Raw genomic sequence first — 144,179 nt, 5'->3', positions numbered from 1 at the left:
TGATCTATCCATACACAACCATATGAATAACGTATAACATATTTGTACATTTTTAAGAACCCAATATGGCGATTGAAATAATCGCCTACTATAACAATAAAATGAAAACCGTTGAGAAAAAAAGCCTATAATATCTATATAGGCGCCATAAGACCAATTCAGACAAGCTAAGGTCACATGGTCCAAAAACTGTATCTGGAATGGAAACTGTCGGTAAACTAGGGAAGAAATTAGCAAAAGATTTTCTAATGGTCCATATTGTGACCTCTCGAAATACCGTAACAATAACAATAATACTATTTGAGTATAACAGATAGTAAAAAGCTGCACAATATTGACACAATAATTGCATTCAATTAGCAGCAAGCATTCAGAAAAAAACATTTGGTATATAGAACCTGAATGTAAATTACGCATGGAAAAGACTTGGAAATATAATGAAACAACCGTTTCCCTTTCAACCGTAGCTCTGCGGTGATGCGGCAGATGAAAGAGAGGGCCTGATTCAGACCCGCTCGCGAGCGCCGGTTCCAACGTGCGCATGCGCGAGACCCGGCTAGCGACGGGCGCTCCGTCACTCCGAGTCTCGCACCAAAAGGGGACGGCTGTCGATTTTGATCGACAGCTCGCACCGTTTTGTAGGAGTGGCATGGGGGTGGCTTCAGAAACGGAGGCGTTCCCATGCGAACGCCTGCCGTTTGTGGGCGGCCCCACTGACATCACTGGTGGCCGCAAGCTCTCTGGGGCTTGCGGCCACGAGACCCTACCACAAGGGTCTCATCGCAAGCCCGATGGTCGCGATGGTCTTGACCATCGCGACCATCATCCTGGCCGCTCGCAATAGCTGTGGGTGGTCACCCACAGCTATGCGAGCAGGAGGCCGCTCCAAAAAAAAAATGCCTTGATTCAGAACGAGCGTCCGGCTCTGAATCAGGGCCAGAGTCCACAAAGTTCTTTGCAGCTTGTGGTGTATCAAAGAAGTAGGTTTTTCCTTCACAGGAGATTCTCTATTTGGCTGGATATAATAAAGCAAAAAGTTGTCCCCTTTCAAATAAACATTTGCAGATGGGAGCGAATTCCTTTATTTTTGTCGCAACCATATAAGAAAAGTCCTGGAATAAGAGTATTTTGGCTCCCTGATATCTTAGATCTGTTTGTTTTCTGGATGCCTCCATTAGTTGAGTTTTGTTGATCATGTTGCGTCAATTGTGTCAAGGCTGAGTCTAAAGAGTCTTCCAACTGAGCTAATTTTTGATCCAATAATGAAGCTAATATGTTGGTAATCTCATGTGTTGAAAAGGATCCCATCATTGGTCCCAACATCTGATTCTGGATCCCTAGGGCTATTTCCTGTGCTATCCGTCTGGGAAGTCGGGGAGGACGGGGAGACAGTCAAAGGGGCCTCCCTTCCTTTGCCCTTTCCCGTCTGATGTCCCCTGGGGCCTCTTGGTGTTTTGACCACATGTCGATCCATAATAATGATCACCTGCTAGCAGTAAAGGATATGACGTGATTGAGTACCGTCAGTTGGTGGAGATGTCTGATGCCCTTACTATTGGGTGCTGAGTCCGGTGTTCTGGGAATGTGTAAGAAGTACGTAGGCCCACCACCACTCACAAGGACTCTGACGGAAGGTTTAGTGGTAAACGTCCCCTGTCCCACCACACTCCTCGCACTAGTAAAACAACTGGACGTCAATGTAAATTCCGTGAGCCAGCAGTTATTCGAACAGCAGTATCTCTTTTTATATAATTAAGTTTTCGGCACATGATGACCGCGCTTACCCTTCTAATTTATAGCAGGCAACCATATAATGTGGCCGGGTTAGGGGTGACATTTGGTGGTGGATTGCGTCAGCACAGTCAGCGAGGCATATGAAGCTTGTAACTACAGCGTCCTCAGGGAGAAGCAGTAATGTTGTGGCACTACAAGTCCCAGAACCAACCCCAGAGGAAGATTTTAGCAGGAAACACAGCCTAAGAGAGCTACCTATGGGGTTTTATCAGAGACAGGTACTCACTATAGATGATGATCTTTCCCCCCAGGTTACAGAAGGGATCCTCAGGAGTATGGAAATCTTCAGCCCAAGGTGATGCTCTTTTTCCCCAGGTTACAGGAGAGAATATTCAGTCCAATACGACCAGCACACAAGGGAGGAGAGCTGGATGATGGAGAGGGCCTGCGGGTGAAGTCCTCAGGGTGACTACTGAGGTAGATAGTCTCTTTTTTAATCACCGCCACACCTGAGAAACAAACGGATTGTGTCTCTGTAGTATACAGAAGAGTCTAGAGGCAGAGGGCTGTGTGAAAAGATGGCGGACTTCCGCGATTCGCGAGGCTTTAAAAGCCACTGTCAGTGAGCAGAAAAGTCCACAGAAGGGTCCTGTGATGAGGTTCTCTGACGGGGGATGCAGCGACACCGTCTTGAAGGCAGCAGGGGCCAGCCGCGACGATTATACGGCAGACGTTTCGCGGGTGCCCCAAACTCGAGGCCGCGGCTCCGGGAGGTCAGGAGGGGCCCGGTTGGAACAGAGGGTCTCAATCAGACCCACTCGCGAGTGCTGAGCACTCGCAAGTGGGTCGATGTTGCCCAAATGCGCATGCGCACGACGGAGGCGCCTCCGTCGTGCGCATTTGCGAGACCCGAATAACGACGGGGTAGCCATCGTTATGGGTCTCGCACCAAAGGGGGCGTGCTGTCGCTCACCATTGGGCTGCCGGGGGCGTGGCTGCCCAGACGGAGGCGTTACCATGGGAACGCCTACCGTCTGGGTCCGGCCCCACTGACATCACTAGTGATGTCAGTGAGAGTGATTTGGCTCTGATAGAGCCAAAATCACTCCAGGGCTTGCGGCAGACGAGACCCTACCGCAAGGGTCTCGTTGCAAGCCCGATGGTCGCGATGGTCTTGACCATCGCGACCATCATCATGGACGCTCGCATAAGCTGTGGGTGGTAACCCACAGCTATGCGAGCGTCCACGAGGCCGCTTCGCAAAAAAAAAAAAAAGCCCTGATTCAGAGCGGGCGCTTTTTCAGAGCGTCCGGCTCTGAATCAGGCCCAGAGGCCCGGAGCCACTCCCAAGCTCAGAGGGTGGTAGCGGAGGGTCACAGGAGACCGTAGTCACCCGATGCGGCTGATAGCAGCGTGGTGAGTGGTGTATAGCGGTCGTAGAGGGCAGGTAAGTTTGGAGCTCTGTGTAGCCACGTCTGTTCTGATTGCCGGTCAGCAATAGCCACAATTTTATTGATGGGGCCCCCACAATATAGTTGCCCCGTGGCCCCCACCAGCCTTAATCCGGCCCTGGTGGCTTGCAGTGGTAATATGCCCATTAGTATGCGCCACAATAGAATTTGATAAGGAATATGTTGAAGTAGTGGTAATACTCAGTAATACTCTCAGCATTAGTAATAAACTCAATAATCTGCAGAAGCAGCAGTAACCACAAGCCTATTTATATGCCCATATGAGCAATCAGTCGTACAGGGACCAATCACATGGCAGCAGTACTGATATAATATAATCCGTAAACCGCGAGCGCTAATAAGTGTATCATATAAGTCAGTATTTTTTATTGTTTTTAAAATAACATACATTATACTAAAAGAACACAATACACCAAATATAATGTGGCAGACATAAGACAAAATATTTGGCATTCTATATATAATGACATAGCATATTGCCCATAAATTACTGACATTATATATACAAAAAAAAAAAAAAAAGGGCAGGACACAGGGCCTCATTCAGAGGCGGTCGTAGGATGCAAGCGGTCGCTCAGAAACAGGGCGGCAGCTTGCATCCTGAACGGCCGCCTCCATGTCGGTCGTTAGGCTGTGGGTTAACACCCACAGCTCTAACGACCGCTAAGGGAGATGGTCGCGATGGTCAAGACCATCGCGACCATCGGGGCTTACGACGAGACCCTAGGGTAGGGTCTCGTCAACCTTAAGCCCCAGGGAGCTTCCTGCTGTGTTTCAGCAGGAAGCTCCCCACTGACATCACTGATGATGTCAGTGCGGCCGCCCTCAAAATGGTAGGTGTTCGTAAAGGAACGCCTCCGTTTTGTAAACCACCCCCCCGGCCCGCCTGCCAAACGGGGGTAGCTGTCGATCAACATCGACAGCCGCCCCTTTGGTAACGAGCTCCGGAGCGACAGAGTTTATCTGTCGCTCCGGGGCTTGCGCACGCGCAGTGCGGCCGCTACGCGTGCGCAGACCAAACCATCAAGTCAGTTACGAGCGCATCGGCCCTCGCGACCGACTCTGAATTAATAAGAGCCCGAAGGCGCCATTTGGGCCCATATAACCGGATATAAGTACACAGAATAAAAAAATATTAAACAAAAATGATCTATTTTTTATCCCGTTGCTTCTGCACATATCAATTGCATGACTACACAATGTCGAGTTACCACATCTACCCAAATATCGCAACCACACAGAAAAAAATAAAAATAAAACCCGTAAAATAAACCTCCCCATAACCCTCCCCTAACCCAAAACAAACCACCTCACAACCCCCCACCCTGTATAACCTAACCCCAACCCAGGTATACTTGGATTTCTTAACCCCCAACCCACCGCTAACTACACTAATTTAACTAACCCCCCACCCTAAAATAAAGGATAAATGACAGGGGCAATATACTAATGACCCTAACATAAGCCAGACTAGCCCCAGCCCTCCCGCAACATTTGAAATTTTAGTACATTCCATCGGAGAAGGGGCAATACAGATCTTAAATAGAACCAGGAGAGAAGTTGAATTAAGCATACAACACCAGGATATATATAATTCCAGCAAATAAACATAATAACCTACTTCGAAGTAATAGTATTAGTCCGACCACATCTCTATCCCTTGAAAAGGTGAGTTTGAAGTGACAGACCCATCCCGGCACATATGAAGGGGAACAGAAGAGGCATATTGGGGTGGTAAACCCTGGTATCTAGGCACACGTAATGGAGATTAAGGACAAATCTTCAGGGGTACAACAGCGACGTCGGAACACCCAGAAATAGGATAGCAATTAGACTCAGATTTATTTAATCACATCCATTGGAAAAAATACATTTGGGATGAAGTCCGTCGTATAAGCTGTGATGGCTGCAACTTCAGAAATTGGCTGTGTAACTTGCTCCTCCAAATCGCAGCACCTCTCAGGAGTAACACATGAAGGAAGGGTGTCCGCCTGTATGTTGTCAAGCTGTGTAAGAAGCCTTTGAGTAGAGGCCCTGACAGCCTGAGGGATTGTTGCACAGAGAGAGCCATATTTAGGAAGAAATGTCACACAGCAGGAATTCCAGTATAGCAGGAAAAACAGGATGTGTGCTGCAGAAGTGAGCACTCAGCGACAAGATGGCGGAGGCTAGCACGCCACCAGAGCTTGACACCGAGAGACGTACTTAGACAGGAGAGCTCAAAATGGCTGACATCTCCAGCACTTCATAAACTTCACCGCCAGGTGCAACAGATGAAAGATGGCCACCAGCCCTTACAAATACCGAGGCCAGGAGGAGAATCCCACGATGGGCAACAGAAGGATGATATCCCAGCCAGCAACAAGAGTCCCGCTAGAAGGGTAACAGCCTTACCGGGAGCAGCGTTCCAGAGGAGACTACCGAGTCGCAACGGCAGATCAGGGAGAGGTCCAAAATGGCAGCGACCACTTCCAGCACAACTCAAACAGGCAGCGCGAGGCAGAGCTTGCAGAGAACCGACAGCAGAGGTTCCGGGGGACCAGAGTCGTGGCTGGAAACCAGGGAGAGACCAGCAGCAGCAGAGACCAGAGGCACTGGACCTCATACAGGATGGACAGGCCAACTTTAGCTCCGGGGAGATACAATGTAAATCGCCAGGCCAGCAATCTAGCAGGGTGCACCAAAGGAGGCAGGCGGTATTAACCGACTCTGGTAGTGTCCATAAAGCCAGGATAATTGGCTGGCAAGGATATATTCAGGATATATGCGGGAGAGCTGGTAAAATGCTGCGTACACCAAGCTACTCCAGGCCACGCCTCATAGGTGTATCATATGGTATGATACAAGCGCTAAATTATGAGATATAATAGGGAAAGATGTATAAGCCTTGGAGAGAGATACAGTGGACGGAGATAAAGTACCAACCAATCAGCTCCTAACTGTCACATTACAGGCTGTGTTTGAAAAAAATGACAGTTAGGAGTTGATTGGTTGGTACTTTATCTCTGAATACTTTATCTCTCTCCTTGGCTTAGTACATAGACCCCTTAGAAGTGTTATAAACTAGACTCTGTTATGTCACAAAGACCCATGAAATGATGGTCATAAAAACATGAGTAATGTCTTCATTGTTGTAGAAAGACAGTTACTTACATTATTGCTCTTTTATAACATTTATGTAAAAGTTATAAAAGAGCTACAGTCAGGTGCATAAATATTGGGACATTGACAGAATGTTCATATTTTGGCCTCTATTCACCACCACAATGGCTTTGAAATGAAACAAACAAGATGTGCTTTAACTGCAGACTTTCAGATTTAATTTGAGGGTAATTACATCCAAATCAGGTGAACGGTGTAGGAATTACAACGGTTTCAATATGTGCCTCCCACTTTTTAAGGGGCCAAAAGTAATGGGACTATCAACTCAAAAGCTATTTCATGGACAGGTGTGGGCTATTCCCTCGTTATTTCATTATCAATTAAGCAGGTAAAAGGTCAGGAGTTGATTCTAGGTGTGACATTTGCATTTGGGATCAGTTGCTGTCGACTCTCAATATGAGATCCAAAGAGCTGTCACTATCAGTGAAGCAAGCCATCAATAGGCTGAAAAATCAAAACAAACCCATCAGAGCGATGGCAAATACATTAGGTGTGGCCAAATCAACTGTTTTTAACATTCTTAAAAAGAAAGAACGCACCGGAGAGCTCAGCAACACAAAAGGACCCGGAAGACCACGGAAAACAACTGTGGTGGATGACAAGAATTATTTCCCTGGTGAAGAAAAACCCCTTCACAACAGTTGGCCAAATCAAGAACACTCTCCAGGAGGTAGGTGTATATGTGTCAAAGTCAACAATCAAGAGAAGACTTCACAAGAGTGAATATAGAGGGTTCACCACAAGATGTAAACCATTGGTGAGCCACAAAAACAGGAAGACCAGATTAGAGTTTGCCAAACAACATCTAAAAAAGCCATTACAGTTCTGGAACAACATCCTATGGACAGATGAGACAAAGATCAACTTGTACCAGAGTTATGGGAAGAGAAGAGTATGGAGAAGGAAAGTGCTCATGATCCAAAACATACCACCTCATCAGTGAAGCATGTTGGTGGTAGTGTCATGGCGTGGGCATGTATTAGGATTGTTTAGTTTGTCCCATTACTTTTGGCCCCTTAAAAAGTGGGAGGCACATATAGAAACCGTTGTAATTCCTGCACCGTTCACCTGATTTGGATGTAATTACCCTCAAATTAAATCTGAAAGTCTGCAGTTAAAGCACATCTTGTTTGTTTCATTTCAAAGCCATTGTGGTGGTGAATAGAGGCCAAAATATGAAAATTCTGTCAATGTCCCAATATTTATGCACCTGACTGTATAAACATTGGTTTTGTACGCTGGTATCATGCCATATATAGTAGTACTGATATACCCAGTCAGCGGTAAAATCATAAGAACATCTGGTAGGGGTGCGCTAGTGTTATTAATATGCTACAGCCCCCTGTGTTGCAGTTGTTGTCTGTCCACCGAGTCTTCTCCTGTCCCAGGTAACATCTTCTTCTGCGTCCCAGTTCTATAACTGGGAACTCATGCCCTCAGGTAATCCCCTAGTATCACATGCAGCATGACATACAAGAGCGGGGATGTCTGCTGATTGGCCACAATGCTACAGTTAAAGGCTGAACTTCTCTCCCACATTGTTGGAGCGACCATTGGACCTCCCCACGTCCCCACAGCCACTACTGATTGGGATGCTCATTACCTAAGTCAGCCATACTGGGGAGTGGAATCACCGTAGTTTTTAGTGGGGATGCGGTCATAAGCCCGACCGCTGGAATTCCGGCATTCAGAATGCTGATGCCAGAATCCTGACACTTATCACAATACCGGCACCAGCATCCTGACCGCCGGGATCCCGAAGATAAGTACTGGGGTTAGGGGGAGGGTTAGGGCTAGGCACTAGAGGGAGGGTTAGGTTTAGGCTTCAGGGGAGAGAGGTTAGGTTTAAGCTGCGGGGAGGGAGGGGTAGGGTTAAGGGTTAGGTTGGGATACTTACCTGGAGGTGTCGGGATTGTAACCTGGTTGGGATACTGGTGTCGGAATTCTGACCGCTGGCATCCCGTACCCAACCCTTTTTAGTGACCAAAAGGTCCGGTCTATGGGCCAGATTCAGACCCGGTCGCAAGCACTGAGCGCTCACAACCAGGTCGATGGTGGCCCCGGAGCGGAGCCAGCTCCGTCGTGCGCATGCGCGAGACCTGGCTAGCGATGGGCAATCCGTCGCTCCGGGTCTCGCACCAAAGGGGGCGAGCTGTCGATGTTGAGTGACAGCTCGCCCCCTTTGGTGGGCAGGCCGGGGGGGTGGCTGCCCAAATGGAGGCATTCCCATGAGAACGCCTGCCGTTTGGGGGCAGCCCCACTGACATCACAAGTGATGTCAGTGGAGCGCTCCCGGCTCTGTTAGAGCCGAAAGCTCTCTGGGGCTTGACCATCGCAACCATCATCATGGCCGCTCGCAATAGCTGTGGGTGGTCACCCAGAGCTATGCGAGCGGCCAGGAGGCCGTTCTAAAAATAAAATAGGCCGGCCCTGATTCAGAGCGAGCGCTCTGTCAGAGGATCCGGCTCTGAATCAGGGCCTCTGTGCCTGATTCAGAGCCGCTCGTAAGCGGACGCTCGTTCGCTCAGAGCGATGTTCGCACAACTGCGCATGCGTATGGGTCGTAATGCGCATGCGCCAACCAGTCAGTGCGGTTGGAAATCGAGCGCTCGCAAAATAGCGAGTGCCTGCTAATTTGAGTGACAGTATGAGGCGTTTGTGGGTGGTAACAGGGGAAGGTGCTTGAAAACGGGGAGTAGTGATCCGAACGCAGGTGTTCAGGGTGTACATAAGTAACAAAGCAGTGTCATCGGCCACGTCACTTGGTTGTCTCTTAGCCTGAAGTGTTCGCATGATTGCGGTAGGAAAATCCTACCACAAGCACTGTGAGCAGTTCAGACGCCTTTCGATGTACTCGATTAATCTAATAAATGGCGGAGATGACGTAGGATGCGAGCGGCCAGGGGGCGTCATTACAAAATAGCGAGCGCATGTTTCGTTCGCTCGCTCAGACATAGAGGCGCCAACAGACCGCAAAGAGCGAGTGCTCAATTTAAATATCCGGCCCCTTTTTCTGAACGAGCGAGCGCAAATAGCGTCCGGCTCTGAATCAGGCCCTCTGTCAGCAGACACCAGCTTTTTTTCCACTTGTCTCTGCCTTGTCCCACTATAAGTGACTTGTGTACTGCAAAGTTTTATAATTGTGCAAATCATACCCATTATAATGTCTTGGAGCATTTTAAAATAGTTTTTTTTTCTTACTTAAACTCATATAATCACTTAGTTATAGAGGAGAATAAATGGCATGCACTGCCGTGCGCTCTGCATGTATAAACCCTGGGTCATTTCCATATACAGTCTCTTTTATGTCAGAGCGAGGTTCATGTCACATACAGGGATCTTGACTATCTCAAGGACTCTGAGGCTGCGAGGGTTAAATAAGCACAAATCTGCTGAGTAACCATGATTGCGCCACTGGGAAGATTCTAGCACATGTTCTGGGGTTTGGTCGGTGGTTGTGGAAGATGTAACTGCAGCTGACAGTCTCCAGTGTAGAAGTTATATTAAAATAAATAACACTTTTGAAGTAATATTTAAAGTTTCTGCACTAAATGCCAGGATTCAGCAAACAGCTCTTCTGCTTTACAGAAGAATCCAGAGAAAGAGAGAAAGTTCTTCTGACCATTATTTACTAACACACCCTCCAAGTTCAATGCAGGTTCTGTCCTTTTGCTGCTAAACCCAGGAAGGTCGTCAGACGGCAGTTTAATAAAATGTATATTTCCAACTACTAGCAGAACGGGATCTGACATACCCCTGCAAGTCCTGCGGTTCAAATCCCGATGACAGGAGACCGCCACTAACCTAACCCCCCCCCTTCCTAACCCTAAGCCTCCCGGGGTGGTGCCTAACTCTAACCTCCCCTTCGGGGGTGCATAACCCTAACCCCCCCTTCCCCTAGCCTAACCCTCCCAGGGGGTGCCTAACCATAATTCCCCCCCAGGAGCCCCTAACCTAACCCTCCTCCCTTCCCGCCGTCTGTCCGCGCCCCGGCTTACCTTGGATCGGGTTGCCGGGCGTCTGGCTCCCGGCGTAGGTAAAATGACAGGCGTCGAGATTTCGACGCCTGTCATTAGACCCTTGCCGGGATTAGACAATCGGGATGCCGACGGCCAGCATTTAGGCCATCGGCATCCCTACTGCATACCAGCAGAACATGTTGGCACTGGATGAAAATGAAACAGGATTACAGAGCAGCAACAGACAGGTAGACGGGAGGCCGTTTAACAGAACATACATTTTTACCAAGCAGACAAGATGACAGTGAATAAAAATGAAACAGAGTGGAAGAGTAGCCAAGATGGCAGGTTAATACGTAAAAAAATTAAAATTCTAGTACAAGGAGATGGCATTGAACTCAAATGAAACAGAGTGGCCAAGCAGTATCTACCAGGGTACTAGCTAGCTGAATAACCAGATTGCAAAGCACATCATTTCTTAATAGACGGCTGATTCAGAAGTCTACGAAAACCCAATGGTTAGCGTACAACTTGGATGTTTGCCGATTGGTGTCCGTGACCACGGGCACAGTGCCCCCTAAGCTGCAGCAGGGTTGACATGCTGCGTCCGTTAGGGAGCAGGGAAGGGGGCGGCGACAGGGAGTGTTATGCAGGCGTGGCGAGGCCAGTGCCTGTGCCTTCTGACGCAGCTTCGCTGGACCCGGCTGCCTGATTTTCACGGCCATCCTGAGTAAGCTGAAGGTCACTGATCACCGGCGGATGTTCAGGCAAGTGATCCGATGGCTGTGTCCTCGGATGCAGCAGCGTATTACAGAAGCCAGCATATAATTGCACAAAGTCGCAGTGGCTGTCCAATGGCGTATAACTGAATCAGGCCCAGAGACGGCACTACCCGTGTAACCACCAGCCCACATACCCTTATTTTGTAGATTTCAGAAAGGGGAAATAACACTTTCGGTTTGCTTGCAGAATTAATTATGGCTCAGGTCCAGTGTTGGCATCTGCTTCAATTTGCCACCCTTCCTCGGCGCTGTCAGCTGCTTGGACATGGAGGGTTGAATTGCCCCTCATTTCTACCTCTTGCTTCAGTGTGAGGCAAATCTGGAGACGCCCTGTGTCTGTGGCACCTTAGACTTACTCAGAAGGCTGATGGCCAACAGATCCAAGGTCAGTGTTAACGATGTTTCCGGTTTTGTGCGTGAGCGGCAAATGTGAGATGCTTTCAGTGGGTGTCTCTAAGCATTGGATGGCGGGAGAGTCATTAGCATATTATCGCTATTGCGATCCGTGAGAAATCGCAGCTGTGATGACATTTGCGTGCAGATCTGACTTTAAGGGGTCTATTTACTAACAGGTGTTAAGGGGGAAATGAGCTCAGAGGCATTGAAAACGCTTCTCCGTATGTACTAATGGATTTTCTACTCTGCTGCTAGCGCTATTTCCGAGAGTTCTTATCGCGCTTCCATAGGCTCCTATGGCATCGATAAGTGCCTCAGATGTTATCAAAATATTTTTTACACTTACCGTGTCCTGCATCTCCAGTGCCGCATCGCGCCCCCCGGTAACTGCCGGTAACTCCTTTCTTCTGTCTTCACTGGTGCACTGCCTACAGGAAGTCCCTGCAGTCTGTTAGGAATCAGTATGTAATACCGCCGGCCGCATGGTTCTAATCCCGACAGCGGAAGCCCGGCAGGAATGAAGACCATGATCGCTAATAAAGGTAAGTACCCCTAACCCTATCCCCTACCCTAACCTTCCTTTTGGGGTGCCTAACCATAACCTCCCCCCCAGTGCCTAAACCTAACCCCCCTTCCCCGCAGCCTAAACCTGTCTCCATGGGGGGTGCCTAACCCTTACCTCCCCCCGGGGGTGCCTAACCCTAACCCCCCCTTCCCATAGCCTAAACCTAACCCTCCCAGGGGGGGTGCCTAACCCTAACTCCCGGGGGGAGCCCTAAAACCTAACCCTCATCCCCCGATGGCTGTCCGCGTCCGGCACCTGGCTTACCTTCGTTCAGTATGCCGGGCGTCGGGCTTCTGGTGTAGGTATAATGCCAGGCATCGGGATTTCGACGCCTGTCATTAGTACCTTGCCTAATTTGACAGTCGGGAAGTCTGCTTCCTAACTTCTGGGAAGTCTGTTATTACCTACTGTCAATAAAGTTTGGTTTGAATTTAAAAAAAAAAAATAGTGTTTTGTGCTTACCTCTCAGACCCTTATGGTGCATACACACGGTCAGATTTGTCAGATGAACGATTTGAACGATTGAACGATTTTTGACTGCAATAAAATGAATGGAATCATCCAAGTCTGACTGCAAACACATCAGATGTCAGATATCGTTATCTGACCATCGGGAACGCGCATCGTTCATCGTCCATCGTCCAGGCATGTCAGATATGTCAGATTTTCCTTCAGATATGAACGATTGAACGATTTTTTAAATCGTTATCATTCAGATCTGAAGAAAGATCTGACCGTGTGTATGCACCATTACTGTCAGCAGGTCTCTTAGTGAACATTGCGGCAGCCGGCTCCTGCTTTTCAGCACTAGAAGGCGAAGCAGGAGCGGCATTAACTCCACAGTATGTGGAGTTTCAGTAAATAGGCCCCTATCATACTTACCTACCTTTAATAATCTCTTCCCGGGAGAAGCCCGGGTAAGAGAAGCAGCAGGGGGCTGATGGGGGCGGGGCCTAATGATTTGCGTCATTAAGCCCCACCTCCTCGTGGCAAAACTGCCACTATTGGGTAAAATTTACATAGGGGGCGGGGCCAAATGCTGTGATTCATGCAGAATCACATCTTAAGCCCTGCCCCCTTCACGGAGACCTGCGATCGCCGTGGGTATTTACCTCATTCAGCCCACTTCACTAGGAAGTGGGCAGAATGCGGGAGAAATCCCTACCCTTCCGGGGGTGCGGGGGGTTATCCGAAAAATCGGGAGCCTCCCGCGAAAACTGGGAGGGTAGGCATGTATGGCCCCTATGTTACTTTCATTGTTATTGAAGAGTTTGTAACGGTTTAAAAACTTGTGAATCACTTGTAAATAAGCATGTGTGTCAGTGCTGTCACTCCAAACCAGCACACCCAACCTGCCTGCTGAAGACTGGATTCTACATTCCTATAAATGCCACAGAGCTTGGCAGCTGACATGCTCCGAGCTAGCTGGCGTGTGTCCCATGCACACTTATAAGTGCCCAGATCAGTGGTAGGCAGACGCAACAGCTGCATTGGACACAGTAAAGCTGGGGAGTCACAAGTTCAGCAGTGGGTAAAATCATTTCATTCTGCTTTAGAGTATCAGCAGTAAAATCAGCACCTGACGACCAATAATTGTCCCACTTTTCCGTGGTTTTATAGATCGATTAAAGAGTTTTCACATCGATAGCTAGAAATTCAGCTTTGGGTGGAGTTAGGTGAGATCAATAAAATAACAATCAAATTGCCGACAGGAGCGATGGGCCCGATTCGGATTTGTGCGCAAACTCCGATGGTTTACAGTACGTACAAATCCAATGGTTTTGGGTCTCAGCATGTGCAGGACGGGTCCTGTGTGATCACTCGCAGTTACCCCATAGCTGTAGCATGATTGACGCGCTGCAGCATTTAAGGGGCGGAGAGGGGGCGGCAACCAGGATAATAGTTTGTGCTGCAGGGGTACCTTGCTCCTTACATTACCAAATTCTCAGGGGGTGATTTACATTTTTGCTTAAGCCATGTAAACCCACAAGTCACGATGGAACCTGGCAGCCTGTATAATTATGTAGCTTATTTCCCTAAAGCAGTTCCATTAGTGTAGACACGGTCAGTGACAGGGAGTTCTTTGCTTTTTTCCTACTCACAACCTTATGAAGTGCAACAAGAAACAAGCGAAGGTGGCAACACTCTAATTGCCAGTGAGAGGGAAGCCTACTGTATATCTGTTTTGGAGTCTTGCGCTTAATTTAAACAGACACTGCCCCCGTCACATACAGCCCTGTCCTCACTAACACATCACACATCTCCTGATATACTCTGTGCTGCTGGGTGACCCTGCTCCTTCCACTATATAAAATTCTCAGTCTGTGGCTTCCTGCTGCCTCCATTCCCCTCCTCACATCATGTCACTGCCCCTGTCACATGTAGCCCAGCCTTCACTAACACATCACTCATCTTCTGATATACTCTGTGCTGCTGGGGACACTGCTCCTCCCACTATATAACTCTCAGGGTCTGATTCAGAGCCGGACGCTATTTGCGCTCGCTCGTTCAGGAAAATGGGGTGGCTATTCAAAGGAACCGTTCGCTCTTTGCAGTCTGTTGATGCCTTCATGTCTGAACGAGCGAGCAAAACATGCGGTCGTTTTTTTTTAAATATGCCCCCTGGCCGCTCGCATCATACGTCATGTCCGCTATTTATTAGATTAATCGAGTACATCGAACGGCGTCTGAACTGCTCGCTATTCTTGTGGCTGGATTTTCCTACCGCAATGTTGCAAGCAGTTCTGACTATAAAATAACCAAGTGACGTGGGCAGTGACGCTGCTTTGTTAATTATGCACACCCTTAAAACGCCCGTTTTGACCTTTAGGCACGCCTGTGTTCTGATCTCCAGTCCCCGTTTTCAAGCACCTTCCCCTGTTACCACCCACAAATGCCTCATCCTGTCACTCAAAATAGCAGGCATTCGCCATATTGCGAGCACACAATTTCTGGCCGCACTGACTGGTTCGCGCATGCGTACTAATAGCCGTACGCATGCGCAGTTGTGCGAACATCGCTCGGAACGAACGAGCGGCCGCTTACAAGCGGCTCTGAATGAGACCCACAGTCTGTGGCTTCCTGCTGCCTCCATTCCCCTCCTCACATCATATCACTGCCCCTGTCACATGCAGCCCTGTCCTCACTGACACATCACTCATCTCCTCCTGATATGCTCTGTGCTGCTGAGGACAATGCTCCTCCCACTATATAACTCTCAGTCTGAGGCTTCCTGCTGCCTCCATTCCCCTCCTCACATCATGTCACTGACCCCTGTCACATGCAGCCCTGTCCTCACTAACATATCACTCATCTCCTGATATACTCTGTGCTGCTGGGGACCCTGCTCCTCCCACTATATAACTCTCAGTCTGAGGCTTCCTGCTGCCTCCATTCCCCTCCTCACATCATGTCACTGCCCCTGTCACATGCAGCCCTGTCCTCACTAACATATCACAACAGAAAAAGTCAGTAACACAATGGGGCTGAGCTGTTGACTGCATTGCAAACTAGTTCACAGCATTAGAGTATACTTTGTCCCTTCTTGTATCAAGGGGATAATTCAGCAGTGGACGGAATTGCAAAGCCACATACAAGCAGCATTGCAATTCCATCCTTGCTAAATGCAAATGTAGCAGGACGTGTCTTATGGATGTGAGAAAGCGGTATTGGGAGTCTCTATGCTGGCTGAGCGGTTGCAAACATTAGCATATTTTCACAGCAGAACTGCGTGCGTAATCGCAATAATGAATCAGGCCCTTAGTCCACAACTGAAAACAGCGCTTTAAGACTTTTTTTAAAAAATACTTTGTTCCAAGAAGAAAGTATTTTTTTTAAGCTTCTGTTCTTGTCATGCAATCTAAGGTGATATCAATAGGGTTCTCGTTTGCACTAAGCAGCTTTTCGCAGTTGGATAAATCAGCCCAGGTCCTATACCTAAAATTACTTTTCAAGTATGGGTCTCTGCTCATGGGCCACTGTTCTGTGCTTGTGAAACAAATCCCCCCCCCCAGGCTAAGAAATTGCCAAGCAGCCACCGATGTAGCTCATCAAATAACCCCACGCCCACCTGTCCAAAATGGTGTCCCCAGTCTAGGTGCACTTTGGTCACTGGGATATCCTGCATCTGTCTGCTGGCAATGCAGCATTGAGACAAGTGTCCGGATAGGGTCCCAAGCTCCTTGGGCTATGTACCCTGGCTGATCACATCAGTAGCATCTGAGGGCAGGGCCGTCTCTTCCATTGGGCTTTTTGGGCAGCTGCCCAAGGGCCCGAAGCTTCAAGGGGCCCGCCAGCCCCTATGCAGCCGCGGCCAGTTGTTAAATGTTTTTTTATTAAATCATTGCAGTTCGATCTGCCAGACCCACAAAGCTCCCTCCCCCCCGACCTTCCGGGAGCACTTACTTGGCCGTGACAGCTGCACCCTTCCAACCCGCGCTCCACCTCCCCTGCCCGCTTCCTCAAATCAAATGGCTATCTGCAGATGACGCGCAGCCTGCGCGGCGCAGGTGACATGATGATGTCACGCTGCGTATGACTGAGTGCCCAAGAAGAAGAGTGGAGGAGCCGGAGCTGCGCGCAATCAACAGGACGCCGAATCTCCTCCAGTGAGTGATTTATGCAGAAGGAACTTTGTTATGCGGGGAAATTATTTAGTTTGATCGACTGAGTTCTTGTTCCGGGGGTCGGGGGGGGTGTGTGTGTGTTATGTGTATACTGTGTGTGTGTATGTTATGTGTATACTGTGTGTGTATATGTTATGTGTATACTGTGTGTGTATAAGTTATGTGTATACTGCGTGTATGTTATATGTATGCTGTGTGTGTATGTTATGTGTATGCTGTGTGTGTATATGTTATGTGTATACTGTGTGTGTATAAGTTATGTGTATACTGCATGTATGTTATATGTATGCTGTGTGTGTATGTTATGTGTATGCTGTGTGTGTTATGTGTATACTTTGTGTATATGTTATGTGTATATGTTATCTGTATACTGTGTGTGTATGTAATGTGTATGTTATGTGACCATTTACATTTTGTTCCCGTGAACGGGTGGGTAGGGGCCCCAGAGCATTGCTTTGCCCAGGGCCCTCATTGCTGTTAAGACAGCCCTGTCTGAGGGGCTATGGGGCGTATTTCAGTGAGTTCCTGGGTGCACTCAACTATCAACCAGTGGCGTAACTAGGGCAGGGCGAGCGGGGTATGTGCCCTGGGCGCCATGGCAAGCCCTGCAGAGGGGGGCGCCGCCGGCCAGGGCATCGTACCCGCACAACCTCCCCGCACCACCATTGTGTCCCGAGTTTGGTTTTTAACGAGCAGGCAAGTGTGCCTGCTAGCCTGCTGTTGGCTTGGCTGCCTGTAGGGGGAGCTGCAGTGGAGGCTCGCAGCCCCTCCTAGGCAGCCTTCCTACCAGCTCTATCCTCCCCTCCTCCTGATCTGCTGGAGTCCTGGACTAGAGCCGGGTGAGGAGTGATACTTCCCTCCCCGGCGCTCTCCATCTCCGCTTCCACTCTCCTCTCACTACATGTAAGGTCTTGGGAGAAGGGGGGAGGGTGGCTAATGAATAAACTGCCGCTGGGGGGGAGGGGGGAGGCTGTATTGGATGGCTAAACTGCCGCTGGAGGGGAGGGGGGTGTTCATTTTTTATGTGGGGGGCTGCTGGCTGCGTTTGTGTATGAAAGTGGCTCTGTATAAGCTTTGTGTGTGTGTGTGTAAGTGTCTCTGTATAAGCTTTGTGTGTGTGTGTGTAAGTGGCTCTGTATAAGCTTTGTGTGTGTGTGTGTGTATGTAAGTGGCTCTGTATAAGCTTTGTGTGTGTGTAAGTGTCTCTGTATAAGCTTTGTGTGTGTGTGTAAGTGGCTCTGTATAAGCTTTGTGTGTGTGTGTGTGTAAGTGGCTCTGTATAAGCTTTGTGTGTGTGTGTGTGTATGTAAGTGGCTCTGTATAAGCTTTGTGTGTGTGTGTAAGTGGCTCTGTATAAGCTTTGTGTGTGTGTAAGTGGCTCTGTATAAGCTTTGTGTGTGTAAGTGTCTCTGTATAAGCTTTGTGTGTGTAAGTGTCTCTGTATAAGCTTTGTGTGTGTAAGTGGCTCTGTATAAGCTTTGTGTGTGTGTAAGTGGCTCTGTATAAGCTTTGTGTGTGTGTAAGTGGCTCTGTATAAGCTTTGTGTGTGTGTAAGTGGCTCTGTATAAGCTTTGTGTGTGTAAGTGGCTCTGTATAAGCTTTGTGTGTGTGTATGTAAGTGGCTCTGTATAAGCTTTGTGTGTGTGTGTGTAAGTGGCTCTGTATAAGCTTTGTGTGTGTGTGTAAGTGGCTCTGTATAAGCTTTGTGTGTGTGTATGTAAGTGGCTCTGTATAAGCTTTGTGTGTGTGTCTGTAAGTGGCTCTGTATAAGCTTTGTGTGTGTAAGTGTCTCTGTATAAGCTTTGTGTGTGTGTAAGTGTCTCTGTATAAGCTTTGTGTGTGTGTAAGTGTCTCTGTATAAGCTTTGTGTGTGTAAGTGTCTCTGTATAAGCTTTGTGTGTGTGTGTGTAAGTGGCTCTGTATAAGCTTTATGTGTGTGTCTGTGTGTAAGTGTAACACCCCACCTAGGGATTCGTTGTCTCAGCGTTGGGGGTGATTCTGGGTTGTAGTTTCTCTCGTCGTTCACTTTGTCAGCTCACCAAAGTATCACACCAATTGGTATTCAGCAAGCATCAACATTTATTAACAGTTAAGCCTAGTCATCAATGTACTCGATGTTAATAGTCACAACAAATACTGTGTTACATCAATGCAATAAACAGCACGGTAGTGTACTACAGGTAAATGACACCGTAAAGTAAGTTTTATTTCTCTGGAACCAGGAACAGAGGTCTTGTCGGCTATCTGTTAAAGGAACCTGGTTAAATATTGCACAATAATAGCAATCACATATACAATAACTTTTGCAAATGTTCAACTGTAGAATTTCTATATAGATTGGGACCGCTAACCTAAGGCAACTAGATTAAAGGACCCAACCTTAGCTAAAATATAATATATAATAACGGCTGGCCAGCTACTAGTAAATCGTTGGTGCACAATTTATCTCCGTGAAAGTTATTTGTTATTTCCGTAGGGAAGATAGCTAGAGTCGATTACTGGCATGAATTCTACTATCGTCTCTGCAGCCCGTGCCTATCCTTTCTTCACAATTGGCCTGTGTAGCAAGATGCAGGCCCCTTTCACCACACTGTGTTAATTGAGGCACCGTGTACACTCCTGTGCTCGCTTGGCCACTCTTTTGCTAAATGTCTCTCCACAGATGATTTATCCTTTCTGTCCTGGTAGCAGGATGGGGTGCGAGGCTATACTGAAGTGTCTTAACTTCTGCGGCACCGTAATGCGTAGTGGGTTAGGGGAGCCTAATAGGGGTTTCTAGTAGTTACGGAGCGGGGAGTCCAGGGTAACAATCCCTATGCGAAAGCAGTCTGAGGTTTATATTTTGCCCCAACTCAATATGCTCCTGGGAGGGGATTTGAAGTGTCAGCTGTGCCTGCTAGCTTTACTTTAAATGCAGCGCTAAGCTGGTTATCCACTGAGTGGGGCTGTAAGTGCTGAGGTAAAGTGATACTTAGAGTCTGCACTTGTGGCTATTTGTAGCAAACTGTCCTCCTGCCCAGCCAAGGCTGCCTGTCACTGTATGTCTAGGGGAAATGGGGAACTGCAGTTACTCTCCTGCTGAGGCTGGGTATGTGGCTGTGGTCTGTCTGCTGGATGTGAGTGCATCAACACAGAGGGTGAGTAATTTGTACTTTTTATTACAGACCTCTCCAGCCGGTCCGCCAGCAGCTGAAAGCCTCCCCTCCAGACATCTCCTCCTATCCTCGGTTCCGGCAACCGCCCACTACCCGCCTCCTTGACTGGGCAAGCCCGCCTCCTTCCCCAGCGTCCCCGGCGCTAGTAGCCGACAGTAGCGGGATAGAGTACAGTCTGCCGCCAACACCTCCGCTTCGCTGCTGTCCCGATTTCGTCTGCCGCCCACCGATGTCTGCTCCAGGTAAGTGCGCAGGTTCTCCTCCCTCTACTGTCACCTCAGCCAGCTTCCCAACCGTTATCCTCGCAACCCCTTATATATCCTCCATCCCTTCCCGCTGGTCCCTTGCGGGTAAGCAGGGCTCGAGGGTTCATGAGGCTTCCCATCTGGCACGATGGGGCAGTCGGTGCCTCGTGCATGGCCATTAGTCACCTCTCCAAGCTGGGGAGCCATCCACATTCCCAGGGGGAATAAATTGTCCTTGGCCCCAGTACATTCAGGCCAGTCACGGTGACCATGCCCAGCAGTCCCAAGACATTCCCATTCATATACAATGGCACACATAAACTTATATACATGAATACTGTCATCCCACCAGGGCTCAACAGTGGTACTCCCGAAGCTAGGGGCACCACATTAGTGTCTCTGTATAAGCTTTGTGTGTGTGTGTCTCTGTATAGGCTTTGTGCGTGTGTAAGTGTCTCTGTATAGGCGTTGTGCGTGTGTAAGTGTCTCTGTATAGGCTTTGTGGCATGTGTAAGTGTATCTGTAGAGGCGTTGTGCGTGTGTAAGTGTCTCTGTATAGGCGTTGTGCGTATGTTTTTAAGTGTCTCTGTATAGGCTTTGTGTGTGTGTAACGTGTGTCTCTGTATAGGCTTTGTGTGTGTGTCTCTGTATATGCTTTGTGTGTGTGTGTAACTGTCTCTGTATAAGCTTTATGTGTGTGTGTGTGTGTGTGTGTGTGTGTAAGTGTCTCTGTATAGGCTTTGTGTGCGTAAGTGTCTCTGTATAGGCTTTGTGTGTGTAAGTGTCTCTGTATAGGCTTTGTGTGTGTGTGTAAGTGTCTCTGTATAGGCTTTGTGTGTGTAAGTGTCTCTGTATAGGCTTTGTGTGTGTGTAAGTGTCTCTGTATAGGCTTTGTGTGTGTGTAAGTGTCTCTGTATAGGCTTTGTGTGTGTAAGTGTCTCTGTATAGGCTTTGTGTGTGTCTGTATAGGCTTTGTGTGTGTGTGTATATGTGTCATGGTGTATGTGTATATTTGTCAGTGTGTCTGTATATATGTGTCAGTGTTTGTGTTTGCAGTGTTCGCAAAATACGCATTACAGACGATGAAGGACTCCGTTTTTTAAATGACTGGGTCCTGTAGGAACGCGCTGTGTGCCCGCCGCCGCTGCAGCCGGGCCAATTACATCCTAAGCAGCTACCCCACCAATCACCATGGGCGGCAGCGTCTTCTCCAATCGGCATCTGAGTCTCCGCCTCCCGGTCACGTGAAGCTGCCAGGCTTTCTCTACTCAAGATCTCTGCAGCACCGGATCCTGCCTCCTGTTCCCTGACACCCTGCGCGCATACGGCGGGCAGCACTGACATGCGACACTGGCTGGCATGTGACACTGTGCGGCTACTGGCTAGGTGACTCCGGATCCCCCCTTCTCCTCCTGGGCCGATCCTCAGACCCCAGCTGTGTCCAATATTGTCTGCCGAGTTCATGGGCCCCAAGAACAGGTTGCCGGGTGCTTATGAGCTTGAAGTCTTCCCCGAGCTGCAAGTGTGTGTGGTGGGAACTTTCTGTGTGGTGCCAGGGTGCTCCCCCTGTGAGCCTTCTTTGCGATGCCACTATGTTTTGGGACCATACTGTTTGGAAACAGGTTGCTGGCAGTGTAGTACCAGTGTGTGGTGGGACCCTTCTGTGCAGTGCCAGGGCTGTGCCATTGTGTTTTGGGACTCTTCTGTGTAGTACCAGTGTGTGGTGGGAGAGGACCCTTCTGTGCAGTGCCATAGTGGTGCCAATGTGTTTTGGGACCCTTCGATTTGGTGCCAGTGTGTGATAGGGCCCTTCTGTCTGGTGCCAGGGTGCTGCCAGTGTTTGCTGGGATCCTACTGTGTAGTGCTAGTGTTTGCTGAAACATGTTTGTGCAGTACCAGGGTGCTTTCAATGTGTGGTGGGACCCTTGTGTCTAATGGCAGTGAAATGCAGTAACCCCCTCCTTGTCCCCCAGTACTGCACCAGCTGCTATTTACCCTTGCCCCAACCCTACCCCCAGCCCTGCCTGCCCCTTGTCTCCTCCTTGCCCCCCAAGCACTGTCGCAACTGCTGTTTGCACCAACGCCCTCCCTACCCCTAGCATTACCTGCCCTTACTTCCCTCTACCCTCAGTGCTACCCCATCTTCTCCCTGCCTTTACCCCCCCAGCTCTATACCAACTGCTACTTGCCCTTAACCCCCTCTACCCCAACTGCTGCCTGCCCCCAGCTATGTCGCGACTGCTGCCTGCCCTCACCCAGCATAATATGTGATGGGACCCAGAAACAGTGGAGTAGGACCCCAATTTTCTAAAGTGAGGGGTCCCCGGGACCCACAAATGTTTACGCTCAGCGCGATCACTGGTATGTATATGTGTGTGTGTCAGAGTGTGTGTATATGTCAGTGTGTGTCAGTATGTATATGTGTGTATATATATAATATATATATATATATGTGTGTGTCAGTGTGTGTGTGTGTATATGTCAATATGTATGTACAAGGCCGTAGCTAGGGTAGTGCGGCTGGTGCCATCGCACAGGGTACCACAGGTCAGGGGGCGCTATTTGGGCCTGTCAAATTTCTGTTTATTATCATTCTTGCTTGTAGATTCATCTTATTTCATCCCCAGCATCTCCTGGCCTCTCCTATCTCTTCCCTGGCCCTTCCCCATGAAGCCATGGCCCTTTTTTGGGTGCATTATGTCCCTTTGAAAAATGAGGGGGGCGCCAATGCTCTTTCTGGCACAGGGCACCAAAAAGTCTAGTTACGGCTCTGTGTATGTATATTATCAGTGTGTGTATGTGTTAGTGTGTATCTATGGTAGTGTGTGTATGTCAGTGTGTATCTATGTCAGTGTGTATCTATGGCAGTGTGTGTATATGTGTCAGTGTGTGTGTATATGTCTGTGTGTATGTGTGTGAGTGTGTCTGTGTGTTGAGAGACAATGCGGGGGGATCTGATGGTGTGCTGAGAGTTGATGCAGGGGGGGAGATGATGGTGTGCTGAGAGATTACATCGGGGGGGGGAGGCGATGGTGTGGCTAAGAAAAGATGAAACGGAGGGAGATGATGGTTTGGCTGAGATGATGCAGTGAGATGATGGTGTGGCTGAGAGACGCAGAGGGAAGGAAGTTACACAGGGGGAAGGAGTCTGGTTGAACTGCTATCGTATGATGATGACCTTGTTAATATTCCTACACAAACCAGCATCTTCCGGACAATGTGACCTACATGAATATTGAATAACGACTGAAGACGCCGTCGTCCCAGGGAGGATGTATTTCTTCAGAGGTTCCACAGTGTGAGAAACTACAATATATAGGTAAGGTGCATATGGAATAGAAAGGAATTGTCCCAGACTGACAAGAAATCGGTGGTGTGTCATGTTGGTCTGCCCCATTTTCAATAGCCACGCCCCTTTCGTAATTTGACCACGCCCATTCTTGCCACGCGGCGAAGGCGCGCTAAACTTGGTGGGGGGCTCCAATCTTAAATTTGCCCTGGGCTCCGAAGACCCCAGTTATGCCACTGCTATCAACACTTGCAGTTGATAACCACTGGAACGTCCCCTGGTGCTTCAAGGAGACTGGTTTCGCTAGCACACCTGTCCTTTGATCCATATTTAAAGAGGTCACAAATTTTCTAGAGCTGGTAGAGTTCATGGCAAGTGTGAGTAACCCTATACGGGAATGGGATTGAAATGCCAGCGGCTGTTTAGCCACCAGTTCAAATCCCGACAGCGGCTGCCCGACAGGATGAAGATCCCGACAGAGGCAGGTATGAACGCTAACCTCCCCTGTACACCCCCCCCTTTAACCCTCCCTTAGTGGTGCCTAACCCTAACCTCCCCCCTAGTGGCTAACCCTAACCTCCCCCCAGGGGGTGCCTAATCCTAACCCCCCCCTTACCGCTCCCTAAACCTAACCCTCTTGGGGGGGTGCCTAACCCTAACCACTCCCTGGTGGCTAAGAGGATGCGCAGCCATACTTACCTCGTTTGGGCACGCGTCCTGGATTCCGGAGTCGGGATTATGATAGGCATCGGTATTTTGACGCCTATCACGAATCCTTTGCCGGCATTTGCAGTCGGAATTGTGACCGGCGGCTGCAAGGCCACATAAGTACATCCCCCTATACTATTACAGGTAGCAAGTTAGGCGCTAGCAGTGTCGAGGGAAAGAGTCTAACGCAGAGGTTTTCAACCGGTGTGCCGCGGCACACTAGTGTGCAGTGGCCGGTTGTGAAGTGTGCTGCAGGGCTGTCAGAGCCACCGGGCATATTTTACTGTACTTCAGCATCCTGGGCCGCTGAGCTCCTCTGGGAGACTCAGGCGCGACCGGGTAGTGACCTGCAAAGATGCGGCGGCGTGACATCACAGGTCACGTACGCCGCGTTGTCCACTGCCCTCCAGCCCGCTCTGCCAGCCAACGCCCTGCGCCAATCAGCCAGCCCGCGCTCTGTCCAGGCAGGCTCTGCAGCCTGCCTGGAAGCCCGCCCGCACGCGATCCTGCTGCAGTGTGAGCGACAAGGGGGGAAGAAATGTGGGTTTTGTGGGGACCAGACATTTTTTTCTTCTTCGTGGGTACCAGCCATAGTTTATTTTTTCGTGGGAACCAGTCATGTCATTTTTTTTAGTGAGAACCAGCCATATATTTGCCTATTTAGTGGGGAACAATGTGTTTTGTTTTTTGTTTCTGTTGGGCCAGCCATAGGTTTCTTTTTCTGTGGGGAGCAATTCTGTGGGGCGCAATGTGGTATGGTTGTTTTTTTTGTGGGGAGCAATGTGGTTTTTTTTTTCTGTTAGGCCAGCCAATGGGATTGTTTTATTCTTGTGGGAGCCAATGTAGTGTGTTTTATATTCTTGTGGGGGCCAATATAGTGTGTTTTTTATTCTTGTGGGGGCCAATGTAGTGTGTTTTGTTCCTGTGGGAACTAATGTAGTGTATTTTTTCATAGTCCGCGCACACCGCATCGCCGGATAGTGTGCCTTGGCAATTTTAAAATCTTGTGTAGTGTGCCGCGAGTTGAAAAAGGTTGAAAATCACTGGTCTAACGGATCCTCTGGTCTTCACCAGGAACGGCCACAAGGAGGTGCTGTATGGACTTTGCTGCCAGGAGCCAGCCGTTTGTGGATCTCTAGCTGCCCTCCAGAAAGTGATCAGCTGCAAGTACGGTGATCAGGTATATAACGTGGTGCAAAAATGAGATCCGGAGAGGGGTCAGATGCAGCAAGAGGTCAGGAGCACAGGCACAGTCTCTGAATGATAAACAGGCACGTGGTCAGGGTCACAGGCACAGATAAAGTAGTCAGGAACCAGCAATGGTCCCGCAGTGCGAGAACGCAAAACATATGCACCGCAAGTTGGCTTTCAATTCTGCATCAAGGGAGACATCGCACCACTATGATTGGTGGATATCCAGAGCCTTCCACCAATCAGCAGCCTAGCAGTGCGGCCCGGGGCGGAAGCTGCATGTACACGCCTGCTGCAGCTGGGAGACTGGCAAAGATGCTGATCTGCTGCTCTGTTTATGTCTGTAGCACTAGCATCCTCTGTCTCCTGGCTGCCAGGCATGTGCGTGCAGCGTGTGAGGATTACACGATGGTCAGACCGTAAATCCTCCTATTATTTCATATAATCTTGGGTTATTCCCCTGAAATATAAGTAGCACAGGAAATGCTCTTCACTTCTAACCATTCCATCCTGAGACCATTACTGGACTCTGCAAATATATCATCACAAGTAGCCGGCTTAAAATATGATTAAATAGTAACAACAAAACCAGAGTCTCTGTAAAAAGTAACTTTTATACTTCAGAGGTGTCATTAGGATGGGCCAATGTGATTGACCCTATTGCTCCTGCGGGAAAGTTCAAGAGGGCGTGGTATGATATGTCAACATTCTTATTGTTGTTGTGACAATGTCGACATGGTCATACTAATCAGGCATATAGTTATGACATTTTTATATGTGAATATCGACATGTATGCCTGAGGGCCCAGCGGGGACTTACCTGCTCCCGACGGCTGCAGTGGCTACAGCGGCATCTTCCAGGTCTTGGCGGTCATGTGACTGTCAGTTCGGCGGAGTCATCTGATGGAAGCAGCTATCCGGTGAGTACACTGTCCCTTACCCTAATCCCTACTCTCAGTAGTGTGGTTGGTGTATTGGGATAGCAAAATGGCTACTGACAGCCATTTCTATTCATGGTTCTTATGTATGTATCAGGCATGAAATGGTACAGGAATGTGGAAAGCAGACAGGCCATAAATCCACAAGGCGTTGTCTACTGCAATGTACGCTTGCGTTAAGTTTTAGAAAGTCCTTATCAGTACTTAACCAATAAAGTAGTTTGAAGTCGGTTTATGCCCATATTAGTAAGAGTTAGATGGGTATGCAAGTAGGATACTATATAAACGAAGAACAAAGGAGATTCCAGTGGCCTGTCCTAAGCCTGGACCAGAGACTGCAGCTGGTGGCCAGGATATTGTTCGTTCCAGCTCTCCATTCTGAGAGGAGGCTCCTGGATCGTGTAACCATCTTATATTCCGAAGCTAAGTAACTATTATTCTTCTTTTATATCTTGTCATTTGTTGTAATAAAGTCTATCTTTTTTCAAGATACTAGTTTGTGTGGCTTAATTAACCTTCTGTATCCAAGAACCTTATCTCGTTCCACCGGGAACAGTTGGGAATATAGATTGTAAGCTGTACTGGGGCAGGGACTGATGTTTTGTGGGATATCCCCCAAAAATACTCGTTCATGGGAGGTACCCACATATATTAAGTACTAGTTGGTTGTATGTAGGAGATATCTGCTTCGGTCCCTTGTTTTCGACCACACAAGCAGTACCCATAGGTTTGTGCGGTGGCTCCTTAATAACCGGATTTACCAAGCACCGGAATGCAAAGCATTCTCCAAAAGTAGAAGTGAAGTCATTGCATTAGTGATCACTTCTAAACACATCGCATGGGCAGGCTTCTATCCGAGCCACTGTCCCTGCATGTGTTTTTAATACATTCATGCACTACTTAATTTCCGTGATAAGCGGCAATAAGTCATTTTAATTATCGGGTCTAAAACTCGATAATTAGTAAATAGAGCACATGTGAGTATTTAATGGGGGAGCAGGGATGCTATTGGGTAGCTTTGCCTAGGGCACCTAGAAACCTTGCACTGGCCCTGCCTAGTGCCTAATCGTAAACCCTCCTCTCCCGCAGCCTAACCCGCCCCCGAGTGCCTAACCCTCAACTCTCCCAGCCTAACCATTACCTAGTACCTAAATCTAATCCTCCCGCCCTGCAACCTAACCATAACCTCTCCCTAGTGCCTAACCCTCCCTTCCCGTATCCTAATCCTCACCTCCCCCTAATGCCTAACCCTCCAGTCCTGCAGATTATCCATAACCTCTTCCCAGTGCCTAACCCTCCCTTCCCAGTGTAACCCTAACCTCCCCTAGTGCCTAACCTTAGCCCTTCCATCCTGCAGCCTAACCCTAACCTCCCTCTAGTGCCTAACACTAACCTTCCCCTAGTGCCTAACCGGATTGGAACTGGAGACCGGGCCAGGGAGCTGCCACGTAAAAGTCCTAGAGTCACGCTAGGCTTCTGCCAATAACAGCCCCCTGTTGTTCCCTTAGAGCTGGAATTGCTCACTGGTACTCAGATTGCCACCTGGTCTTAAAACTTGGGACAGTCTGGGCTTACATGGCAATCCTGGTGATCACTACAGGTGTGGCCTTAAGGACTGAGGTGCGGCCTTGTCGGAGGTATGTGGCCTAGAGGGTTGAGGTGTGGTCTTGAGGGCCGAGATGCAGCATTTGGTGGCGTAATGCGGCTTTGGGGCCTGAGATGACCAGGCTGCAGATGGAGGCCGCTGGATGGTAATGCCATAGTTGCAGCGAGGCTGCAGGCAAATTTCAGGCTTGAGATGAAGCGGCTTGTTGTGAACATCCCGAAAGCTGCTCTGGGTGATAACTGCAACGAGTGACCGTATAGATGATCTGCAGGAGTCAGAGCAATTACAGGAGAATCTCTCATGATAGAACAAATACTGACAGGCAGGAGTCCAACTGACAGGAACCGGGATACACATGCTAAGGGTACGCTATAACCGGCAAGATGGCGCCAGACTGGCAAGATTTTAAAATATACTGCACCAATAGCGACAAGACAGAAGAATAGCTGATGGCCAGCAGCTGAGACTGAGCCTGTCATGCAGTGGACCCCCAGCTGCCTGGTGTCTTGATCTCCTAGCAACTGCAGGCGCTGTCCCATTTTGGCTTTTATGTTGCTTGGCAATGGAGGAGGCTTTCTGAAGCTGCACCCAAAAAACACTGTGTCCCGGTAGGGGAGTGATAGCCGGGGCAAGAGAAGGTAACAAGCCGCGAAGATGGCTTGTAACATAAATGTTATGGTTTTGGCAAAACCACCTTCAAACTGTTTTGGTTCTTTTCTATTTTGGTTTTGGACTTCTTAAAATTTATAAAACAGCTAAAGTCATGTAATTTGGACTAGTTTTTGCTCCTACACTATTATTAACCTCAAGAACAATAATTTCCAGACATTTACAGTCAATTTTTAACACCTCACAGCTCACAATATTGTTTAACCATATTGGCCAAAGGCTGCGACGAGCTGACTGGCTAAACTAAACGACAGAGCAGCGGCACAAACACATGGCTGTTTAGAAAAAAAATACAACATCTAGGAAATATAGTGGTAATGCAGTGGCAGACAGGATGGCAGTTTAATATAAACTATACGATGCTATAGAATGTTTTCATTGACCAAGAACTAGGTCACAGGCCTGAGGCCCATGAGAACGCCTCCGTCTGGCAGGCACGCCCCCGGCATGCCCACCAAAGGGGGCGTGCTGTCAATCAACATCGACAGCACGCCCCCTTTGGTGCGAGACCCCGAGCGATGGAAAGCCCGTCGCTCGCCGGGTCTCTCGCATGCGCATGACGGAGCTCCCTCCGTCGTGCGTATGCGCAGTGGGGAACATCGACCCACTTGCGAGCGTACTGCCGCTCGCGAGTGGGTCTGAATGACCCCCTATATACCCATCAACAAAATTATCACCACAAAACAGGATATAAAAACTAAAATATACAAATAAAACCATATCCACCAGAAAATCAAATAGAATCGCAGTTAAAATACAAACCCCCTCCCCTAACCCAAAACAAACCACCCCATAACCCTCTACCCTGTATAACCTATCCCCAACCCAGGCATACTTGGATCCCATCCCCAACCTACCGCTAACTACGCTAACAACCGGACCCCCCCCAACCCCGAATAAAGGATATTAGTTATATAAATGACAAGGGCAATATACTGTACTAATGGCCCTAAACTAGGCCAGACTAGCCCCAGCCCTCCCGCAACATTTGAAATTTTAATACATTCCTTCAGAGAAGTAGCAATATATTACAGATCTAAATATAACCATATAGCAAAGGAAAAAAGTCGAATTAAGCATTCAACAACAGGATATATAACATTTCCAGCAACTAAACATAGTAACATGTTTCAAAATATTAGTATTAGCCTGGCCACATCTCTATCCCTTGAAAAGGTGAATTTGAAGTGATAGTCCCATCTCAGCACATATGAAGGGGAACAGAAGAGGCATACTGAAGAGATAAACCCTGGTATCTCGGCACACTTAATGCAAATAAAGCATGAATCATGAGGACAACAACATCGGAACACCCAGAAATAGGATAGCAACTAGACTCAGATTTAGGGCCTGATTCAGAGCCACTCGTAAGCGGCCGTTCGTTCGCTCCGAGCGATGTTTGCCCAACTGTGCATGCGTACGGATCGTTATACGCATGCGCGAACCAGTCAGTGCGGTCGAAATTCATGTGCTCGCAAAATAGCGAATGCCTGCTAATTTGAGTGACAGGAGGAGGCTATGTGGGTGGTAACGGGGGAAGGTGCTTGAAAACGGGGAGTGGAGATCAGAACGCAGGCGTGCTTAAAGGTCAAAACAGGCGTTTTATGGGTGTGCATATTTAACACAGCAGCGTCACTGACCACGTCACTGGGTTATTTTATAGCCAGAACTGCTCGCAAAATTGTGGTAGCAAACACCAGCCCCAAGAATAGCGAGCAGTTCATACCCTGGTCGATGTACTCGATTAATCTAATAAATAGCGGACATGACGTAGGATGCGAGCGGCCAGGGGGCGTAGTTTCCCAAAAAACGACCGCAAGTTTTGTTCGCTCGTTCAGACCTAGAGGCGTGAACAGACCAGAAACAGCGAACGGTTCATTTGAATAGCCACCCCTATTTTCTGGACGAGCGAGCGCAAATAGCGACTGGCTCTGAATCAGGCCCTTAATCACATCCATTGGAAAAAATACATTTGGAATGAAGTCAGTCATAGAAGCTGTGAGGGCTGCAACTTCAGAAATTGGCCGTGTAACTTGTTCATCCACATCACAGCACCTCTCAGGAGTAACACATGAAGGAAGGGTATCTGCCTGTATGTTGTCAAGCTTTGTAAGAAGCCTTTGAGTAGAGGCCCTGACAGCCTGAGGGATTGTTGCACAGACAGAGCCATATTTAGGAAGAAATGTCACACAGCGGAATTCCAGTATAGCAGGAAAAACAGGATGTGTGCTGCCGAAGTGAGCACTCAGTGACAAGATGGCGGAGGCTAGCACGCCACCAGAGCTCGACACCGAGAGACGTACTTAGGGCCTGATTCAGAGCCACTCGCTTGCGCTGTGCGTTCACTAGCGGCCCGATGTTCTGTGTACGCGCATGCGCACGCTTCGTTCTGCGCGTGCGCGAACTGCACACTGCGATCGCATCCCTCTCGCTCGCCCAGCAAAGGCAGCCCAGGGTAATGAGTGACAGGAGAGGCCGTTTGTGGGTAGTTACAGGGGCAGGACACTAATATCGGGGGGTTGGAGATGCGAACGCAGGCGTGCCTGAGTGTTTCAATGCCGTTTTAGAGGTGTGCATAATTAACAGCCAGCGTCATAGTACACGTCACTTGCCTTTTTTTGACACTGATTTCCTCGCAGAGCTTGCGGTAGGGTAAAGCTACCTCAAGCGCTGCGTCCACATCCGATGGTGCTCGATGTACCAATGATTTAATACACTTACTGGAGATGACGTGGTGCTGGTGGGCGGCTCTGCCTGTGCGATTGGACATACGCATACACAAAGTGGCCGCTCGCTAAGACATGGTGGGCATGCTTATGCCTTGGCGAGCGTTCGCTTCCCATGGCGTCACTTTGACAAATTTGCATACGCATCCAGCGAGCGTACGCAGATAGCGAACGGGTCTGAATCAGGCCCTTAGACAGGAGAGCTCAAAATGGCTGATATCTCCAGCACTTTGTAAACTTCACTGACACCTAGAGACCAAAGCTCGAGCACCATAAGAGCAGATTATAAGAGACATTGCTCTTGGACTGAAATTAACATATACCGCATAAACCGGGTGAGCTAAAAACTGAGATTGTGGGCTTTACATATAAAAGCAAAACTGGAGCAAAAAAGACCTAATCTGGCAATTAGTATTGTGGAGACAAAAGGCGAAAGTAATGGAGATGTTGCAATAATTATACCAGCTGCATAATAATTTATCTGAAAAGGTTTTTAATGTTCTTTCATTGTTTTTATGTTTTGTTCTAATACTAAGTGCACTATTATAGCATTAATTAAATTGAGTGTATATGTATCTATATAGAAATTAAAATACTGAATACAATTTATATCTGCGCTTCTTGTTGATACAATCAACTGTGGAGAATTTGTGGCTAATGTGCTTGGTTTGTTTGGGCCCCCACAAAACAAGCTACCAATGGGCTTAAGACAGCTAACAGTGTTGTTAATAATCTCTACGGTTGAAAGATGTCATTATCATTCTTATCCTCACACTCCTCAGTGTTAATATCATCACACAACATTAGCTCATCACCAGTGGAATCCATCATTACAAAAGTCTATTTACTTTGTTTTAATTGGTAGCAAAGGTATTCCTCAGGAGATATTGTCATGTCATGTACCACTTGAGCTGAAAATTTGCTCACAAGGAGCTCTTTGCATATCATTATTTCTTCACCTCCTTCAGTTTCTCTAGCTTCTTTTCCAGTAGTTTAATTAAGGGAATCACCTGACTCAGGCTGGCAGTGTCTGAACTCACTTCCTAGGTTACTATTTCAAACATTTTCAGTAGCTTGCATAAAACAGATAGCATTCTCACTGTGTTACTCTAAAGTACAATGTCCCCCCTCTCCCAGTCCCTATGTCATGACTTTTTGTGTATGCTTGGTTGGCTTGTTGCTGTTCCCCCAGTCACTGAAGCATAATAAAGGGTGGGATTCCACCTGGTTACTCTTGCTTCAGTTGGTGATATGGCAAATGAAACTGTTGTTGCAGCTGTTGCAATCTTCTAAATGTGGTTGCTGAATGTCAAAAATTACTAGAATTTTTTCTGACCACAGACAACATCTTATGCACGCACCTGTCATGTTTTAAAAAATGCGGAACCACCAAGATTATTGTGCGCGCAAAACATGGTACATGTTAAAATTCATGAAGTTGCTCATACAATGTTTCTTGATTATAGGAACTGACGAATCCTGAGCATAATCTTAGCAGGGTAAGCTATTTTGCTATCACATCCCTGAGTTTTTCCAGCAGGATGACACCGGCAGTAATTCTCTTAGTGAAGCCAGTGATACAGACAGTAGCCTACCTGTGAATGAGCTGGCGTTGTGTGTTAGATACTGCTGCAGCTAAAGCAATGCACCCACCTAGTGGACAGTCACAGTCATGTAATCTTTAGTTTGACCAGTACAGCTTGTCCACATATTTGAAGTGGATACTCGGAACAAGATCCTACGAATCTCTCCCGATGAATTTTGCAAATGTAGCCCATAGGCTACATCGACCTAACGCCCTCTAAAGATGGCATTAGCTACTGGGGCCGAATCCCACAGTCTAGTAGCCCCCATAGAAACCTTTAGGGGCTGCTTCTGTTGTTGGAAGTGGGTGGCATTATCTGCTGCAGCCCTTTCATGGTACATCCAGGAGAACCTTAATATTTGCAACATAAATCTCCACAAGTATAATTTGATAAATAGGTAGTTGGTATGTTAAATAGGAGGAGGGGAGGGGGCATGACCTAGCATTAGAGGAATAAAGATAATGCATTACGGACAACTTTATTTTGTCTATACGGATGATAAAGATGTGTACACACGGTACGACTAAAATGCACGATATGAACGTTAACGATATCGATCATATCATTATCATTCATATTGTGCATTTTTTCGGTGCCTCCAACCCAACAACGACCTGCGATGTACGGGCACGTATGGACGATAACAATATTGTCCATCGCCCGTGCATGCAGGCCAACCTGGTCGATATCGACCAGGTCACTTTAGGGACCCGCGATCATTGACCGCAGGTCATTGGCCATCATTGGTGGGTTGGTGGTGTGCTGAATGATCAACATTGATCATCCAGCACACCGGGAGATCATTCAACGATATCGTTTTCGTTAACAATCGTCCCATGTGTATGCACCATAAGACTAACAAACTGTCTAAATCAAACAGAAGAGCCAATCCAGAGGCATAGAATCTAAATAAATCCATTTAAGCATCTTGCAGACCTGTGTAACACAATGTATGTTTCTGACCACACAGACATGCAGGATGGATACAATTTGTGCCCGCAGTAAAACTCATATCAATCCCTTGTCTGGCACAGTCACATGAGATGTGACTGCAGGCTGCCTGGCTTTCAGTGATATGGTCGTGCCTATGGTCGTGGGTCAATGGTGGCCCAGAGCGCATGCGCACGACGGAGCCGGCTCCGTCGTGCGCATGCGTGAGACCCGGATAGCGATGGGCAATCCGTCGCTCCGGATCTCGTACCAAAGGGGGCGTGCTGTTGATGTTGAGTGACAGCACGCCCCCTTTGGTGGGCGGGCCGGGGGAGTGGCTGCCCAAACGGAGGCGTTCCCATGTGAACGCCTCCATGTGGGGCCGGCCCCACTGACATCACGAGTGATGTCATTGGGAGATATTTCGGCTCTGTTAGAGCCGAAATCTCTCTGGGGCTTGCGGCAACGAGGCCCTACCACAAGAGTCTCGTCGCAAGCCCGATGGTCGCAATGGTCTTGACCATCGCGACCATCTTCCTGGCCGCTCGCTATAGCTGTGGGTGGTCACCCACAGCTATGCGAGTGGCCAGGAGGTCGTTCTAAAAAAAAAAAATAGCCCGGCCCTGATTCAGGGCAAGCGCTCTGTCAGAGCGTCCGGCTCTGAATCAGGACCTCTGTGTGCAGATGTTTGGGTTTGCAAAGCCGCAGGTGGGCGTCTCAATACATTGCGCGGCGTCATTTGCAACATTTGTACATTTTTGCACAGCAGCTGTGTATGGGATGGCGGCTACGATGGGATTAGCATACATTTCTGAATCAGGCCCTATAACAGATAATGACTAATATAATAAAATAAAATACATTTAACTAGGCTGTTGGCACTAAAAAAGTTAAATAATAAATATAAACACTTAAAATTGTGAATCGATAAAAATAAAACATGAGATAATAAAAACAGAATGAGTCTCACTTATTTGGAATCTTGCAACATGTTTTACGAGTCATCCTCAGCCGCAACTGTGCTGTCAGTTTTACGAAGCTTCGCAATCTGGGGGAGGCACTAAGGGGGAGGTTAGGGTTAGGCACCGGGGGGGGGGGGGAGGTTAGGGTTAGGCACTAAGGGGGGAGGTTAAGGTTAGGCACCGGGGAGGAGGAGGTTAGGGTTATGCACTAAGGGGGAGGTTAGGGTTAGGCACCGGGGAGGGGGAGGTTAGGGTTATGCACTAAGGGGGAGGTTAAGCACTGGGGAGGGTTTAGGGTTAGTGTTACCTTACTTACCTAAGAGTGTCAGGATTCTGACTGTCGGGATGCTGCTGTCGGTATTCTGACCAGCGGCATCCCGACCCACTGGGATCCCATACCCTACCCGTCATCCTCACGACAGAGATAACGAGGAGCCACGCAAGATCGCCCGGTTAGCCCCACAGAAAGGAAAGGAAGAGCAGAACAGAAATACTGAAGTAGAAGAAAAGAGTTGGAGGAAGATAGAAGTGAAGGAGCATGTAAGCAGGAAAAGAGATAAGGAAGGGGGAGGGGAGGATGGGCGGGGTAAACACAATGCTGCTGCTATTGAGCATATCTAGTGATTGTATGGAGTAGAGTTTGTTATGGTGATTTGCATACTTATCAGTGCAGCGCTGGGTTAGGACACACACAGTGACAGAGTGACTTTTTGAAGGTCACAACGAGCTGACAGGTTCAGATGGTGGTCCCGCATCACATCTATCCATGGTGATGTGCCCCCGTTAGTCTCCTAGATTCTTCGTTGGCTCACACCCAATGGCATTATCTGGCACAATTCATGAAGAGAGCGGCATAGCATAATTAAGAAAAGACCACCAGTTTATTAAGAAAATACATATAGAGCGATTTGGTGCAGTCAGGAGATAAAAGTCCCAAATAATAAAATATATATATGGGGGGGGGTGCATTCAGTATTGTGGGCCATTTGACCCCTCCAGACGCCCCTTATATGCAATCAGACCCCTCCAGACGCCCCTTATATGCAATCAGACCCCTCCATATGCCCCTTATATGCAATCAGACCCCTCCAGGTGACAGTCTGAGCATTAGCACAACTCTTGGGGGAAAAATCCAGAACGATGCAATAATACTGTCTTGTTCCCGCGCGGTAAACCCTGGGTTAACGAGCGCTAACCTATTGTAAAATGCGCAATTAATGGGTTTCCCTGCGAGTCAAATCCCATCATGGTGCCTTTTATTGCTGACTTTTACTCACAGCTCTTGAAAGTCCACCTCTGAGTCTTAACGCGTGGGGTAAACCCTACTGATTGAATCGGCCAGTCCCGGTAAACCGCACGGCTGATTGTATCTCCCGCAAAGAGTATTTATACTTCTGTGCACCACCATATTGAAATTCACCTTATCTAATAAGAGTCTATGCTACTACTCAGATTCTAGGTTCACACATGCACAGCACCCATAGAAAAAGTGATAAAACCGTTGTATACTTGTAGTATCACAGAACATTGACATCCAGTTCAAGCTAATTCAGAGAGAATATGTTTTGATTATGATTCTTTTTAGGTTGCCTATGCCTTTAAGCTGTCCTTATGCAATTGCCTCAGGTCATACTTGCCTACTTTTGAAAAAGCATTTCAGGGAGATTGTGAAAGCAGCACCTATGAGCGCGTCTTACAGTGGGCGTGTACTGATAAATCTGAGAGGCGTGTCCTAAACCTGACTTACATCCAAATGTAACCAGCCCAAAAGCAGTTAGTAAGATCTGTTTGTTGATGAAAACACACTAATATTTTTCAGAAATTCATAGGGATCATTGTGCCTTATAATAACCAATGCAAGGAAATGACACTAATGATCCCATTTGAATGTATATATCTCTGTTTTTTAATATGACAGCTTCATAATGGGGGTAAGGATGAAATGAGGGAGATTGGTAGACTCTTCAGGGAGATTGCTACTATTTCAGGGAGTCTCCCTGACAATGAGGGAGATTTGACAAGTATGCCTCAGGTACTGGAATCTATAATAATTGTGTGAGCAGGGTAAGCATTAAACCTACTATGGGCTGTTGGGGGTGTCTCTCATGTAGATAACATATCAATAATACTAATATAGATATAACTTACTTTAAAATAAACACATGGGAACAAAGTATGAATTTAAATTAGGTCAGCTATTTATGTAAATAACAATAAACGTAAATATTAGAGCGCACTTAAAGAAAGTGGTCAAGAAAGTACGGGCAAGAACTCAACAAAAATCTACAATGCTCTACCCACCTAAATCATACTTGCCTACAGTCTTGGAAGTCGCGGGAGACTCGCGATTTTTTGGGTAGCCCCCCGCACCCCCGGAAGTGTAGGCATATCTCTCGAATCCTGCCCACTTCCTAGGGGATGGGGCTAAATGGCGCAATTTGCGTCATCACAGACTTTTTCGGGAAAGGGGCGGGTTCTAATTACGTCAACAGCCGGGCCCCCTGAACCGGCCTGCAGCAGCAGCAGCAGCTCTCCAGGCTGCTACCGGAAAGGATTTATACAAAGTCGGTAAATGCACCTGCATTGTAAACCAAGACTGACCAGGTGCACAAAATATGACCATAACATCAACATGGGTATCCAGCTCCCCCTTCTAAACGTGACTACCCGTAAGGAAGGTGAGTGCACCTGAAAACAAATATACATATGACTTTTAGCTTACAACTTAAAACTTGTAACTGTTCTGCTTTCCTGCCAACGCCAGGTTTGCTACAGAACCGTTGCATCTCCACCATACACCTTCCAACATAGACCATCCAGAACATGAAACAAAACCACATCATAAAAATACACATCACCCGACCCTTAGGTATAGTTATAGCAGAAACGTACCAAGGGATGCGCAAGAGCAAACCCATCATAGGCCAAAAGAAATGTGGAAATGGCCATCGTCACCTACTTACAGGCCAAAACCACAGTAACACAATCTCGTACATCCCGCTACACCAGGGCGGCCAAACAATCCTACAGCATACACAGCCAATCAAGCCAATGCCCTGTACCCGCACCAGCAAACAAACCAGAACGCCTCACTGCCTCAGACTGTGCTGCCCAAAATTAGAGGAATGGTAAATACAAAAACAGCAAGCCCAACAGGAGGAAAACCAAAACCAAACAGGATAAAAGCTTAAAAACACAGGAATACCAAACCCAAAAGCCTCCAGCAGGAAGCAAAAACAAGGAGAGGGCAAGGATATTTGTTTCCGTCCGATAATTGTTTCCGTCTAGTTAGGAAAAATTTAAAACTTCCCAACATACCCCCTGCCGAAATAAGCCAGACAGGGAGCTCTGAGTAGGGAAAGAAGACAAAGACACATAATGACAGGCAAGACTAGTTGGGGAGGGTGGGGGGTAACAACATGCTCATATGTCTGCAAAGAGCCAGATGAAAACGACCCATCTACACTCTGCAATCGGATTCGATGACCTCAGGAATCCGGCTAATCTTCAATGGACAAGCAAGGGCAAAGAAGTGGCCCCTGGATCCCCATCCAGGCAGGACGAATTGACCTCGGAATCTGAAAAAGACGACAGGTGAACATCCGTAACAGGAGCCGAAGAAGGCTGGGCGGCAGACATGCAACACGTCCAATGCTTCGCCATCTGAAATTGTACTTTAGCAATGAATAAGAATAGGATGGGACAGGGGCAGAAGTCCACAACTGGCATGGGCCAAACAATAGCTGAAATAACCATAATCCGGCAGTAAAGGACACATGGCAGATAGCCAGAGCCTCCATAATGCCATAGACCGCAGATGTAATATGTCTCTCCCATTAAAAACCAAGAGTATGAAGCCAGAAGAAAGTGACAAAGCTGAGTGTAGTACAATAGGAGCTGATCCAAATTCAAATAATAAATAGCATATATGTAATAAGTCACTAGTGGTGGGGTGTTGGTAGGTGAGTCGTACCTGTTTCCCTGCAGAAGTCGTCAATCCCGGCCTTTCAAATAGTCTTTGACCTGCTGCTGCTCTTGGATTCTGTAGTGGTTAGGCAGAGAGATGGGAACCCCCCAAAAACCCCTGACAAGTCACTACACGTGTGGACAGTGACAAAATGTTTTATTTTGCCTGAATGGTAGATCACTGTAATGTTAATTCAATATACACAGTTTAGCAATATGACTTTGTTAACAGTAAACTCAGTTTCACGCACAGTATAGTTTAACCTTTCATAATAAGTTATAGCAATATTACAAAGAACAATACAATGACGATAAACGCTCTAATATCTCACAAATAATCTAACAATCTGGCATTACCATTAGGAAATAACAGGAAGTTCTGCAACAGATAGTTTTCCCTTAATGTAGTCTCGCTCAAATAACACATATTGCACCAAAGTCTTAATGGCTACAGGCAGAAAGCAAAAGAGTTCTCTCCACACTTTTTCCTGGGAATGTCAATGTAATATTACTATTATCCACAAGGTGGTGGCACTGAGATAGTATCTTAAATGTATCCAGACTAATGGTCACGTTGCTTTCAATGACTTCCGGATGGTAGAATATATATATGTATAACTGTTCTGTCCTTCATAACTGTATGCAAAGGGAGTAACACCCTGTTCTCTTGATTGTCTGCTAACAGAATGTATATATCACAGTTCTGTTCTTGGATTGAGTTAACAGAGGTAAAGTATTTCAATTAGGTTAACTGTGTACTATGCAGGCTGTTATTGTGACCAGTTCATTATACAGCATGAATCCCAAGTCACATACAATGCACACCACTGGTTACTATAGACTGGTAGCTGGTTGCTTTGCTTTCTTAAGGTAAATATCCCTTGGTAGCAAAGGGAGGGAAAATAAATCTTGGATAAAGTTCAGTTTATAGTGCTGTAAGGGTTGTTACTCACTGTGCCTTACTGAGTCTTTCATAATAGATAATGGGAGCCACAGTACACTTTAGGATATCACTGTGCCTGCGATCACTGCACCTGCTCCTTCTTCATTTGTCTCACTGGGAGTCTCTTACTTCATATTGCCGGCTACTTGCTGCCCACTGCGTCCTCTGACCTGGCAGTGCAGCTTCTTCACTTTCCTGGCTTGGCTTCTGGTCACAGCCCTGCAAACAATCCCAGGTGCTGCACTCCTCACAGCCTACTTCTCAGTCCCCTCACACACCAGACATGTGCTCTCTCAGCCAGTCTCAGTCCCCTCACACACCAGACATGTGCTCTCTCAGCCAGTCTCAGTCCCCTCACACACCAGACATGTGCTCTCTCAGCCAGTCTCAGTCCCCTCACACACCAGACATGTGCTCTCTCAGCCAGTCTCAGTCCCCTCACACACCAGACATGTGCTCTCTCAGCCAGTCTCAGTCCCCTCACACACCAGACATGTGCTCTCCCAGCCAGTCTCAGTCCCCTCACACACCAGACATGTGCTCTCTCAGCCAGTCTCAGTCCCCTCACACACCAGACATGTGCTCTCTCAGCCAGTCTCAGTCCCCTCACACACCAGACATGTGCTCTCTCAGCCAGTCTCAGTCCCCTCACACACCAGACATGTGCTCTCTCAGCCAGTCTCAGTCCCCTCACACACCAGACATGTGCTCTCCCAGCCAGTCTCAGTCCCCTCACACACCAGACATGTGCTCTCCCAGCCAGTCTCAGTCCCCTCACACACCAGACATGTGCTCTCTCAGCCAGTCTCAGTCCCCTCACACACCAGACATGTGCTCTCTCAGCCAGTCTCAGTCCCCTCACACACCAGACATGTGCTCTCTCAGCCAGTCTCAGTCCCCTCACACACCAGACATGTGCTCTCTCAGCCAGTCTCAGTCCCCTCACACACCAGACATGTGCTCTCTCAGCCAGTCTCAGTCCCCTCACACACCAGACATGTGCTCTCTCAGCCAGTCTCAGTCCCCTCACACACCAGACATGTGCTCTCTCAGCCAGTCTCAGTCCCCTCACACACCAGACATGTGCTCTCCCAGCCAGTCTCAGTCCCCTCACACACCAGACATGTGCTCTCTCAGCCAGTCTCAGTCCCCTCACACACCAGACATGTGCTCTCCCAGCCAGTCTCAGTCCCCTCACACACCAGACATGTGCTCTCCCAGCCAGTCTCAGTCCCCTCACACACCAGACATGTGCTCTCCCAGCCAGTCTCAGTCCCCTCACACACCAGACATGTGCTCTCCCAGCCAGTCTCAGTCCCCTCACACACCAGACATGTGCTTTCTCAGCCAGTTTCAGGGTCCTTCTCTCTCCTCCCCTTTTTGTTACAGTTTTTAGTCTGAGCTCACTAGTGAAGCACACTCTTCCAGATTTCCTGGGTCCTAGTGCACCTCCTCACTTCAGTTCCAGAACATTCTCCAGCTCAGGGCAACATACAAATGTCCACATATATGGGGGTCTTTACAGGGTATCACATATATATGACACATTCATAAAAAAGAACTGCTATGTGACTCTCAGGAATCCCGACGAGGCCAAGGCACGCTGATGTTAACCCACCCCTTTATATATCTGATAGGCTAAGCAATCTGTGATTGACACTTGGGCCAGCTATCCCCAGCCTTGTGGTTTAAGCCACTTCCTGCATTTTCTGCCCTCAGTTCTTCTTCCTCTTAATTTTCCTTTGGAAGTCAATAGTAAAAATGTTGCTTTGTTTTTTGTTATTTTTGTTTTAAGAATCCAAACAAGCTTCAGAATTCTCTTCTCACCGGAGTCCTCTCCTCGCGGGCGGCTCTCGGTGCAGCAGGTCTCCACTCCCCACTCAGCTAGTCAGCAAGGGTTGCTGGGACTTGTAGTTAAAAGTTGCTGCACAGTCACAGCAGCGCGCATAACTTCCAGTTCCGGCATTAGATCACTTCCGGACTCCGGTGAGATATTTTGATTCCTTGACTGTCCAAAATAACGATGTACCGGATTACCTCTTTGTTAAAGAATGGCGTTCCTGTTAGGGATGTGCGCCGGACCATTTTTGCCGGATTTGGATTTGGTTCTAATTCGTCGTCCGGCTTTGGATTTGGATTTGGATATTTTTACAAAAATTGACAAAAAAAGCTAAAATCACATAAATTGGTCTTTTTTTTCTTCCTAGAGTATTATTAACCTCAATAACATTAATTTCCAGTCAATTTAGACCATATCACAGCTTATAATATTGTTTTCAACATTATTGGCCAAAGGTTGCAGTGAGCTGACTGGTTACTAAGCGACAAAGAAGCGGCACAACGACACAGACACCACAGTATAAAGCACATCTATGACACATTGCCACACAGCAGTGGCAGAAATGAAAAGTAGTGCACCCACCCAGTGGGGTACGGCCAGCAGAATCACAGTACTTGTTTACATAGTGGGCTACGGCCCAAGGAGTCACAGTGCACAATCTTATTCACATTACACCGCACATAGGGCCTGATTCACATTACACCATAAAGTAGTGTCTCTTATTTATGTTATGATACACAGTAGTGCCCCTTTTACACAATGCCCACAATAGTGACCCTTTTACACAATGCCCACAGTAGTGGTGTCCCTTACACAATGCCCCCAGCAGTGGTGCCCCCTATGCAGTCCCCTTAGTAGTAGGGTCCCCTATGCAGTGCCCCCAGTAGAATGCCCCCCAGTAGTATGCCCCCATTAGCAGGCCCCCCCAGTAGTATGCCCCCCATTAGCATGCCCCCCAGTAGTATGCCCCCATTAGCAGCCCCCCAGTAGTATGGCCCCCCCAGTAGTAGGCTGCCCCAGTAGTAGCCCCTCCTGTAGTATGCCCCCCCCAGTAGTATGGCCCCCCCAGTAGTAGGCTGCCCCAGTAGCAGGCCTCCCCAGTAGTAGGCCCCCCCCAGTAGTATGGCCCCCCAGTAGTATGGCCCCCCCAGTAGCAGGCCCCTCAGTAGTATGGCCCCCCCAGTAGCAGACCCCCACAGTAGCAGACCACCCCAGTAGTATAGCCCCCCCAGTAGCAGGCCCCTACCAGTAGTTTTGCCCCCCCCACACCCCCAGTAGCAGCCCCCCCCCCCAGTAGCGCCCCCGGCCCTTACACAAGTAAAAAAAAAAAAAAACTTACCTGTATCCCCTCTCCCGCGCCATCCGCTCTGCTGTCACACGCTGAGGAGGGAGCTGGAAGACAGAGCTCATGTGTGAGCTCCAGCCGGCTCCCTCCGTGCAGCAGCCAATGAGAGTCTGTGTGACTCTCATTGGCTGCTGTAACAAACACACAGCTGCCGCCGGCGGCTGTGTGTTTGTGTCTGTGTAGGGCAGAGCGCTATCACAGCGATCTGCCCTACACAATAGGAGCCCTGATGTCGGATTCTCTAGTGAGAATCCGACATCAGGCGGCCGCCGTTCGGCCCCGAACGGGGATCCGAGTCAGGCGGTGAACACCCGAACAGGGTTCGGGTGGACTCAGATCCCCAATGTTCGGAGCGGTTCGGATTCCACAGAATCCAATCCGCTCATCTCTAGTTCCTGTGCGTTCCCCCTGAAAAATATCACTTCCACCTATGCACCCAAAGCCCTGACTCATCCAAAACACTACCTAACAGACATCCATGCACAATCCCATATATCTATAGTCATATCTATAACAGCATAATAATATTTTCAGGTACTGTATAATACAATGTGCCAACAAAGGTCAGGATACACCTGAAATGTATTCATAGCATGTAACATTTCCACACGTACTGTGTGTGTGTTGAAAGAGGAGTGCACCACTGCGCAGACTCCAGTATTCCTGCCCCTCCAGGCAGGGCCAGATTAAGGTCTGTGGGGGCCCCTGGGCAACAAACATGTGGGGGCCCCTATTAAATGTGACAAACTGGGGGTATACGCAATGGGGACCTTATGCAGAGCCCCAGTAGTGTCAGTGCCCACAGTGGTAGTGCCCCGTATGCAGTGCACCCAGTAGTAGTGCCCCTTATGCAGTGCCCCCTATGCAATACTCCCATTAGTAGTGCCCCCTGTAGTAATGCCCCCAGTAGTAATACCCCTGTAGTTGTGCCCCAAATAGTAATGCCCCCCAGTAGTAATTGGGCATGTGCCCAATAGTAATGCCCTAGTAGTAATGCCCCCTGTATAAATCCCCTAGTAGAAATACCCATGCAGTTGTGCCCCCAATAGTAATGCCCCCAGTAGTCATTCCCCCTTTAGTAGAGCCCTCTGTAGAAATGCCCCCAGTAGTAATGCCCCTCTATTAGTGCCCCCAATACTAATGCTCCCTCTCTAGTAGAGCCCCCAATAGAAATGCCCCCTGATTAAAGCCCCCAGCAGTAATGCTTCCCCCCCCGAGTAATGTTCCCAGTAATAATGCCCCCAGTAGTAATGCCTCCCCCCTCCCCGAGTAATGCCCCAGTAGTAATGCTCCCCCCTGAATAATGCCCCCAGTAGTAATGCCTCCCCCCTCCTCGAGTAATGCCCCAGTAGTAATGCTCCCCCTGAATAATGCCCCCAGTAGTAATGCCTCCCCCCTCCCCGAGTAATGCCCCAGTAGTAATGCCCCCCGCCAGTAATGCCCCCAGTAGTAATGCCTCCCTCCTCCCCGAGTAATGCCCCAGGTGTAATGTGTAATGCCCCCCACCAGTAATGCCCCAGTAGTAATGCTCCCCCCTGAATAATGCCCCCCGCCAGTAATGCCCCCAGTAGTAATGCCTCCCCCCTCCCCGAGTAATGCCCCAGGTGTAATGTGTAATGCCCCCCGCCAGTAATGCCCCCAGTAGTAATGCCTCCCCCCTCTCCGAGTAATGCCCCAGGTGTAATGTGTAATGCTCCCCGCCAGTAATGCCCCCAGTAGGCCGCTTGCACTAAAAAAAATAAAATAAATAAAGCTCATACTTACCTTAACCTTAGCCCCGCGTCCGCTGCAGTCCGCTCGGCTGCTCCTCCACACTATGGCAGAGACGTCATGACGTCTCTGCCATAGTGCTGTGCGTGAGCCGGAAGCTGGAGCTCATGTGAGCTCAAGCCTCCGACTCCGTCTGACGCTGCGGGGAGGGAGCCGGGCGCCCGCTGTTTACAGCGGGCGCCTGGCAATAGGAGCCTCCCTGCGGCGCCGGGGTTAGGTTGGCCGGAGGAGGTGGAACTGGTTCCGCTTCCTCCGGTCCACTTTAACCCCGATGGGTGTGGGGGCCCTTAACGTGTGGGGGCCCAGGGACGATCGCCCCTGTGGCCCCCCCGTTAATCCGGCCCTGCCTCCAGGGAGGCATCATGCCTTATTCCAAGATGGCCTCCGAGATCACTACTGAGCACGTGCAGGGGCCATCTTGTTTTTACTGTGTGCTGTGTAGAGTGACATGGTGGGAGACAGAAGTCTACTACTTAGCTCCTATGAGAGATCTGGTTAATACCTGCATATATTAATAACGTTGTACCAGCATCTTGCACCATTGTCCACCAGCAACATACACTCACCAGCTGGTCAGCTGTATAGAACCCCGCTCCGCTCAAGCTCCGCTCCATCACCAGTGTGCATGTAACAGTAAGCACGGCTGCACCTGTTATCTACCAATAAACCAACACCACTGGTTAATTAACTGGGCTGTTCATAGTTTGAGTCATCCGCTGATGTGTGCCTAACTACTCTGCAACAACAATACCTGTACACACAACAAAACATGCCTGTAAATAAGTGACTGCTATGTAAACACTTTATACTTTGTTTTTTTTTATGTGATCGAGTATTCCCTGTAAACATGTAAACACTGCAAAAGCATACTGCTAATGTGAATGTCAGATAATCTTTGTACAGTGCTGCAAATTTGTGGTGTAATCCTCTCCACCCCTCTCTACATCCACTCCTCATCCTGGGCTTGGAATGTTGGCAGGCTAAACCTAAACGCAGGGGATGAGGGGGGAGAGAGTGTATTTTGCTGCTATCTCCATAAGCACAATCCCCCTTGTATCTTGCAGGCTGCACAGTACTGATCATCTCAGTCTTTGTCAACATTACTGAGGGGGTTCAACTCCACTTTGTGTACAGGTCAACAACATTAGGCAACCCCACTGCTGATCCTAACTCCGAGGCACAATCATGGCCGTGGAGCCCTACGCCGTTCTAAGCGATGGCCACAGAATTCCAGTGATCGGATTTGGGACGTTTGCTCCTGAAAAGGTGAGTGTGACACTCCCTCGTTCTTCATTATTCACTCAAGGACACCGACATATACACTACAGGTGGGGAGTCTGTCTGGGGAGGTAAATCTGCCCAACTTTAATGCAGGCGTCCTAAGCCCAGCTCAGGGGGACGGAAACCTCCTGTATAAGACCCTAAATCAGTGACAGGCAACATGCGATCATCCACCTGTGGTCCCAGGCTCTTTCCTGCTTTATGATCAGACATGTTTTGTTGTACCTAGTATCACTTGTTTAAAAATTTAAAATACATTTATTGTAGCTTTTCATTCTCAGCAAAATACAGCATCAATGTCCATTGCTCAGGTATATACTTCAGTCACGCTGACCTACTTAGAGAGCATGCCTTCAGCAATACTTTATTGCATATTGTTTTGTAGAGTAGTTGGGCATTGTCCATTCCTTTCCGCAGAGAAACTAAATTCAGAGAAGTACTAGGGAAAGTGATGTAATTAATGTCAATGGATAAGCCTAAAAATGGAAAGAAAAATTGAATGTTCATAGCACTTTCGCCCCTATTAACCAAAACAAATCCAGGAGGACTACTCCCCCCATGCCCTAAAGATCACAGCTATGTCACAGGGCCCCGGTATTCAAAAGGGGATGCGGCCAAAGTCTCACACTTGGCCACACCCCTCTCCAGTACCGGTGCCCAACCGATCTCTGGGCAGCCCTGTTTTCTAAACGCTGACAGCACAATACAGTGCTGTGGAAAGGAAGTAATGACACTATGGCAGCCTCTATTGTACAACATGATAAAGGGCGGGGCTACACCAGGCAAATCATTGTCGACTTTACAACTAAACATGGTAAAGCACCATGTTTGAAGATGTAAAGTGACATTGTTAAAATGCTTTGAATCTCACTATTGGCATGTTGGCATGCCGGGGTTCGACCTAAGAGTGACCCCATTTTGAATGTCAAAATCGGAGCTGCAGTCCCTTAGTCATTATATCCAGAAAGTGCAATAAATTGTAAAAAAAATGAAAGCACATAATAATAATGAGCAAACTGCTCCCTGTACAACCACATAAAAAATTATGTAAAAAAATGTCCATAAAAACAAAAACATCCTGTAAATTTTGTTGCATTCAGTAAGCCCTAAAAGATGCTGAAGCTAATTCTATGAATGAGTCGTCACAAGCATAATACTTAACATTACCCACTAGGATAATTATTAAAAGCTTATTAAAAACATATATAAACATAAATGTATAGTAATATAAAAATATAGTCATAGAAACATAGAGATAAAAAATTACATATTCTGTGATATATAATAGAGGCGTACTGTTAAAGTTTAAAAAATATTGGGGCACCAGGAATATGCAAATGCTCCAAAAGTGAAGTGAGTCTCTCCAAGGTAGTAAATGTTACCAGACCTGGTACAAAAGGAGTAGTCCTTCCTGAAGGCAGGATAGTAGCACAACAAATAAATCCGGATAAGTAGTAGCCTTTTCTCTGCAGCCTGTGCAGACCCGTCTGGGATAAGGCGTTGCGATGATTATCGTAAAGATTTAAATGCTGCATCTTAAATTGATAGATGAGACTTGATCCCAAATACCATTAGTGCCGTCAGGAGAGTGTGTAAAAAAAAGGGTCAGAGAACCTCTGAAGAAGCTGATATATTCAGTGAAACGCGTTAGTTACTAATTCATTGTGGTACACCTTGGAATACCCTGGAGATCTCATCCCTCCAACCTTTCCTGGAAAGTGCAATTGTTTCATCAAGGTTCTCTGACCTTTTTTACTACCTGTTGTGCATGGTTTAAGTTATGGGCATGATGGGGCCATCTAGTATTCAGCACACTCCTAAAGTTTTCAGAGTTTGCTGGCAGGAACCAATGCCATCTTCAGATGACGTTGATTCACAGAGCTCCGTTCCTTCCTATAGGAAGGACTTAAGGTCACGCATGCGACAAGGCCGGACGGGCGCCGGTAAGTATCACTGCTGCTTCGGTAGCAATGTTACTGATCGTGGGGACAGCTGCTTTCGAAGAAGCTGTCCCCGCATCAGAGCAATACCGAATTGTCTGGTAATTAAGTATCCACCGCCACTATTGGCGGCAATAAGAAATTATAGATCACCGGGAAGTATGAAGAAACGCCCGCAGGGACAAGAGCTCCAAAAGGAGACCATCCTTAAGTGAAGAGATCGCAAACTCAATCCCTTCACTTCTCCTCCGGGAGCCGGGTGCACTAATGGATCCTACTGATCCCTCTCTCTGTACTTTTTGCAGAATGTAGCCCATTGGCTACAATGGCTAACGCCATTGGGGCTGCTTTTGTGAGTGAAAATGTGGGACCACAGCAGGCATCTCCAGTACCTGCTGCCACCCCCTGTAAGTAAATGGCGGCGATACACTTTTCTTCCTTAGAAGATTTGATACATCTCCACTAAGGCACTTATTGAAGTGGTGATTGAGGTAGGACGGTTGTATAATCAGGGCCGCCAAGAGATCCTCCAGTACCCAGTATTAGAGGTAATGGCCAAGTGTGGGGGTATGGCCACATCCTGTCAGATTCCCTCTGCAAAAGCTGCGCACCTGCTGGGAGCCCTCCTCAAACTGGCGCCCCTGCGTATAAGTCTAGCATCCATAATATATTTAGCCTGGGTGGTGCATGATGAAAGCCTACAGAGGTGCTTTGGCTGCCTCTGTGATGGAGATGGGCCAAACGATGTCTTTGAGGTGAAGATGTCAGGAAGATGCAAGAACATGAATGTGAGGAGTGGATAAAGATGAACCCTAAGCAGCGAACCTGGAGAGGCAGAGAAATCAAAATTCTCCATAGGGAAGTCATTTCTCTTGTCACATAACCCTAATGCTATTCTTATATTTCCACAGTATCCAAAAAGCTTGGCAGAAGAGAGTACAAAGGTGGCCATCGAAGCTGGCTACCGCCACATTGACGGCGCCTACATGTACTGCAATGAGGCTGAGGTGGGTCGGGCCATCAAGGAGAAGATTGCAGATGGAACCATAAGGAGAGAGGACTTGTTCCATACCGGGAAGGTAATAATCATAGGGGTAAATTTACTAAAGTGAGAGTTTTTAGAAGTGAGTTTTAGAAGAGATGTTGCCCATAGCAACCAATCAGATTCTACTTAACACTTAACTAGCACTTTCTAGAAGATAATAGTCAGAATATGATTGGTTGCTATGGGCAACATCTCTCCTAAAACCAGAGCCGGCCCTAGGCATAGGCACAATAAGCCAATGCCTAGGGGCGACTGGAATGCCTAGGGGCATTCCAGGGCTCTACCGCGGTTCTCCCTCCCCTGCTGAAGATGCTGCTGCGGCCTGGTCCGATGAGCTGGTCCCATGTCCCCCTGTGCTGGGCTGGTCCCATGTCCCCCTGTGCCAGGCCGGCCGTATTGCGCCGCAGCTATTGCGATCGGAGATCAGCTCCGATCCGGCAGCTGCCTGAGGCCTGGCTTCCCCTTTCCAAAATGGCCGTGGGAGGGTTGCTGCGCATGCCCAGCTGCAGCTTCTCCTCCCATGGGCCTTTGCGGAGCTCGTGAGTCACAGCTCCGCCCCCAGCTAAGGCCGGACTCAAGCACCTCCCAGGCCATGGAATGCAGACACACACACAGACTCAGAGGCCAAGCCGGTAATGGCAGGAGGAGGGGCGGACGTTTCTGGCAATGGCACTTACAGTAAGTGTGACACTGTCACACACATCTTATGTATATTATGGGAATGACTGGGATGCATACTGTCTGTATGCAGGGGTCCTGTGAATATTGAAGGGGTTTTATGTGTATACATAAAATACCATGCATTTGTGTATTCTGCACTTCAACATGTAATAATTATTTAGGTGACATGTACATGTGCAAGTGCAACCTACATAAATGTCAATGTGCATATTTTATACAAGTAACAAACATATATGACACCTCATTATTATATAATTTAGGAGTCCTCATATACTGTATAATGATTTGGGTGATGGGATGATATATATTGCAGGTAATATATTGCAAAAAATGAGTATGAGTGGCATGAAGGAGCCAGCATTAGTAGGGCATGCTGGTTCTAGTAGTGCTAGTTGGATTTCCCAGGAGTGACTCCCAGGTAAGCTGGCTCTCAATGTGGATGCATTTATGTATGTGCCTTTATCAGGAGGCCTTACATTTGACAAAATTTATATGTGCCTTTATCATGAGGCCTTATAATTGGTATAATTTACATTTGGGGTGAGCGTTCGGGCGTAAGACCCCCGGGGCTGGTCTGGCTGGGCCCCCTCATGGCATCACCACTTAATACACATAGTTGCTTTTTACATCACATATTATGTTTGTATTTTTTTCATGTAATAATTCACATATATTTTAACCCCTTTTTCCAACACACATTAATTAGCCTTACACAGCTATACTTTACACTGCACTGTCACTCTTTTTCTATTTTTCGTGTGATGCCCTGGGGGGTCCAGGGCTGGACGTTTTTCGGGGTGCACTGCGCCCCGGATGTGAACCCCTTAGTGTTAGGGACTGCTAGAGACAGAGAAGCCGTGACGTGGCCTAGCAGCTTCCCATGTATTTGCAAATGCATGCAACTAATATCTCTGATTTCTATGACCATATAGTCTTCATATATTGTTGCAGGTACTATTCAGTGTGCTGAGGTACAATAGGGGGTTAAACCCCCTTTCTTTTTCTACTTAGTATGACCCCTCCCTTTCATGCACCTGATTAGTGCAGCTAGATTGATTGAGCAGCTGCCATTTTTTGTTTGTTGCGTTTTCTTCTTTACCAGGTTTGCCATTGGACGCGACGCGCTTCACCTACACATGCTGCTTCATAACTAGTTTTTTGCCCTTTGCAAGCTGTCAGCAGTTCCCACTGTGGATTCTGAACTGATTGTGGTGCAGTCATCATATATGCGGTTGTTACTGGTCATTCACATGTAGGATAAGTGTCCTTTGGGTGTGTCATGGGCTTGTTGATGGGATTGCAGCTATTCAGAGGGGAGCGTATGCAGAGACCCATCCTCTTTCAGATGCACCCCTTCCACCAAGGATAGGGCGGGTACAAATGTTTGCTGGGGATGACGACGGATGGATGGGGCTATACGACCTACTATGAATACAGACAGAAATACACATTCAGAGCCTCAATCAGATATGGACGGTATTGCACAGCTGCAAGGATGCTGTGTTATACCGTCCAACTCAAATGCAGCAGGGGGGTGTCTGTATGCAGCGTCCGTAGACTCCTTTGGCCAGGCTGCGTAAGCTGAGACTTACTCAGCGCGGCAGGTACCTGGCCGATGGGAGGCCAGGAAATCTGCATTCACTGACGCAGACCCTGGCCTCATCCCTCCCGGAAAACACAGTTTCCAGGAAACGCTGGCCAGGAAATCCCCCACTCCGCCCCCCAAATGCTGCAGCCTGTCAATCAGAGACACTGCTAGCGAACTCGCAGATGGAAGGCTGCGCCTGCGTAGTCCTCGCACCATCGAAGATGTACGCTAGCCAGCGGGCTATCATACATCACTGAATCAGGCTCTTGTCTCTGAACGCAACTCTATATCAGGCCCAGATTACTGTAAGACATTAATTAAGTTGTAAACAATAAAAGAAAATTGTATTTGATGATATATCTATCATATAACAAAATACTAATCACAATAATATGACCTTCAAGACCCAACTGTGTTTTTCTTGAAGGTTATATTACTGTGATTTGCATTTTATTAGATATATGATCAAATACAATTTTATTTTATTGCTTACAACTGAGATGTTGCCATGCGCTGTTTTAAACATTTGACTTTGACGCCTCCTGACTGTACGTTTTTTCGTGTTATTGTTACTGAGGTCTCGGCAAAACCTCTTATTGGAAGCAGCTGTTCAACTCGGCTTTAATAATTATCAATCAGGAGAGCTGGTGCCCAGCTGTGTGTTTTTTTTCTATCGTCATACCTTCTAACTTAAAATATGGCCGCTATGGCTGCGTCTCTGCGAAAGAGAACGCTGCCGCATGCTGAAACACGCCTGTGACACTCACATAACACACCCATGGCATTCCCATAACACGCCCGCGAAAGAGAACGTTGCCACATGCTGAAACACGCCTGTGACACTCCCATAACACGCCTGTGACACTCCGATAACACGCCTGTGACACTCCGATAACACACCTGTGACACTCCCATACCACGCCTGTGACACTCCCATACCACGCCTGTGACACTCCCATAACACGCCCATGGCACTCCCATAACACGCCCATGGCACTCCCATAACACGCCCATGGCATTCCCATAACACGCCCGTGGCATTCCCATAACACGCACGCGAAAGAGAACGTTGCCACATGCTGAAACACGCCTGTGACACTCCCATAACACGCCTGTGACACTCCAATAACACGCCTGTGACACTCCGATAACACGCCTGTGACACTCCCATACCACGCCTGTGACACTCCCATACCACGCCTGTGACACTCCCATAACACGCCCCTGGCACTCCCATAACACGCCCATGGCACTCCCATAACACGCCCGTGGCATTCCCATAACACGCCCGCGAAAGAGAATGTTGCCACATGCTGAAACACGCCTGTGACACTCCGATAACACGCCTGTGACACTCCGATAACACGCCTGTGACACTCCGATAACACACCTGTGACACTCCCATACCACGCCTGTGACACTCCCATAACACGCCTGTGACACTCCCATAACACGCCCGTGGCATTCCCATAACACGCCCGTGGCATTCCCATAACACGCCCGTGAAAGAGAACGTTGCCACATGCTGAAACACGCCTGTGACACTCCCATAACACGCCTGTGACACTCCGATAACACGCCTGTGACACTCCGATAACACGCCTGTGACACTCCCATAACACGCCTGTGACACTCCCATAACACGCCTGTGACACTTCCATAACACGCCTGTGACACTCCCATAACACGCCTGTGACACTCCCATAACACGCCTGTGACACTTCCATAACACGCCTGTGACACTCCCATAACACGCCTGTGACACTCCCATACCATGCCTGTGACACTCCCATAACACGCCCATGGCACTCCCATAACACGCCCATGGCACTCCCATAACACGCCCATGGCATTCCCATAACACACCCGCGAAAGAGAACGTTGCCACATGCTGAAACACGCCTGTGACACTCCCATAACACGCCTGTGACACTCCGATAACACTCCTGTGACACTCCGATAACACGCCTGTGACACTCCCATACCACGCCTGTGACACTCCCATAACACACCTGTGACACTCCCATAACACGCCTGTGACACTTTCATAACACGCCCATGGCATTCCCATAACACGCCCGTGGCATTCCCATAACACGCCAGCGAAAGAGAACATTGCCACATGCTGAAACACGCCTGTGACACTCCCATAACACGCCTGTGACAATCCCATAACACGCCTGTGACACTCCCATAACACGCCTGTGACACTCCCATAACACGCTTGTGGCACTCCCATAACATGCCTGTGACACTTCCATAACACCCCTTGACACTCCCATAACACGCCTGTGACACTCCCATACCACCCCTGTGACACTCCCATAACACACCGGTGACACTCCCGTAGCATGCCTGTGACACTCCCGTAACACGCCCGTGACACTCCCGTAACACGCCCGTGACACTCCCGTAACACGCCCGTGACACTCCCGTAACACGCCCGTGACACTCCCGTAACACGCCCGTGACACTCCCGTAACACGCCCGTGACACTCCCGTAACACGCCCGTGACACTCCCGTAGCACGCCAGTGACACTGCCGTAACACACCCGTGACACTCCCGTAACACGCCTGTGACACTCCCGTAACACGCCAGTGACACTCCCGTAACGACACTCCCATAACACGCCTGTGACACTCCCATAGCACGCCTGTGACACTCCCATAACACGCCTGTGACACTCCCATAACACGCCTGTGACACTCCCATAACACACCGGTGACACTCCCATAACACACCGGTGACACTCCCATAACACACCGGTGACACTCCCATAGCACGCCAGTGACACTCCCATAACACGCCTGTGACACTCCCATAACACGCCTGTGACACTCCCATAACACGCCTGTGACACTCCCATAACACGCCTGTGACACTCCCATACCATGCCTGTGACACTCCCATACCATGCCTGTGACACTCCCATAACACGCCCATGGCACTCCCATAACACGCCCATGGCACTCCCATAACACGCCCATGGCATTCCCATAACACACCCGCGAAAGAGAACGTTGCCACATGCTGAAACACGCCTGTGACACTCCCATAACACGCCTGTGACACTCCGATAACACTCCTGTGACACTCCGATAACACGCCTGTGACACTCCGATACCACGCCTGTGACACTCCCATAACACACCTGTGACACTCCCATAACACGCCTGTGACACTTTCATAACACGCCCATGGCATTCCCATAACACGCCCGTGGCATTCCCATAACACGCCAGCGAAAGAGAACGTTGCCACATGCTGAAACACGCCTGTGACACTCCCATAACACGCCTGTGACAATCCCATAACACGCCTGTGACACTCCGATAACACGCCTGTGACACTCCCATAACACGCTTGTGGCACTCCCATAACATGCCTGTGACACTTCCATAACACCCCTTGACACTCCCATAACACGCCTGTGACACTGCCATACCACCCCTGTGACACTCCCATAACACACCGGTGACACTCCCGTAGCATGCCTGTGACACTCCCGTAACACGCCCGTGACACTTCCGTAACACGCCCGTGACACTCCCGTAACACGCCCGTGACACTCCCGTAACACGCCCGTGACACTCCCGTAACACGCCCGTGACACTCCCGTAACACGCCCGTGACACTCCCGTAGCACGCCAGTGACACTGCCATAACACACCCGTGACACTCCCGTAACACGCCTGTGACACTCCCGTAACACGCCAGTGACACTCCCGTAACGACACTCCCATAACACGCCAGTGACACTCCCATAACACGCCTGTGACACTCCCATAACACACCGGTGACACTCCCATAACACACCGGTGACACTCCCATAGCATGCCTGTGACACTCCCATAACACGCCAGTGACACTCCCGTAACACGCCCGTGACACTCCCGTAACACGCCCGTGACACTCCCGTAACACGCCCGTGACACTCCCATAACACGCCCGTGACACCTCCTCTTTTTGCGATGACGTTAGGCCACCTCCCAGTCTCCACCCAGAACCGCTCATGGATCTCGGAGCCCTCTCAAGTAACCGAGATGTCGCAGTAATGGTTTTCAGGACCTTTTGTCCATACGCAGTAGCAAATAATCACTCAACTGCGTAAACATCGGTACCAGGTCCTCCATCTGAATCAGGCCCTTAGGGGTATATTTACTAAAGGTTGATTTTAATTGATTTAAAATCGATCAAAATCGATTAACATGGATTTTGTGTTTCTGGGGCTAAATCACACATTTACTAACAGACAAGCTTTGATTTAGTTTTTCAAGTATTAGTAAATGTGTGATTTAGCCCCAGAAACACAACATCGAGGCTAATCGATTTTGCTCGATTTTAAATCAATTAAAATTTATTAAAATCGACCGTTCGTAAATATAACCCTTAGTGTAGTATTATAAGTAACATCTCTTAAAGTCCACCATACAGGAACCTACACACAGTAATGAGCTTATGCCTCAACGTGGCTCCAAATATTGCACAGCGCCCATTATACGGTTTATGTCTTTCAGCTCTGGAGCACGTTCCATTCCCCGGAAATGGTGCGCCCAGCTCTGGAAAAGTCCCTGAAAGACCTACAGATGGATTATTTGGACCTTTTCCTCATTCATGTTCCTGTGGAATTTAAGGTAATCAGATGACTGAGAGGAGCTTCTTGTCTTTCTAAAACCAAATAATCCAGGGAAAAATAACACAGACTGTGAACTCAAAATTTCTCTTTACAAGAGTTTTAATAACTATGTACATGCAGATTAGTCATTGGCGACTGTCTTGCCCTTTTGTTGGCTGAAACAAATGAGAATGCTCTCAACTCGTGATATCACTGAGGCACGCTCTAAAAATCAAGAAGGACGGCCCTGATTCAGAGCGAGCGCTCTGTCAGAGCGTTCGGCTCTGAATCAGGGCCAGTGATCACTGTAAAAAAAAGAAAAAAAAAATAGTAAAAAAAAACAAAAAAACTTACCAGAGTCCAGAGACCGGTGATCGGGGCACGGGTGATGTCCTCCCTCCGGTCAGCTGGTCTCCCATCCTGCACTGGGGCCCGGTCGTCACATGACCGAGTCCCAGTGCAGGATGGGATGTCAGCAGACCGGAGGACATCACCGGAGCACCGATCACTGCAGGTAAGCGTAATTAAGGGAGGGGGGGTCGTGGGGGATGACGACCGCAATCGCATGGGTGGGGCTTAGCAACAGGGGCAGGGCTTAGTGACAGCCAGTCAACGCATGCGTGGGCACTTGTCACAGTATTTTTTGCGAAAATACCGTGATCAGGCTGCGTAGGGGATTCGCAGGGACAGAGCTTTATCGCAAGCTCTGTCCCTGCAAGAGATTTTTTTAAAATCCCCGTGATATTGCCTGAATTTGCAATGCAAATTCAGTCGGTAATATCACACTACAATCTGCATTACAAATGCGGAAAGTAGTAAATAGAGCCCTATATCACACAGCCTCCACATCACACTGTCTCTATATCATACAGCCTCCACATCACACTGTCTCTATATCACACAGCCTCCACATCACACTGTCTCTATATCACACAGCCTCCATATCACACTGTCTCTATATCATACAGCCTCCACATCACACTGTCTCTATATCACACAGCCTCCACATCACACTGTCTCTATATCACACTGTCTCTATATCACACAGCCTCCACATCACACTGTCTCTATATCACACAGCCTCCACTCCAGTTTTCATCTCACTTATTACCTCGCCCACAATATGAACACTCTGACTTCAACTTCAAACAACCCTGCCTTATTCAGTGCCCACATATTCCTCTACGTTATCCATCCCTATCCTCCCCCCCTTGTCTCCTTCACTTGCTGTTCCCCCTATATTCTCTCATCAGTCTGCTTTCCAACCCTCTGCTTCTTTCCCCCCGCCATTACTGTTCCTCCACTCTCCACCACCTCCCTCCCTCCATGGCCTTGCTACCCCACCACTATGCCCTATGCCCTCCTGGTTCTGCCTGTCACCTCCAGGGCTGCCAAGAGAAATTCTTGGCCCGGGTACAGCTCACCCTGTGGGACTACAGCATGCTGGGCATGGCTGCACCCATTTGTGGGTGGGTCTAGCATGTGAGATGCTCCCACTCACAGGAGCATGGCACAGCACCCAGCAGCTGGGACTAAAGTGGTCACTATCAGGATGGCGGGACAGTCCCATAATAGTTGCATTTTAGCAGGATGTATTTAGATGCTAAAATGTAACACACAATAATTAAAGTGCTACAACTTTATTTTGTATATCTCTCATGCAGTGACGTAACTAGGGTATTTGGAGCCCAGGGCAAATTTGAAAAGGGAGCCCCCCCACCCATGTGCGCGCGCCCAAGGCGCGTGCGTCAAAAAATGGGCGTGGTCACTTAAAAATGGGGCGTGTCAACATGACACACCCCTTTATTTTCAAACTGAACATTCCTATCCATATGCACCTTAACCCCAGTAGTACCCCTTATACAGTACCCCCAGTATGCAGTTGTGGTCCCTCTCATGCAGGCCCATAGTAGTGCCCCTTATACAGTATCCCCAGTAGTGGTCCCTCTTATACAGCCCCCAATTAGTTCCCCTTACTCAGTACCCCCAGTAGTGGCCCCACCAAATGCAGTGCCCCACGTAGTGTTCCCCCTTATGCAGTGCCCCCAGTAGCAGTCCCCACAATGCAGTGCGCCCAGTAGCGGTATCCCCTTATGCAGTGCCCTTTTATATAGTGCCCCCAGCAGTAGTCCCCCCCATGCAGTTTTCCCAGTAGTGGTCCCCTTATGCAGGCACCCTGTAGTGATCCCCCCTATCTAGTGCCCCCTGTAGTGGTCCCCACAGTGCCCCTAGCAGTAAGCCCCTTATATAGTGCCCCCAGCAGTAGTGTCCCCCCCTCCCATGCAGTGCCCCTAGTAGTGGTCCCCCTGATGCAGGCTCCCAGTAGTGACCCCCCCCCCTATCCAGTGGTCCCTGTAGTGGCCCTTCCTATTATTGCCCCCATTAGTGGTCCCCCGAGTGCAGTGCCTCTAGTAATACTAGGCCCCTTTTAGAATGCCCCCAGTGGTAGTCCCCCCCCAAGTAGTAGTCCCCAGTAGAGTAGCCCCCCCCAGTAGAGGTCCTCCCAATGGCACCCCCAGTAGATGTCCCCCCCAGTAGATGTCCCCCCCAGTAGTAGCCAACCCCTCCCCCGTTGTGCAGATAGGTAAGGTTTAAAAATAAATAAATATATATAAAAATATACTTACCTGATTCCACGCTGCTCCTGTCCTCGATGCCAATGCCGCTCCCGCCCTCCAGTCCGCCCGGGCTGGCGCGCTCAGCATTATGGGACTGACGTCATGACATCAGTCCCATTACCCACGGCTCCGTCCGGCTCTTGCAGTGGGTGCTGCAGCAGTAAGTGAGAGTCTATCTGACTCTCATTGGCTGCTGTTTAACACACGCATCGCCGCCAGCGCTGGCGGCGATGCGTGTGTTATGCACAGCCTGAGCCCACCTCCTGGCGCTATTGGGCAAGCGCTCAGGGGGAGGGAACGGGCTCAGGCGTGCAGCACAGGACCGGCGCTGGAAGCCTAGCGCCGGTCCTGTGCAAATGTGTAGCGCTGACCGCACTCATTGCGGTCGGCGCTACACTGGCTATCTAGGGCGGGCGGGCCGGTACCGTCCCCGCTCGCCCTGCCCTAGTTACGCCACTGCTCTCATGTAAATAACACATAAAATCTATTTTTTGTCATAGAGATAGAATAAAGAAGGACCTAATTTTGACATAACATCAGGTCATGTTATACACACACATTCCGCAGCACATATCCTATCCCACTGCTCCATGCTCCTTCCTCACTATCTACCCCATCTGTGTCGCCCCTGTCTGTCTGTCCCTCCCCTTTAGAATGTAAGCTCTTACGAGCAGGGCCCTCGTCCCTCACGTGCAGGGCCGGATTAAGGGGGGGGCGACAGGGGCGATCGTCTTTGGGAACCCACACACGGAGGGGCCCCCACACAGGGTCAGTGTGACCCTGCCGAGAACAGGTGTCTAGTGACACCTGTTCCCGGATTGAGGCTCACTGCCGCGATTCTCTATTAATGTATGCAGTGGCACAGTCAGTGCCGCTGCATACAGCGCAGATCGGCTCCCGAGTCTTCTCACCAGCGCCACGTGACACATTACGTCCATGACGCCGATGAGAGGACCATGGAGCAGCTCTGCCGGGAGGAGGTCGCGCCCGCACGCCGGCTCTCAGGTAAGTCAGTGGCAGAGGCTTTGGGGGTGGGAGGGCAGAAGCCTTAGGGGGAAGGGGGGAAGCTCCGTGTGGCTTGAATAGGCCCCCGCTATTTAGTTGCCCTGGGGCCCCCACAAGCTTTAATCCGTCCCTCATGTGCTTCTCCTCCCTCTACTTATAGTATCATTTACTCCTAACTCCCCACAACGGCACCTAACACTTGGTTGCTGACGCCCTGCTGCTTGTGTTATGCAGCGATGTGTATAAACCATGTCCTTGTCCTACATTGTTTTGTATTACTATTAACTGTTTTTCTTGTGTGCTCATTTATGTACTGTGTAAGGCGCTGCGGAACCTTTGTGGCGCCATATAAATAAAGGATAGTAATAAAGGATAATAATAATAATAAAATCCAGAACCTGGGGAATTGATGTGAAAGAAACACTGATGGAGGCTTTTGCAAAATCAAATTTGCCTTTACCAAAACCTACAGCAATAGCAACTGATGGGGCACCATCCATGACCGGGCCTGTGCAGGGCTGACGAACTATCCCCTGACTTCTGGATGTTTCACTGCCTCATCCATTCAGGAGCCAGGAACACACACACATCAAACGTATTTGTTATATATAACTGCACACTAATACATATACAATATACATACACTAACACTTACACAATAACACATATATACACACAAACACATACATACACACACTAACATACATACACATATTTACACTCAAACATATACATACACATATATACACACTAACACATATATACACATAAATACACACTATCACGTACATATGCACTAACATACACATATATACATATATACAAACTACCACATACATACATGTAAACATACATACTAACATAAACACATACCTACATATACACTAACCCATTCACACATATATACACACTAACATACATACATACACACATTATATATATATATATATATATACTGTACATTAACATATATATATTTCACACAAAAAAATCCTAAACTGCGATTGTAGCAGCTGGATTGACAAGCACAAGCACATGTATAGTTTTCATGTTTTTATGAACCAACTACTAGAGGGTCAACCATAAATCACGGATATAGGCATATGTATTCCAATTCTGAGGTTCTACAACATCTGATTCAGATAAACCATACAACAAATTTTTGGTATCACATTGAATACAAGTGTGTAATGGGAGATTTACCCCTGAGGAAGTCTCATAAAGAGACGAAACGCGTCGGGTTTTAAATGAAAGGTGGACACTACATCTAAACAATTTTTCCGATTGGAAGGTGATTAATTATCCTTCTTTAAAGATCGATGGGTGTCCAATATTATTAACATGTAAGAAATGTTCATTTATTGTATTGTTGGTTTTTTTAATAAAGAAAGAATATGATCATTTTAGAAATTTAATTATTTCTTAATTTGTTTATTAATACTGGCCTTGGGCCAATTGTCTGGGTGTTTTTGGTACGAGGGTATCGTTTTATAGAACCTCAAGGAGGATTTGAAGCAAGCTCATTTTCTGGACTAACTGACTTGAATCGAAAATCAAATAGGAACAGACAGTGAAATTGTCTCCTTAAAGAAAATAGAAGATACACATTTTAAAAGTTGTGTTCCAATAAGAAGCGCCCCATTAGTAATTTGTTTGTCTATATATATATATATATATATATATATTTATATATAAAAAATATATATATACACTAACACATATACAGTATGCACACGCTAACACATATATACACACAAACACATACAGTACATACGGATCTCGACGCCTGTCATTAGACACTTGCCGGGATTAGACAGTCGGGAAGCCGGTGGTCGGGATTGCGTCCGTCGGCTTCCCGACTGCTACCCGTACACATAAATGCATACATACACATTAACACATTCATACACATATATACACACACTAACATACATACACACAAATACACATACATACATATACATTAACACCCACACACACATGTATATATATATATATATCTGCAGGTAACGTACTACAAGTCTCAGACTTTTGCTGATAAGCAATGTTATTTAGTATATCACTGCATAGTATATTAGTTTGATGTTTTTAGTTTCTTTGTTAGTTAGCTCATTGAGCCTGTTATTAGCCTAGTGGTATGTGCTGTGTGTTTGTTTAACTCAATTTATTGCTAGCCATATTAGTGGGAGGGTGCTGGGCTTGTATGCAATCAGTAATTTAACATGCCAGGTCTCCTACATATTGGTCATTAGTAGGCTGGAATAGCCTGGCTGGAATTGCTCCATTCAGAAGTGCACTATTCAAAAGTGCATTTTAAAATTAATACTGGCGTTAGACCTGCGTTGAACCAAAGTGGAACAGAAGGGAAATAACCGATCTGCACTTCTAAAAACCTAATCTAGATTTGGAGAAAAACAATCAACAAAGGTGATTTTAAAATCTCACTGCTACAAACTCCTGCTGACTGCATAACCTGGACTTTCAAAACTGAACTCTGGTTGCTACACAAACTCTGGCCATCACTTGCCACTATTTGTGCTGCCTCCGTGCTTAACAGATAATCTTACTGAATACTGTTAATATCAGCTTAACTCTGTGATAATGTCTTTTTACATTAGCTCTTTGGTCTAGTCTTACATGATCTAGCTACTGCTACTCTCTACTCTTATATTCAATTTCTGCTCCCATCTTATCTCCACTTTTTCTAAACTCTATAATATATTTTTGTTGTGCTGACACTGTACCTTATCCTTACCATGACCATGTTGTCTCCTCCCTTCACTCAGTTTCTAACTAATCTTTTGTTCTGCCCTCTGACTCCACCTCTATCCTTTCCCCCTGGTCTCCTCCACCTCCTCCTATCTCCCCTTCTCTCTCTGCCTTCCTCCCCCTCTTCTCCCATTACTCAATTTTCTTTCTCTTATACCCCCCAAGGATCCTACTACCCCACTGGTAATCTTTCCTCCCTTACTTATCTCCCTGTCACTTCGCCCCACTTTCATTCACGTCTCCTTAACTTCCCTCCCTGCCCACTTCCTACAGGGTCCCCTCCTAGCACAGGAGCACGCACGATCCCTACACTCTATTCATCTCAGTCTCCCAAAGTATTCTCACCTCCACGCTATTGCAACCCTGATAATCTCATTCACATCTCTCCTATCAACTCTGTCACTCTATCCTGTGCCCTCTGGAATGCCAGATCAGTCTGTAACAAACTGGCCCCCACCCATGACCTTTTCATCTCCAACTCCCTGAATCTCCTGGCCATTACTGAAACCTGGATTTTTCCCTCTGACACCACTTCTCCTGCAGCTCTCTCTTATGGGGGCCTCACCTAATCCCACACCCCCAGGCCTGGGGGTCGCCATGGTGGTGGTGTTGGAGTCCTTCTATCCCCTGGTTACTCATACCAACATATACCATCAGAACCATCCCTTACATTCTCCACATTTGAAGTTCATGCTATACGCCTCTTCCAACCAGTACACCTCAGAGTAGCTGTCATCTACCGTCCCCCTGGCCCTCCCTCCAAGTTCCTTGACAACTTTGCTTCCTGGATCACTCACTTTCTCTCCTCAGACCTTGCCTCTATTATCCTCGGTGACTTCAATATTCCTATTGATATCCCCACAGAATCTGCTGCCTCCAAACTACTCACCCTCACTTCCTCATTTGGTCTCTCCCAATGGACCTCCTCACCCTCCCATGCGAGTGGGCATTTGCTTGATCTGGTATTCACTCACCGTTGTGATATTTCTGCTTACTCCAATTCCCCATTCCCCCTCTCTGACCATCACCTCCTCTCTTTTAACCTATCCCTCTCTCCTTCCCCTCCACTACCTCCAAAAGCCACCATCACTAAGCGTAACATTGAAGCCATCGACACTGCTTTCTTTTCTTCCCTACTTGACTCACTTCTCTCCCCTATCCTCTCTTTCTCCTGCGCTGAACAAGCTGCTTCCCTATACAATGCCTCCCTTACTTCTGCTCTTGACTCTGTTGCTCCGGTGATCACTACTCACCCTCGCAAATTCACACCTCAACCCTGGCATTCCAAATGCACCAGATACCTGCAAAAATGTTCACGAACTGCCGAGCGACAGTGGAGAAGATCACGCTCTCAGGCAGATTTTCTCCATTTCAAATTCATGCTGTAATCCTACAGTGCTGCTCTCTCCCTCTCTAAACAGTCATATTTCAATAATCTCATCTCCTCCCTGTCCTCAAATCCCCAGCGTCTCTTTTCCACCTTCAACTCCCTCCTCTGTCCACCCCCTCCTCGTCTCCCCTCCTTGCTCTCTGCCACTGACTTTGCTACCTATTTCACATCTAAAATTGATTCCATACGTCAGGACATCATATCCAACCAGTCCCCCAGCTCTCCACCTCCTCCTTTCCCGGATCACCCCTCCCCATCTATTTTACAGACTCTGACATCCTTCTCCCCTGTGACTGGAGAGGAAGTTAAGGCCCTTATCCAGTCCTCCCCCCCTTCCACCTCTCCTCTCGACCCTATCCCCTCCCACCTCCTCCGCTACCTCTCTCCTTCTGCCTGCTCCCATCTTGCCCACCTCCTTAATCTCTCCCTCTCATCTGGCACTGTTCCTTATGCATTCAAGCATGCCCGTGTTTCCCCCATTCTTAAAAAACCTAACCTTGATCCTAACATTCTCTCTAACTACCGTCCAATCTCTCTCCTCCCTTTTGCCTCCAAACTCCTTGAGCGTATTGTTTACAACCGCCTCACCACATTTCTTTCCTCCCACTCCCTCCTTGACCCTTTTCAGTCTGGCTTCCGTTCTCTCCACTCCACTGAAACTGCCCTCACAAAAGTCAGCAACGACCTCCTTGCTGCCAAATCCAAGGGCCACTACTCTGCTCATTCTCCTTGATCTCTCTGCTGCCTTTGACACTGTGGACCACCCTCTACTGCTGCATATACTTCACTCCCTTGATCTACGTGACACTGCTCTCTCCTGGCTGTCCTCCTACCTCTCTGACCGTTCCTTCTCTGTTTCCTCTCATGGCGACTCCTCCCCCCCACAACCTCTTACAGTAGGTGTTCCCCAAGGTTCTGTTCTTGGACCTCTCCTATTCTCTCTCTATACGTCTTCTCTAGGTAAACTCATCAGCTCTTTTGACCTCCATTATCATCTCTATGCTGATGATACTCAGATCTACCTTTCCTCACCTGATCTTTCCCCCTCTATACTGACGCGTATCTCCAACTGTCTCTCTGCTATCTCTTCCTGGATGTCCCAGCGATTTCTCAAAACTTAATATGTCTAAGACTGAGCTGATAGTCTTCCCACCCTCCCACATAACATCATGTCCCACTATTTCTTTATTAATAGATGGCATTACTATCTCATCTAGCCCCAAAGTGCGTTGTCTTGGAGTCATCCTGGACTCTTCCCTCTCCTTTAAACCACACATTCAGAACCTCTCACAGTCCTGTCATTTCCATCTCAAGAATATTTCCAAGATCAGACCCTTTCTCACCCAGGATGCTACCAAAACCCTTGTACATTCCAGGTCATGTCCAGACTGGACTACTGTAACCTTCTCCTAGCTGGCCTCCCCAAATCCCATCTCTCTCCTCTCCAGTCTGTGCTCAATGCTGCTGCTCGGCTCATCTTCCTCTCCAAATGCTCTACATCTGCCTCCCCTCTTTTGCAAGCCCTCCACTGGCTCCCATTCCCTTTCAGAACCCAATTCAAGGCTCTTACACTCACTTACAAAGCCCTCACCCATTCCTCTCCCATTTACATCTCTGATCTAATTTCCCTTCACTCTTCTGTCCGCCCTCTTCGTTCACTTAATACACGCCGCCTTTCATGCCAATTGATTACTTCCTCCCACTCCCGCCTCCAAGACTTTGCCCGTGCTGCTCCTCACCTTTGGAACTCCCTCCCTCTCCCTATCAGACTCTGCACCTCTCTACCATCTTTCAAACGAGCTCTTAAGACCCACTACTTCATTAAAGCCTTCCAGCTCTCATCCTGACTTGCTGCTACATCTTCCTTTCTCCCGGCCCACCCCATTCTGTGTCACTCCTGTTTGTCTTCCCCTCCCTTAAAGAATGTAAGCTCTTTCGAGCAGGGCCCTCTACCCTCTTGTGCTTCTCCCTACTGTAATTTAATTTATCTCTTACTAGCCACTAGGGCAACTAACACTTGGCTGCTTATGCGGGCGTTAATGTCACTAAAATAGCAATGTTTATCCATGTCCTGTCTTGTATTGTATTGTAAGTCAATGGTTACTTTTTTGTCTATGTACTTTGTAAGGCGCTGCGGAACACTTGTGGCGCCATATAAATAAATGATAATAATAATAATAATATATATATAGTATACACACACATATATACACATATATATATATATATATATATATACACACACACACACTAACACATATACAGTATACACATGCTAACACATACACAATATCACATATATACACACAAACAAATGCATACACATTAACACATTCATGCACATATATACACACACTAACATACATACGCATACGTACAGACTAACATATACATACACACTATCACATATATACCCACTAACATACACACTAACACATACATATACATAAACACATTCATACACATATATAAACACACTAACACATACATACATATACATATATACACACTAGAACATTACACATATATACTTATGGCGCATACACACGGTCAGATGAATGATGAACGATTTGAACGATGAATGATTTGAACGATTTTACAAACGATTTCATGAACGATGAACGATTTTTGACTGTATTAAAATGAATTAAATCGTCTGAATCTGACTGCAAACACATCACATGTCAGATATCATTATCTGACATGCGGGCACGCGCATCGTTCATCGTTGCAGACCCACATGTTAGATATTCTATCAGATATGAACGATTGAACGATATTTAAAATCGTTATCGTTCATACTGTATCTGAAGGAAAATCTGACAGTGTGTATGCACCATAACACTGCAGCAGCTGCAGGTTGCTTAAGGCGACGGGCACCTCGCATCATTAGGCCCCGTAATACCGTGATTAGCAGAGAAATTAGGGGCAGGGCTTGTCATTTTGGCTCCGCCCCCACTGCAGCCAGCATAGGAGGGAATTGGTCTGTCAGGGGGGATTTCTAGCTACTCAGAAACCCCCCCTGCATGCGCTTGTGTCAGGAGCAAATCGTGTTTAAAAAGTTAAATTTGGATCACATAAGGAATCCTATCCTGTCACACACATGTTCTTACTCACAGACAATCAAGAATCTGATTGCTAAACTCGACCAAGGTTTTCCAGGTAACCTGCTCCACTGTACTGTAAGGTGGCTTTTACAGTGTTATCACGCTTTTTGGAACTTCTGAACCCTGTGAAGCTTTTCATGGAAGTGAAGGGGAAGGAATACCCTGTCCCACATTGGGTATTAGATCTGGCGTTTCTGCTGGACAATGCCGCAGTATCTGGATGGACTCAACCTAAATGTCTAAAGCCAGGTACACACGGGACGATGAGCTGAATGAACGATATTGGTGAAAGATTTCCCTTGAACTTTCTGTAGTGCAGGACAAACGATATTGGGTGTACACACTGACAGATATCTTTCAGTGAAGTCATCCTTCCACATCTCTGAACAGGCAATTATTAACGATATCTTTCAGATTGGCGCGCATGTACGGACGACCAAAGATATTGTTATCATCCAGCGGGAGCACGCATCGTTGGTCGTTCACTGCATACACCCAAAACAATATGATCGATATATCGTTGAACGATATCGTTATCGGCCATATTGTTTTTTTATTTACCAGTTATTTATATAGCGCAAGCATATTCCGCAGCGCTTTACAGAGATTGTTCATAAATATCGTTCCGTGTGTATGCCCCTTAAGGGGAGTCATTCTGACAGCCCTGGTACAAAGTATATTTGTGTTTGTCAACAAACTGAAAGGGGTATATTAACTAAAGTGAGAGTTTTTAGAAGTGGAGATGTTGCCCGTAGCAACCAAACATATTCTAATTTAACTAGCACTTTCTAGAAGATAATAGCTAGAATCTGATTGATAATCCCAAATTGTTTAAGGTGCAACTTTAAAGGGGGAAACTACCACAATTTCCCTCACTGTTAAAGGCAAGTAACCAAGCACCTGAGAGTGTCAGGCTGGGGCATGAAGGGCTCACCAGGGGAATGCAGTGGTAGGGCCCAAACTTAAATGGAAGTGGTCAGTTACCACATGGGGTGTGGCCATCGTTAGATACTGTGTAATTGATCCTCTAATAGGGTACCTATGTATAATATTAGGGCACAGTCTGAAACCTAACATTAGAGGCAGTGGGGCCCAGCAGGGATTTCCCCTGTGCCCCTGTGGGTCAGTCCAATCCTGGTACCCGATATCTGTAGCACAACCCCATATGCAACATTGACTAAAGAACTTCAAGATGGCTTCCATGGTCTACAGCTTCCATGGTCTATCTTGTAAATACTGATGGTAACTGTTTGAGCCCTTTAGTCACAGATGAAGCAAGTTCTCAGATAGAGAAGATTGAACTTCCTGAGGATGACTTAGGTCTTTCCTGAAGGAAGAAACCATTTCTGGAGGACTGTACCCCAACGTCACATGTGTTGCGCTCAGACTATCAATGTTTGGGTCCTACTTATCTTTGTGGGCCTTTTTATTTTAACACTGAAACAAGTGAAATCAAAACATTGATCAGGTCTATCAGGCCCACACGTGCGATAATTACTGCGAGGGGCCTCGGCCGCATACAGGCCATAATGTAAAAAAAAAAATTAAAACAAGGAATGTCTAAGGTGCCACTGATAAAGTATTACAGCAAATAAAATAAACGGGTGAAAAATGTTTAATATTGGAAAGATTTTGTAAATAATGTACAGTAGTCCTATTTTCCATGCATGCAGGACTTGTAATTATATACTATGTATAACTGATCTTCTCTCCTGTCTATACTGACTACAGTGATAGGGTGCACGCCGGGTGACAGGCAGAAATTGCAGCCAATCACAGATGTCAGTGAGTCAGAGGCTCAAAAATCCCACAGAGATGTATATTTATATATTAATAATGGACAGACCACACTAACATGGGAACACATCCAGACACACTGGTCATGTGGTTACACAGGCAGATGGGGCTTAGCTGTTGCTCCACCCACTGCTTCATTCTACTGGCAGAATATTCCCCCAATCATATTCCCCTCCCTGTGATGTCACCAGTCTCTGGGCAGATTTCTTATGGTAATTTCTCCCAGCTCCTGACTACCCCAGATATAGTTATACAGCCTGTCCCTACCCATAATGCAGCATGAAGGGGCTCAGTGAGGGCGGCAGTGTAGGTGTGTAAGTGTCTGATGGGGTCACAGAGAGAATAAAAGGACAGCTGTCCTGCCTCATAATCCAGGTATATCCTCACTCTGTCACAGGGGATATTGTCAGGTAACCGGATCTTTGTATTGTCATGTATCACTGAGTACTGATTTTTATACCTCCACACACACCAGGACTTGTTATTATATCCAATGTATGACTGACCTCCTGTCCTGTCTATACTGGGATAACACATCCCCACCTTCCAGTGCTCTGATTTACTGACATCCACTTCCCAGTAATGTCGCCCTGAGGAGAATCCCCTGGTGCTTATTACCTGAGGACACTGAAATCTCTCTGGTGTTACTGGGTGATTCTGGTTTATATCTGACCTGGATGCAGTTTTCCTATCACCTGATATCTGTATATTATCACCAGCTGTGGTTACATCCAGTAATAGGTCTGTAGGTTCCTGCACATAGATCCCTGTATTTATACCTGTTATTATATCAGATAATGTGAGTAATGTCCCTGAGATGAGACCCACATCCAGATCTCCTGCACCATGGACCTGGTTATCATGTCTCTCTGTGTCCTCAGTATCACACAAGTCACCTGTGTCTGGTTCCTGTAAGACAGTCACTGGGTCACACATGTTACACAGCTCCTCAATGTGACGCATCTTCCTGGACAGCTCGTCCTTCTTTATTTCCAGCTGCTGGATCAGATCAGAGACTGAGAGTGAAATGCGCTGTTCCTGCCTGGAGATCTCACACAGGACTCTCTTCTCCAGGTCTTCCAGCTGTCTCCTGATGTCTCTAAACAGGGCAGTGACTGTCTCTGTTACACCAGCTGCTTTTCCTTTATCTTCCCTCCTGCGCTCCTGCAGGCTCTGGACTCTTTTCTCAGTCTCCTCTCTCTTTGTGGTCAGTTTCTGCAGAACATTTCTCAGCTTCTCCTTCTTCTTCTCAGAGGCCTCATTCAGTGACTCCATCTTGTGTTTTCTGTGTTCCCCAATCAGACAGCAGGACACACAGATACAGGCAGCATCCTCAGTGCAGTAATACTCCAGGATCTTCTTATGGACGGAGCATTTCCTGTTACCCAGAGAAGTGGTGGGATCAGATAAGACGTGTTCTGCTGACTTGCTGTGTACTCTCAGGTGTTTACCACACAGAGAAGCCTCACAATGAAGACAGGACATAGCAGCAGGTACAGGAGAGTGAATACAGTATGTGCAAAAGATCCCAGTCTCCTCCTGATCTGGCTGAGTAGACAGGAAACTCCCCACTATGTTACACAGAGTTATGTTCCTCTGCAGTGCAGGACGCTCCTGACACTCTGCTCTGCATTCAGGACAGGTATAAACTCCAGATCCCTCCTGTGTATCCAGCACACGATCAATACAGACCCGGCAGAAGTTGTGACCACATCTCAAGGTTACAGGATCTGTATAAATGCTCAGGCAGATGGAACAGTCCAGCTCCTGTCTCAGATCAGCAGACGCCATCGCTGGCAGCAGGAGAGAGAAATGAAAGTGAAAGTCTCTGACACTCAGATACCAGTGAGGTCACATACAGCACACAGGGCGAAGCTGGGCTGTCACTCAGATTATAGCTACAGGCTCAGTTATACTAAGAGCCATAGGATATACTTATGATAATACTGTTATTTTCAAAATTATAGTTATTGTATAACTACTGATATGTACAAGTTTTTCCCACACTAGAGATCTACATTTTCTGGACATTAGATATTATCTAAGGGTGGTCCCTATAACCTAGTGAAAAGCTCTAAAGGTTCCTTATTCTCCAAAAAAGGTGGTGGAACATGGAGCTACTAGAGTCAGTACAACAGGCTAAATTGTAGGAAGAAAAAAAAAAAAGACAGATTACTTTTGTCACTGCACTCTAACCTTCTAATCTAAATACAATACATTTTATTTACACCATTAAAATGTGTAAAGTAACTAAATACAACCTCCAAATCCAAAAAATTGGGTCGGTATACGGTGGTATGACATACCACCACTTCCCGTCGCCACTTCATTTTTGCAGCAGAAGAGAATGTACCAGCGTTGGGATCGAATATGGGATCGCAGCGCTGGGACAGCAGTGGCATTGTGTAGAGATCTTGATCCGCGATGACGGCGGCACATAGCCGGGACGAAGCTTTGGGTCCCGGCTGCACTAAAGCACTTGCCCCTGCCAATCGGCTGTAACTATGTACCCAAAGTGTACCAGCACGGCCACCCAATGCATGGCGCCTCTTCCTGGCAACTGAGAAGCCACCATACACTAGAGGAGAGCTCCACCATCAGCTGCCACCTCCGTCTATCTATAGCCTGTCCCTACTCATTGGTGTTGCTTCTCCTCAGCAGCTTCTTATGTCATCAGAGTCCTCTGCATGCCACTATTATGCCATCAGACTCCTCCGCATGCCACTATTATGCCATTAGACTCCTCCACATTTAGTTCCACAGATTTGAATAAACATGATGATTAATTTCACACACACACATCCTCAACTGTTATGCCAGGTACACACTAAGCGGTTGCTGTCCGATCCGGGGGATCGGAGCGACATATCGGGCACATCGGCCAGTGTGTACCCACTATGTCGCTGACAATGTGCACTCCCGTGCGTCATCAGCAACATCGCCTGTCAGACCTGCATGTCGACATCGCTATCGAGGGCCTTGCTGCTGATTTGTTGCCGTCAATTCATCGCTGCCGGCATTGGCAAATGTGTAGGCACTTGCTGATGCCAGAACCCCGTCTGGTCCCGTCGCTAACAAGGTCAGTACACAGTAGACAGCGACTAGTGTGTACCGGCCATTACAGTATGCTCTAGCAGGGAAGCTTCTTTTCTGTCCAGACTGCCCAAATCGGGGACATGTCTGTGTCTTTTGCCAGAGTTGTGTCTGGTGGCACTCTTCCCTAGTGTTCATCCATGCGTCTGGTATCCCCCATACATTTCTGCTACTGTGCATCTAAATTTGCACTGTGGTTCTGCAGGAGAAATCTCAGGACGCATGCGCAGTGCGGCTCAGACACATGCGCATACGAAAATCGTTTCTCCACTGCATCTGATATTGCCACTATATCCATCTCAGAATCTGGCCCCTTGTGCGGTATAGCACCGGGAGTTCAGGGTGGCCATCGCCAATGCCAAGGTGGGCAAATCCATGCCTTATCAATATGTAAAAATAGCTTGAAAGTGGCAGCATGAGGTGTTGGCAGCTGTCATGTCTGCCTGACAACCTAAGCAGGGTACCCCTCGACTGCCAGCAGAAATTGTGAGGACCAGTACAAATTAAACTGACTGGTCCCCCTGCTCTTCACTTTGCAACCCTCCAGCCCGTCACCCCGATGCCCATGCAACCAACCCCATCCAAGAAAGATATTTAATAAAATGCACTCACATTTGTGTGTGTGTGTATATATATATTATATAATATATATATATATATATAAACAACACAAGTACTGATAACAGCGCTATCCGAAACAGGTTATTCCAAATGAAGAGTCAGTCTCTGTTAAATCAAGTCCACTTAGACACACTATATTCCCAGTTTTTGAAGGTGGCTGCTCACAGTTTCCCAAGGTTGACCTTTGCTGTATGGTCCTCAGATCACATGAAAAATACAAAAAAGTGGAAACAAGCGCCCAATAGTGTGATATTGTTATAATAATTGTGACACGCACCACACCAATAAATACTGCATACCGTATGAACCTAATAAATAGGCATGTAGTATGGACTCTTTTGAGACAACGGCCCAATAGTGTGATACTGTTGTGATAATAATAACACACGCCACACGAAAATATTATGCGTACCGTTTTTCTTAGTATATGGGCATATAATATGGGATCTTTGTGGAGCCTCACTGCTCTTCTCTCATATGATTCGGTGAGACGATAATAAATGATTGTTACCAGGCCCAATCCATTACATATGGACACAAGATGACATTCTCATGGTGTAATACTACACAATTCTTTAATGCACACACACAAAACACATATAAAAAGAATAATTACATTAAAAAAGAATATCAGAAGCTTATCTGGTATCTGACTCAGTCAGAAGGCATAGGTCACACTGTCCTCAACGCGTTTCACCTCTGGGCTTCGTCAGGAGGATATTATGAGAGGGATTATCCCTACCTATATACCCTAAAACTAGTTACCTAATTAGAAAATGCCCAAATAAGGCCGGATCGGATGTCCGGTGGGCGCCGCCATTTTGGGACCCACGGCGCATGCTCGAGACTCCCAAATATCGCGGGAGTTCCCACGGGGATCCTTTCAATGAAGCATATCATACCCGACTGCACCAGGGGCTCTGCACACTCCATGTATTATTACAACATCGGCGGCCATTTTCTCAGAGCCCATTGCTCTTACCTGGGCGCCGCCATTTTGTGTAAATCCAATGCGCATAGTTTAAAGGGTATAGCTTAAGTGGCAAGGATATAATCGGCAGAATCCTCATTCTAATGTCCAAGATGGGCAGGTATACATATATATAACAATAAATTATTATGTACTTCTGCTAAAATACAATAAATATACTTAATATAAAATTATTATAAAAATAAGTGAGTGGCAATAATAAATATAATAGAACCTAGATATACATGTTTAAAAATACATAATTAAAAGTTCTATTTAAAATTCAAAAAATTTATCATAATATAATAAACTCATAAAAATGATGTAAACTCATAGCTTTCATTCAAACCGCAGGGAGCCATCGTATTCAAAGTAAAAATCCAAAACATCTCCCGCTGCGACAGTTTTCTCTCTCTATCACCTCCTCTGTCATTTAGCTGTACAAATTCAATAGCTTTATATTTTAACCCTTTCAGATCTCCATTGTGGTGTTTGAGGAAGTGCTTCGGTACAGAATGATTATCCACTTTGTTTTTAATAGCCCTAACATGTTCCTGCATCCTGAGTTTGACATTTCTTTTCGTTTTCCCCACATACTTAAGATTACATGGGCATTCTAACATATAAATCACCCAAGTCGTAAGACAATTCATTTTGCTATTAATCTTATGGCAACCACTAACATAGTTGCACATATTGCAACTATTACATTTAAAGAATCCTTTATTATTCAAAAAAATGTGTTGCAGCCTTACCCAGGGGCCTCAAGGTGCTGGGGGCCAAGTAGTTTTTCAAGTCCCTTGCTTTTCTAAAAGCTATAGCTGGTTTCATAGGTAAAGCTTTATTTAGAATAGGGTCAGTTTTTAAGATATCCCAGTGTTTGTTGAGGATCCTTCTTATTTCTTTCTCTTTGTTGTTATATTGTGTAACAAAAACAATATTCCTTTCCCTACTTTCCTTTTTCTTATACTGTAATAGTGTTTCCCTTTCCACTGTATGTACTTTTTCCCTCGCTTTCTGTATACATTCTTCTGGATACTGTTTTTCTCTAAACCTCTCTGCAAACACCTCTATTTGCTGTTGACAATCGGTATCTCTGGTGCAGTTTCTCCGAATTCGACAGAACTGCGAGAACGGAATGTTGGTCTTCAAATGTTTGGCATGGCCACTATTATAATGCACGTAACTATTCGAATCCACATGCTTAATATAGTTACGGCTGACAATGCCTCCATTATCACTACTGATGACTAGATCTAAATACTCACTCTCGCTGTCGCTAAATTTAGAAGTAAATGCTAAATTATATTCATTAACACTCAAATAATTAATAAAATCAGTAAAATCCCCCTCTGTACCATACCATATGACCAGAATATCATCTATATATCTGGCATACATCACTAGTTGGTCTTTAAATTTGTGGTTACCATAGATGTATTTCTCCTCCCAGCTACCCATGTGCAGATTGGCAAAACTGGGAGCAAACACTGTCCCCATTGCCGTACCTTTAATTTGAATGTAAAATGATTCCAAAAACTTAAAATAATTATGATTCAATATGAATTTCATCAAATTACAGATAAAGTCTCTATGTTCACTGTCAAGACTTTCATCCGTTTCCATGAATTCAAGGCAACTTGAGACCCCCTTATCATGTGGGATAGACGTATACAGGGATTGCACATCTATGGTAGCCCATTTGTACGAGTCCTGCCACTGTACTTCTTTCAGAATCTGTAGAATAACCGTCGTGTCCTTAATAAAGGATTTGAGCGTCTGTACATATTTGTTTAGGAATTTTTCTACATATTTTGAACACCCTGATGTTAGGGAATCAATTCCCGCCACTATTGGGTGCCCAGGGGGATCAGTGAGTCCCTTGTGGATCTTAGGTAATTGGTAAAAAGTTGGAATGACTGGATTATTTTTGATAAGAAATTGATACTCGCTCTTAGTAATGATGCCCCTATGTAATGCATCCACTAATATGTGACGGAGTTCATCCACAAACTCCGGGGTCGGGTCCTGCTCTAATTTCCTGTATGAAACCACATCTCCCAGCAGTCTATTGGTTTCCTTAATGTAGTCATCCCTATTTAAAATGACCAGGCCTCCTCCTTTATCTGCTGGCTTAAAAATAAGTTGTTCATTATTTTTCAATTTTTTTAGGGCCTCTTTCTCAAAATTGGTCAAGTTTGATCTTTTTAAATTCTTATCCTCTAGTGCCTGAAAATATATATATTGCAAATTGCCGGCACTCCTTGTGCTTTCATACAGAAGAAATTTGCTCCCGGTGCCCTCCTTTTTACCTCTCCTTGCAGGGAAAGGAATAATAATGCAGCAAATGTAGGTGACACTCCCGGCGACTTAATAACAAAAACTAGTCACTCGTTAAGGATGCTTATCAACGTTTCAGAACCTTTATCGGTTCTTTCATCAGGATACCAAAACTTTTTTGCATCCTGATGAAAGAACCGATATATATACATATATACACACACACACTCTGATATGAGGATAAGGAGGGGTGCCTATATACTTAGGGGTATATTTATCAAAGTTCGATTTTGCATTCAATTTAAAGTTTGATTTAGCTCACCTCAAATCAAATCAAATGGAATGTACAAATCCCTGTCAAAATCCCACATTTGCTAAAATTCAATGTTTGAAGCCTTTTGTAAAGCGAGACGGTCCTGGTTTTGGAAATACAGGGGACAAAATGAGTAGGGGTCCCCTGTATTTGCCATATTCAGCACTGGACTCTTTCTAGCGGGGGTGTAATGTCGCAGTCAGGGGAACCCTTTCACCGGGTCCCCCGGCCAGAGCATTAAACCTCACCGCTAGTCTCCACCTCTCTCAGCCAATGAACGGTTCCCACCATTGACTTCAGTGATGAGAACCACTAGGTTACTAAAGGCTACCTAGCGGTAATTGCTTTCATATATTGTCTTACTGTTCATTCTATGTAATAAGCTTGCTAAATGGGGCTTATTTGGAAGGCATGACACAGGCTGCATCTTATGCGCATGTTGACTGGCACCATTTCTCTTTATAGCTGTATAATTATGACGATCATTCAGTGATCTAGGCGCCCTCTAAACCATAGCACCTAGGTCCGCATAGTGGTGTAGGTGGTCCTACGCATAGTCTAATCGCTGTAATTGATTCATTGCATTTCCCACTGGCTCTTATTGACAAATGAAATATTCTGGTCTGATGTCGGTCAGGATCAAGACGATCGCTGCGTTTTGTACCGCTTGTACCCCTTTTACACTGATTTAAGAATCCCGGGTTGATGCACGTGAGCGAGCATCAACCCGGGATTGTTGTCGGTGTGAATGGATCAACCCGGGTCAAGTGACCTGGGGATCCGTCCCGGCTAACTTGCAGGGTTGAGCACTGGTCATTCCTGTGTCACCCTGCAGTGTAAACCGCGTGAGCCGGGTCACAATGACCCGGGTCACGCCACATGCCGCCCAATTGGCCGGCTTCAGTGGCGCTCGGAGATGACATAATCTCCAAGCGTCCTCTGCTGGGCCGACCAGAATGAAGCAGCGCACCCCACCTGCCCTCCCTGCCTCCGGACCGCTGCGGAGTGAGGTGAGAGGGTTGTTGAGGGGGAGGGAGGGGAAGAAGCGCTGCTCACCTGCGCCAGAAAGCCGCGGTGTCGACCCAGGCACCGCATGTGTAAAAGAATATCTGTCACGGGTCTGATCCGGGTTGGAAACGTGTTCCAAATCCTGGGTCAGACCCGGGACTTTGATATAACAGGCCCTCAGCTGTGACCTTTACATTTGCATTTTATTTTGAAGCCTGGAGAGGACATGGTACCAGTGGATGAGGATGGAAAATATCTCTATAACAACACAGACATCCGGGATACCTGGGAAGTGAGTAACTACATGTATTTCTGACGTTTGGATAATAACAGCAGTGCGTGCACTCAGGCCTGCTGAGAGCCGCGGTGGGCCCGGGTAATAGGGGGCATGGCTTAATCGTGGGAGGCGTGGCCACGCCCCCTTCCCGAAAAAAGAAAAAGTCTTGCAGCGGCGCTGCGCGCTGGGGAGGGGGGCGCTCTGGGCCCCCTCAGCCCTGCTCAAAGCCAGGGGGGGCGCGATCAGTGTGATCGCTCCCCCCCCCACAGGCATAGGAGACTGCTGTGGCTGCTGCTCTGAGGGAGGGGGAGCGGTGCCAGACCCGGGCCCCCACCGGGCCCCTCAGGAAGCCCGGGCCCCGGTAATCTGTACCCACTCCCCCCCCCCTCTCGGCGCCCCTGTATGCACTAGGCCCGAGGTAGAGGACTAATGGCTCTCTATATGTTATAGAACTAGTCCCACAACAGGCTGAGAGTCTTAGGGCTTAATGTAATAGCTTATTACGATCTTCAGCCACTGTGGGGATTTATGCGAGCTGCCCCGTATTTTTAAAGTGGCAGTCATTTTAAAGGTTAAACCAGCTTGGTTTAGCCTTTAAAACGATTGCATCTGTAAAAATACGTAAGCTATTGCATTTAGGGCCTGGTTCAGACCCGCTCGTGCGCGCTATGCACTCTCGAATGGGTCGATGTTAGGCCACTGCGCATGCGCATGCCGGAGCCGGCTCCGACGTGTGCATGCGCGAGACCCGGCTAGCGACGGGCGCTCCGTCGCTCCGGGTCTCGCACCAAAAGGGGGCGGCTGTCGATTTTGATCGACAGCTCACACTGTTTTGGAGGCGTGGCGTGGGGGTGACTTCACAAACGGAGGCGTTCCCATGCGAGCGCCTGCCGTTTGTGGGCGGCCCCACTGACATCACCAGTGATGTCAGTGGGAAAGCTTCCGGCTCTATTAGAGCTAGAAGCTCTCTGGGGCTTGCGGCCACGAGACCCTACCACATGGGTGTCGCGGCAAGCCCGATGGTAGCGATGGTCTTGACTATCGCGACCATCATCCTGGCCGCTCGCAATAGCTGTGGGTGGTCACCCACAGCTATGCAAGTGGCCAGGAGGCCGCTCCAAAAAAATATAAAAAACGCCCAGATTCAGAGCCACTCGTAAGTGGCCACTCGTTCGCTCCGAGCGATGTTCGCACATCTGCGCATGCATATGGGTCGTAATGCGCATGCACCAACCAGTCATTGCGGTCGGAAATTGTGCGCTCGCAAAACAGCGAGGGCCTGCTAATTTGAGTGACAGGATGAGGCGTTTGTGGGTGGTAACAGGGGAAGGTGCTTGAAAACAGGGAGTGGAGATCCAAACGCAGGCGTGCCAAACGGTCAAAACGGGCGTTTAATGGGAGTGCATAATTAGTAAGGGAGTGTCATCGACCACGTCCCTTGGTTGTCTTTTAGCCTGAACTGCTCGCAGTGATTGCGGGAAGTAAATCCTACCACAAGCACTGCGAGCAGTTCAGACGCCTTTCGATGTACTCGATTAATCTAATAAATAGCGGATATGATGTATGATGCGAACAGCAAAGGGGCGTCTTTACAAAATAGCGAGCGCATGTTTCGTTCGCTCGCTCAGACATAGAGGCGTCAACAGACCGCAAAGAGCGAGCGCTCAATTTAAATAGCCGGCCCCTTTTTCTGAACGACCGTTCGCAAATAGCGTCCGGCTCTGAATCAGGTCCTTAGCCCCTAACAGGCCTCCAGGCTGCTCAATTGCTGAAATCTGAGACGCTTTTTTTTGTGGTGGTACTCAGGGATATGCTGTTTTTTTTTTTTTTTTATATATATATATATATATATATATATAACTAGTTCCAGAAACGGGAATAAATCAGTGAAAACATTTCACAAATGATTAAAATAATAAGGGCTCTATTTATTAACATTATTTTGACAAAAATAAAGTGAAAAAGGCTGTTTTGTGTTTTCACACCCTTTTCACATTATTTTAGTATCACCTGTAGTTATTACAGGGCAATTGGAGTAGATTAGTAAAATTCTACTCCAACCCCTAAGTATCACTTATTTTTAGTAATCAGATCACATTTCCCATAATTGTAATGGGAAATGTGATCCGACCAAAGTTACTAAAAATAAAATGTGAAAAAATATCCGGGGAAGCCCTGTGATAATAACGCCACCTGGTGGTGGCGTTATCCAGGGTCTCCCCCGGTTACCGGGCTCCCACTCTGCTCTAACGGGCAGAGCAGAGGCGGGAGCCGGTACCAGTAATCAGCTGTGTGGTCTAAGCAGACCGCAAGCTGATTGCTGTAAAAAAAAGAAAAAAAATGGAAACATTTTTTTTTTCCTTACCTGAATCCAGGGACCGGTGATCGGGCCTCCGGTGATGGCTCCTCTCCGGTCAGCTGGTCTCCCATAGTACACTGGTGCCCAGTCATCAGGTGATCGGGCCCCAGTGTAGTATGGGAGATCACCTGATCGGGAAGCCCGGAGAAGATCACCGGAGGCCAGGAGGATGCAGGTAAGTGTAATGAAGGGAGGGGGGTCGCGGGGGAAGGTCCGTGATCACGGGGGCGGGGCTTAGTGCCAGGGGCGGGGCTTAGCATCGGTGGGGGGGTAGTAGCGGTGGTCGGTCGGCGCATGCGCGGCCTCTTAGTCGCGGTATTTTTTCCGAAAATACCGCGACTAGAGTGCGGATGGGATCCGCAGGGACAGAGCTTTATCGCAAGCTCTGTCCCTGCAAAGGATTTATAGTAAGTCCCTGTGATATTGCCGGAATTCGCAATGCAAATTCTCTCGGTAATATCACACTACAATCCGCATTCAATATGCGGATTGTAGTAAATAGAGCCCCAAGTATCTACACACATGTGGGTAGATGTACTAAACCTTGGAGAGAGATAAAGTACCAACTAATCAGCTCCTAACTGCCATCTAACAGGTTGTGTTTGAAAAATGACAGTTAAGAGCTGATTGGTTGGTACTTTATCACTCTCCAAGGCTTAGTACCCCTTATGCTGTAGTATTAAAAAAAAATTTAAAAAATAGTGCTATACTGAATATACAGTTATGCTGCAAACAGGGGCGCTGAGGGGGGGGAGCGGGGACTAATTACCAGGGCTCGGGCTTGCTGGAGGGGCCCGGCGGGGGCCTGAGTCCGATGCCGCCCCCCCTCCTTACTGTCAGCTAAGCGCTGCTGTGTGCTGGGCTGCAAATGGAGACTGCTTGCTGCAGCATAGCAGAAGCAGCAGTCTCCTCTGCCTGTGGGTGGGAGCGATCATCTTGTGTGAAAGGGTTATAAGGCTAGAACCGGCAAACCCACCCGGCGCTCAAATGCTGAGTAAAAGTCGGTATTTCTGTGTGAAAGCAGTATTAGTTACCTACTACTAACACATAATGGATTCAAACCAAGTTATCGGTATGAGGGACTGGTGATGCTTTGAAAACATGTATGTACAAGGTTATATGGGTCGTGTGCCCCAGACTGCAGCATGTGCAAGGAACTGACTCGGGTCCTATAGATGTTTACATTTAAATGATCTCTTTTTCAGGCTATGGAGAAGTGTAAAGATGCCGGTCTTGTAAAATCCATTGGCGTTTCCAACTTTAACCGCCGGCAGCTGGAGCTGATCCTGAATAAGCCGGACTTGAAGCACAAGCCGGTGTGCAATCAGGTAACGTGGCCGGTGTGCAATCAGGTAACGTGGCCGGTGTGCAGTCAGGTAACGTGGCCGGTGTGCAGTCAGGTAACGTGGCCGGTGTGCAATCAGGTAACGTGGCCGGTGTGCAATCAGGTAACGTGGCCGGTGTGCAATCAGGTAACGTGGCCGGTGTGCAGTCAGGTAACGTGGCCAGTTTGCAATCAGGTAACGTGGCCGGTGTGCAATCAGGTAATGTGGCCGGTGTGCAATCAGGTAATGTGGCCGGTGGCTCCCCACACTCTGGGCCTGATTGAGAAGGTGCGGGGGACTCCTGATTTTTCAGGGTGCCCCGGAAAAGTGGATGGATCTCTAACATCCTGCCCACATCCTAGTGGGGCTGGGTGGGGAGATAATACCGGGAATGGCGGGTCCATAGGCGATTTGCATAATTTTAGTCCCTCCCCTTCCCAAGGGACTTGCGATTCACAGTATTATCTCCCCATCGTGGCCATTTCACTTGGAAGACACTCAATATGAACGTCAACATGACGAATGTCTACAACATGTATCACACACACACCCGTTTCCTGCATATAATCTAATCTCATTTAGTCCTTCTCTGCATAGGTGGAATGTCATTTATACCTGAGCCAGAGCAAGATGCTGGCGTTCTGCAAGTCACATGACATTGCGCTGGTGGCGTACAGCGTCCTGGGATCCAGCCGAGACGAGACGTTGAGGTAGATATAGAAGCCCTACGGAGATTTGAGCGATGTCATACAAAGATAGCACACCTGGGTCTATGTACTAATCCTCGGAGAGAGATAAAGTGAACGGAGATAAAAGTACCAACCAATCAGATCCTAACTGTCACGGTACAGGCTGTGTTTGAAAAATGACAGTTAAGAACTGATTGGTTGGTACTTTAACTCTGCCCACTATATCTCTTTCCAAGGCTTAGTACATAGACTCTAAAAACTGCTTTGTAAGACTTGCAGCACAAAGGCGAGCCTGGGGTAAATGTGCCCTGGCATGCTGGCAGCGCATCACTGGCTCAGAGGCTAAATGTGAACAATGGGTAGAAAATGATGGAGTATTCTGCTGCGTTTCGTGTAATCCCGGGCAATTCAACATGTTGCTGCACCGTCTTTATTATCTACATCCAGGGTCGGTGAGAACACCCCTGTGCTCCTTGACGATCCGGTTTTGAATGCTGTAGCGGGGAAGCTCGGTCGGACGCCGGCTCAGGTGGCCATGCGGTACTTACTACAGCGAGGCATTGTCATACTGGCCAAGAGCTACACCCCATCCAGGATCAAACAGAACCTACAGGTAACAATAGATTTCGGAACTGACAAGTGCCAGCTGCCCATTGCAGCTGGAGATCCAGGAACCATGCCGGACCAGTATTTGGGGATTTTGTAGGGATTGTGCAACTATAATGTCAGAGTAAGATGGGAATCATGGTACAGAAGGTCCAGGACATTACTCCACAGCCCCCGCCATAGACTGTACAGATTAATTTAATTAGAATCATTAGTGGCCAGAGAACACAGGAATGATTTAGCCGAACCAATAGGAGGCAGAGGAAGGATCAAAGGATGATGGATCCCTGATTATAGGTGATCATTAAAGTATCTATTGTAGGAAACAAATGTATCAACCACCGATCACTAGAGATCAATAGAAAAGCAATTGTTCCAGGACAGGTATAATAATAGTAGCATCTAGAAGCAATCAGGGGTGGGCAGCCCTCCAGTTGGGTTGAACACATCCCAGTATACCTTGGACCAGTTTTAGCATGGTCGAATAGCAACACTGTTGCAGGGCATGCTGGGATGTGTAGTTCTACAACAGGCGGGGGTGGGCGCTCACTGCCCACTCCTAACTGGTGATCATAGCCGTGGAAGATACGTAACCAAGATACCAAGGTGCACCTGCAAATACACAGACCAGCAGTGCTGACCCAAGCAGCAGGCAGACCAGCCAGCAGCCTGGGGCACCTCACTGTATGGGGAGCCGAAATGACTGAGCAGCCGTTTCATTCTGTAACCAGGTCCCCATTATAGAACATTCCTATACTCGTACAGTAAACCTGTCACCAAGAATGAATTAGTCTACGGTACATCATGCTAGACAGTTGTTCTCAAAATTATTCCAGTTTTATGTTCCTCCCTGTGTGCACCCACTCCTATTGGCACTGGCAGTACATTCCATGCCAGTGAGGGGGAACAGGTGACCCTGGGGCGACGTCCGGCCCCCCGAGCCTTCACCAGCGGCCCCCAGCTCTTTCCTGCATTATTATCAGATTTGTGCGCTATAATGTGTAACAATTGTCTGAAATTCTCAGTGATGTGTTATTGTGTCTCTTTCATTGATACAAAATTTTGTTTTATCTTATCACTGAGAGTAAGGATATTATGTGGCCCCATTTGAAGGTTAGAGGTCCGTCCATGTGGCCCCTGAAATGTATCAGATTGCGTCTATCAGTTTGCCTTATTCATATGTAGACGCAAATGCCATCGCATCTGCAATCTCTCACGGATTCGCAACTGCGCAAAATATGCTAATGAGCCACTCCCAGTCCAGAGCTAAGAGACGCCCACTGAAAGCATCTCACATCCGCCGCTCACGCACAAAACCGGAGACATCGGATGCTGATCCGGCGGCCATCAGCCCTCAGGATTAAGGGGGTCATTCAGAGCCGGTCGCAAGCGTTGATAGCTTGCAACCGGGTCGATGTTCCCCAACTGGGCATGCGCACGTCGGAGCCGGCTCCGACGTGCGCATGCGCGAGACCCGGCTAGCGACAGGCGTTTGGGAGGCGGGCAGGGGGCGTGGCGGACCAAACTGAGGCGTTCCCGAAGGAACGCCTGCCGTTTGGGGGCGGCCCCACTGACACCAGCAGTGATGTCAGCGGGGTGCTTCCTGCTCAATCAGAGCAGGAAGCTTCCTGGGGCTTGCAAGTGCCGAGACCCAACCTTAGGGTCTGGTCGCAAGCCCCGATGGTCGCGATGGTCTTGACCATCGCGACCATCACCCTGGTCGGTCGCTAGAGCTGTGGGTGGTAACCCACAGCTTAGTGATTGACCAAGAGGCAGCACTACAAGATGCAAGCGGCCGCCCTCATTCAGAGCGACCGTTTGCATCTGATGACCGCCTCTGAATGAGGTCCTAAGTCTAAGCTGCCGCAAGTACAGCGGGTCTCCAGACGCGTAGATGGCTCTCCTGTTGCCAGCAAGAACGCAGCGGCTAATATTATGGATGCCCAGAAAACGGTGTTTAAACAGACCGACCCACCTGCGTTTTACTAACCACCCACCGTTATCTGGGCTTCATTCAGAGCCGCTCGTAAGCGGCTGCTCGTTCGTTCCGAGCGATGTTCGCACATCTGCGCATGCGTACGGATTGTAATACGTATGCGCGAACCAGTCAGTGCGGCCAAAAATTGTGTGCTCGCTAAATAGCGAATGCCTGCTATTTTGAGTGACAGGATGAGGCGTATGTGGGTGGTCACAGGGGAAGGTGCTTGAAAACGGTGAGTGGAGATCAGAACGCAGGCGTGCCAAACGGTCAAAATGGGCATTTTAAGGGTGTGCATAATTAACAAAGCAGCATCATCGACCACGTCACTTGGTTGTTTTATAGTCAGAACTGCTCGCATGATTGCGGTAGGAAAATCCAACCACAAGAATAGCGAGCAGTTCATACGCCGTTCGATGTACTCAATTAATCTAATAAATAGCGGACATGACGTATGATGCGAGCGGCCAGGGGGCGTTTTTTTCAAAATAACGACTGCATGTTTTGTTCGCTCGTTCAGACATAGAGGCGTGAACAGACCGCAAAGAGCGAACGGTTCATTTAAATAGCCACCCCCTTTTTCTGAACGAGCGAGCGCAAATAGCGTCCAGCTCTGAATCAGACCCACTATCCCAAATGCTGACCATCTGTCATACTGCAAATTAATCCTCTGTGTGAGCGTAATCGCAATTCAACTGCTCCGTGTGCGGTGCAGCTTATGCGCAATGGTAAACTGTTGCTCAATCTGTATAAATATCCGCATTGTGTCCATGGTATGCATTCGGTATCCCGGTGGTCTGGATGACGACGCTCCTATTACCGGTGCCGAAATCCCGACGCCGGTCAGAAGCCCTGCGTCCGCATCCCGACCGCCGGGATACCGAAGGGTAATATCGGGGTTGTTAGAGGGGGGTTAGGTTTAGGGTTAGGCACTAGGGGGGGTTATAGATAGGCACTGGAGAGGAGGAGGTTAGGGTTAGGCACTAGGCGTGAGGTTAGGGTTAGGCACCAAAGAGAGAGGGTTAGGGTAGAGAGAGGGGGAGGGTTAGCATACCAACCAACAATATATTCCCCCTCTATGCCCACTTGGATGGTAGGGAATGATGATGTTGGACACCGGCTGATGACGTCATGGTCAATCTACGGAAGGGGATCTAGCTGCTTCCGTGTCGGTATGCTAGCCCTTTCTGGATGCTGACATCGGGATTCTTCTAACAGCCGGGATCCTGATCATACCGATTCCGTGTCCATCTCTGTATGGCTCAGTGTACGATGCATAGCAGTGGCAGGAGACAGGCTCAGCAGCCTGGATAGAAGGACAGATGGTGACAGCTATGAGTCGGTCATTACTGATGTTTCCCAATCTTTAACACGGAATCAACCAGACAAACCCTCTTTCTTATGGGGTCTCATGTGTATGTGACGGGTGTGTGTGTCTTATATTCCAGGCTCTAGACTTCCAGCTCTCCGCCGAGGACATGAAGTCTCTGGAGGGACTGAACACAAACATCCGCTATCAGACCATGCCGATGTGAGTAGGATAACGCAGAATTCATTGACGTTTCTTACGGTAGTGACAGGTCAGGCCACATTCTCTAGGTCGCTCTATCAGACCATTTGGTTAATAACCTATTTAGTTGATTCTTTCATCAAAAATGATAGGGCCCCTTTAAGAGAGAATACCGACTAATAAAAACTTTGTGACCCCTGCACAGTCACTGGTCTATATATAATGGGTGCACGGGCCCCAAGGTTAAGGGGGAGGGGCTACACCACGCACTGTGCGCCATGTACTAATATTGCAACCTCCGGTGCCAGTTTCCTGCTGATTTCTTCAGAAATATGATGCCGGCTCCATATTTATAAAAGACTAACTGGAAAAGTAGCACCGGCGCTATGCGGAGGAAGCTCTGCCAGATTCATCACCACAACGTCTGCGCAAATCCTTCCAGGGGCCCCTGCGTCTTTCTAACCACTCCCCTATTGCCATCCCCAAACGCTGGCTACCTGTCACTCACTTTGCGAGTGGTTCCTACGTGTGAGAGTAATTGCAACGCAATCACTGCGCGTGGGCAATGTGTCTTTCGCACATGCGCATTTGCAAACAATTGCTCGATCTGTGAAAATATCTGCATTGCGTTCATCTCTGAATTAGGCCCTTACTATGGCGCCATTCACGTCTAAAATGAATCGTGATAATTAACATGATATTTTAGTGCCGCATCTACGATTACAAATAAAAAGATGGAATATCAATTTGAAAGTCAATTACAGCTTATTTATTTAGTTTGTAATTAAGATATCATTAATGGTATCGTCCCTGTTCGGGTAGTCTCAAGTTATTTTACAGTTTTCTTCTTTTGCCCATAAATCTTAACCGATTTTTTTTACCGTAATTATTTTGCGGGAAATCCCCCCGAAAGCAGCTGTTATTAGGGGGATCTCTTTGAGGTCTAAGCAGTTACACTTACCAGGCTTCAGATGGCATCAGCTCGTAGCAGCCTATTCTCAACCAATGCAAGCGGTAATTTGCGCAATGCGAGTTGGGGGCATAATTACCACGTCACAACCGCATTAAAAATGTGGCTGGTGGTAAGTAGGCCCCTTTAACATGTGTGTCCCGTGAACTGCTGGAATCATATATAGGACGCTTAACAGGTCCCAGAAAAGCTCGGCTGAACCATCAATTCCTAATACAGACAGGGACGGGTGTGATATGTGTTACCGCCGGGCGCATGGCCGGCGGTTCAATTCCCGACAGCGACTACCCGACAGCGCTGGAATTCCCGATCGTCCTAAAGGTAAGTATCAATTAACGTAAACTAACCCCTCTAACCCTAACCCTCCTTAGGGGTGCCTAACCCTAACCTCCCCACCTGTGCCTAACCCTAACCTCCCCTCTAAGTGCCTAAACCTAACCCCCCCTTCCCCGCTGCCTAAACCTAAGTCCTCCAGGGGGGGGAGCCTAACCCTAACCTCCCCCCGGGGGTGCCTAACCCTAACCCTCCCTCCCCCTAGCCTAACCCTAACCTCCCCCCGGGGGTGCCTAACCCTAACCCTCCCTCCCTCTAGCCTAACCCTAACCTTCTGGGGGGTGCCTAACCCTGTGCCCCCCGGGTGCCCTAAACCTATAAACTTACCCCCCCCCCCCCGTGGCTGTCCGCTGCGGCGCCTGGCATCCGCATGATCGGGATGCCGGGTGCCGGTCTCCCGACGTCGGGGAAATTACATTTAGACGCCTGTCATTCGTCCGTAGTTGGGATAAAGCAGTCTGGAAGCCGGCGGTCAGCATTTAGACTGTTGGGTTCCAGACTACATCCCACAGGGACAGTGGGCACCAACATGCTGAAAACATGAGGTCAGACTACATTGAGATAAATACATTTTCCTATTTATTTACAGAGTTTTAAAAGTAAAGTCATGTAGAGTCGGAGGTATAAGATGTTTCACATATATTTTGATTTAGAAAATATTAGAAAATATTTCCTTTTGTTTCCACAGGTGGACGGACCACCCAAAGTACCCCTTTCATGACGAGTACTAATATAACATGAGCACTTCCTATATACGGGTCCCCTATACACCATGAGGTAACCTGAGATTGGACCTCTTGATGTATTTGCCATATGTGAGGTCTGATCGCCTCTGTTATGGAGTGTTCCCAACACAATTCTTCATATAGGACCCTAAAACATAGGGATTACTGCGGTATCGCTTCACAGGATGTATCACGCCCCAAGCTTTTTCCGGAAGGTTCCGTATTAATTTCCAAAGCAAATTATAAACTCAGCAGGACACAGTGCTCCATCTCCTGCCGCTCAGGATGTATTAGGGGTCTATTTACTAAGCAGTGTTAGGAGACAGAGTGAAAAGTGATAAGAAAGTGATAAGGTGCCAGCCAATCAGCTCCCAACTGTCATTTTTCAAACACAGCCTGTGAGATGACAGTTGGGAGCTGATTGGCTGGCACCTTATCACTTTCTTACCACTTTTTACTCTGTCTCCTAACACTGCTTAGTAAATAGACCCCTGAGACTCTATGGGGCTGACGGAGAATGAGGGCTACGCCAGTTGGCACAAGATATCGCTCCGCGATTGCCTGGAACAGTGTGCGTATGTATACATATGCCCGTGACGATTTCCATAAGTCTGGTGCTTTGCCCCGCCTCCAGTGTCTACCGCCTGGATGTGCAGAGCGGATCGGGAATGGCGTGCTATTTGTGAAGGTCAGGGGTTGGTGCAAATACCAGAGGATGATGGCGGTCACTGGATCTAGCAAATCGCTTGTTACTGGCTGTTGGCGAATGCTCCCCTGACACAGACCGGTTCTGCATTGGTTATTCGGGAATATAATATGCATTTGGGAACCTGTGTGACCAAGCCGGGGACTTGTTTCTGCTGAATGATGCTCAACTACAAACGCATTTGTTGGGCGTAAAAGAAATGCTTTATAGCATGGACGCAGGTGGGTTGTAAGGGTCTGTGACGTGTACCTAGTGTAAAGCTGGCACATAATATGCTTGCTTTGCCAACTGATACATATGTTGGTCCCAGCTTGAATTGGGTTGAGTATGAAATCCTGGCTGTCGGGACGCCGCTGGTCAGAGTACCGACAGACAGAATCCCGACAGCCAGAATCCCGACGCCCATAGGGACGAACGGTAAGTGTTTACCTAACCCCTACCCTAACTCTTCCTCCCCAGTGCCTAACCCTAACCTCCCCTCCCCACTAGTGCCTGAGTCTAACCTCCCCCTCCCCGCACCCTAATCCTAACACTCCCTCCCCAGTGCCTAACCCTAACCCCCCCCACTAGTGCCAGAGTCTAACCTCCCCCTCCCCGCACCCTAATCCTAACACTCCCTCCCCAGTGACTAACCCTAACCTCCCCCCCCCACTAGTGCCAGAGTCTAACCTCCCCCTCCCCGCACCCTAATCCTAACACCCCCTCCCCAGTGCCTAACCCTAACCCCCCCCCCCACTAGTGCCTGAGTCTAACCTCCCCCTCCCCGCCCCCTAATCCTAACACTCCCTCCCCGGTGCCTAACCCTAACCCTCCTCCTAGTGCCTAACCCCGCATAAGTGTAGCTTATAATAATTTTGCTATGAGACCTGGGGCACAAGAAAATATAGGGTAGCTATAGGCTGACACTTCATCCTGTTACATGGGTATAATAGTTAAACAGAACGTGCATATTGAACACTGATTCATGATCATTATTATTATTAGTAGTAGCTTTTTGTTCGTTTATTGTGTCAAAATAAAATGTTACGTTTATTTGTTTCCCTCTGTTTTATTCATGTGCATTCTCTGTGTGTGCGGGACCCTGTAGGGGGCAGTCAGTCTCACTTTTGGATAATTCTTGCTCTAATCACTTATATAAATCAGGCTGAGATTATTTAGGCCAACCTACAGCCTGTTTTGGTCCAAGAGCCACATAACTTGCATAGACCTGTAAAATAAAATAAATCAACTAGCGCAAAAAACAAAAAAAATGACGTCTTTGCAGGCATAAAACAGAAATCATCACTCTAAAGCACTACAGACTAATCAACCCTAATAAAAAAGTAAATACCCCCCCAAAAATAATAGTAAAAAAAAAAAACTGGGAAGAGACCCTTCAGTTAACAAAAAGAGAAAGCCGACTGATAAAAATATATATACGCTATTTAATATTGGAGAAAGAAAAAAAAATAATCTATAAAATTCAATAATACAATAAAACAACACATTTCTAAAAAAAGCGCATGATCTAATCAGAATCAACCAAAATTCATAATATTATAAGACTGGATCATACAATCTCAGTGCTACAGAAACACGGAGCGCCTGGAACTTTATAGGTGATGTCTCTCTGTTCTAACATCTTAATAAATCTCCAATTGAAATGGCAGATAAAAGGCCTGTAAAATATAGCTGTAACCCAATTTCGTAGTGTGTTGTATAGGAACACATGGTTCAATGGTTCTGTTTTTTTACACTAATAAATACATAATACAAATCTGCCTCCAAATAAAATAATGGCCACTATTCATAGGGATAATATCCACATTAGTAGCTTGAATGCTGCAAAGTTAGATCTGTCCGTCTCTCTGTGATGGAAAATATCTGTAACCTGACGCATTTCGTTTGGAGCTTCCAAACTTTTTCAAAATCATTCCGTAACTACCAATCAGCTCCTAACTGCCATTTTTCAAACACAGCCTGTAACATGGCAGTTAGGAGCTGATTGGTTGGTACTTTATCTCTAGCCAAGGCTTGGCACATAGACCCCTATATTGTTTTCCACTTTATCTCTCTCCAAGGTTTGGTACATCTCCCCCTTTGTTAGGCTATGCTTCCCAGCATAACTGCCTACTTTCCCCACGAAAATCAGGTGGCGCTCCCGGCCGCCCAGGAAAGTGGGCAAGTATCCCGAAGCAGGCCATCGCCCGCTTACTTGTCAGGTGAAGTAGGCGGTTCAAGCGGCAGATGACGTAATTTGTGTTGAATTGCGTCACCATAGCCACGCCCCCGCTATAATTTATGCATTGTACAGTGGGGGCATGGTCACAGTAACGAGATCGCACCGCTATGCCCCCCACACTGCCTGCTATGCCATGGCACAACTCCGGTGCCACACCCTATTTGGCACCATTCCCCTCCGCACCGCCCCCTGCTGTGCCAACCTGGGGAAGCTAGAAAGTTCCAAACGATGGTTCACAGTGGTAAGGGGACATTCTGTAAGTGAATTAAAGTGCAGCTCTGCGGGGGTGGGAACTGAGAGACCCAACACCCTCATCCACAGCTAAGCCGGGTACAAGATGCACATTAATGACTTTCGCTGTATAGAGCAATTTCTGACAGTGTAATGCTGAGTACACACTGGCCGATATATCAGCTGTTTAATTGAATATCATGTGTGCATTGGTCATTGTGTACAGACGATATGTCTGCGAATTACATGGTTCACAGACATATCGCGGGGGATGTGCAGCACAGCCTATGGCAGATATACTACTACAGCTGCTCATCGTGCTGAGTGTATGGACAGTCAGCCGACCGCCCGTACATTTGCTGCAAAAACCTCAGGAGGGGGGCGTAATGCGAACCCCAGCCAGCAGGACCAGAGCTGGCGCTAGGCTTACCTGCGCCCAGCCCCTGCCCTCTCCCTGAGCGTTTACCCAATAATGCCAGTGGGAAGGGGGAGGGCGGGTTTTACACCACAGCTGCCCATATGATGGTGGTTAGGTTCAGGCAGGGCTGCGCTCTGGGCGGCGGCTCTGTGAGCCCGTGCCTAGAACCGCCACTGAGCGGGACCCGCAGCCAGATGACAGATGATGGGTGGTCAGTGTGTATGAACAGCCATCATCTGCTGATATACCTGTAGATCAGGTATATCTATTAGGTGGGGATGCGGTTAGGATCCCGACCAATGGGATGCCACATCGAAATCCCAAATGCCGAGACAACACCGGCGCCGAAATCCCAACAAGACTCGGGAAGCCGACTTCGGGATCCCGGCAAATGGCATCCCGGTCATAAGGACACCGCGGAAAGGTGAGTATCAGTCGCGGGGGACGACGACTTAGGTTTAGGCAACCTGGGGGGTGTTAACGTTAGGCTATGGGAGCGGGGAGGTTAGGGATAGACTCCGGGCGGGGGGGGTTAGGTTCAGTCACCACCTGGGGGGTTTAGGGTTAGGCACTAAGGGGGGAGGGTTAGGTTTAGGCACTTACCGGGGGGGTAGGGATAGGGTGCAGGGTAGGGAGGGTTAGTATTAGGGTACAGGAAGGAGGGTTAAGTGGTAAATAGGCAGGGGAACAGTACTCACCGTTCCCCTGTCAGGATTTGAACCTTCGGCATCCCGTCTATCGGTATTTCATACCGATTCCTACCAGGTGTGTTCATACCTTAAGCCAAGGGAAATGCTGTAGAATGTGCTGAAACACCTTCTCTTCTTCTTAAAGCACTGTAGGGGGTAAATTTACTAAGAATGGAGTTTGGTCAAGTTTTTATTTTTTTAAACTCTCTTTGCTTCACCGAAACTCGGGAGAGTTTACCCTTTAACAACTCGCAAATTTATTAAGAAGTGAGTTTAGCTGAAAGTGAGTTTTTCGATGGTTTTGGAGATCGAGATTTCTCCCCCTATTTGCGAGTTTAGATGAATTACTCACCCGAGATCGCAGTGTTTTCTCTCTGCTAAACTCACCCGAACAAACAGCCTGCACATATCAGTGACATATATGTAAGCTGCTTGTGTGTTGTACCTGTAAAAAACAGGTTAAAATATATTTAAAAAAAATTACGTAGGGTCTAACCAGCCCCGGACTTGTCAGCCAGTCCTAGTACCTAAAATTACGGGGAACAGAACGAGTAGGGTTCCACCGTAATTTAGGTACCAGCACCAGGCTGCAGGGCCAGTCCTGGTTTTAATTATAGGGGAAAAAAATGCGTAGGGGTCCCCCTATTATTAAAACCATCACTGGACCCAAAACGGCCGGGGTGTAATGCCACAGCCCAGAGACCCTATTACCGGGTCTCCAGGGCCAAAGCATTCCCACCCCAAGTTGCTCAGGCCAAGCTGGGGATCTCAGGGGAGGTCCCCCCTCTCCCGAAACCCCAGGCTTGGTCTGAAGCACGGGGCTCTTCCCCGCACCTCTTTTTATCAAAACACTTTATATTAGGTATACAGTCAGAAACATACACAAATCACACTGATCTGAGTATGTTTCTGCCGAACTCGCAGCTCAGGAGGTGAGCATTTAAAACTTCAATTTCACAGTGAGTTTGCTACAATCTCAGTTTTAAAAGCGAGAACTCACTACCAAACTCACTCGAGTTTGTCTTTAGTAAATTTGCGAGATGAAAAACATGCCTAAACTCACGTAAGATTGCAAACTCACCCAAGCTCGATTATTAGTAAATTTACCCCTAAGGGGTCTAGTTACTAAGCAGTGTTAGTAGACAGAGTGAAAAGTGATGTCTGTGATAAGGTGCCAGCCAATCAGCTCCCAACTGTTATTTTTCAAACACAGCCTGTGAGATGACAGTTGGGAGCTGATTGGCTGGCACCTTATCACAGACATCACTTTTCACTCTGTCTACTAACACTGCTTAGTAAATAGACCCCTAAGTCTTGATGGCCTGTGACTTTTCTCTATGTCCTAAAATGCCATTATTATTATTATTATTATTATTATTATTACTAACAGGAAGAAAAGCAAACACCAGTATAAAATGACTGAAATGCACGCTTGTCTATTAATCGCTGCTATATTTGTTTGCTCAATAATAAGTACAATTGGCTTGATTCAGCACTGCATGTAAATCATATGTCATACACCTGCTGCAATTGCATAATAGCAAGGATCGCAATTGCAAAGCTGCCTGCGTGCATACATCATATACTGTATCTATAGCCTGCGCAGCTTTGTAATTGTAATCCTTGCTGAATCAGGCCCAATATACTCTGTAGAATAAGCTAATGCTGATCCACTATTCCAGCACTGGCCACTAGAGGGCACTCAGATAGCTCAGAAAACGTTTGTCCTCAGTATTCAGCTTGTAAAATAATGGTACTTACACACTATCAGATTTGTCAGATGAACGATTTTTCATACGATTTTACAAACGATTTGAATGAATTCTGACTGCATTAAAATGAATGAAATCGACCAAATCTGACTGCAAACACATCAGATGTCAGATATCGTTATCTGACAACCGGGAACATGCATCGTTCATCGTTGAAGGCTCACATGTCAGATATTTACTTCAGATATGAACGATTGAACGATTTTTAAAATCGTTATCATTCAGATCCGACAGAAAATCTGACCGTGTGTATGCACCATAAGCATCGCCTAGGATAGCATAAGCACATTCCTAATATTGTAAAGGTTTATACATTTACTAAGGTGTCAATGACATTGTTAATATTTAAAATATAAATGATGTTATAAACCAGCAATCAGAGTGTGCTCAAAGGTCACAGGAAACTAATAGCTGCAGTATATATTATTACTAGCATCCAGATTACATACAATTATATAACCTTTAGACGTGTATACTGTGGCGATTTTATGTGGATACATTGTAGCAAGTTTACACAACTGTAGTGCAAAGAGTTTTACTGCTGGATATGCAGCAATTTTATATTAACGCTTCTCTATCTAAGGGGCCAGGTTAGTAACTCTCAAAAACATTCCCCTCTTTCAGTATTGGTCTCTATTTGCCTATTTATCTGCAAATATTCTTTCAGCTAAATCTCTTGAAAAAAAAAAATATTTATTATAACTGAAGAATACTAAGGGGAATATTCAATTAGGTGCGAAAATACATTTTCGGCAAAAAAGTTTCACCAATGACGTCATTTCACCAGGCAAAAACTTATCCCCGTTTTCAATGCCAAAGACTTTTCGACGGTGCGGAAAGTCAATGCATTGGAATAGGCGAAAAAGATTTGCCTATGAAAGATTGCGGAAAAAACTGCAAAATTGGGGTTTTGGGGTGCAAACTTACGGCAACCCCCCTGCTCCCTTGGGACAGCCCCTCAAAGGTAAACTGTGTCAAAAAAAGTTTTACAAAACTTAAGAACATCCCAAAAAATGAAAAAGGGGCAAAAAAGTACAAAGATGGGGGACAAACTTAAAAAATAGACTCCTGGGGGGTCACCCAAGTATGCCCCAGGTGTTTCTAAGTTTGCAGGTGTTTGCGGCAGGTGGAGTTTTTACGTTTTTGAAAACGTCACATAAGCAACTTTAAAATATACTTGCACCCATTTTCATGTACCCTAAATTTGCTGGGACTAGTTATTTTCACCAATAGAAATTGTTAAATGCTATTCTTCACCGCTTATGCAAAGACGCTGAATAGCAGCAATTGAGAGCATTTAAGTACCCCAAATATCTTCAGTAGGACTATTCGGGGGTATCTATAGTGATTCCCAATGTTAGTGCATCTTTTGGGGGGTGTCAGGCTGATTTCCCCAAATCTGACAGCACTTTTCGCCTGTTTGAGTTTCGCCGGGTCCCGTTTTCGCGTCCTTTGGAATTGAATACGGGGATAAGCGGTGACGCGGTCAAAACTTTTCCGCTGGTAAACCAGCGATGATGGCGAAAAGTCCGGCATGCGAAAAGCTGCCGACTTTTCGCACCTAATTGAATATGCCCTTAATGTTCCAGTCTGGGCACTCTGGAATCTATTTAATTCGAAAATGTTTATCTTCATCGGTTCACAGATAAAATAATGCTTAGGCCAAAGTAATGTAATAGCGACAGTCAAACTAAGTGAATATGTGGCAAAGTGATTAACAGTATTGTGCAAAGAAAATATATCTTTTAAGTTGGTTGTTGTGTTGACCTAAATTATGTAGGGTTTACGTCCTGATGGTGTCCCTATTCCAAATCCAACAGCAATATTATCACGTTTATACTATATTGGGTCAGAAGGATTTTGAGCCCTGTGTCAGCCGCCGAACATCATCATGACATCACACTGAGGGGGGGGGCTGCCAGCATCACATGGTACAGCACTGTCCGAGCGTCTTTAGTACAGGCTGTCATGTTTCTACCTGGAAAGCCCAAATGTTACAATGCAGAGAGGGGAGGAACATCAGTGTTTTATTAGCCTCTTCAGTACTTTATGACACATTTTTAATACATACCCCACCGTAACTTGCCAATGCTAGAAACCTTAACAAACCGTTGTTTTCTGTGGATTGTTCACAAAAAACAGATTATTAGATTGTCCCCATACAAAAGTTTGTGTCCCATAATTTTCATTCTCACGAATCCCAGTAACACAGGGTGGGATGTACTAACGGAAAAATGTGGTTAAAACTCTGAAAACGAGTTTTGACCGCATTTCCCATAAAAGCTCCAGAAAGCAAAACTTTTGTACCCGATAGACAACACCATCTATAGCCTGTGAGCTTCTTTTTTCCATAGTTCCCAGACAGGGATCCAATAGGATCTGTCCCAGGCTTCCCCACGGTGGCACATGCATAGGCCAGGGGCCGCGCAGAAGGGTCTTAAACCCAGAAGTCCTCTCTTCGCAAAGGACAGCTCTTTCCAGAATGTAATGTTAATTGTACATGCATACCGGCGTTATTAACGGCGATATGAATGCGGCTGGATGTGTCGCATACAAAATGCATTGATGGATGCATCCCGCCCACATTAAATTCATACGCGGTATGAGATTTGCTCCTATGTACTCTTATTAATGTAACTTTGTCACTTCTGTTAGTAAATAAATGCAGATGTTGTGTCATCCTGGCTGGTTGTTTCCTGTGACTCAGTTTCCCTCTTGTGACTGCAGGATACACCGTAATTACTATTACATATTATCTCATTGTAGTGTATCGCTTATAATCCTGGCATTAATCTATTGCACATAAAATGGAGACACGGATCTGTTTATGAACAAACATAAAGGTTTTTCTCCAGGTTCATTTCGGGAAAAATCCTTATTTAGCAAATGCTAAACAGCTGGGAAACCACTGCCTTCTCGGCTTCATCATTTGTCATTGCAAACTTGTGTCGCCCCATACAGCATAATGGGGCGTATTTATTATCGGGTTGTAGACCCAGAAACTCTAATTTCTTACCATCGATTATCGCGGCAATAAGCGATGAGAGATGACCCAATGATGGCTGAACACGTTGTTAAAAACAACACCGTCTGTGAATGGCGTAATGTCCTCTCACACATGTGCCCATTCTGTCTCAGCCTTCTGATGCCCCAGGAAGGCTTCCCGGGAGCTCATAGAGGAACCTTTCCCCATGGATTCTAAAATCTTAGTAAACCAACCTTTACCAGCGGAAACATTTTTGATACCATCTAGTTTTGGGATACGTTGCCCAGTATTGCATTCTTTGCCCTGTGCCTACGAACGCCTTACAGTGGTGCTGAAAGTGGGCACAGTCAGAGGCGCAGAGAGGTGGGGGAGCGGGTACTGATTACACAGGCCTGGGGGCCTGATTCAGAGCCGGACGCCCTGACCAGAGCGCTCGCTCTGAATCAGGGCCCTCCTACCTAAAAATGGAGCGGCCTCTTGGACAAGACAATCGCGACCATCGGGCTTGCGACAAGACCCTGCGGTAGGGTCTCGCTGCCGCAAGCCCTGGAGTGATTTTGGCTCTATCAGAGCCAAAATCACTCCCACTGACATCACTAGTGATGTCAGTGGGGCCAGACCCAGACGGAAGGTGTTCCCATGGGAACGCCTCCGTCTGGCAGCCACACCCCCGGCACGCCCACCAAAGGGGGCGTGCCGTCAGTCACCAAAGACAGCACGCCCCCTTTGGTGCGAGACCCATAGCGACATGCAGGTCTCGCGCATGCGCACGACGGAGCTCCCTCCGTCGTGCGCATGCGCATTAGGGCACCATCGACCCGCTTGCGAGCGTCCTACGCTCGCGAGTGGGTCTGAATTAGGCCCTGGGTTTGCTGGAGGGAGCAGGGTCCGATGCTCCCCCCTCTAGGCCAGCAGCGAGTGTGCAGGGCTGCAGTTAGTATTGGGAGGCTGCGGCTGTTGCCACTGAGTGCAGAAGCAGACTCCTCTGCCTGTACCTGATAGGAGGGTGAAGAGTGATCACACTGATCGCTCCCCCCCACCCTCATCCCACCTGGATGTGCCCCAGACTGAAGGACACAACGGCAAGTTGCAGGGCCCCATAGGCTATTCAGATATACTGGCCATGATTCAGAGATGGACGCTAATGGAAGCAGTTGGGATTGCGCACGGAACGCAGCTGCGAAAAAATGCAAAAAGTTCCAAAGCTTACAAGAGCATAAGGACCCCGACCACTGCCTTCTTACATGTGTACAATGTTGCTTACCTGCGTAAATATGGGCAGGGCCGAAAATTGGATTTTTGTCACCAGGGGCAAGACAGTAATTTGGCGCCCCCCCTGGTAATTCCCTCTGCAGCAGTGCCCCTATAGTAATGCCCCCTGAGGTAATGCCCCTGTAGTAGTGCCCATATAGTAATGCCCCTGTAGTAGTGCCCATATGATAATGACCCCATAGCAATGCCCCTGTAGTAGTGCCCATATTGTAATGCCCATATGTTAATACCCCCATAGTAATGCCCCTGTAGTGCCCATGCTCCCATATTAATGCCCTTGTGGTAATGCCCCTGTTGTGCCCATGCTTTCATAGTAATGCCCCTATAGTGTCCATGCTCTCATAGTAATGCCCCTGTAGTGTCCATGCTCTCATAGTAATGCCCCTGTAGTGTCCATGCTCTCATAGTAATGCCCTTGTAGTGCTCATGCCCCCACAGTAATGCCCCTGTGGTAATGCCTCTGTAGTGCCCATGCCCCAACAGTAATGCCCCTGTAGTGCTCATGCCCCATTAGTAATGCCCATTATTGCCCATGCCCCCATAGTAATGCCCCTGTGGTAATGCCCATACCCCCATAATAATGCCCCTGTAGTGCAGCTTATTAAAAAAAATACTTACCTTGAACCCTGCTCCTGCATCCAGCATCGCGTCCGGTCCGCCGGCTGCTCCTCGGAACTATGGGGGAAACGTCATAACATCTCTCCCATAGTGCCCGTGGGGAGAGCCGGAAGCTGGAGTTCTGGAGAGAACGCCAGCCTCCGGCTCTGGCTACCCCGCGTAGCTGCAGATAAGAAGCCGTGCGCCTGCTGGTAACAAATATTACCAGTGGGCGCCCGGCTTGGAGCCTCTCTGCAGCGCCGGGCTGGAGGTCACTGGCACCGTGTACAGCGGCGCACTCGGTGCACGTGCACCTCCAGCCCCCCCCCTAGTTGCGGCCCTGCATATGGGTAACATTGATGCACATCGAGTGGCCATCTTGCCCTTGCGGAGGTGAGACCTGCCGCAGACTCGGCAGCTCTCCTGACAAGCAGGGAGGTCTCATGCTGCGTAGGAGATGGCTATGGCTAATGTTTGTGCACCCATGTAACGGTGTTAAACGGTCAGACGCAGCTGCATTTATCTGACCACCCCCCTGTTACCTCCCCCAAATGCTGACTACCTGTCACTCACATCACAATGGATTCCTCTGTGCATCTGTAATCGCAATGTGATCGCTGCGCATGCACAGTGCGGCTTATACGCATGCGCGATGGCAAACAATCGCTCCACCTTCGTACATAATCGCCATTGCGTCCATCTCAAAATGAGGCGCATTGCTCACACTCAAGAGGAAAAAAAAATAATTACAGGTAACTGATTATTAACATGTAATTCATCTGGTTATGGCATGTGCTCCCAGTGACACAGCACAAACATGATCTTTTCATATGGACTGTGGGAGCCGTCGTTACACCAACACCGAGAGATTAGAGAGGAAAGTATTCAGCCCCTGCTGGTGTCTCGCTCTGTCGCTGCAGATGGAAGGGGAGAGTGTTATATACATTAGACAGTGATAAAGCTAAGGAGGAGGAGCTGGAAGGGGAGAGTGTCATATACATTAGACAATGACATAGCTAAGGAGGAGGGGCTGGAAGGTGAGAGTGTTATATACATTAGACAATGACAAAGCTAAGGAGGAGGGGCTGGAAGGGGAGAGTGTTATATACATTAGACAATGACAAAGCTAAGGAGGAGGAGCTGGAAGGTGAGAGTGTCATATACATTAGACAATGACATAGCTAAGGAGGAGGGGCTGGAAGGGGAGAGTGTTATATACATTAGACAATGATAAAGCTAAGGAGGAGGGGCTGGAAGGGGAGAGTGGCATATACATTAGACAATGACACAGCTAAGGAGGAGGGGCTGCAAGGTGAGAGTGTTATATACATTAGACAAAGACAAAGCTAAGGTGGAGGGGCTGGAAGGTGAGAATGTCATATACATTAAACAATGACATAATTAAGGAGGAGGAGCTGGAAGGGGAGAGTGTCATATACATTAGACAATGACAAAGCTAAGGAGGAGGGTCTGGAAGGGGAGAGTGTTATATACATTAGACAATGACAAAGCTAAGGAGGAGGGGCTGGAAGGGGAGAGTGTTATATACATTAGACAAAGCTATGAAGGAGGGACTGGGAGGGGAGAGTGTTATACACATTAGACAATGACACAGCTATGGAGGAGGGGCTGGGAGGGGAGAGTGTTATATACATTAGACAATGACAAAGCTATGGAGGAGGGGCTGGGAGGGGAGAGTGTTATATACATTAGACAATGACAAAGCTGAGGAGGAGGAGCTGGACGGGGAGAGTGTTATATACATTAGACAATGACAAAGCTAAGGAGGAGGAGCTGGAAGGGGAGAGTGTCATATACATTAGACAATGACAAAGCTAAGGAGGAGGGGCTGGAAGGGGAGAGTATCATATACATTAGACAATGACATAGTTAAGGAGGAGGAGCTGGACGGGGAGAGTGTCATATACATTAGACAATGACAAAGCTAAGGAGGAGGGGCTGGAAGGGGAGAGTGTCAAATACATTAGACAATGACAAAGCTATGGAGGAGGAGCTGGAAGGGGAGAGTGTTATATACATTAGACAATGACAAAGCTGGAAGGGGAGAGAGTTACATACATTAGACAAAGCTATGGAGGAGGGGCTGGGAGGGGAGAGTGATATACATTAGACAATGACACAGCTATGGAGGAGGGGCTGGGAGGGGAGAGTGTTATATACATTAGACAATGACAAAGCCATGGAGGAGGGGCTGGGAGGGGAGAGTGTCATATACATTAGACAATGACATAGCTAATGAGGAGGAGCTGGGAGGGGAGAGTGTTATATACATTAGACAATGACAAAGCTAATGAGGAGGGGCTGGAAGGGGAGAGTGTTACATACATTAGACAATAACAAAGCTATGGAGGAGGGGCTGGGAGGGGAGAGTGTTATATACATTAGACAATGACAAAGCTGAGGAGGAGGAGCTGGACGGGGAGAGTGTAATATACATTAGACAATGACAAAGCTAAGGAGGAGGAGCTGGAAGGGGAGAGTGTCATATACATTAGACAATGACAAAGCTAAGGAGGAGGGGCTGGACGGGGAGAGTGTTACATACATTGGACAATGACATAGTTAAGGAGGAGGAGCTGGAAGGTGAGAGTGTCATATACATTAGACAATGACACAGTTAAGGAGGAGGAGCTGAAAGGGGAGAGTGTCATATACATTAGACAATGACAAAGCTAAGGAGGAGGGGCTGGAAGGGGAGAGTGTCATATACATTAGACAATGACAAAGCTAAGGAGGAGGGGCTGGAAGGGGAGAGTGTTATATACATTAGACAAAGCTAAGGAGGAGGCGCTGGACGGGGAGAGTGTTATATACATTAGACAAAGACACAGCTATGGAGGAGGGGCTGGAAGGGGAGAGTGTTATATACATTAGACAATGACAAAGCTAATGAGGAGGGGCTGGAAGGGGAGAGTGTTACATACATTAGACAATGACAAAGCTATGGAGGAGGGGCTGGGAGGGGAGAGTGTTATATACATTAGACAATGACAAAGCTAAGGAGGAGGGGCTGGACGGGGAGAGTGTTACATACATTGGACAATGACATAGTTAAGGAGGAGGAGCTGGAAGGTGAGAGTGTCATATACATTAGACAATGACAAAGCTAAGGAGGAGGGGCTGGACGGGGAGAGTGTTACATACATTGGACAATGACATAGTTAAGGAGGAGGAGCAGGAAGGTGAGAGTGTCATATACATTAGACAATGACAAAGCTAAGGAGGAGGGGCTGGAAGGGGAGAGTGTCATATACTTTAGACAATGACACAGTTAAGGAGGAGGAGCTGAAAGGAGAGAGTGTCATATACATTAGACAATGACAAAGCTAAGGAGGAGGGGCTGGAAGGGGAGAGTGTCATATACATTAGACAATGACAAAGCTAAGGAGGAGGGGCTGGAAGGGGAGAGTGTTATATACATTAGACAAAGCTAAGGAGGAGGGGCTGGAAGGGGAGAGTGTTATATACATTAGATAATGACAAAGCTTAGGAGGAGGAGCTGGAAGGGGAGAGTGTTATATACATTACACAATGACAGCTAAGGAGGAGGCGCTGGACGGGGAGAGTGTTATATACATTAGACAATGACACAGCTATGGAGGAGGGGCAGGGAGGGGAGAGTGTTATATACATTAGACAATGACAAAGCTATGGAGGAGGGGCTGGGAGTGGAGAGTGTTATATACATTAGACAATGACAAAGCTAATGAGGAGGGGCTGGAAGGGGAGAGTGTTACATACATTAGACAATGACAAAGCTATGGAGGAGGGACTGGGAGGGGAGAGTGTTATATACATTAGACAATGACAGCGATGGAGGAGGGGCTGGGAGGGGAGAGTGTTATATACATTAGACAATGACAAAGCTATGGAGGAGGGGCTTGGAGGGGAGAATGTTATATACATTAGACAATGACAAAGCTAATGAGGAGGGGCTGGAAGGGGAGAGTGTTACATACATTAGACAGTGATAAAGCTATGGAGGAGGGGCTGGGAGGGGAGAGTGTTATATACATTAGACAATGACAAAGCTGAGGAGGAGGAACTGGACGGGGAGAGTGTTATATACATTAGACAAAGACAAAGCTAAGGAGGAGGAGCTGGAATGGGAGAGTGTCATATACATTAGACAATGACAAAGCTAAGGAGGAGGGGTTGGACGGGGAGAGAGTTACATACATTGGACAATGACATAGTTAAGGAGGAGGAGCTGGAAGGTGAGAGTGTCATATACATTAGACAATGACAAAGCTAAGGAGGAGGGGCTGGACGGGGAGAGTGTTACATACATTGGACAATGACATAGTTAAGGAGGAGGAGCTGGAAGGTGAGAGTGTCATATACATTAGACAATGACAAAGCTAAGGAGGAGGGGCTGGAAGGGGAGAGTGTCATATACATTGGACAATGCTAAGGAGGAGGGGCTGGGAGGGGAGAGTGTTATATACATTAGACAATGACAAAGCTGAGGAGGAGGAGCTGGACGGGGAGAGTGTTATATACATTAGACAATGACATAGTTAAGGAGGAGGAGCTGGAAGGGGAGAGTGTCATATACATTAGACAATGACAAAGCTAAGGAGGAGGAGCTGGAAGGCGAGAGTGTCATATACATTAGACAATGACAAAGCTAAGGAGGAGGAGCTGGAAGGCGAGAGTGTCATATACATTAGACAATGACATAGCTAAGGAGGAGGGGCTGGAAGGGGAGAGTGTCATATACATTAGACAATGACATAGTTAAGGAGGAGGAGCTGGAAGGGGAGAGTGTCATATACATTAGACAATGACAAAGCTAAGGAGGAGGAGCTGGAAGGCGAGAGTGTCATATACATTGGACAATGACATAGTTAAGGAGGAGGAGCTGGAAGGGGAGAGTGTCATATACATTAGACAATGACAAAGCTAAGGAGGAGGAGCTGGAAGGCGAGAGTGTCATATACATTAGACAATGACATAGCTATGGAGGAGGGGCTGGAAGGGGGGAGTGTCATTTACATTAGACAATGACATAGTTAAGGAGGAGGAGCTGGAAGGGGAGAGTGTCATATACATTAGACAATGACAAAGCTAAGGAGGAGGAGCTGGAAGGCGAGAGTGTCATATACATTGGACTATGACCTAGTTAAGGAGGAGGAGCTGGAAGGGGAGAGTGTCATATACATTGGACAATGACAAAGCTGAGGAGGAGGAGCTGGACGGGGAGAGTGTTATATACATTAGACAAAGACAAAGCTAAGGAGGAGGAGCTGGAATGGGAGAGTGTCATATACATTAGACAATGACAAAGCTAAGGAGGAGGGGTTGGACGGGGAGAGAGTTACATACATTGGACAATGACATAGTTAAGGAGGAGGAGCTGGAAGGTGAGAGTGTCATATACATTAGACAATGACAAAGCTAAGGAGGAGGGGCTGGACGGGGAGAGTGTTACATACATTGGACAATGACATAGTTAAGGAGGAGGAGCTGGAAGGTGAGAGTGTCATATACATTAGACAATGACAAAGCTAAGGAGGAGGGGCTGGAAGGGGAGAGTGTCATATACATTAGACAATGACACAGTTAAGGAGGAGGAGCTGGAAGGGGAGAGTGTCATATACATTAGACAATGTCAAAGCTAAGGAGGAGGGGCTGGAAGGGGAGAGTGTCATATACATTAGACAATGACAAAGCTAAGGAGGAGGGGCTGGAAGGGGAGAGTGTTATATACATTAGACAAAGCTAAGGAGGAGGGGCTGGGAGGGGAGAGTGTTATATACATTAGACAATGACAAAGCTGAGGAGGAGGAGCTGGACGGGGAGAGTGTTATATACATTAGACAATGACATAGTTAAGGAGGAGGAGCTGGAAGGGGAGAGTGTCATATACATTAGACAATGACAAAGCTAAGGACGAGGAGCTGGAAGGCGAGAGTGTCATATACATTAGACAATGACAAAGCTAAGGAGGAGGAGCTGGAAGGCGAGAGTGTCATATACATTAGACAATGACATAGCTAAGGAGGAGGGGCTGGAAGGGGAGAGTGTCATATACATTAGACAATGACATAGTTAAGGAGGAGGAGCTGGAAGGGGAGAGTGTCATATACATTAGACAATGACAAAGCTAAGGAGGAGGAGCTGGAAGGCGAGAGTGTCATATACATTGGACAATGACATAGTTAAGGAGGAGGAGCTGGAAGAGGAGAGTGTCATATACATTAGACAATGACAAAGCTAAGGAGGAGGAGCTGGAAGGCAAGAGTGTCATATACATTAGACAATGACATAGCTATGGAGGAGGGGCTGGAAGGGGAGAGTGTCATATACATTAGACAATGACATAGTTAAGGAGGAGGAGCTGGAAGGGGAGAGTGTCATATACATTAGACAATGACAAAGCTAAGGAGGAGGGGCTGGAAGGCGAGAGTGTCATATACATTGGACTATGACATAGTTAAGGAGGAGGAGCTGGAAGGGGAGAGTGTCATATACATTGGACAATGACATAGTTAAGGAGGAGGGGCTGGAAGGTGAGAGTGTCATATACATTAGACAATGGCATAGTTAAGGAGATGGAGCTGGAAGGTGAGAGTGTCATATACATTAGACAATGGCATAGTTAAGGAGAAGGAGCTGGAAGGTGAGAGTGTCATATACATTAGACAATGACATAGTTAAGGAGGAGGAGCTGGAAGGGGAGAGTGTTATATACATTAGACAATGACAAAGCTAAAGAGGAGGAGCTGGAAGGGGAGAGTATTATATACATTAGATAATGACAAAGCTGGAAGGGGAGAGAGTTACATAAATTAGACAATGACATAGCTAAGGAGGAGGAGCTGGAAGGGGAGAGTGTGATATACATTAGACAATGACAAAGCTAAGGAGGAGGAGCTGGAAGGCGAGAGTGTCATATACATTAGACAATGACATAGTTAAGGAGGAGGAGCTGGAAGGGGAGAGTGTCATATACATTAGACAATGACAAAGTTAAGGAGGAGGAGCTGGAAGGGGAGAGTGTCATATACATTAGACAATGACAAAGCTAAGGAGGAGGGGCTGGAAGGTGAGAGTGTCATATACATTAGACAATGACATAGTTAAGGAGGAGGAGCTGGAAGGCGAGAGTGTCATACACATTAGACAATGACAAAGCTAAGGAGGAGGGGCTGGAAGGGGAGAGTGTCTTATACATTAGACAATGAGAAAGTTAAGGAGGAGGAGCTGGAAGGGGAGAGTGTCATATACATTAGACAATGTCAAAGCTAAGGAGGAGGGGCTGGAAGGGGAGAGTGTCATATACATTAGACAATGACAAAGCTAAGGAGGAGGGGCTGGAAGGGGAGAGTGTTATATACATTAGACAAAGCTAAGGAGGAGGGGCTGGGAGGGGAGAGTGTTATATACATTAGACAATGACAAAGCTGAGGAGGAGGAGCTGGACGGGGAGAGTGTTATATACATTAGACAATGACATAGTTAAGGAGGAGGAGCTGGAAGGGGAGAGTGTCATATACATTAGACAATGACAAAGCTAAGGACGAGGAGCTGGAAGGCGAGAGTGTCATATACATTAGACAATGACAAAGCTAAGGAGGAGAAGCTGGAAGGCGAGAGTGTCATATACATTAGACAATGACATAGCTAAGGAGGAGGGGCTGGAAGGGGAGAGTGTCATATACATTAGACAATGACATAGTTAAGGAGGAGGAGCTGGAAGGGGAGAGTGTCATATACATTAGACAATGACAAAGCTAAGGAGGAGGAGCTGGAAGGCGAGAGTGTCATATACATTGGACAATGACATAGTTAAGGAGGAGGAGCTGGAAGAGGAGAGTGTCATATACATTAGACAATGACAAAGCTAAGGAGGAGGAGCTGGAAGGCAAGAGTGTCATATACATTAGACAATGACATAGCTATGGAGGAGGGGCTGGAAGGGGAGAGTGTCATATACATTAGACAATGACATAGTTAAGGAGGAGGAGCTGGAAGGGGAGAGTGTCATATACATTAGACAATGACAAAGCTAAGGAGGAGGGGCTGGAAGGCGAGAGTGTCATATACATTGGACTATGACATAGTTAAGGAGGAGGAGCTGGAAGGGGAGAGTGTCATATACATTGGACAATGACATAGTTAAGGAGGAGGGGCTGGAAGGTGAGAGTGTCATATACATTAGACAATGGCATAGTTAAGGAGGAGGGGCTGGGAGGGGAGAGTGTTATATACATTAGACAATGACAAAGCTGAGGAGGAGGAGCTGGACGGGGAGAGTGTTATATACATTAGACAATGACATAGTTAAGGAGGAGGAGCTGGAAGGGGAGAGTGTTATATACATTAGACAATGACAAAGCTAAAGAGGAGGAGCTGGAAGGGGAGAGTATTATATACATTAGATAATGACAAAGCTGGAAGGGGAGAGAGTTACATAAATTAGACAATGACATAGCTAAGGAGGAGGAGCTGGAAGGGGAGAGTGTGATATACATTAGACAATGACAAAGCTAAGGAGGAGGAGCTGGAAGGCGAGAGTGTCATATACATTAGACAATGACATAGTTAAGGAGGAGGAGCTGGAAGGGGAGAGTGTCATATACATTAGACAATGACAAAGTTAAGGAGGAGGAGCTGGAAGGGGAGAGTGTCATATACATTAGACAATGACAAAGCTAAGGAGGAGGGGCTGGAAGGTGAGAGTGTCATATACATTAGACAATGACATAGTTAAGGAGGAGGAGCTGGAAGGCGAGAGTGTCATACACATTAGACAATGACAAAGCTAAGGAGGAGGGGCTGGAAGGGGAGAGTGTCTTATACATTAGACAATGAGAAAGTTAAGGAGGAGGGGCTGGAAGGGGAGAGTGTGATATACATTAGACAATGACATAGCTAAGGAGGAGGGGCTGGAAGGGGAGAGTGTCATATACATTTGACAATGACAAAGCTAAGGAGGAGGAGCTGGAAGGCGAGAGTGTCATATACATTGGACAATGACATAGCTAAGGACGAGGAGCTGGAAGGCGAGAGTGTCATATACATTAGACAATGACAAAGCTAAGGAGGAGGAGCTGGAAGGCGAGAGTGTCATATACATTAGACAATGACATAGCTAAGGAGGAGGGGCTGGAAGGGGAGAGTGTCATATACATTAGACAATGACATAGTTAAGGAGGAGGAGCTGGAAGGGGAGAGTGTCATATACATTAGACAATGACAAAGCTAAGGAGGAGGAGCTGGAAGGCGAGAGTGTCATATACATTGGACAATGACATAGTTAAGGAGGAGGAGCTGGAAGAGGAGAGTGTCATATACATTAGACAATGACAAAGCTAAGGAGGAGGAGCTGGAAGGCAAGAGTGTCATATACATTAGACAATGACATAGCTATGGAGGAGGGGCTGGAAGGGGAGAGTGTCATATACATTAGACAATGACATAGTTAAGGAGGAGGAGCTGGAAGGGGAGAGTGTCATATACATTAGACAATGACAAAGCTAAGGAGGAGGGGCTGGAAGGCGAGAGTGTCATATACATTGGACTATGACATAGTTAAGGAGGAGGAGCTGGAAGGGGAGAGTGTCATATACATTGGACAATGACATAGTTAAGGAGGAGGGGCTGGAAGGTGAGAGTGTCATATACATTAGACAATGGCATAGTTAAGGAGATGGAGCTGGAAGGTGAGAGTGTCATATACATTAGACAATGGCATAGTTAAGGAGAAGGAGCTGGAAGGTGAGAGTGTCATATACATTAGACAATGACATAGTTAAGGAGGAGGAGCTGGAAGGGGAGAGTGTTATATACATTAGACAATGACAAAGCTAAAGAGGAGGAGCTGGAAGGGGAGAGTATTATATACATTAGATAATGACAAAGCTGGAAGGGGAGAGAGTTACATAAATTAGACAATGACATAGCTAAGGAGGAGGAGCTGGAAGGGGAGAGTGTGATATACATTAGACAATGACAAAGCTAAGGAGGAGGAGCTGGAAGGCGAGAGTGTCATATACATTAGACAATGACATAGTTAAGGAGGAGGAGCTGGAAGGGGAGAGTGTCATATACATTAGACAATGACAAAGCTAAGGAGGAGGGGCTGGAAGGTGAGAGTGTCATATACATTAGACAATGACATAGTTAAGGAGGAGGAGCTGGAAGGCGAGAGTGTCATACACATTAGACAATGACAAAGCTAAGGAGGAGGGGCTGGAAGGGGAGAGTGTCTTATACATTAGACAATGAGAAAGTTAAGGAGGAGGAGCTGGAAGGGGAGAGTGTCATATACATTAGACAATGTCAAAGCTAAGGAGGAGGGGCTGGAAGGGGAGAGTGTCATATACATTAGACAATGACAAAGCTAAGGAGGAGGGGCTGGAAGGGGAGAGTGTTATATACATTAGACAAAGCTAAGGAGGAGGGGCTGGGAGGGGAGAGTGTTATATACATTAGACAATGACAAAGCTGAGGAGGAGGAGCTGGACGGGGAGAGTGTTATATACATTAGACAATGACATAGTTAAGGAGGAGGAGCTGGAAGGGGAGAGTGTTATATACATTAGACAATGACAAAGCTAAAGAGGAGGAGCTGGAAGGGGAGAGTATTATATACATTAGATAATGACAAAGCTGGAAGGGGAGAGAGTTACATAAATTAGACAATGACATAGCTAAGGAGGAGGAGCTGGAAGGGGAGAGTGTGATATACATTAGACAATGACAAAGCTAAGGAGGAGGAGCTGGAAGGCGAGAGTGTCATATACATTAGACAATGACATAGTTAAGGAGGAGGAGCTGGAAGGGGAGAGTGTCATATACATTAGACAATGACAAAGTTAAGGAGGAGGAGCTGGAAGGGGAGAGTGTCATATACATTAGACAATGACAAAGCTAAGGAGGAGGGGCTGGAAGGTGAGAGTGTCATATACATTAGACAATGACATAGTTAAGGAGGAGGAGCTGGAAGGCGAGAGTGTCATACACATTAGACAATGACAAAGCTAAGGAGGAGGGGCTGGAAGGGGAGAGTGTCTTATACATTAGACAATGAGAAAGTTAAGGAGGAGGGGCTGGAAGGGGAGAGTGTGATATACATTAGACAATGACATAGCTAAGGAGGAGGGGCTGGAAGGGGAGAGTGTCATATACATTTGACAATGACAAAGCTAAGGAGGAGGAGCTGGAAGGCGAGAGTGTCATATACATTGGACAATGACATAGCTAAGGACGAGGAGCTGGAAGGCGAGAGTGTCATATACATTAGACAATGACAAAGCTAAGGAGGAGGAGCTGGAAGGCGAGAGTGTCATATACATTAGACAATGACATAGCTAAGGAGGAGGGGCTGGAAGGGGAGAGTGTCATATACATTAGACAATGACATAGTTAAGGAGGAGGAGCTGGAAGGGGAGAGTGTCATATACATTAGACAATGACAAAGCTAAGGAGGAGGAGCTGGAAGGGGAGAGTGTCATATACATTAGACAATGACAAAGCTAAGGAGGAGGGGCTGGAAGGTGAGAGTGTCATATACATTAGACAATGACATAGTTAAGGAGGAGGAGCTGGAAGGCGAGAGTGTCATACACATTAGACAATGACAAAGCTAAGGAGGAGGGGCTGGAAGGGGAGAGTGTCTTATACATTAGACAATGAGAAAGTTAAGGAGGAGGGGCTGGAAGGGGAGAGTGTGATATACATTAGACAATGACATAGCTAAGGAGGAGGGGCTGGAAGGGGAGAGTGTCATATACATTTGACAATGACAAAGCTAAGGAGGAGGAGCTGGAAGGCGAGAGTGTCATATACATTGGACAATGACATAGTTAAGGAGGAGGAGCTGGAAAGGGAGAGTGTCATATACATTGGACAATGACATAGCTAAGGAGGAGGAGCTGGAAGGCGAGAGTGTCATATACATTGGACAATGACATAGTTAAGGAGGAGGAGCTGGAAAGGGAGAGTGTCATATACATTGGACAATGACATAGTTAAGGAGGAGGAGCTGGAAGGTGAGAGTGTCATATACATTAGACAATGACATAGTTAAGGAGGAGGAGCTGGAAGGTGAGAGTGTCATATACATTAGACAATGACATAGTTAAGGAGGAGGAGCTGGAAGGGGAGAGTGTTATATACATTAGACAATGACAAAGCTATGGAGGAGGAGCTGGAAGGGGAGAGTGTTATATACATTAGACAATGACAAAGCTCAAGAGGAGGAGCTGGAAGGGGAGAGTGTTATATACATTAGACCAGTGGTCGAAGTGTGGCGGTATACGGCGGTATGACATACCGCCACTTCCCGGCCCCACTTCATTTTAGATGTAGAAAAGATTGCACCAGCGCTGGGATCCAGTATGGGATCCCAGCGCTGGAACAGCGGCGGCAATGTGTTAAGATGTGTCCCGCAGGGGACACATCTCAATCGGGGCAGTGTAGGCGCTGACATGTAGCCGGGACAAAGTATCTGGTCTCGGCTGCACTGTAAGCACCACATACTGGATGGCTGCCAGCCAATCACGAGGCTCGCAGCCGCCAGCCAATCGCGGGACTCGCAGCCGCCAGCCAATGAGAAGCTGCCAAATGGCAGCTTCTCATTGGCTCGCAGCAGCGCCAATGAGAAGCTGCTAAATGGCAGCTTCTCATTGGCTCGCAGCAGCGCCAATGAGAAGCTGCTAAATGGCAGCTTCTCATTGGCTTGCAGCGGAGCCAGATAAACTGGAGGGAAGACCCGAGGATCCCGGTGGCTCCACTCCAGCAGCGCAGGTAAGAGAGAATTAGAGAGAGGGGAGGGTGTGAGAGAGGGAATAGAGAGAGGGGCAGACAGAGGCAGGCTAGCTATTGTAGGGGGTGAAAGAGAGAGGGAATCAGTAAGGGCAGGGTGTGAGAGAGGGGAGCAGGCAGGGAGAAGTGTGTGGGGGGGGGGTTAGAAGTACAATGGAGTGATATGGAAGCAGGGGCCCATAGGGGGGGGGGAAGATTCAATCTCCATACCCCCACCTCTAAATTACCACTTCGAGCACTGCATTAGACAATGACAAAGCTAAGGAGGAGGAGCTGGAAGGGGAGAGTGTCATATACATTAGACAATTACATAGTTAAGGAGGAGGAGCTGGAAGGGGAGAGTGTCATATACATTAGACAATGACAAAGCTATGGAGGAGGAGCTGGAAGGGGAGAGTGTTATATACATTAGACAATGACATAGTTAAGGAGGAGGAGCTGGAAGGGGAGAGTGTCATATACATTAAACAATGAAATAGTTAAGGAGGAGGAGCTGGAAGGGGAGAGTGTTACATACATTAGACAATAACAAAGCAAAGGAGGAGGGGGCTAGAAGGTGAGAGTGTTACATACATTAGACAATGACAAAGCTAAGGAGGAGGAGCTGGAAGGTGAGAGTGTTATATACATTAGACAATAACAAAGCTAAGGAGGAGGGGGCTAGAAGGTGAGAGTGTTATATACATTAGACAATAACAAAGCTAAGGAGGAGGGGCTGGGAGGGGAGAGTGTTACATGCATTAGACAATGACAAAGCTATGGAGGAGGGGCTGGGAGGGGAGAGTGTGATATACATTAGACAATGACAAAGCTAAGGAGGAGGGGCTGGAAGGAGAGAGTGTTATAAACATTAGATAATGACAAAGCTATGGAGGAGGAGCTGGAAGGTGAGAGTGTTATATACATTAGATAATGACAAAGCTAAGGAGTAGGGGCTGGAAGGGGAGAGTGTTATATACAATAGACAATGACAAAGCTAAGGAGGAGGAGCTGGGAGGGGAGAGTGTCATATACATTAGACAATGACAAAGCTATGGAGGAGGGGCTGGGAGGGGAGAGTGTTATATACATTAGATAATGACAAAGCTAAGGAGGAGGGGCTGGAAGGTGAGAGTGTCATATACATTAGACAATGACATAGTTAAGGAGGAGGGGCTGGAAGGGGAGAGTGTCATATACATTAGACATTGACAAAGCTAAGGAGGAGGGGCAGGAAGGGGAGAGTGTCATATACATTAGACAATGACATAGTTAAGGAGGAGGAGCTGGAAGGGGAGAGTGTCAAATACATTAGACAAAGCTAAGGAGGAGGGGCTTGAAGGTGAGAGTGTCATATACATTAGACAATGACATAGTTAAGGAGGAGGAGCTGGAAGGGGAGAGTGTCATATACATTAGACAATGACATAGTTAAGAAGGAGGAGCTGGAAGGGGAGAGTGTCATATACATTAGACAATGACATAGTTAAGGAGGAGGAGCTGGAAGGGAAGAGTGTCATATACATTAGACAATGACATAGTTAAGGAGAAGGAGCTGGAAGGGGAGAGTGTCATATACATTAGACAATGACAAAGTTAAGGAGGAGGGGCTGGAAGGCGAGAGTGTCATATACATTAGACAATGACATAGTTAAGGAGGAGGGGCTGGAAGGGGAGAGTGTCATATACATTAGACAATGACAAAGCTATGGAGGAGGAGCTGGAAGGGGAGAGTGTTATTTACATTAGATAATGACAAAGCTGGAAGGGGAGGGAGTTACTTACATTAGACAATGACATAGCTAAGGAGGAGGGGCTAGAAGGGGAGAGTGTCATATACATTAGACAATGACAAAGTTAAGGAGGAGGAGCTGGAAGGGGAGAGTGTTACATACATTAGACAATGACAAAGCTAAGGAGGAGGGGCTAGAAGGGGAGAGTGTCATATACATTAGACAATGACAAAGCTAAGGAGGAGGGGCTGGAAGGGGATAGTGTCATATACATTAGACAATGACAAAGCTAAGGAGGAGGGGCTAGAAGGTGAGAGTGTTTTATACATTAGACAATGACAAAACTAAGGAGGAGAGGCTGGAAGGGGAGAGTGTTACATACATCAGACAATGACAAAGCTAAGGAGGATGGGCTGGAAGGGGAGAGTGTCATATACATTAGACAATGACAAAGCTAAGGAGGAGGAGCTGGAAGGTGAGAGTGTTATATACATTAGACAATGACAAAGCTAAGGAGGAGGAGCTGGAAGGGGAGAGTGTCATATACATTAGACAATGACATAGTTAAGGAGGAGGAGCTGGAAGGGAAGAGTGTCATATACATTAGACAATGACATAGTTAAGGAGGAGGAGCTGGAAGGGGAGAGTGTCATATACATTAGACAATGACAAAGTTAAGGAGGAGGGGCTGGAAGGCGAGAGTGTCATATACATTAGACAATGACATAGTTAAGGAGGAGGAGCTGGATGTGGAGAATGTCATATACATTAGACAATGACATAGCTAAGGAGGAGGGGCTGGAAGGGGAGAGTGTCATATACATTAAACAATGACAAAGCTATGGAGGAGGAGCTGGAAGGGGAGAGTGTTATATACATTAGATAATGACAAAGCTGGAAGGGGAGAGAGTTACTTACATTAGACAATGACATAGCTAAGGAGGAGGGGCTGGGAGTGGAGAGTGTTACATACATTAGACAATGACAAAGCTAAGGAGGAGGGGCTGGAAGGGGATAGTGTTACATACATTAGACAATGACAAAGCTAAAGAGGAGGGGCTGGAAGGGGAGAGTGTTACATACATTAGATAATGACAAAGCTAAGGAGGAGGGGCTGGAAGGGGAGAGTGTTACATACATTAGACAATGACAAAGCTAAGGAGGAGGGGCTGGAAGGGGAGAGTGTTATATACATTAGACAATGACAAAGCTAAGGAGGAGGGGCTGGAAGGGGAGAGTGTTATATACATTAGACAATGACAAAGCTAAGGAGGAGGGGCGGGAAGGTGAGAGGGTTACATACATTAGATAATGACAAAGCTAAGTAGGAGGGGCTGGAAGGGGAGAGTGTCATATACATTAGACAATGACAAAGCTAAGGAGGAGGGGCTAGAAGGTGAGAGTGTTTTATACATTAGACAATGACAAAACTAAGGAGGAGGAGCTGGAAGGAGAGAGTGTTACATACATCAGACAATGACAAAGCTAAGGAGGATGGGCTGGAAGGGGAGAGTGTCATATACATTAGACAATGACAAAGCTAAGGAGGAGGAGCTGGAAGGTGAGAGTGTTATATACATTAGACAATGACAAAGCTAAGGAGGAGGGGCTGGGAGTGGAGAGTGTTACATACATTAGACAATGACAAAGCTAAGGAGGAGGGGCTGGAAGGGGAGAGTGTTACATACATTAGACAATGACAAAGCTATGGAGGAGGAGCTGGAAGGGGAGAGTGTTATATACATTAGATAATGACAAAGCTGGAAGGGGAGAGAGTTGCTTACATTAGACAATGACATAGCTAAGGAGGAGGGGCTAGAAGGGGAGAGTGTCATATACATTAGACAATGACAAAGCTAAGGAGGAGGGGCTGGAAGGGGAGAGTGTCATATACATTAGACAATGACAAAGCTAAGGAGGAGGGGCTGGAAGGGGAGAGTGTTACATACATCAGACAATGACAAAGCTAAGGAGGATGGGCTGGAAGGGGAGAGTGTCATATACATTAGACAATGACAAAGCTAAGGAGGAGGAGCTGGAAGGTGAGAGTGTTATATACATTAGACAATGACAAAGCTAAGGAGGAGGGGCTGGGAGTGGAGAGTGTTACATACATTAGACAATGACAAAGCTAAGAAGGTGGAGCTGGAAGGGGAGAGTGTCATATACATTAGACAATGACATAGTTAAGGAGGAGGAGCTGGAAGGGAAGAGTGTCATATACATTAGACAATGACATAGTTAAGGAGGAGGAGCTGGAAGGGGAGAGTGTCATATACATTAGACAATGACAAAGTTAAGGAGGAGGGGCTGGAAGGCGAGAGTGTCATATACATTAGACAATGACATAGTTAAGGATGAGGAGCTGGATGTGGAGAATGTCATATACATTAGACAATGACATAGCTAAGGAGGAGGGGCTGGAAGGGGAGAGTGTCATATACATTAGACAATGACAAAGCTATGGAGGAGGAGCTGGAAGGGGAGAGTGTTATATACATTAGATAATGACAAAGCTGGAAGGGGAGAGAGTTACTTACATTAGACAATGACATAGCTAAGGAGGAGGGGCTAGAAGGGGAGAGTGTCATATACATTAGACAATGACAAAGCTAAGGAGGAGGGGCTAGAAGGGGAGAGTGTCATATACATTAGACAATGACAAAGCTAAGGAGGAGGGGCTGGAAGGTGAGAGTGTCATATACATTAGACAATGACAAAGCTAAGGAGGAGGGGCTAGAAGGTGAGAGTGTTTTATACATTAGACAATGACAAAACTAAGGAGGAGAGGCTGGAAGGGGAGAGTGTTACATACATCAGACAATGACAAAGCTAAGGAGGATGGGCTGGAAGGGGAGAGTGTCATATACATTAGACAATGACAAAGCTAAGGAGGAGGAGCTGGAAGGTGAGAGTGTTATATACATTAGACAATGACAAAGCTAAGGAGGAGGGGCTGGGAGTGGAGAGTGTTACATACATTAGACAATGACAAAGCTAAGGAGGAGGGGCTGGAAGGGGAGAGTGTTACATACATTAGACAATGACAAAGCTAAGGAGGAGGGGCTGGAAGGGGAGAGTGTTACATACATTAGATAATGACAAAGCTAAGGAGGACGGGCTGGAAGGGGAGAGTGTTACATACATTAGACAATGACAAAGCTAAGGAGGAGGGGCTGGAAGGGGAGAGTGTTATATACATTAGACAATGACAAAGCTAAGGAGGAGGGGCTGGAAGGGGAGAGTGTCATATACATTGGACAATGACAGCTAAGGAGGAGGGGCTGGAAGGGGAGAGTGTTATATACATTAGACAATGACAAAGCTAAGGAGGAGGGGCGGGAAGGTGAGAGGGTTACATACATTAGATAATGACAAAGCTAAGTAGGAGGGGCTGGAAGGGGAGAGTGTTATATACATTAGACAATGACAAAGCTAAGGAGGAGGGGCTGGAAGGGGAGAGTGTTATATACATTAGACAATGACAAAGCTAAGGAGGAGGGACTGGATGGGGAGAGTGTTATATACATTAGACAATGAGAAAGCTAAGGAGGAGGGGCTGGAAGGTGAGAGTGTTATATACATTAGACAATGACAAAGCTAAGGAGGACGGGCTGGAAGGGGAGAGTGCTATATACATTAGATAATGAAGACACAGCTATATACAGTAGGGGAGAGTAGTGTTGTAATGTAATGTAGTGTTACAGAGTAAGGGAGAGTAGTGTTGTAATGTAATGTAATGCTACAAAGTAGGGAATAGTAGTGTTGTAATGTAGTGTTACAGAGTAAGGGAGAGTAGTGTTGTAATGTAATGTTACAAAGTTGGGAATAGTAGTGTTGTAATGCAGTGTTACAGAGTATGGGAGAGTAGTGTTGTAATGTAGTGTTACAGAGTAGGGGAGAGTAGTGTTGTAATGTAATGTTACAAAGTAGGGAATAGTAGTGTTGTAATGTAGTGTTACTGAGTAGGGGAGAGTAGTGCTGTAATGTAATGTAGTGTTACAGAGTAAGGGAGAGTAGTGTTGTAATGTAATGTAACAAAGTAGGGAATAGTAGTGTTGTAATGTAGTGTTACAGAGTAGGGGAGAGTAGTGTTGTAATGTAGTGTTACAGAGTAGGGGAGAGTAATGTTGTAATGTAATGTAGTGTTACAGAGTAGGGGAGAGTAGTGTTGTAATGTAATGTAATGTTACAAAGTAGGTTATATTAATGTTGTAATGTAGTGTTACAGAGTAGGGGAAAGTAGCATTGTAATGTAATGTAATGTTACAGAGTAGGGGAGAGTAGTGTTGTAATGTAGTGTTACAGAGTAGGGGAGAGTAGTGTTGTAATGTAATGTTACAGAGTAGGGGAGAGTAGTGTTGTAATGTAGTGTTACAGAGTAGGGGAGAGTAGTGTTGTAATGTAGTTTTACAGAGTAATGGAGAGTAGTGTTGTAATGTGATGTAATGTTACAGAGAAGGGGAGAATAGTGTTCTAATGTATTATTACAGAGAAGGGGAGAGTAATGTTGCAATATACTGTTACAGAGAAGGGGAGAGTAGTGTTGTAATATACTGTTATAGAAAAGGGGACAGTAGTGTTGTTAGAGGCTAGGGGAGAGTACTGTTGCAATGTAGTATTAGGGTAGGGGAGAGTACTGTTGCAGTGTGGTATATAGAGTAGGGGAGAGTAGTGTTTTAATGTAGAGTTACAGTGTAGGGGAGAGTAGTGTTGTAATATACTGTTACAGAGTAGGGGAGAGTAGTTTTGTACTGTTTCAGAGAAGAGGAGAGTAGTGTTGTAATATACTGTTACAGAGTAGGGGATATTAGTGTTGTAATTTGTTGTTACAAACTAGGGGAGAGTAGTGTTGTAATGTAGTATTACAGAGTAATGGAGAGTAGTGTTGTAATGTAGTATTATAGAATAGGGAAGAGTAGTGTTGTAATGTAGTGTTACAGAATAGAGGAGAGTAGTGTTATAATATACTGTTACAGTATAGGGGAGAGTAGTGTTATAATATACTGTTACTGAGTAGTGTTGAAATGTGTTACAGAACAGGGGAGAGTAGGTTTGCAATGTAGTTTTAGAGTAAAGGAGAGTAGTGTTATAATTTAGAGTTACACAGTAGGGGAGAGTAGTGTTGTAATATAGTTTCACAGAGAAAGGAAGAGTAGTGTTGTAATATACTGTTACAGAAAAAGGACAGTAGTGTTGTTAGAGTCTAGGGGAGAGTACTGTTGCAATGTGCTGCAAGCGTAGAGGAGAGTAATTTTGTAATGTAGAGTTACAGAGTAGGGAAGAGTAGTGTTGTACTGTTTCAGGGAAAGGGAGAGTAGTGTTGCAGTGTACTGTTACAGAGTAGGGGAGAGAAGTGTTGTTATTTCTTGTTACAAAATAGGGGAGATTAGCATCACAATGTAGTGTTAGAGTAGGGCAGAATACTGTTATAATGTAGAGTTACAGAGTAGGGGAGAGTAGTGTTGTAATGTAGTGCTACAAAGTAGGGAAGAGTAGAGTTGTAATGTAGTGTTACAGAGTAAGGGAGAGTAGTGTTGTAATATACTATTACAGTGTAGGGGAGAGTAGTGTTGTAATGTAGTGTTACAAAGTAGAGAAGAGTAGTATTGTAATGTAGTGTTAGAGAGAAGGGAATAGTAGTGTTGTAATGTAGTGTTACAGAGTATGGGAGAGTAGTGTTGTAATTTAGTGTTACTGTGTATGGGACAGTAGTATATTAGTGCTCTGATGTAGAGGAGAGTGGTGTTGTTGTGTTACAGTGTAGGGGAGAGTAGTATATTAGTGTTAAGGTGTAGAAGAGAGAGGTGTTGTTGTGTTACAGTGTGGGTAATATTTTAGTGTTACAGCATAGAGGAGAGTGGTTTTGTTGTGTTTCAGTGTAGAGGAGAGTGGTGTTGTGATGTTACAGAGTAAGGGAGAGTAGTATATTAGTGTTATGGTGTAGAGCAGAGTAATGTTGTGTTGCAGTGTAGTAGAGGGTACTAGTGTTGTAATGTTACATTATAGGGAGCGTCATATTGCAGTATTGCAGTAGGAATGGGAGTAATGCTGTAGTATTACAGTGAAAAGGAGGCCAGTGTGTGTAGTAGTTATGATGTAAGGTGCTGGAGTGATGTTATTGGGCCTCTGTATCTCCAAAAATCTCAGGAAAGGGGTTATATGATTATAATAATTCAGAATAATGTTCCCCTACAACCATTCTTTTCCAGTAGCCTGTGCCCCACGGAAAGTCTGCAACTTCTACCTGGTTTGTACCCCAATAATTCTGTCTTACCTGATGCATATATGTGCTGGCATCATTTCCAGCAAGTGCGCCCTACTCATCCCCTCCACCAGTGTCCTCTCCAAGTCTCAGGCATCACTAGGTGCCATCTCACCTATTCTATATAAATGCTATAATAGCAGGGGTGTAGGGATTATGAGGACTGCACATAAATATCTAGTAGCACACGTGATCCTATAACCAAACTCGTCCACCAGTGAAATGCTATGGTGCTCCATTCCTGGTGGATGTGACAAACATATATAGGTCGTTATGCTACTGTAACTCTTTCATCAAACTTTAGTGTAACCTCTTTATTTCAATTCTGTCTGTAAAACATGAGTGACAGAAGCTGACGCATTTCGGCAGCTATTTATGGTGAGTATAGCTATGGTCAAGGTTGGTGCTGCCTGAAACGCGTTGGTTGAATACAACTTTTTTCAGCTAAGTTCTACTTTATTGTTCTTGTCTTGAGTTGGTTAAGGAGTAGCATGGCTGAGTGGCCGCAAGGATGCCCCAGCTGTAATCTTGGCTTCATTACCCGGTGAGTTATTGTTATGGGTTGGACAGTTAATCAGGTAAGAGAATATGAGATGACACCTGTGGGCAGTAGGAGCAGCCTTGAGGGCTGGTTGTGGCCTTTATAGTTGTGGCCAAGGGACTGGTGATTGAGAAGCAGCCTTGAGGGCTGGTTGTGGCCTTTATAGTCGTGGCCAAGGGACTGGTGATGTGAAGCAGCCTTGGGGCTGTTGGAGCAGGCTTGATGGCCGCTACCAGTGTCGCCGGGATGACACTGGCAACGGTGTGCTTAATAGCGCACCTGGAACGCAGAGCTGCTACCTGTGCCGCCGGGATGACGCTGGCGACGGTGAGCTTAATAGTGCACCTGGAACGCAGAGCTGCTACCAGTGCCGCCGGGATGACACTGGCGATGGTGTGCTGGATTGCGCACCTGGAATGCAGAGCTGCTACCAGTGCCGCCGGGATGACACTGGCGACGATGTACTAGGTTGCTCCCCTGGAACGCAGAGCTGCTACCAGTGCCGCCGGGATGACACTGGCGACGGTGTGCTGGATTGCGCACCTGGAACGCCGAGTAGCTACCAGTGCTGCCGGGATGACACTGGCGACGGTGTGCTGGATTGCGCACCTGGAAGGCTAAACTGCGACTGGTGCTGCTGAGCTGACACAATTCACCGGATGATGACAGATGCTTCTGGGGTAGGAAGCGCTCCATGCTGCCTAGATGGTACAAGCAGCACGTATTGATGAGATGCAGGTGGAGCCGCCTGAATGGAATAAACGGCTCACACAAAACACAGCAAGACTGACACAGGTACTCGACTGACATGCAGGAGACAGGAACTGGAAGTACGAACAAACTTCTATCACCGGCATGGATTGCTGGGCTGGGTGGAATTTAACAGAGACAGAATCCAATCCAAGCAACTTTCCCTTAATGACAGATTACTGTGCACCTGGGCAATCCAGAGAGGAGAATCAATTAGTGCACCTAACACTGCACAGGGGCAGCAATAGTGCAGTGCCTCAGTAGTAACAAAGGCTGGAAGTCCAAGCAATAGGATCTGCTAACTGCAGATCCTAACAGTACCCCCCCCCCCCTTGACGAGGGGTTAAGGAACCCCTAGACCCAGGTTTGTCTGGACAGTCCACAAATAATGTCTTCCTCAGGATAGGAGTCTTCCGGAATCCAGGAGCGCTCCTCGGGACCATACCCATTCCAGTGTACCAGAAATTGAAGACAGCCTCTGGAAATTCTTGAGTCCAAGATTTTTTCTACCACAAACTCTCGTTGTCCCTGAACAAGAACTGGTGGTGGTCTGATTGAGAGTCTGAGAGTGTATCTGGTGGAGAAGTACACTGGCTTGAGGAGAGAACAGTGGAAGGTACTATTGAACTTGAGAGGCCTACGATGTTTATCTGCCCAGACCTTGGAGCGACCAGCTGCCTGCCGAAGGAACTGATGCACTTTCTTCCAGACGGATCAAAATCTGGAAACAGATGAAGATGAAGGACTTGAATTTGATGAAGACTCAAAAGAATTGCTTCTGGGATGAATTCCAAAATTACAAAAGAACGGGGACACAGAAGATGTGGAATGGCAAGAATTGTTCTAGGCGAATTCCGCAAATGGCAAGAGGGACACCCAATTGTTCTGGCATTTAGCAATAAAACACCAGAGATACTGCTCCAAAGACTGATTGGCCCGCTCTGTCTGCCCATTGGACTGTGGATGATATCCTGATGAGAGACTGACCTTGATACCCAGATCAGCACAGAAGCACCTCCAGAACCTAGCAACAAACTGGGTACCACGGTCAGAAACGATATCCAAAGGCAGTCCATGTGTTCTGAAGACATGTTGCACAAAAAGACTTGACAATTCTTTGGCTGAGGGTAATTTGCCAAGAGGGACGAAATGCACCATTTTAGAAAATCTGTTGAAAATAGTCCAGATAACTGTACAGGGGAAGCAATCGGGAAGCCGACTGCCTATATACCGCCAGCCGGCTTTCCGACTGTCTTATCCCGGCAAGGGTGAAATGCCGGGCACCTAGAAGTAGACGCCCGCAGTTCCCCGACGCCGGGAGACCGTCGTCCAGCATCACGATCGTAGTGATGCCAGGCGCCGTGAGCGGACAGCCGCGCGGGGGGGAGGGTTAGGTTTAGGGCTCCCGGGGGGGGACTTAGGGTTGGGCACCCCCCGGGAGGGTTAGGGCTAGGCTAGGGGGAGGGAGGGTTAGGCACCCCCGGGGGGGACTTAGGGTTAGGTAGCGGGGAAGGGGGTGGTTAGGCACTTAGAGGGGGGATTAGGGTTAGGCACTTGGGGGGGAAGTTAGGGTTAGGCACCCCTAAGGAGGGTTAGGGTTAGGGGGGTTAGGTTAGTGGATACTTATCTATCCACGATCGGGATTTCCAGCGCTGTCGGGCTTCCGCTGCGTCGCACTCTGCTCCTGTCGGGCTGCTGCTGATGGGAATCGAACCGCCGGCCCTGCGGCCGGCGGTATTTCATACCCATTCCCTGTACAGTGAGCAGAAGATGGAAGATCCACCACAAAGTCCATTGCGATGTGTGTCCATGGTTTAAGGGGCATGTCCAATGGACACAACAGACCTGTAGGCGCAGTACGGAGAGTCTTATTCCTGGCACAGACATCGCAAGCAGCCACAAACTCACGGATATCTCGAGACATGGACTGCCACCAAACGGAGCGACATAAGATCTAGAGTCTTGGCAACACCAGGATGACCCCCAACTTTGGACGAATGGAAATCCTTAAGGACTGCCTTGCGGGACCTTACAGGAATGAACACTAACCCTCTAGGCATTTCTGGAGGGGCTTCAGCCTGATGCTGTCTAAGAGAGTCTGCCAAGGTCCTTGTTATGGCCAAATGGATCCGAGTAGAAGGGATGATGGTCTCCTCTTTATCTGAAGAACACAGGTCAGTGGGGAAGCTTCGGGACAGAGCATCCGCCTTAATGTTCTTAGACCCAGGCCAAAAAGAGATGTTGAAATTAAACCGCGTGAAAAACAAGGCCCATCGTGCCTGCCTGGCATTCAATCTCTTGGTGGACTCAATGTATGCCAGATTTTTATGATCCGTCAAGATGGACACTACATGGTTAGCCCCTTCTAACCAGTGTCGCCAGTCTTCAAATGCCCACTTAATAGCCTGGAGCTCACGATTGCCCACGTCATAATTTCTCTCAGCTGCTTGAAATTTCCTAGAGAAGAAGGCACAAGGATGTAGTTTGTTGTCTCTCTGAGAAAGAATGGCCCCCAACTCCGACTTCCGAGGCATCTACCTCCACCACAAAAGGGAGGTCGGGATCAGGATGACGAAGGACGGGTGCACCCACAAAGGCTGACTTGAGTTGTTTGAAAGCCGATACGGCTTTGGAAGGCCAATTACAGACATCTGCCCCCTTCTTGGTAAGTTCCACAATCGGAGATACAATAGTCGAGAATGATCTGATGAAGCGGCGGCAATAATTCGAAAATCCTAGGAACCGCTGAATGGCCTTGAGAGATGTGAGTTGTTCCCAGTCTAAAACTGTCTTCACCTTACTTGGGTCCATAGAGAACCCTGATGAGGAAATAATATAACCCAAGAAGGAGATCTGTTCCACCTCAAATTCACACTTCTCCAATTTGGCGCAAAGACTAATCTCCAGGAGTCTTTGTAACACCTGCCTGACATGTTGTCGGTGTTTCTCCAGGGACTTAGAAAAAATGTCATCTAAGTATACCACAGCAAGAACTCCCAGAAAATCTCTCAGGACCTCATTAATAAAATCTTGGAAGATAGCAGGGGCATTGGGCAGACCGAATGGCATCACCAAGTACTCGAAATGCTCTGAGTGGGTGTTGAAAGCTGTCTTCCACTCATCTCCTTTGCGGATGCGAATGAGGTTGTAAGCTCCACGTAAATCAATTTTGGCAGAAGATTGAGGCCCCCCGTAATTGATTGAAAAGGACTGAGATCAGAGGCAGAGGGTATGCATTCTTCACTGTTATTTTGTTCAGGCCACGAAAGTCAATGCAGGGCCGGAGGGATCTGTCCTTCTGAATGAAGAAGAACCCTGAACCCACTGGGGATTTAGATGGTCGAATGAACCCCTTTTCAAGAGCATCTTGAATGTACTCCTGCATTGCCTTATCCTCAGGGATTGATAGTGCATACAGCCTACCCTTAGGAAGTCTGACATCCAGTAGCAGATCGATTGCACAGTTGAAGGGCCGATGAGGTGGCAAGACGTCAGCTTTTTTTTTTAGAAAAAACTTCTGCGAGATCGCGGTATGGAGCAGGAATCTTAGGGGAGTCCATGGAGATGACAGTGGCAAGACGAACCGGATGGGACAGGCAATGGACAAAACAAGAAGGACCCCACTGAAGAATCTCCCCCATCTGCCACTGAATAACCGGGTTGTGCTTCTTCAGCCATGGTAAGCCTAACACAATGGGAGCCATGGGACACTGGAGGAGAAGAAATGAAAGCTCTTCTTGATGAAAGGCACCTACTGTCAACTGAATAGGTGGCGTCCGGGAAGTAACAGGGACTGAAGACAGACTCTTCCCATCCAGATCAACGACAGCAACTGGAGTATCTAGAGTTTCGGGAAGTAGACTCAATTTCTCAAAAAATGACTGGTCCATTAAGTTTTCTGCAGCTCCACTGTCAATAAATGCAGAGACAGGAATCTGGCCATGAGAGGTTATTAGCAACGCAGGAAAAAGGACTGAAGTTTTTGGAGAGATGGATGCAAGGCCCAGATGTATCTCTCCACAAACATCTAGACCTTGTCGTTTCCTGACTTTACAGGACAGTGTTGGGCCAAATGTCCCTTGCCTCCGCAATACATACACAGACCCAGCGAGCGCCTTCTCCGTTTTTCTTCTGCTGGAAGACGGTAGGCTCCCAGTTGCATTGGCTCATCCTGTTCGGTGGCCGAAATCCGAAGAGAGGAATGAGGAGCTTGCGATAGCCGGTTCCTTTCCAGCCTGCGCTCCCGAAGACAACGGTCTATCCGGATAGACAAACTCATGAGGTTATCCAGGGTGCTTGTGGTGGGATGTTGGACAAGGACGTCCTTGATCTGGTCAGACAGCCCCCACCGAAACTGAGGCCCTCATTCAGAGACCCTCGTAAGCGGCCGATCGTTCGTTATGAGCGATGTTCGCTCATCTGCGCATGCGTACAGATTGTAATACGCATGCGCGAATCAGTCAGTGCGGCCGAAAATCGTTTGTTCGCTAAATAGCGAATGCCTGCTATTTTGAGTGACAGGAGGAGTCGTATGTGGGTGGTAACGGGAAGGTGCTTGAAAACGGGGAGTGGAATTCAGAACGCAGGCGTGCTTAAAGGTCAAAACGGGTGTTTTAAGGGTGTGCATAATTAATACAGCAGCATCATTGACCACGTCACTTGGTTGTTTTATAGTCAGAACTGCTCGCAAGATAGCGGTAGGAAAAACCAACCACAAGAATAGCGAGCAGTTCATACGCTGTTCGATGTACTCGATTAATCTAATAAATAGCGGACATGACGAATGGTGCGAGCGGCCAGGGGGCGTATTTTTCAAAATTACGACCGCAAGTTTTGTACGCTCATTCAGAAATAGAGGCGTCAACAGACCGCAAAGAGCGACCGGTTCATTAGAATAGCCACCCCTTTTTTGTGAACGAACGACCGCAAATAGCGTCCGGCTCTGAATCAGGGCCTGACTACGCAGTACAGGATCATTCCATCCAGAGTCCACGGCCCACTTCCGGAACTCTGTACAGTAATCCTCCGCAGCCTGGCTTCCCTGTTTCAGAGAGCGGAGGCAGGCTTCTGCCATAGCTGTTTTGTCGGGATCGTCATAAAGCAGTCCCAAGGCAGTGAAGAAGGCATCCACCTTCTGGAGTGCAGAAGAAGTGGGAGGTAGCCCAAATGCCCAGGTCTGTGGGTCCCCCTGCAGAAGGGAAATAATAATCCCGACTCGCTGGACTTCGGAATCAGAGGAGTGAGGCCTGAGTCTAAAGTACAGCTTACAAGCATCCTTGAAATTGCGAAAGTCTTTACGGCTTCCAGAAAAGCGATCAGGCAAGTGAAGTTTGGGTTCACAAACTGTGGCAAGAAGTGGAGCGGACCGTGACTCCTCAACTTTAAGGGAGAGTTCCTGGACTTTTTGAGTTAACACCTGAATCTGGGCGGCGAGGATTTACGCCGGATTCTGACTGGGCTCCATGATTAACCTACTTTAGTTTGGCTGGTGATAATGTTATGGGTTGGACAGTTAATCAGGTAAGAGAATATGAGATGTCACCTGTGGGCAGTAGGAGCAGCCTTGAGGGCTGGTTGTGGCCTTTATAGTCGTGGTCAAGGGACTGGTGATGTGAAGCAGCCTTGAGGGCTGGTTGCGGCCTTTATAGTCGTGGCCAAGGGACTGGTGATGTGAAGCAGCCTTGGGGCTGTTGGAGCAGGCTTGATGGCTGCTACCAGTGTCGCCGGGATGACACTGGCGACGGTGTGCTGGATTGCGCACCTGGAACGCAGAGCTGCTACCAGCGCCGCCGGGATGACACTGGCGACGGTGTGCTAGGTTGCGCACCTGGAATGCAGAGTTGCTACCAGCGTCGCCGGGATGTCACTGGCGACGGTGTGCTGGATTGCGCACCTGGAACGCAGAGTAGCTACCAGTGCCACCGGGATGACACTGGCGACGGTGTGCTGGATTGCGCACCTGGAAGGCTAAACTGCGACTGGTGCTGCTGAGCTGACACAATTCACCGGATGATGACAGATGCTTCTGGAGTAGGAAGCGTTCCGTGCTGCCTAGATGGTACAAGCAGCACGTATGGACGAGATGCAGGTGGAGCCGCCTGGATGGAATAAACGGCTCACACGAAACACAGCAAGACTGACACAGGTACTCGACTGACATGCAGGAGACAGGAACTGGAAATACGAACAAACTTCTATCACCGGCATGGATTGCTGGGCTGGGTGGAATTTAACAGAGACAGAAACCAATCCAAGCAACTTTCCCTTAATAACAGATTACTGTGCACCTGGGCAGTCCAGAGAGGAGAATCAATTAGTGCACCTAACACTGCACAGGGGCAGCAATTAGTGCAGTGCCTCAGTCGTAACAAAGGCTGGAAGTCCAAGCAATAGGATCTGCTAACTGCAGATCCTAACAGTTATAATCTTTATGTGTCTATGCAATCTTAATTGCCACGCATTTTCCTTTACGAGTGTCGTCGTTCGAGGCACAAAAGGAGCCTATTTATCATTATTCTTGTTAATGCCCTTTAATTGGGGATTTCTTACCCCCACATACAGCAGTAACGTTGAATGTTATCTTGAGGCAATTTATCATGGATTAGTCGCTAGGATACAGGTTCTTCTATGAGACTATTCCGCTATCGCTTCACTTCTGGGTTCGGGCCTGGCTGCGCATGTGCAAAGTGGAATAGCTGCAATGAGCATTGCCATCAGCTCCAGTCTACTGCCCAGCGTTCAGAAGATCCCTCTCCGGCCGGGATGGTCCATAGAGGTAATTGGGCTAATGGCATCTTTGGAGCTTGTTAAATAGCCGCAGTAATGTCGCCCCCAGAAGAAACTATTGGGATGGCTGTCGCCAGCAGTTTCTCACAAAGCAGGAGATATCTCCTGCTTTTTAGCTTTGTTAAATAGGCGTGGTACTTTGGGGCCTGACCTAAATTGGTACGTATAGTAAGTATAATCGAACACTAACTCTTTATTTCTGTACAAACAGGATCAAACATGTGCTGTAATCTTAATTACGCTGCTGTCTTAACCTAGAGGAAAGGAAAGAATTATGGATGGCCGGCAACTATTGTTGGTTAACAGCCATCAATGGTTAACCACTGATGGCTAATAGTGTTGCCAACGATGATGGAGATCCAATGGTTCTGTGCCATCGATAGCACAGAGGCCCGCAATTCATATTTCCCTAGCTCTGCTCCTCAACGCGACCCACGAAGCCCCACCCCCACTTCTGATTGCCCCGCTGCCAGTGAGTAATAGAGCAGGGATGACCATCAGAGGGTGAAACCATCAAGGCCGTCCCTAGAAGGAACACCTTCTTCTATAGCAGAGTCTGGATAAACACACCTCTGGGCCACCTTCTTTTTAAACTAACTTTTATCAAAAGGTGAACACTGATGCCATCTGTATGTAGAATGAACACAGTTGAACACAATGGTTGCACATTTCTAACAAGTCCTTACACAGACCCAAAGTCACGAGATCAGAGCTCCTTTGAGATAACTCCCTCACTCTGTCTCCTTGTCATTCAATAAAATTAATAATCACTCGGCCACGACAGGCAGTCACTGTTAGTGTTAATATATTTATAATAACAGTATCTAACAAACCAACATGGGAACAAATCCATACGTTCTGGTCATGTGGTTACACAGGGAGAGGGGCTCAGCTGTAGCTCCACCCACTGCTTCATTCTATTGGCTGAATATTCCCCCAGTCAGATTCCCCTCCCTGTGATGTCACCAGCCTCTGGGCAGATTTCTTATGGTATATCTCCCAGCTCCTGATTCCCCCAGATATAGTTATAGAACCTTCCCCTAAACATAATGCAGCATGAAGGGGCTCAGTGATGGCAGTGACTGTGTGTAAGTGTCTGATGGGGTCACATAGAGAATAAAAGGACAGCTGTCCTGCCCCATAATCCAGGTATACCCTCACTCTGTCAGGTAACCGGATCTCTGTACTCTCATGTATCACTGAGTACTGATTATTACACCTCCACACACACCAGGACTTGTTGTTACCTCCAATGAGTGACTGACGTCCTCTCCTACCTATACTGGGATAACACATCCCCACCTTCCAGTGCTCTGATTTACTGACATCCACTTCCCAGTAATGTCGCCCTGAGAAGAATCCCCTGGTGCTTATTACCTGATTATACTGAAATCTCTTTGGTGTTACTGGATATCTCTGGTTTATATCTGACCATGATGCAGTTTTCCTGTCACCTGATATCTGTATACTATTACCAGCTGTGGTTACATCCAGTAATAGGTCTGTAGCTTCCTGCACATAGATCCCTGTATTTATACCTGTTATTATATCATATAATGTGTGTAATGTCCCTGAGATGAGACCCACATCCAGATCTCCTGCACCATGGACCTGGTTATCATGTCTCTCTGTGTCCTCAGTATCACACAAGTCACCTGTGTCTGGTTCCTGTAAGACAGTCATTGGGTCAGAAATGTTACACAGCTCCTCAATGTGACGCATCTTCCTGGACAGCTCGTCCTTCTTTATTTCCAGCTGCTGGATCAGATCAGAGACTGAGAGTGAAACGCGCTGTTCCTGTCTGGATATCTCACTCAGGACTCTCTTCTCCATGTCTTCCAGCTGTCTCCTGATGTCTCTAAACAGGGCAGTGACTGTCTCTGTTACACCAGCTGCTTTTCCCTGATCTTCTCTCCTGCACTCCTGCAGACTCTGGACTCTTTTCTCAGTCTCCTCTCTCTTTGTGATCAGTTTCTGCAGAACATTTCTCAGCTTCCTCTTCTTCTTCTCAGAGGCCTCGTCCAGCGACTCCACCTGATGTCCTCTGTGTTCCCCAATCAGACAGCAGGACACACAGATACAGGCAGCGTCCTCAGTGCAGTAATACTCCAGGAGCTTTTTATGGACAGAGCATTTCCTGTCCCCCAGGGAAGTGGTGGGATCAGATAAGACGTGTTCTGCTGACTTGCTGTGTACTCTCAGGTGATTATCACACAGAGAAGCCTCACACAGCAGACAGGATTTAGTAGCAGGTACAGGAGTCCACACAGTAAGTGCAGAAGATCCCAGTCTCCTCCTTATCTGGCCGAGTAGACAGGAAACTCCCCACTATGTTACACAGAGTTATGTTCCTCTGCAGTGCAGGACGCTCCTGACAATCTGCTCTGCAGTCAGGACAAGTATAAACTCCAGACCCCTCCTGTGTATCCAGCGCACGATCAATACAGACCCGGCAGAAGTTGTGGCCATATCTCAGGGTTACAGGATCTGTATAAATGCTCAGGCAGATGGAACAGTCCAGCTCCTGTCTCAGATCAGCAGACGCCATCGCTGGCAGCAGGAGAGAAAAATGAAAGTGACAGTCTCTGACACTCAGATACCAGTGAGGTCACATTCTGCACACAGGGCGAGGCTGGGCTGTCACTCAGATTATAGCTACAGGCTCAGTTATACTAAGTGCCATAGGAAACACTTATGATAATATTTTTATTTTCAAAACTATATTTATTGTATCACTACTGAAATGTACACGTTTTCTCCGCACTAGAGAAATATATTTTCTGGATATTAGATATTATTTAAAGATGGTTCCTATAACCTAGTGAAAATCTTTAAAGGTGTCTTTTTCTAAAAAACAAAACAAAACAGGTGGTGTAACATGATACTAGTCTAGTAGAGATATAGAGATATATATTAATAATATTATTATTATTATCCTTTATATGGCGCCAGAAGGGTTCCGCAGTGCCTTACAAAGTACATAGACAAGTGAGGACACGAAAAAAATGTTAATAACAGTACAAACAATACAGGACAAATACATGATTTATAAACATTGCTGCATAACACTTAAATAAGCAGCAGGGTGTCAGCAAAAAAGTGTTAGGTGCCATTGTAAATGAAAGTATAAGTAAGGCGAGGAGAAGCATGTGAGGGAAGAGGGCCCTGCTCGTGAGAGCTTACATTCTAAAGCATACTTGCCTACAGGATGGCAGAGAGGGGGCGTGGTGGTCCATAAAGTGGCCATGCCCCCGCTATACAGTGCAGAGAAATCTGGCATTGTATAGTGGGGGGCGGGGCTATGATGACTCGATTCACCGCGAAATGCGTAATTGGACCCCTGGACTGCCCACTTGTGCTGTGTATGCGGGTGGCCGCAGGGGATTGCGAGTGAGCGGATGGGTGGCTGCGGGGATGCTGGTAATGGAGGGAGGTGCTGGAGACTTGCCTACTTTTCCGGGTGGTCGGGAGCGCTGCCCGATTTTCGGGAGTTTCGATACCAGTCCGGGAGTGTAGGGAAGTATGTTCTTAAGGGTAGGGGCAGACAAACATGGGGTGACGCAGTTGGGCTGGATTGTGAGGAAGGAGCATGGAGTCCTGGGTTAGGATGAGCACTGGAAAGCTTTGAGGAAGAAATGGGTTTTGAGAGCCCAAGATTAATAGCCAAGAAGCAAAGTCATCGAGGAATTTTGAGCTAAGGCAAGGGGGATGAAAAAATATAATATAATAAAATATATATAATAAATCAGTGAACCGGAACTCCCAGTTAATCCAATAACATCGCCTGGGTGCCCTCCCCAAACACACTTAAGTACAATATAACAGCGTTGGGCGGCACTCCCGGGTCTTCCAATAGGGACAAATGAAATTGCTACCAGACGCAGTTAGTTAGATTAACTGTATCTGGTAGCAGTTTAATTTGTCCCTATTGCCGCCCTCCACTGCTATATTATAAATATATATATGCATTTTTCCAAAACTGTATAATTACACTGCGGCGAGCGCTGCCAGTTTAATAATTTAATTCCCGTGGCGGAGAGTGGCCGGAGTTTCAGCCAGCTGCAGGGACTGATTAGACGAGATCCCTCTTTCCCTGTAGTTTTCGACTGAAATAAGAATTTTTGGGCCTGATTCAGCAAGGATCGCAGATGCTTATATGCACGCAATTGGCCGATTATTGCACACTGCGCATGCATATGCATCGCACTCCGCATGCGTACGCATCGCAGTGCGCGAACCAGCCGCTGCGATCGGAAACGGCGACCACAATGAGCATGCAGAACCATCGCAGAGTGATTGACAGGAAGTGCCATTTGTGGGTGGTGACGGGGGGTGGTTGAGCGAACGCAGGCGTGCCAGTGCATTTCAATGCCGCTGCAGGGGCGTGCATATATTATCCACTATGATACCATACGCAGCCTGAGGTCTGGTAGTGTGCGCTGAAGAAAGCAGTTCCTGGGTGAGGTCTGACCTGCCTTACCTGTGCGTATGGGTCCGATGTTACTCGCTATGTTACCAAAGTATACGGATGTGCGTAAGGGGAAGTGGGCGTCCTTATGTCAGGCTGCGATCACAATGCGAACGCAAAATGTAAGGGGGCGCTTTCTTTTTCCCTCCTTGTGTATTTACCTGCTTGGTTCTATTAAACCTTCTATCGGATGAGGTGTTGTCATGTGTGCAAACCACTTATCATACTAACATAAAATAAAGACACTGAGACGTGGATTTGGCAGATAACTTGATGGCGATTTATTGGAGCAATAATAATTATTATTTATTTAAGGATGTATGGTGGCAAAGAAAGGACGGCCAGAAATCAGCCAGATCTGCTATGCCCACACACAAACAACAAAAGGCATAGCAGGCGTAGATCGCCCAGAGTGCATACACATAACCATGTAACTCATATCATCAACAAAAGGTAACGCTCACCCCCATCTTGACTTCCCACCCGTTTAGGTGGTGATACTGCCCCCCGTTAGGTTGGTACAGCCAACTACCAGTCAACGAAGGGAGCGCCCTTAAATCATAATTGCACCCGGACTGGCGACCTGCCGTTCTTTCCCGCCACAGCAAGGTTCAGCTTATAGAACCGCCGCACCGCCACCATACCAAGTACTACCCCAATAACGCCAACTCCTCAAAAAGATCCCCAATAAACAATGACACACCCTCCTCTGTTAAATGAACTCCATCAGGTCTATACATATAACTAAATCGAAATTGAATGTTATTATGGTAAATGAAACGGCCATAATTGGCCATCACAAATTTGGCAACTGCGAAATTAAGTTTCTTCCTAGCTTCGTCATTAGCAGGAAAACTCCTAACCCCACGCCAGACCTGTCGAGGTACAATGCAAGACCAAATTAATTTACACAAGGGCCAGGCCGATAGCACCCTTGCCAAATCGTTGACAATATCAACTCGTAATTCTACAGTGGACCTCTGCCCTAAGTCGTTGCCTCCTAAATAAGCCACCAAAATACGTGGCCTACCAAAAAGCCTTGCATACTCTAACAGTTTAGGACAAAAGGAATGCCATCTCATACCTCTGGAACCTATCCAACGGACCCTAGCTGAATATTCAAAAATTGGAGCTTGATCTGAACTCAAACCTAGCAGCCCAGAAAATATATGAGTGGCCTATAACCCAAATGTCCTGCGTGTCAAAGAGCAATCCTAAAGGTGGAGGAAAGCAGTAAATAAAAAATTAGTAATTGTCATAAAACAATAAAATTTTATGGTGTATTAGTGGGATCTGATAGAACATAAGTGAGTATCTGCCAAAAAGAAAAATTTTCTATTGGTCGCCGACTTTACTATTTGAAGTGGCTGAGACAAACAGAAGACACAAAGGGGAAGAATGGGTGGGGGGGAATTGGGAAAAAACAGGTGAACTCGGCAAGAGGTAAAATAAAAACCTGCTGAGGGATGGACTATGGCCTAATTAAATGATTGAGAATAGCCGAATTGAATCCGTCAGTTCAGGTAAAAATTGTAAAATCCCTCAAGACTCCCATTGCCAGCAATGGCGAGTAGCTAATCCCAAGTAGGACGGACAGGGGTAACAGACAAGACAGGACAGTACATGAGACAAGACAAAAACCAGGCAAGCATAAAATTTAAACGTAACCGGAACAGACTGTGAAATGACTTTAAACAAAGGGCCTTCATGCCTAGGTCGAATGTAACCTTTATAACTATCCAATTTCCAATGTCCTAGGGCCTTAATTTCTGATGCCGAGAAACCTGCAGCTGCCGCCGAAGTTGCGGCTCCGATCAGAAACTAGTGTGTACCAAAATCTTGAGGCGGGAGGCCTAAAACTGATACACACCTCTTCAAAAACCAACCAAACTGGTATTTGGTAAGCGGAGTCCTGTCCATATGCATGAGTCATGAACCAGGAACATCTGGCCGCAATAACTCATACCGCATAGCTAGTGCCACGGGGCAGATCTGTTCGTCCCTAGATGGACCCAACGAGATCCACCTACCCCTACCAGTCTGGTCGGTCTTCGACTGCCGAATCCTACAGAGAACAGACCTCTCACTGACCAGGATATCCGAGAGGAGCATGGCGGCATTAACCCATTTGGATGATGCCACCAGCTCCGATACCCTCAAGGTGCCGTGAAAAGCCTCCGAAAACACCACTTGAATCAGGACCGCCTCATACGCAGTAAGAGCCACTCCGAGAACCGCCCCTAATACTGCCGGAAGCAGATGAGCGTCCACAGGTCTCCTACGGTCAGCTACTGGCTGGGAGACCCGTGCCAAACCCTTTAAAGCCTTCACTATCAGAAAACTTTTAGTAAAGTCAGGTTGGCCCTTCAATTTACAATAAAATGCAATGCCCCCCAAAGAGCGCGCAACAGAAGCCCTGGATCTGCCAGCCAAACGGAGACTCCAAATAAAAGAAAGCATCGAACGATGCTGACTCTTACCTGCCTGTTTGCTGCTACGGGAATAATCTTCCCATTCATTCCATGCCTGCCGATATGCTCGCAACGTGGAGGGGGCTAAAGACTGTTCTGCTTAGCCCTCCATGCCGGCTCGATCACCTGCCAAACATAAGAGGGGCAAAGCACAACGTCAGCACCAGGGGCCACAGATCGGGACCTAGCCCACTGGAAACGTGATAACGCATCGTCTATATCATTCTCCACCCCAGGAATGTGTCTTGCCTTAAACATGATGTTACAGCGCAAACATGTGAGCACAGCTGCGCTAGCAAGCGCAAAACCAGCAGGGAAGCCGCATGTTGCTGATTGTATCGCATGGACCATGCCCAGGTTGTCACACCTGATAATGATGCTGCGATTGCGTAACCATTCCCCCCAGATTTCCAAGGAAACCATTATGGGAAAGAGTTTGAGAAGGAGTAAGTCCTTAGTCAAACCCTTTCCCACCCATTCTTCCAGCCAACGGCCAACGCACCAGGAGCCATCAAGGTAACATCCGAACCCCGTGGTGCCTGCTGCGTCGGTGAACAGCTGCAGCTGCAAATTGTCAGCGGCTGGAGACATCCACAACCGAACGCCATTAAAATCCCGAAGAAACGAGACCCAGACAGAGAGGTCCTGCTTAATCTCTGAGGATAAACGTAGCAAATGTCTCGGTTAGTGACACCAGCCGTGGCCCTTTCCAATTTACGTGAAAAAGCTCTGCCCATTGGAATTACTTTACAGGCCCAGGAGGGATTGCGCCTGCCGCAGGGTAATTCTACTGGAAGCCGTGCATTCCGCTATGGCATTACTTGACAGGCTTATCGAGAGGAATGCGACAAGAACCCACCGAGGTACAGATCTCGATACCCAGGAATGACAAGGGGAAGGGCCCTCCGTTTTGTCCACAGCAACGGGAACTCCAAATGAAAAAACAGCGCTCGTAAAGAAAACAAAAGATAACTGCATCTGCCTGAACCGGAAGGGCCGACACACAGAAAGTCATCGAGATAGTGGGCTATTCCATGACTACCGCAAAAATTAAATAAATAAATTCCGCGCACCAGTGTAGGAAGGTGCTAAAATGCTCGAAAAACGCACAGGACACAGAACACCCCATAGGCAAGCATTTGTCTATGCAATATCCGTTGTCCAAGCTAAAAACCCATAAACTGGAATGACTCTGGGTGCAAAGGAAGTAGACGAAAAGCTGACTCAACATCTATCTTAGCCATCAGTGCGCCCGGACCATAACACCTAATGACGTCCAAAGCATCGTCAAAAGACTGGTACACCACCGAGGAAACCTCAACTGGTATGGCATAATTTACTGACGAGCCTGGCGGATAAGACAGATGTTGCATGAGCCTGTATTTTCCTGGAATTTTCTTGGGAACCACTCCCACCGGGGAATTCACAAGATCCCTAATGGGGGTTCTGCAAAAGGCCCAGCAATGCGCCTGCGCTAACCTCGCCAGCCACTTTTTCCCTAAGAATGTGAGGCAATTCAAAGGCAGACTTCAAATTTCTTGGCGGATATGTGTCGACATCCCTGCAAATAGGTAAACGAAAACCAAAACTGAAGCCTTTTAACAAAAATTCTGCGTCCTGCAGAACCGGGTACCAACTCAACCATTTTGCTATCGCTGTGACACGGACAGGGGATGGAACTTTACTTAGCACTTGTGCCTTTTGCTGGCTGTGCAGGCTGCTGCTGGGCACCCCCCTTGAAACACTTGGCAACTGGGTGATTGCCACCACATCGCAAGCAGAGGTGACGAAAACGACATTTTAATGTGGAATTATTAAAGGCGAAGCATTTTCCCCAGACGCCTGCTGTTAGCCCTGACGAACTGAACTAGCTGCTTTGCTCACGTTGTACCCCTCATAGGCAGGACGCGAAGGCTGCGTGACCTCCAGCAATGTATATTTGTCGAAGTAGGAGCATAGCTGAGAATGGAGCTTCCCGGTGATAGCTGCTTGGGGCAGTGATTGCAATAATAAGCTGTGCACCCTGTAGAAATTCACTGTAGCACATGTATTCTGTCTATTTTGTAAGTTAAATGCTCAGAATACAGTATATAATACAATCTCCTCTATTGGCTGATAATAATGATTCAAAGGAGATAAAAGCTAGATCTTAGGTGCTATAGATAAATAAAGCAGAGTCAAAGCCATTACCCCTTACTGTCAGATAACGCATCACTAAAGCATTCTATTCCCCCAATGATACCTCAATGCCCAGCATAATACTGACACTGTTTGCTGCAACTGTTTTCTACCATTAAGAGGGCATAATCAGCACTTAGACCATCTATAAAATACATCATACGAATGTACTGAATGATATAATTCTGGCATATACAGGACCAGCAAACACAGTAAGTAATTATATGTAGAAGTAGAGCCATCCTGTCTGAGCTGAATCTTTTTATTTCATGTGCCGGCTCCTTTACAGATCATATGAGCAAGTTGGGGAATCTGGGAGAGGGCAGAAAAAGAAACCATGCACTGTCCTGGACATAGATGCACAGATTGGTCCCCTTATGTACTGGATGGTGTATTATCCAGTATTAATAATTGATCCAATAGGTGATCCATATCAGTGCACCCCGTACAGTGCATGTTTTCCAGATCTAGTTGGTGCACAACAATATTCATTACTGGCTTTTTAACTTTTTCTACTGGCTGACACATTTAAAAGATCAACAGGGACTGTAGTGCTAGTTATTTCATTTGTGACACTGAGGGGATCCTAAAAAACATGCAACTTTAGTATTATATGCTATTTCTATTGTAGTCATCATGGTGTGGGCTGAGGGGGGGTTCAGGTAAGGCACTCATAAACCCCTCCTGCATTTGCCTATGGTGCTGGCCATTGCAGCCACAAAGATAATATTGACCAGGGGCATTAAGGACTAAAGGGAAGCACCCCTCCCCCGCACTGGCACACCTTCCACAAAGCTGCTGCAGCCTGAGGGGGGATAGAACTATCAATAGGGGAACCACACCTGCAGCTCCTAATAACATGGGGACACTGTGGAGCCAGGGACCAGGGTCTGGGGAGGCTCATTACTAGGCAGGACATAGCTACACCCTCCCCCAGCAGAACAAGAAATCAGAAAAGACACTGATTGAGGACAGAAAGGAAAAGTAAAAGCAATGATATGAAGTAAATGAAAAGAGACTAAATACAATAAGGAAAAGGAGGAGAGAAGAAGAGAAGAAGGAGAAGCACTAAGAGAATTTTATTAAGGAAAATGACAACTGACAAAATGCACTTCCCTGTCCTGGAGGAATCTGGAACAAAGAGGCTTTGGCCCACACTTTTATCCCACTATATAATGTTCCTGTTACAAACCCGCCCCTGCTTGCCATAGGCTAACTCCCACAAGTAATTTGCATACATGCCTGCCCCCATCCTAGAGGTTTAAAACACCTCTTTCCTTATGCAATCTTTCGGTTTCTCTTGTACCTGCAGGCAATTGCCAGCTTAAACCCAAATATATCTGAAGCAAATATTCTATTATTCGTTAAATAACTAACATCAGGTTATAAGTAATATAAATATATGAACTCGCAAAGTGCTTAACCAGAATAATATACCCTTTGGATCATTTGGATAATAACATGGCACACAAGGGGATGCAATCGGGAAGCCGGCTGACGTAAGCCCGGCTTCCCGACTGCTTTATCCCGGCGAGGGTTAAATGATAGGTGTCTAAATGTAGACGCCTGTCATTTTTCCGATGCCAGGAGATCGGCGCCCGGCATCCCGATCGAAGGGATGCCGGGTGGCGTGACCGGACAGCCGCGGGGGGGAGGGTTAGGTTTAGGGCTCCCGGGGGGGACGTAGGGCTAGGCACCCCCCCGGGAGGGTTAGGGTTAGGCTAGGGGAGGGAGGGTTAGGGTTAGGCACCCCCGGGGGGAGGTTAGGGTTAGGCACCCCTGGAGGGAGGTTAGGGTTAGGCTAGGGGAAGGGGGGAGGTTAGGGTTAGGCACCCCCGGGGGGAGGTTAGGGTTAGGCACCCCCGGGGGACTTAGGTTTAGGCAGCGGGGAAGGGGAGGTTAGGTTTAGGCACAGGAGGGGGGGTTAGGGTTAGGCACCCCTAAGGGAGGGTTAGGGTGGGGAGGTTAGGTTAGTAAGTAGTACTCACCTATGGACTGATCAGGATTTCCAGCGCTGTCGGGCTGCCGCTGCCGGGATCTCTTCATTTGTCTGCCTGACGCTGCCGGGATTCGAACTCCCGGCCATGCGGCCGGCGGTATTTCATACCGCTTCCCACACAAGATGTGATACAGTAAAGTGTTTTTATATTCATGAAATCAATCCTCATAAAACAGTATTAATTTTTAACAATACTAGTCAAAATACAATATGAGAGAGAGAGAGACCAAGAGAAAGGGAGAGAGAAGAGTGTATGGGGATGTGGATGCGTGGGGGGTGGGATGGCACATGAGCTTTTGTCCAAACCTCATGGCACAAGGATAACCTCCATTTTGAAAACTCCCTTAAAGCCATGTTTTGTACATACTTACCTACTTTGCTGGGCAGCTTTCCGGGAGCAGCAGGAGGGGACCTGCTGCTTTCCTCTTCGGGGGGCGGGGCCAGACGATAGACGGCATTAGGCCCCGCCCCCTTTGCAGAAAACCCCCGTGATTCGCGGGTCCGTGAGGAGGGGGCGGGGCTAAATGACGCGATTTGCCTAATTTAGCCCCGCCCCTTCCCGACGGACCTGATAATCTCAGGTAAAATCTCCCCATCCTGCCCACTTCACTAGGAAGTGGGCGGGATGCGGGAGATATGCCTACTCTTCCGGGATCGCGGGGGGTTACCCGAAAAATCGGGAGCCTCCCGCGATTCCCGGGAGAGTAGGCATGTATGGTTTTGTAATACCAATATAAAGCATCCAGTAAATCACATATCTATCCACACATCTCCTCAGTACTATCTCATAAATATGCAAACACAAAAAAACAAAAAATGTGGGTTCTCTCTGCTCTTTAATTGTGATAATCACAATTCTAAGCAGCCTTTTGTTCTGGATGCCTGTGTAAGGGGGTTCTCTCTTTTTCCTTCCTTTTTGTGCTTCTTCTGCTTTGTTTAGTACACACAGACAACCAAGATCATGTGTACAACACAAATAAGCCTAAAAACTTCTGTATTGCAGCCGTGTGTGTGTTCAGTAATGTCATATATTACACAGATCTCTGTTTTCCGAGATTGTGTATAAACCTTATACGTAATATTTGCATATCACCGCTGAAATTAGCAACTGCGCTGCGTGCGTGTTAACAGAATATCGATCCTTTGCTGAATCAGGCCCTTTGTTCATATAACGTCATTTCTCGAATAGCAATGACTGGCTCTATATACAGTGCCATATTGTAGGAGCGGGGTATTAACAGAAAATATAATTGTGTTATCTTGTCCGTTAACCCTTTGCTACATAGTGGGAATACTTAAATTATCCGGAAACGCTCATTTCTCCATGATATAAGTAGAAATTTGCTTGTTGAATAGACCCAAAAGTTTGCTAATTATTCCTGCACACTTCTATGGGGTACAAGGGAAAATTAGGGGTTGCTACTCTCTAAATACCTTCGGCCGACTGTCTCGGAGGTTCTATGCAGCCATCGTACTGAATTAAATTCCCCCCCCCCCCATGCTATCTGCACTAATACTGTATTATTGTCTGGTTACTCCACAGCCTGTAGATGATCCCTTCCCATTGGATGAAAATGGAAAATGTATTTATTACAACACCGACAATCGCGATACTTGGAAGGTACAGTATCTATTATATATATATCGAGTCAGTGACTTGTTCTAGGATGCTGGGTGTTATAGATCACAGGTTCTCAAACTCGGTCCTCAGGACCCCAAACAGTGCATGTTTTACAGGTCTCCTCACAGAATCGCAATTGAAATAATTAGCTCCACCTGTAGATCTTTTCAGTGGCGTAAATTCATCCCAGACGCCCGGAGGCAAGTTATAATGTGGTGCCCCCCCCGTCACAGCCGCTGACACTGTAATGTAGCAATTCGCATGCAGACAGGCTATAGATAGACAAAGGCAGCAGCTGATGGTCTGACATGGAGCTCTCCACTAGTGTATGGTGGCTCCTCAGGTGCCGGGAAGAGGTGCCATGTATTGGGCGGCCGTGACGGTACACTCCGGGTACATAGTTACAGCCCTAAGTGGGGTGAATATATTGTGGTCAATGAAGGAGGTGCCCCATCAGAGCTGGAGCCCGGCGGCAGGCGCCTCCATTGTCTCCCATAGTTCTGCCCCTGGATCTTTTCAAATGTGTCAGTGAGTAATGAATACACCTGTGCACCTTCTGGGTGACCTGCAAAACGTGCACTGTGTGGGGTCCTGAGGATCGAGTTTGAGAACCACTGTTATAGATAATAGTGACCTGGGGAATTCGGCAATGACACTTGCCAAGCAGAGTTAGGGATGACATTACACAAGTCTGGCATTACATGGGGGGCATTGCCAATGTCAGTCATTAGGATGCCGTGTTCTGAGCCTCCATTAAGAAACTGTAATACTGTACATGGCTGTGTTCAGTGATGTTATATAGGGGGCTACGACCCTACCAAAAACCCATCTAGAAATGTCAGATTTCTGTAGAGTGATAGGAGAGATAGTGTGATACACTTCTGCTAGTTCATGCTATTGATTACTGATAGTCACATACATATATAATTATATATATATATATATATATATATACATATATATATTAAATAATGCTCTTTAGTGATCATCTTTGTGCCTTAATAGGGGTGCATTCATTTATCGCCACCATTTCTCCAGCACCTCGCAGCCACCAGTATCGCAGAGTTTTCCTTGCGCCCTCTAGAGGTGCGCAGTGCAATCTGCGATGTCTAGGTGCTGTAATCATTGGTCCTGTGCACAGCTGCACATTGCGACTAATGATAATTGATTACTCCCCTACCATATATAGTCAGTTATTAGTTATTACAAGCATTATTCCAATTAAACATATAAGCAGACTACAGTACATAAGGCTGTATGGAGCAGCCAATCTCACTGTGCTTTTTCCTCTTAACGTTTACTGAAATCCCTGCATGTTTTCCCACCTGTGCCTGCATTGGGCAGGATGAGCTAACTTGTGCTGCTGTCACCTCGATTAGTAGTACATAGACCCCTTAATTTTGATGAGAGTGTATAGAAAATGTGTCTGACCACCAATAATAGTATATATCCGTAGGCAATAATTAGCAAAAAACTACTGCTCTAGTAATCACTTTATTAGGTGACCCCCATATCGTTTAGAGATGATTCCACCCTTTTTATAATGATACTTAAAAGGATGGTGGTTCTCTCTGTGCGAATAAAGTCACTTTTTATAAATACACTTGTGCAAATTATAGGGTTACTTGTTTATAGCGCTTGTTTAAAATGTTTAGTACAGCACTATCAACTACTAGAGATGTTGAGGGCATGAATTAGAGTCTTAGATTGTCCTAAATGTCCAGCCGGACCCCCGCTCAGGTGGCAATGAAATACCTGCTGCAGAGGGGGATTGCGGTCCTGGCAAAGAGCTTTACCTCGGCCAGGATTAAGCAAAACCTCCAAGTGCGTAGTCTTAGTGACTTAAAATTATTAAGTAACTGTGCCCCATTCGGTGCAAACCCCCCCCCCCCCCCCTTAACTCAGGCCCACCCAAAGTCTCATTGGCCAGAATGACAGTCTATGCAGGAGACCTTTCTAATATACCCAGCATCACAATCTAGCATAACACCAAACATGTGCAGAGGTCTGGGGGGGGGGGGGGGGGATCACATGCGTGTTACAGTCATGTAAAAGACTGAGGGGGTCTAGTTACTAAGCAGTGTTAGGAGACATAGTGAAAAGTGATAAGAAAGTGGGAAGGTGCCAGCCAATTAGCTCCCAACTGCCATCTCACAGGCTGTGTTTGAAAAATGACAGTTGGGAGCTGATTGGCTGGCACCTTATCACTTTCTTATCACTTTTCACTCTGTCTCCTAACACTGCTTAGTAACTAGACCCCTAGCTCTTGCACATTTTAGGTCTTTGACTTCCAGTTAAGCAATGAAGAATTGGGAACTCTGGACAAGCTCAACAAAGATATGCGCTTTGTAAATACGCTCCAGTAAGTATCATTGTGTTCTCTGAACTGTATATGTTTTGGGGGGCAGGTGGAGCAGCCTTTTATTCAGCATTTGACTCCTCAGTTAGATCAGTATACTCTTTCCACCGAATTAAATGATCATAGCTGCGAGGCTCACGTAGACAATTTGGCCATTCATAACACTAGGAAGGTTCAGGGCCCTGGCTGTCTGGCCTGCTACATCCGTACATGTATAACCCATATATAATGGGACAGTCTAGTCATGCCTCAGTGACGTCTGGTTTCCCGTGGACTGCAGTCACATGACTATTGGTACAGCCCTTATCAGGGCGACCTCACTGTGTACAGACGACTGTCACACTTATTTCTGGCTTCTCTGACAATAATAGCTGTAATATAACAGCGTCTATCTGTGTGGATGCTGCACAAGGATTAATGTGTCCCCTCCGGATGCCGCTAATCCTCAATAATGGCCACAGTGTCAGGGATGGCAGAGCAGGTCCCGGTCTCTGTGCCTTTGGTTACTGATCACTGTGTCTTGAATATTCCATAGATGGCAGGACCACCCCAAGTTCCCGTTTCATGATGAATATTAAGGGAATGGAGCCAACATTTTCCTGTACAGGACTAAAGGGCTCTATTTACTACAATCCGCATATTGAATGCGGATTGTAGTGTGATATTACCGAGTGAATTCGCATTGCGAATTCAGGCAATATCACAGGGATTTACTATAAATCCCTTGCAGGGACAGAGCTTGCGATAAAGCTCTGTCCCTGCTGATCCCATCCACACTCTAGTCGCGGTATTTTCAGAAAAAATACCGCGACTAAGAGCCCGCGCATGCGCCGACCGACCACCGCTACTACACCCCCACCGATGCTAAGCCCTGCCCCCGGCGTTAAGCCCTGCCCCCCGCGATCGCGGACCCCCGCGACCCCCCCCCTCCCTTCATTACACTTACCTGCATCCTCCTGGCCTCCGGTGATCTTCTCCGGGCTTCACGATCAGGTGATCTCCCATACTGCACTGGGGCCCTATCACCTGATGACCGGGCCCCAGTGTACTATGGGAGACCAGCTGACCAGAGAGGAGCCATCACCGGAGGCCCGATCACCGGTCCCTGGATTCAGGTAAGGAATCAGCTTGCGGTCTGCTTAGACCACATAGCTGATTACTGGTACCGGCTCCCGGCTCTGCTCTCCCCATTAGAGCAGAGTGGGAGCCCGGTAACCGGGGGAGACCCTGGATAACGCCACCTCCAGGTGGCGTTATTATCACAGGGCTTCCCCCGGTATTTTTTTACAATTTATTTTTAGTAACTTAGGTCGGATCACATTTCCCATTACAATTATGGGAAATGCGATCTGCTTTACTAAAAATAAGTGATACTGGGGGTTGGAGTACAATTTTACTAATTCTACTCCAATTGCCCTGTAATAACTACAGGTGAAACTAAAATAATGTGAAAAGGGTGTGAAAACACCCTTTTTCACTTTATTTTAGTAAAAATAATGTTAATAAATAGAGCCCTAAAGGCCTGAAATTATGTGGAATCTGATGGACTTACACTGTGAGGACAAGGAGCTGCAGAAGCCCCAGCACATTATTATGAACTAGTAAACATAATATAAAACACAACTGCCACACATTATAGTTAATTAAAAAAATTAACAATAAAAAATAACAAAATACGGTTTGTTTTTGGAAGAATCGTGTGTCACCTTTAGATCTCCAACAAAGCTCCCATATTTGTTCTAAAATATAGGCAGATATAAGACATTTGGATTAAACGCAGCGGCGATAGAAACTGCATTACAGTAAGTGTTATAGAACGGTCTGCTCTGATTTCAGTTTTGTGTTCAATAAAATGTATTAAACAATATTTATTATTAAGT

The 144,179-nt window shown here is 47.1% G+C and overlaps 1 protein-coding gene and 2 pseudogenes across 2 annotated transcripts; 1 reads left to right on the top strand and 2 right to left on the bottom strand.

Moving 5' to 3' along the window:
* The first annotated feature begins 45,573 nt into the window (after nucleotides 1–45,573).
* Nucleotides 45,574–87,774, top strand: LOC148473971 (aldo-keto reductase family 1 member C23-like protein). Of its 2 annotated transcripts, XM_088459286.1 has the most exons (9): nucleotides 45,574–45,830; nucleotides 48,697–48,864; nucleotides 55,619–55,735; nucleotides 76,902–76,979; nucleotides 80,529–80,651; nucleotides 81,246–81,358; nucleotides 81,785–81,950; nucleotides 85,370–85,452; nucleotides 87,423–87,774. In XM_088459286.1, exons 1-9 carry the CDS (start codon nucleotides 45,750–45,752, stop codon nucleotides 87,463–87,465), a joined length of 972 nt encoding a protein of 323 aa, XP_088315412.1. In that variant the 5' UTR covers nucleotides 45,574–45,749; the 3' UTR covers nucleotides 87,466–87,774. The 2 variants fall into 2 exon arrangements, with proteins under 2 accessions (XP_088315412.1, XP_088315411.1); XM_088459285.1 differs by lacking the exons at nucleotides 81,785–81,950; nucleotides 85,370–85,452; nucleotides 87,423–87,774 and having other exon boundaries at nucleotides 80,529–81,278.
* On the bottom strand, nucleotides 68,502–70,193 carry LOC148473972 (E3 ubiquitin/ISG15 ligase TRIM25-like; annotated as a pseudogene).
* A 40,217-nt stretch (nucleotides 87,775–127,991) lies between the features above and the next one.
* LOC148473970 (E3 ubiquitin/ISG15 ligase TRIM25-like) lies at nucleotides 127,992–129,751 on the bottom strand (annotated as a pseudogene).
* Nucleotides 129,752–144,179: the final 14,428 nt, after the last annotated feature.

Source organism: Taudactylus pleione, unplaced genomic scaffold (assembly GCF_031769625.1).
Source record: "Taudactylus pleione unplaced genomic scaffold, aTauple2 ptg000903l, whole genome shotgun sequence".
Classification (NCBI taxonomy): Eukaryota; Metazoa; Chordata; class Amphibia; order Anura; family Myobatrachidae; genus Taudactylus; species Taudactylus pleione.
This window is presented reverse-complemented; position numbering and strand designations above follow the sequence as displayed.

Coding starts and splice junctions, on each gene's coding strand:
- LOC148473971 (XM_088459285.1), top strand. CDS start 45,750: ATGGCCGTGGAGCCCTACGCCGTTCTAAGCGATGGCCACAGAATTCCA. Junction 48,865..55,618: donor ACTTGTTCCATACCGGGAAG/GTAATAATCATA, acceptor TATGTCTTTCAG/CTCTGGAGCACGTTCCATTC. Junction 55,736..76,901: donor ATGTTCCTGTGGAATTTAAG/GTAATCAGATGA, acceptor TTTATTTTGAAG/CCTGGAGAGGACATGGTACC.